Source organism: Labrus bergylta, chromosome 22 (assembly GCF_963930695.1).
Source record: "Labrus bergylta chromosome 22, fLabBer1.1, whole genome shotgun sequence".
Lineage (NCBI taxonomy): Eukaryota > Metazoa > Chordata > Actinopteri > Labriformes > Labridae > Labrus > Labrus bergylta.
Window position 1 is genome coordinate 15,250,870 of NC_089216.1, and position 142,824 is coordinate 15,393,693.

General features: G+C 43.4%; 7 protein-coding genes and 3 non-coding genes across 14 annotated transcripts in view; 8 read left to right on the forward strand and 2 right to left on the reverse strand.

The window, feature by feature from the left end:
• zanl (zonadhesin, like) overlaps window positions 1-18,295 on the reverse strand; it is a 60,318-nt gene extending 42,023 nt beyond the window's left edge. For both annotated transcript variants that reach the window (XM_065950827.1, XM_065950826.1), the window contains exons 1-35: window positions 18,255-18,295; window positions 17,231-17,256; window positions 15,302-15,451; window positions 14,943-15,208; window positions 14,024-14,108; window positions 13,788-13,937; window positions 13,183-13,350; window positions 12,992-13,089; window positions 12,826-12,904; window positions 12,560-12,712; window positions 12,263-12,456; window positions 12,015-12,156; window positions 11,591-11,835; window positions 11,305-11,453; window positions 11,022-11,150; window positions 10,416-10,554; window positions 8,627-8,768; window positions 8,060-8,256; window positions 7,703-7,841; window positions 7,246-7,317; window positions 6,949-7,142; window positions 6,701-6,842; window positions 6,277-6,521; window positions 5,991-6,139; window positions 5,708-5,836; window positions 5,102-5,240; window positions 3,313-3,454; window positions 2,746-2,942; window positions 2,389-2,527; window positions 1,932-2,003; window positions 1,635-1,828; window positions 1,387-1,528; window positions 963-1,207; window positions 677-825; window positions 394-522 (exon numbers count right to left, since the gene is read on the reverse strand). In XM_065950827.1, the coding sequence (XP_065806899.1) occupies window positions 394-522; window positions 677-825; window positions 963-1,207; window positions 1,387-1,528; window positions 1,635-1,828; window positions 1,932-2,003; window positions 2,389-2,527; window positions 2,746-2,942; window positions 3,313-3,454; window positions 5,102-5,240; window positions 5,708-5,836; window positions 5,991-6,139; window positions 6,277-6,521; window positions 6,701-6,842; window positions 6,949-7,142; window positions 7,246-7,317; window positions 7,703-7,841; window positions 8,060-8,256; window positions 8,627-8,768; window positions 10,416-10,554; window positions 11,022-11,150; window positions 11,305-11,453; window positions 11,591-11,835; window positions 12,015-12,156; window positions 12,263-12,456; window positions 12,560-12,712; window positions 12,826-12,904; window positions 12,992-13,089; window positions 13,183-13,350; window positions 13,788-13,937; window positions 14,024-14,108; window positions 14,943-15,208; window positions 15,302-15,451; window positions 17,231-17,256; window positions 18,255-18,280 (5,156 nt within the window). In that variant the 5' untranslated portion in view covers window positions 18,281-18,295. The remainder of the gene's footprint in view (window positions 1-393; window positions 523-676; window positions 826-962; window positions 1,208-1,386; window positions 1,529-1,634; window positions 1,829-1,931; window positions 2,004-2,388; window positions 2,528-2,745; window positions 2,943-3,312; window positions 3,455-5,101; window positions 5,241-5,707; window positions 5,837-5,990; window positions 6,140-6,276; window positions 6,522-6,700; window positions 6,843-6,948; window positions 7,143-7,245; window positions 7,318-7,702; window positions 7,842-8,059; window positions 8,257-8,626; window positions 8,769-10,415; window positions 10,555-11,021; window positions 11,151-11,304; window positions 11,454-11,590; window positions 11,836-12,014; window positions 12,157-12,262; window positions 12,457-12,559; window positions 12,713-12,825; window positions 12,905-12,991; window positions 13,090-13,182; window positions 13,351-13,787; window positions 13,938-14,023; window positions 14,109-14,942; window positions 15,209-15,301; window positions 15,452-17,230; window positions 17,257-18,254) is intronic.
• Window positions 18,296-28,112: 9,817 nt separating this feature from the next.
• trnas-uga (transfer RNA serine (anticodon UGA)) lies at window positions 28,113-28,194 on the forward strand. The gene has a single exon. It is a non-coding gene; the product is annotated as a tRNA-Ser (tRNA).
• Window positions 28,195-28,855: 661 nt separating this feature from the next.
• On the reverse strand, window positions 28,856-28,929 carry trnat-agu (transfer RNA threonine (anticodon AGU)). The gene has a single exon. It is a non-coding gene; the product is annotated as a tRNA-Thr (tRNA).
• A 15,910-nt stretch (window positions 28,930-44,839) lies between these two features.
• On the forward strand, window positions 44,840-49,666 carry serpine1 (serpin peptidase inhibitor, clade E (nexin, plasminogen activator inhibitor type 1), member 1). Its single transcript, XM_020656525.3, has 9 exons — window positions 44,840-44,979; window positions 46,457-46,695; window positions 46,798-47,022; window positions 47,141-47,335; window positions 48,155-48,353; window positions 48,456-48,556; window positions 48,668-48,754; window positions 49,017-49,100; window positions 49,184-49,666. Exons 2-9 carry the CDS (start codon window positions 46,458-46,460, stop codon window positions 49,228-49,230), a joined length of 1,176 nt encoding a protein of 391 aa, XP_020512181.1. The 5' UTR covers window positions 44,840-44,979; window position 46,457; the 3' UTR covers window positions 49,231-49,666.
• Window positions 49,667-51,928: 2,262 nt separating this feature from the next.
• On the forward strand, window positions 51,929-62,085 carry ap1s1 (adaptor related protein complex 1 subunit sigma 1). 3 transcript variants are annotated; one of them, XM_065950219.1, is made up of 6 exons: window positions 51,929-52,118; window positions 52,907-53,062; window positions 54,619-54,797; window positions 57,630-57,738; window positions 57,997-58,134; window positions 58,443-62,085. In XM_065950219.1, the coding sequence occupies exons 3-6, from the start codon at window positions 54,619-54,621 to the stop codon at window positions 58,488-58,490; spliced, it is 474 nt and encodes a 157-aa protein (XP_065806291.1). In that variant the 5' UTR covers window positions 51,929-52,118; window positions 52,907-53,062; the 3' UTR covers window positions 58,491-62,085. The 3 variants fall into 3 exon arrangements, with proteins under 3 accessions (XP_065806291.1, XP_020512182.1, XP_020512184.1); XM_020656526.3 differs by lacking the exon at window positions 52,907-53,062; XM_020656528.3 differs by lacking the exons at window positions 51,929-52,118; window positions 52,907-53,062 and adding an exon at window positions 53,365-54,239.
• A 110-nt stretch (window positions 62,086-62,195) lies between these two features.
• Window positions 62,196-71,054, forward strand: vgf (VGF nerve growth factor inducible). Of its 2 annotated transcripts, none has more exons than XM_065950217.1 (2): window positions 62,196-63,337; window positions 65,448-71,054. In XM_065950217.1, the coding sequence occupies exon 2, from the start codon at window positions 65,483-65,485 to the stop codon at window positions 67,559-67,561; it is 2,079 nt and encodes a 692-aa protein (XP_065806289.1). In that variant the 5' UTR covers window positions 62,196-63,337; window positions 65,448-65,482; the 3' UTR covers window positions 67,562-71,054. The 2 variants fall into 2 exon arrangements, with proteins under 2 accessions (XP_065806289.1, XP_065806290.1); XM_065950218.1 differs by lacking the exon at window positions 62,196-63,337 and adding an exon at window positions 64,314-65,136.
• Window positions 71,055-73,694: 2,640 nt separating this feature from the next.
• trnal-aag (transfer RNA leucine (anticodon AAG)) lies at window positions 73,695-73,776 on the forward strand. Its single transcript has one exon. It is a non-coding gene; the product is annotated as a tRNA-Leu (tRNA).
• A 570-nt stretch (window positions 73,777-74,346) lies between these two features.
• On the forward strand, window positions 74,347-78,988 carry snapc2 (small nuclear RNA activating complex, polypeptide 2). The gene is made up of 6 exons (XM_020656521.3): window positions 74,347-74,742; window positions 75,311-75,484; window positions 76,019-76,160; window positions 76,422-76,982; window positions 77,315-77,403; window positions 77,689-78,988. Exons 1-6 carry the CDS (start codon window positions 74,554-74,556, stop codon window positions 78,013-78,015), a joined length of 1,482 nt encoding a protein of 493 aa, XP_020512177.3. The 5' UTR covers window positions 74,347-74,553; the 3' UTR covers window positions 78,016-78,988.
• Window positions 78,989-83,844: 4,856 nt separating this feature from the next.
• On the forward strand, window positions 83,845-106,463 carry LOC110005808 (mucin-17). Its single transcript, XM_065950983.1, has 13 exons — window positions 83,845-84,220; window positions 85,508-97,747; window positions 97,833-97,948; window positions 98,188-98,249; window positions 98,359-98,404; window positions 98,488-98,534; window positions 99,054-99,175; window positions 100,365-100,427; window positions 101,574-101,745; window positions 102,205-102,360; window positions 102,736-102,818; window positions 104,312-104,559; window positions 104,725-106,463. Exons 1-13 carry the CDS (start codon window positions 84,145-84,147, stop codon window positions 104,767-104,769), a joined length of 13,476 nt encoding a protein of 4,491 aa, XP_065807055.1. The 5' UTR covers window positions 83,845-84,144; the 3' UTR covers window positions 104,770-106,463.
• A 15,559-nt stretch (window positions 106,464-122,022) lies between these two features.
• Window positions 122,023-127,432, forward strand: LOC110004166 (uncharacterized). The gene is made up of 9 exons (XM_065950984.1): window positions 122,023-122,041; window positions 122,201-122,346; window positions 122,507-122,727; window positions 122,908-123,104; window positions 123,365-123,389; window positions 123,724-123,879; window positions 124,862-125,433; window positions 125,835-125,923; window positions 126,209-127,432. The coding sequence occupies exons 1-9, from the start codon at window positions 122,023-122,025 to the stop codon at window positions 126,650-126,652; spliced, it is 1,869 nt and encodes a 622-aa protein (XP_065807056.1). The 3' UTR covers window positions 126,653-127,432.
• The last annotated feature ends 15,392 nt before the right edge of the window (window positions 127,433-142,824 follow it).

Sequence of the window (142,824 nt, forward strand, 5' to 3'; positions counted from 1 at the left end):
AGATGGGCCTAAGTGAAATCTCATTGGGATCCTCTAGTGCACAGGAGGTTTTCCATGTGCTAAGAGGAGACCATGTGGTACACTCAGAGCTCTCAACAGGGCATATTTATCGTGTATAATATTTGAACTAGGAAAGCCTTGAAATTTCCAAGGAGGAGCATGTAAACATTGCTGGAAAGAGGAACATCTGAAATACCATGTTGGGAATACTGCCACGGCAACAAGTCCCTGGTTCAGTGGAAGAGAATGGTTGGATCATTTAACAAGTATTTGGTGAACTATCCATCTCCTTAACTTATCAGGGTCTGGAAGGCAGTGGCATTAGGCTAAGCAAGTTAACCCGGACATTCCTCATTCCAGCAATAATCTGTAGAATCAATGCATGCTACTCACTCTGGATCAGTGTTCCAGCTGTGTCCAAACTCATTGGCGCTATTGGTCAATATTCCATCTGGTTTACGGAAATCATCTTTGGTATCTCCATCATAGTTTCCACACAGTCCACACAGCATGTCCTGATAGCTACAAACAATTAACAAAAATAACAAATTAGTGATTTGTGGAAGTGAGAGATCTTAACCATGGACATTCATATTTTACTTCATTTAATTAAAACCAAGTACTCTCATGATTCATCAGTGACTATTTCAGCATTTTAACTTCAGCCTTCACTCACTCTTTAATAACTTTAATGTCCATGAAGTGGTTTCCATCATAGCGAACAGTTAAACCAAAGTCTGTGAACACTGTGTAGTGCTTTCCAGATTTGTACACAGAGACACCAGGGACCGGTGACACAGGTAGGTTAACATTGGTCCCATTCACCTGTTTTAGGAAAACAGACATAATGACATTATGAGATATAATGTAGAGTAAAGTTACATGGGCACTCTTGTAGATATGTGGTATATGATTCTTGTAACCCTGCCAAAATTGTGTCAGGTCCTCCCTTCATGCCTTACCTGGACAGTACCACCTTTAAGAATGGAGATCTTCACATGACGTACATACACATGTACGGCTTTCACATAGGAGATGGTTGGTCTGTTGTGACGATTTTCATTGTCGGCATGGACCTCAAAGTACTGCAGAGATGTTGTATTGCACGGTGCAGACATCAAATAGCTACAGTTACCCATGAAGTTGTACTTTCGTTTGTCAAAGGTGGTGTAATGGGGATCACCGGACGCTATACACGAAGATGTACCTAAGGGAAATTCAAATGAGACACTTTATGTTATAAACTTAACAGGGATTTGAAGTCTAAGGTAGCCCAAATTAAACCAATGAATGAAAAATACATCAAATGGTCATATCACCCAGGACCATATTGGCTATTCAGAGGTTAAGTTGGAGGTGAGACTTGTCAGATGCAGAATCATCTACCTTTAGGATAGCAGCCTGAAACACCATTAACCTCTCGACACTCTTCATCTGCGGCACAGGAGTTATCAACACATTCCAAAGTGTAGTTCCCTGCACAGCGACACAGCTTTGAGCAGCCATCACCGACAACAATCTCCCCAGGCTGAAACAAGATTCAACAAGGAATCAGTACCATGATTTATCGTCATTTCATCCTTGTACTGAGCAGAAATGTTTGCATATGGGGAATATTAGCCAGGACATCTGACCTCATAATAGTTGTTGTTGTCATCCAGGCAGCCACATTGTTCCAATGGCACACAGTGCCGCCCCTTAAAGACAAACCCTGGTTTGCAGAAGCAGCCGCTAATACAGGAGCCAGTGCAGTTGGTGGAGGGTTCCATACAGGTGGGAATACAAGCTGGACCACAGTCTATATACTCTGAATTAGGGGGACATGGATCTGTACAGCAGGGGAAAAACGGAATCGGTTAATGGAAAACTTAGAACTATAAATTATTTGTAATTGGAATACAAAACCAGACTTCAATAACGACATGTCTTACTTGGTGGTTTGGTTGTTGTAGGTCTTGGAGTTGTTGGTTTTGGTGTTGATGGACGAGGAGTTGTTGGTGGTGCTATAAATGAAAAATAATATTTTATCATGAAACCAGGTTTTAACTTTCATGCTTTCATAATTTTACCAGCATCCATGGGTGAATGTTATTTCTCATGTCTTTTCAAATTTAGTACTGGAGTCACAATGCTCCATATATCTGAATTGTATATGGAATATATAGATTTAAGAGCAAATTTCTCCAAGCAATCAAAACCCAGTTACATCATATATTTTCTTGCAAATCAGCTAAATATGTGGTTAACACTGAAATTAATGGACATAGAAAAATGTGGCATGTAAACAACCTTCACAAATTACAACAAGTTATTTCAATTACTAAGGAGGAGTTTGAACCCTTTTTGTTACATATATTCAAAAGTCTCCTCATAATGGTGCTAACTTACCGATTGGATAGCATCCCAAGTCTCCGTCCAGGTTTTTACACTCCTGCATTGGGGGGCAGTCATGGGCCGAACAGGAAACGAAGGGGGCATTACACCTGCACTTTATCTGGCAGTCCTCCAAATAAAACTCCTCTCCTGGCTTAAACACACACACAGACACAAAAACAAACATATCAGAATTGTTAATTACCATTTTAATAAGACATTTAGAAATGTGCAGAGGGTCAACATTTACTAAACCTATACCTCACACCCCCCCCTCTTGAACAACCACCACCACACACATACAGATGCACAATATTCAATCCCCACCGTGATTCCAACCTAAACCTAAACCCAGCTCTAATTTTCACCTACCTCGTAGTACTGTCCGTTAGTGTGTTTGCAACCACAGGAACTCTCCTGGACACACTTTCCAGCACTCAGGATGTAGCCTGGATCACACACACAGCCTTCAGAGCAAGGCCCGCCACAGGATGGAGGTTTCCCAGAACAGGTGTTCTGACAGGGGTCTGCACAGGGCTGATAGTGGCTGTTGGGGGGGCATTTCAGAGCTGGGGGGAGAATGGGAAACTGAGTTAAGTGATAGCAATAACGTAGAGAAGAGACAGATGTTTAAACCATGACCTGTCCTCCTCCTAAGCGAGAGAAATGTCAGTATTTCTACTGATTAGTGGACAGACACATAAATACTTTGCATCAAAAAAGTAGCTATTTCCCCGACTATTGTTTCGGTCACCTAGCAATTAGCGCCGTTGCTTTGTGTGTGTGAGCTCTCCCCTTCTGCTATGTGCCCTAAACTTCGGCGAGCACAGCCTACACCGCATCCAATCTGAAAGACTCTAAACCCTTTGGAAGAAACTCTATAGTTGCTTCTGTCTAGACCTCCCCACATTCCAATCCATCCGCTCACTCAACACTCACGGCAGAAGGTTTCATTCCTCCAGGGTCTAACACTGACACCACGGTCCTGGCATTCATTGACGTATGCTTCAATGGCTTCACACAGAATGGGCTTGGCTCCATCCAACTCGCACAGATCAAAGAGACAGTCCTGGAAGTAATTCTGAAAACAACAAACAAGACCAAGTCACAAAAAAACACCTACAAAGATGATTTAACCACATATTTACCATCTACATGCTACCAATGACATGACCCTTGCTATACCATCTGAAGAATGTCGGTCAAGTAAAAGTTACTCAATGAAATCAATCATTACTTTGAGTGCAGGAAATCCTCATATTTTAAGATTTTCCACAGATTAGCAATACCACACAAAGCCCCCCACCAATTACTGAATTTGGGGCTTTTTTTTCAAATAGGCCCACCACCTGCAGAGATGGTCATGGGGATCTAGTGCTTTGGAAGGCGAAAGCAGGGGCCTGGATATGCTGATCCCTTGCAATGCTGAGTGGTTCTTGGTACATAGCATGTCAGACCTCTGGCGGGGAAGGAACCGAGGTGGTGCAGGAGATGGAGCGGTACCAGCTAGATATAGTTGGGAACACCACCACACACCTGCACCAATTCTTGAACCAAACTCCTAGGGAGGCACCGGACTCTCCACTTTTCTGGAGTTGCCCATAATATGGGGGTTGGCAGGCATCTATGGGAATACTCAATTACTCAATACCTGACCCCAACCAATGTGTTCTATGATGAGGAGGTGAAGTATGAAGATCCAGTGGAAGCTTTATCAAAACCCTTGGCACAGGTCGCTGAGGTAGTCAAAAGGCTCCTCAGTGGCAGGGCGCCAGGAATGGATGAGATCAACCCTGAGATGCTGAAGGCTCTGGACATTGTTGAGCTGTCTTGGATGACATGCCTCTTCAGTGTTTTCTGGAGGTCTTGGACAGTGTCTTTGGAACGGTCTGGGGTGGGGGATCTGACTCTCAGAAAAGTAGGACCAGAGGGTGTGCTTCAACTAACAGGGTATCACGCTACTCAGGAAAAGTGACCTCTAGGGTGCTGGAAAGGAGATTTCAGATGTTTTTAAACTTTTGATACTTTAGGACAACGCAGATTCTGTCCTGCCCATGGGAGATCGGGCCAACTCTTTTTCCTTGCCATCTGTTCCATGTATGATCAAAGTGAGAGCTGTGGAAAATGGTGGATTGTTTCACTCCAAATGGGGAGCAAGTCTTTTGCCTAAGTGGAAGAGTAAAAGTAAATCGAGATCTTGTTTTCAGGTGAGGATTAAATGGATCATGAGATTGGCAGGCAAGTTGTTCCAGCATCAGCAATAATTTAGGCAACTCTGCACTGTACACTCGTGGTGAAGAGGGAGCTGAGCATAAAGGCAAAGCTTTCAATTTACTAATTGATCTAGGTTCAGCGACGTCCCCTGAAGAGTTACTTGGTTCAGCCTAAGAGACAAGGTGATGAGCTTAGACTTCTGTAGGGAACTCTAAGTAGAGCTGCTGCTCCTTTGCATTGAAAGGAGCCAGTTGAGGTTGTTCAGACAAAGAAGAAAGGAAGGAAGGAAGGAAGCAAGGAAGGAAGAAAGGAAGGAACAAGGAAGCAAGGAAAGAAGGATGGATGGATGGATGGATGGAGATGAAGAAAACCTGACAGTATGCTGATCAAAGGGGTACGGCCCAAGGGCAGGATGGAAATGTACTTGAAATTTAACAACATCACAGGGGACATTTCTATATTCATATACCTTATAACAGTGTAATTGTGTTTGTTTGTGAGAGTTATTGCTTACATTGGGGTTGACTTTGGGGTGGCACACAGCGAAGGGACCATTTCGGTCCAGCAAAATGCCACAGTATCCAGAGCTCTCGTAAAGGTCCTGTTCTTCTTCATCGCATTCAGGGATGGTGGTATTAGGCTTCTTGTTACACCTGCCAGCACAGACTGTCATTTAGTGAAGCTCTGTTTGTGAAGGTCAGTAAGTTACTTTCTCTGGTAATTGCAAAGATGGGCCTAAGTGAAATCTCATTGGGATCCTCTAGTGCACAGGAGGTTTTCCACGTGCTAAGAGGAGACCATGTGGTACACTCAGAGCTCTCAACAGGGCATATTTATCGTGTATAATATTTGAACTAGGAAAGCCTTGAAATTTCCAAGGAGGAGCATGTAAACATTGCTGGAAAGAGGAACATCTGAAATACCATGTTGGGAATACTGCCACGGCAACAAGTCCCTGGTTCAGTGGAAGAGAATGGTTGGATCATTTAACAAGTATTTGGTGAACTATCCATCTCCTTAACTTATCAGGGTCTGGAAGGCAGTGGCATTAGGCTAAGCAAGTTAACCCGGACATTCCTCATTCCAGCAATAATCTGTAGAATCAATGCATGCTACTCACTCTGGATCAGTGTTCCAGCTGTGTCCAAACTCATTGGCGCTATTGGTCAATATTCCATCTGGTTTACGGAAATCATCTTTGGTATCTCCATCATAGTTTCCACACAGTCCACACAGCATGTCCTGATAGCTACAAACAATTAACAAAAAGAACAAATTAGTGATTTGTGGAAGTGAGAGATCTTAACCATGGACATTCATATTTTACTTCATTTAATTAAAACCAAGTACTCTCATGATTCATCAGTGACTATTTCAGCATTTTAACTTCAGCCTTCACTCACTCTTTAATAACTTTAATGTCCATGAAGTGGTTTCCATCATAGCGAACAGTTAAACCAAAGTCTGTGAACACTTTGTAGTGCTTTCCAGATTTGTACACAGAGACACCAGGGACCGGTGACACAGGTAGGTTAACATTGGTCCCATTCACCTGTTTTAGGAAAACAGACATAATGACATTATGAGATATAATGTAGAGTAAAGTTACATGGGCACTCTTGTAGATATGTGGTATATGATTCTTGTAACCCTGCCAAAATTGTGTCAGGTCCTCCCTTCATGCCTTACCTGGACAGTACCACCTTTAAGAATGGAGATCTTCACATGACGTACATACACATGTACGGCTTTCACATAGGAGATGGTTGGTCTGTTGTGACGATTTTCATTGTCGGCATGGACCTCAAAGTACTGCAGAGATGTTGTATTGCACGGTGCAGACATCAAATAGCTACAGTTACCCATGAAGTTGTACTTTCGTTTGTCAAAGGTGGTGTAATGGGGATCACCGGACGCTATACACGAAGATGTACCTAAGGGAAATTCAAATGAGACACTTTATGTTATAAACTTAACAGGGATTTGAAGTCTAAGGTAGCCCAAATTAAACCAATGAATGAAAAATACATCAAATGGTCATATCACCCAGGACCATATTGGCTATTCAGAGGTTAAGTTGGAGGTGAGACTTGTCAGATGCAGAATCATCTACCTTTAGGATAGCAGCCTGAAACACCATTAACCTCTCGACACTCTTCATCTGCGGCACAGGAGTTATCAACACATTCCAAAGTGTAGTTCCCTGCACAGCGACACAGCTTTGAGCAGCCATCACCGACAACAATCTCCCCAGGCTGAAACAAGATTCAACAAGGAATCAGTACCATGATTTATCGTCATTTCATCCTTGTACTGAGCAGAAATGTTTGCATATGGGGAATATTAGCCAGGACATCTGACCTCATAATAGTTGTTGTTGTCATCCAGGCAGCCACATTGTTCCAATGGCACACAGTGCCGCCCCTTAAAGACAAACCCTGGTTTGCAGAAGCAGCCGCTAATACAGGAGCCAGTGCAGTTGGTGGAGGGTTCCATACAGGTGGGAATACAAGCTGGACCACAGTCTATATACTCTGAATTAGGGGGACATGGATCTGTACAGCAGGGGAAAAACGGAATCGGTTAATGGAAAACTTAGAACTATAAATTATTTGTAATTGGAATACAAAACCAGACTTCAATAACGACATGTCTTACTTGGTGGTTTGGTTGTTGTAGGTCTTGGAGTTGTTGGTTTTGGTGTTGATGGACGAGGAGTTGTTGGTGATGCTATAAATGAAAAATAATATTTTATCATGAAACCAGGTTTTAACTTTCATGCTTTCATAATTTTACCAGCATCCATGGGTGAATGTTATTTCTCATGTCTTTTCAAATTTAGTACTGGAGTCACAATGCTCCATATATCTGAATTGTATATGGAATATATAGATTTAAGAGCAAATTTCTCCAAGCAATCAAAACCCAGTTACATCATATATTTTCTTGCAAATCAGCTAAATATGTGGTTAACACTGAAATTAATGGACATAGAAAAATGTGGCATGTAAACAACCTTCACAAATTACAACAAGTTATTTCAATTACTAAGGAGGAGTTTGAACCCTTTTTGTTACATATATTCAAAAGTCTCCTCATAATGGTGCTAACTTACCGATTGGATAGCATCCCAAGTCTCCGTCCAGGTTTTTACACTCCTGCATTGGGGGGCAGTCATGGGCCGAACAGGAAACGAAGGGGGCATTACACCTGCACTTTATCTGGCAGTCCTCCAAATAAAACTCCTCTCCTGGCTTAAACACACACACAGACACAAAAACAAACATATCAGAATTGTTAATTACCATTTTAATAAGACATTTAGAAATGTGCAGAGGGTCAACATTTACTAAACCTATACCTCACACCCCCCCCTCTTGAACAACCACCACCACACACATACAGATGCACAATATTCAATCCCCACCGTGATTCCAACCTAAACCTAAACCCAGCTCTAATTTTCACCTACCTCGTAGTACTGTCCGTTAGTGTGTTTGCAACCACAGGAACTCTCCTGGACACACTTTCCAGCACTCAGGATGTAGCCTGGATCACACACACAGCCTTCAGAGCAAGGCCCGCCACAGGATGGAGGTTTCCCAGAACAGGTGTTCTGACAGGGGTCTGCACAGGGCTGATAGTGGCTGTTGGGGGGGCATTTCAGAGCTGGGGGGAGAATGGGAAACTGAGTTAAGTGATAGCAATAACGTAGAGAAGAGACAGATGTTTAAACCATGACCTGTCCTCCTCCTAAGCGAGAGAAATGTCAGTATTTCTACTGATTAGTGGACAGACACATAAATACTTTGCATCAAAAAAGTAGCTATTTCCCCGACTATTGTTTCGGTCACCTAGCAATTAGCGCCGTTGCTTTGTGTGTGTGAGCTCTCCCCTTCTGCTATGTGCCCTAAACTTCGGCGAGCACAGCCTACACCGCATCCAATCTGAAAGACTCTAAACCCTTTGGAAGAAACTCTATAGTTGCTTCTGTCTAGACCTCCCCACATTCCAATCCATCCGCTCACTCAACACTCACGGCAGAAGGTTTCATTCCTCCAGGGTCTAACACTGACACCACGGTCCTGGCATTCATTGACGTATGCTTCAATGGCTTCACACAGAATGGGCTTGGCTCCATCCAACTCGCACAGATCAAAGAGACAGTCCTGGAAGTAATTCTGAAAACAACAAACAAGACCAAGTCACAAAAAAACACCTACAAAGATGATTTAACCACATATTTACCATCTACATGCTACCAATGACATGACCCTTGCTATACCATCTGAAGAATGTCGGTCAAGTAAAAGTTACTCAATGAAATCAATCATTACTTTGAGTGCAGGAAATCCTCATATTTTAAGATTTTCCACAGATTAGCAATACCACACAAAGCCCCCCACCAATTACTGAATTTGGGGCTTTTTTTTCAAATAGGCCCACCACCTGCAGAGATGGTCATGGGGATCTAGTGCTTTGGAAGGCGAAAGCAGGGGCCTGGATATGCTGATCCCTTGCAATGCTGAGTGGTTCTTGGTACATAGCATGTCAGACCTCTGGCGGGGAAGGAACCGAGGTGGTGCAGGAGATGGAGCGGTACCAGCTAGATATAGTTGGGAACACCACCACACACCTGCACCAATTCTTGAACGAAACTCCTAGGGAGGCACCGGACTCTCCACTTTTCTGGAGTTGCCCATAATATGGGGGTTGGCAGGCATCTATGGGAATACTCAATTACTCAATACCTGACCCCAACCAATGTGTTCTATGATGAGGAGGTGAAGTATGAAGATCCAGTGGAAGCTTTATCAAAACCCTTGGCACAGGTCGCTGAGGTAGTCAAAAGGCTCCTCAGTGGCAGGGCGCCAGGAATGGATGAGATCAACCCTGAGATGCTGAAGGCTCTGGACATTGTTGAGCTGTCTTGGATGACATGCCTCTTCAGTGTTTTCTGGAGGTCTTGGACAGTGTCTTTGGAACGGTCTGGGGTGGGGGATCTGACTCTCAGAAAAGTAGGACCAGAGGGTGTGCTTCAACTAACAGGGTATCACGCTACTCAGGAAAAGTGACCTCTAGGGTGCTGGAAAGGAGATTTCAGATGTTTTTAAACTTTTGATACTTTAGGACAACGCAGATTCTGTCCTGCCCATGGGAGATCGGGCCAACTCTTTTTCCTTGCCATCTGTTCCATGTATGATCAAAGTGAGAGCTGTGGAAAATGGTGGATTGTTTCACTCCAAATGGGGAGCAAGTCTTTTGCCTAAGTGGAAGAGTAAAAGTAAATCGAGATCTTGTTTTCAGGTGAGGATTAAATGGATCATGAGATTGGCAGGCAAGTTGTTCCAGCATCAGCAATAATTTAGGCAACTCTGCACTGTACACTCGTGGTGAAGAGGGAGCTGAGCATAAAGGCAAAGCTTTCAATTTACTAATTGATCTAGGTTCAGCGACGTCCCCTGAAGAGTTACTTGGTTCAGCCTAAGAGACAAGGTGATGAGCTTAGACTTCTGTAGGGAACTCTAAGTAGAGCTGCTGCTCCTTTGCATTGAAAGGAGCCAGTTGAGGTTGTTCAGACAAAGAAGAAAGGAAGGAAGGAAGGAAGCAAGGAAGGAAGAAAGGAAGGAACAAGGAAGCAAGGAAAGAAGGATGGATGGATGGATGGATGGAGATGAAGAAAACCTGACAGTATGCTGATCAAAGGGGTACGGCCCAAGGGCAGGATGGAAATGTACTTGAAATTTAACAACATCACAGGGGACATTTCTATATTCATATACCTTATAACAGTGTAATTGTGTTTGTTTGTGAGAGTTATTGCTTACATTGGGGTTGACTTTGGGGTGGCACACAGCGAAGGGACCATTTCGGTCCAGCAAAATGCCACAGTATCCAGAGCTCTCGTAAAGGTCCTGTTCTTCTTCATCGCATTCAGGGATGGTGGTATTAGGCTTCTTGTTACACCTGCCAGCACAGACTGTCATTTAGTGAAGCTCTGTTTGTGAAGGTCAGTAAGTTACTTTCTCTGGTAATTGCAAAGATGGGCCTAAGTGAAATCTCATTGGGATCCTCTAGTGCACAGGAGGTTTTCCACGTGCTAAGAGGAGACCATGTGGTACACTCAGAGCTCTCAACAGGGCATATTTATCGTGTATAATATTTGAACTAGGAAAGCCTTGAAATTTCCAAGGAGGAGCATGTAAACATTGCTGGAAAGAGGAACATCTGAAATACCATGTTGGGAATACTGCCACGGCAACAAGTCCCTGGTTCAGTGGAAGAGAATGGTTGGATCATTTAACAAGTATTTGGTGAACTATCCATCTCCTTAACTTATCAGGGTCTGGAAGGCAGTGGCATTAGGCTAAGCAAGTTAACCCGGACATTCCTCATTCCAGCAATAATCTGTAGAATCAATGCATGCTACTCACTCTGGATCAGTGTTCCAGCTGTGTCCAAACTCATTGGCGCTGTTGGTCAATATTCCATCTGGTTTACGGAAATCATCTTTGGTATCTCCATCATAGTTTCCACACAGTCCACACAGCATGTCCTGATAGCTACAAACAATTAACAAAAAGAACAAATTAGTGATTTGTGGAAGTGAGAGATCTTAACCATGGACATTCATATTTTACTTCATTTAATTAAAACCAAGTACTCTCATGATTCATCAGTGACTATTTCAGCATTTTAACTTCAGCCTTCACTCACTCTTTAATAACTTTAATGTCCATGAAGTGGTTTCCATCATAGCGAACAGTTAAACCAAAGTCTGTGGACACTGTGTAGTGCTTTCCAGATTTGTACACAGAGACACCAGGGGCCGGTGACACAGGCAGGTTAACATTGGTCCCATTCACCTGTTTTAGGAAAACAGACATAATGACATTATGAGATATAATGTAGAGTAAAGTTACATGGGCACTCTTGTAGATATGTGGTATATGATTCTTGTAACCCTGCCAAAATTGTGTCAGGTACTCCCTTCATGCCTTACCTGGACAGTACCACCTTTAAGAATGGAGATCTTCACATGACGTACATACACATGTACGGCTTTCACATAGGAGATGGTTGGTCTGTTGTGACGATTTTCATTGTCGGCATGGACCTCAAAGTACTGCAGAGATGTTGTATTGCACGGTGCAGACATCAAATAGCTACAGTTACCCATGAAGTTGTACTTTCGTTTGTCAAAGGTGGTGTAATGGGGATCACCGGACGCTATGCACGAAGATGTACCTAAGGGAAATTCAAATGAGACACTTTATGTTATAAACTTAACAGGGATTTGAAGTCTAAGGTAGCCCAAATTAAACCAATGAATAAAAAATACATCAAATGGTCATATCACCCAGGACCATATTGGCTATTCAGAGGTTAAGTTGGAGGTGAGACTTGTCAGATGCAGAATCATCTACCTTTAGGATAGCAGCCTGAAACACCATTAACCTCTCGACACTCTTCATCTGCGGCACAGGAGTTATCAACACATTCCAAAGTGTAGTTCCCTGCACAGCGACACAGCTTTGAGCAGCCATCACCGACAACAATCTCCCCAGGCTGAAACAAGATTCAACAAGGAATCAGTACCATGATTTATCGTCATTTCATCCTTGTACTGAGCAGAAATGTTTGCATATGGGGAATATTAGCCAGGATATCTGACCTCATAATAGTTGTTGTTGTCATCCAAGCAGCCACATTGTTCCAATGGCACACAGCGCCGCCCCTTAAAGACAAACCCTGGTTTGCAGAAGCAGCCGCTAATACAGGAGCCAGTGCAGTTGGTGGAGGGTTCCATACAGGTGGGAATACAAGCTGGACCACAGTCTATATACTCTGAATTAGGAGGACATGGATCTGTACAGCAGGGGAAAAACGAAATTGGTTAATGGGAAGCTTAGAACTATAAATTAATTGGAATTGGAATACAAAACCAAACTTTAATAACGACATGTCTTACTTGGTGGTTTGGTTGTTGTTGGTCTTGGAGTTGTTGGTCTGGGTGTACTTGGCCCAGGAGTTGTTGGTTTGGGTGTAGTAGGTCCAGGAGTTGTTGGTTTTGGTGTTGATGGACCAGGAGTTGTAACAGGAGGTTGAGGAGTGGTTGGTAGTGCTATATGTAAAAACAATTGAAGCATCAACATGAAGCCAAGTATCATTTAGAGAGCATGAACATATTTCTGATTGAAGGTGAAGTAACATGAGTCCCTCAGTTTAGTTCCTCACCTTTACAGGCCAGGACACACACGGCATCAACAGCAATATCTGTCAGTGGAGTCTCTCCAAAGGTACCCACAATAGCAAACTGAAGTGAAAAAATAAAGTCAATACAATACAATTTTTTTTTTCTACACATGCTTAAACATACATAGAGACATATTCAAGTATTTACCTTGATGGCGGCAGTTCCTATGTAACGGACCACTGCAGGCCTCCATCCTTGACCCTGGTTTCCTCTGACAGTGAAGAGAGCAGGTCCAATGGTTCCACCTGGTAAATGAAAAGAACGACTTCAAGTCAAACACTTTTTGCTGTCTGACATCCTGTATTGGCTGACTTTAGAAGAAAAGCAATTTGTTATACCTTCACTGATGGTGTGCACGCTGATCTCCATGTTGTTGCTGGTGCCAAACAGGGTATAGTAGAAGGTGAGGTCCAGACATTTGGAGGTTGGGGTTAATAGAGGACTTATGAGCTTAGACTTGACACCAGGGACAGCCTCAGCAGAGTCCATCAACATGTATTGGCCCACTACATATGGGAAAAAAACAAATAAACATCTACCGTTAGATATGAATGAAGTAAAACTAATTAAATAAACTTTCTATCTTGTCGATTATTGACATTATTTTGGACTCATCTTAGCGACATATGTTTGGCAACAGGGCTAATATATTGGTAGTCATTGTTGACATTTTTATTTGACTGATTTCATCTGAAGAAAAATGTACCATAGGATTTCTGACTTTGCGGCTTGTAGTAGACATTATTATTAGAATTCTAACTTCAATACAATAATTGATTTTATGAGAATGAGTATTTGAGTTGGTGCTCATCTCCATGTTCACATGACGGCCAACTACCAATAAGTTAGAGAGTAAGTCTGGGTCTAAGACAAATGTATTGTATAATATAGTATCATATTTTATTGTATTGTATCACAAGTATTTAAAAGAAGAACCACTTACGGCCAGGTTTCGAGTAGTCATCATCGGGTCCACTTCCTTCAGTATCCGTTGATCCAGTAAAGAAATCAAATCCAAACATTTCGTCGATATCGTTTTCAGTCGTCCACCCACAGGAGTCAGTCTCGTCAAAATCACAGCCAGAAACACAAGCTGTGGAAAACATTCAGACAGATTAGATAAAGATTAGATGAAGTGTGTTTCTGTATGAATGTATGTGTAGATGTGTGTTAACTCACAAGGACATGCGCCGTCGTTTATCACAATGTTGTCCACAGCTGTGTCACAGGAAGCAGTCAAGCCTCTTGTAGCCTCGAAGATGATCTACAAATGCAGAAAGAAAACATGATGACTCTGTTTGAAGGCACGTTAAGGCAGATCCTTTTGAGTCTGGTTAGATCACATACATTTCTATGGCGGATTACTTTTGACACCTTGTGGGATGTTGCCAATTTATATCAGGTTGTGAAGACGATAGAAGCATTTCTAGTGGCTTTATCATCAACCATATTTTTTCACAATATAATTTGAGGCCGGACACTGGAGGGTAGGGTTAGGGTTTGCAACCCCCTTCACTGGTATTAACAAACATTTTCTTTGATTGTGTGGTAAATTAGTTTGCAATTTGCACCAAATTTGTCATGACATTTTTCTTTTGACTTTAACTCCTCCCCCTTACAGCTTCACAATTTGCTCATTTATGGCTTAAAAAGAAATCAAGATGGCGATATGTTAACTTGACTTTGCCTTGTTTAGTTCTTTTCTAGATGTCTGACTCCTCAAAGTGCTTTTACACCACATTACTTACCAACTAAGGGAACGGTTAGCTGAGAAACGTAAACGAGATCAGGGTTTACCGTTGCAAACTGTACTGAACCAAACCAGACGGCTTGGTGGAAATGAAGCTTATCACACGTTGCTCACCCTGGCTCTATTTTTGTGCACATTCATTTGCATATCAGCCCCCCCCCCCCCGAAAAAAATAAAACAAAAAAAACCAGTAAGATCTCCATTTCTATTTGAACTTAAAGCTGCTGCGAGCCAAAGAGTTCCTTTCCTTGGTAATGTAAGTGTGCAATTAAGACAGAGTGCAGGAACTCGTTCCCATGCACATTTCACTGTTACACCATCACAACACTACGACCTGCTAACACTTACTTGAACATTTTCGCTGCTTGGTTTTGACACTGTGACAGAACCCAGAAGCCAGGATGGACTCTGTAATCCGACTTTCTCAAAGACTTTTTCCTCTTTGCTGGAATCCTTCGCCAGCACCCTGAAAACGTTGCTACTGTCTGAGCCATACATGTAGTAACGAAACTGGACACAGATCTGATTGGATGGTGACGAGATGACGGGACTCAGCAGACGGGCCTTCTTTCCATTTGCCACGTTATCACCCTCGTGGTAGATGTAGAATCCCTCTGCAGACAGATCGATGGATTTGTCATAAGTCAGTCTTGGTCTGGTTAGCAGTACAGAAATAAGACATTTCTAATGAATGATTCAGCACTGACTTCCATCAGGGTAGTCTCCAGGGGGGCCAGTGCTTTCTGTCGGGGTGACCCCTTTGTGTCTCGTCCAGTCGCTATCGTCTGTGTAGTCCTGTTTGAAGTTACAGAATGGGTCGCTGTCCAGGTTAAAGTCGCAGGAGGTCAGCACCGCCGCTGGAGAAAGACAAACAACATAACACAGAGAACAGTGTCATAAAAAACCACCAACAACACGATTCAAATGAATAAATGGAGCTTTAAAGGAGTTAAGTTTGTGTCATTTTCTTTAAAGTGACGGTACGTTTAAAAGTCACATTTCTCTCTACTCTTACTTAAGTCAAATTGTATACATTTGTAAAAAAATAAATAATTTCACTGAAGTCTTATTTCTTTAGAAATTTGCAAAGGTTCACCGTTTCTAGATTTTAAAGATAGTGTCAGCAGCTTGTTCCTTCAAAATAAAATACAGACTTCTCTGCTCCATCGTCCCTTCTGGGCCTCCATACATGTGTGGTGGTGACTGTGTCTGCAGAGACCCTGTCCTCTGACTGGATTTTACTGTTCTGCTTTGTTCTGGTTGACTTGGGACGTTTCTGGGCGGAGCTGGTGTGTTTCCTCCAGCCAATGACAGTGCAGCAGGTGAGTTTGTGGATACAATTCAGTGATTGGACGTGATTCAAACTGGTGAATATGACGGACGTGGACGTAGTAGCAAAGAGAAAATATAATCACAGTGAGGAGAAACACCAAGCAGATAAAGCTTGTTCTAAAACCAGGGTGAACCTTTTGTTGTCTTTTACCCGTGGACGTGGAGTTGGTCTGCTTCCTGCTGGACAGGCAGGTGACAAAACACAGGCGGTTAGCTTGTGTTAGCGTGTGTTAGCTTGCAGTGTAGGTACAAGCAGTAAACGTAAACACTACGCCCTGCAGTGAGGGTGAGATTCTGGGGGCAATGAGCCCAGGAGGAGGAGGGGCCCAGATTGAATGTTGTGTTTACAAGCTGCAACCACAGACTGTAAATATGTTTGAAGCCTGAGTGACGCCACCCGTCTGTTCCTGCAGGGGGCGCTGGAGTCCAGTGGCGGTCTCCATGCTGGAAATGCTGTCTCATCCTAACTTTTAGTCAACCTAACGACAGGCTGGGCTTAGAGCTGGAGCTGAGGCGGGTTATAAGCCTCCTGACAAACCGTTACACCGTGCCTGCCTATCAATCAGGTCAGCGACATGCCTTATTGTGAATAACTCTTATCCTTCATCAAATCAAAACTGATGAGTCATCAAAACATTCACCCCCCCGTACAGTGTGTGTCGATCAAGACATGAGCTAATCAGACCCATTTGTTTTTTTGAACCAGGCTGTAAACATGTTAATCTCTGCTGTAAAAACAGGCTTTTTGAATGGGTGTGTATGTGACTTCCTGTGCTTCTGCAGCCAGCCTCTAGTGGATACTCAATGAACTGCAAGATTTTTGCTCTTCAGCATTGTCTTCTTTATTCAACACCGGAGGATGCTGATTGGCTGCAATGAACATTTCTACTGGCTCTACCTTTAAGCGTTAAAGTACTTAAAATAGTGTTAACTCTTGTGAAACTATTTTCAATTAAAGTCGATTTACCAATTTTAAATAAAGATTTATTTTTTTAATGAGAGGTTTAAAAATACGAGGCAGTGATTTTATTGCTCTGACTGAGTGCTGATATCTGTGTGTTTGTACGAGCTGCATGTGTGTGTTTACAGTTATGTGAAAGTGCTTGCTGGGTGTATATCTGCAGATAAGGAGCTGTATAGATCTAAAGTCCAAGTCCATCTCAAGGTCAGGCTGTGGATCACATGACTTGCTGCTGTCACGTCACTCCAGTTATTTTTATATTGTTCTCTAGTTTATTTAATTCCTCTGTGTTTGTACGAGATAAAGATAGAGAAGGTTTATTGGATCATTAAAAACAACTCACCATCGTCTCTGTGTTTTTTCTGGAGCCTGTAAATCAGATCAAAAACAAACATTAAAGTTTGGTGAAACAGCTGAAAGCATGTGTTCAGTTCTGATGATTTAACATGAAGGAATTTCTTTATGAGCATTGATCTGCAGTTAGAACGTCCTGAGGTCATCTCGCTGTAGGTGTATCGTCTACTGCTTCACATTTACACATTCTCTCTGAGTGATAACTTTAGTCCCCACTCAGGTCTATTATCAGCTTCAAATCACTCAAACATCGACAGAACATCGCAGCAGACTGTCGTCAGTCTGTCCTCTTACTGTCGTCAGTCTGTCCCGTGCAACAGAAAATATCTACATCAATTCATTGCAATAAAACGATTCTGTCATTTAAAGGCAGTTTGATCCATAAAATCCAGCTGATGGTGTTTAAACAGCACAATATAAAATCATGACATAAGAAAACAATCGTTGTTTTGAATAAATGATTTTCTTTAGTGAGTAACGATGCAATATAAGAATATCAGAGCACATCCAGCAGGTCATTATAACAGACACAAACCCCGACAAGCTGCAGAGACATGATGTTTTAAAAACAGGATTAAAGACAAATAATGATAATAATTATATACCTCTGAGTCTGGAGCACTGATCAGCTGATTAACAGAACATTTATTTTGATTACTAATCAAAGAAACTCGAAGAGAGAATAAAACAAAAACAAGATGACAGTAAAAATCAATGAGTCACTTTAGTTCATCCGATTTATCACTTATTTAAAAGTTCTTTAACAACACATGCTCAAATGCTTATTAAAGTCAAGGCGCCAATGCCTAGCGGTTAGCACGCACGACCCATGTACAGAGACATAGCCCTCCAAGCGGGCGGCCCAGGCTCGAAACCGACCTGTGGCTCCATTCCCACAAGTCAAACCCCCCTTCTCTCTCTCCCTGATTTCAGACTCTATCCACTTTTAATGAAATATCTATTCGGGTGATTTCTTTCTCATGGACACGATGATTTCAGAGGGGTCGACTCACCTGTGTCCTGCTCCACAGCTGCACATCCATAAGAGCAGGATTATAAAATGTAAAGAGTCCATTGCTAACTGTTAGCAGCTAGCAGATGGAAGACACAGGGACACGGCAGAGGGATTTATATACAGAGGACTCAGGGACGGGGATGGGGGGGTTGGGTGGAGACAGAGTGGCTGTGACTGGTGGAGAGAGGGGGGGGGGGGGGGTGTTTGGATGCTGAATTGCTGCATTTCTTGATGTTGCAAACTGTGTGAATGAGTAACCGAGCGATAGAGACGGGGTGTGTCCTCCTGGGTGCGTACATGTGCTTTCTGACCTCTGAGCTGTTCACTCACTGGGCGGGGATGTCCATCAAACACTACATCATTACATTACAAAAAGAGACATGATGGAGCTTATTGTGTAATTAACAGAAAACTTTGATCGGGACACACCTTCCTCGCCATGTTCTGTGTTTAGACATTTTGATTTATGAGACAAAGACTCGCCTGTCCTCAGGTGAAGGGAGGGGACACAATAAGGAAGGAATCTGAATGATAAGGTATATTCTGCTCATGAATAGTAACCGGGCTCAACAGTGTAGTTAAGGAAGTCAAAATCTCTGTTCATTTCCTCATAGTGGATTTAATTATTAGCCATGATGTCATAACCTATGTAACATATGTAAAAAATAAAGACATTTGGCAGCCAAGCCAAACAGGAATTTGTGATTTGAGAGACGGGACAGAACGAACTAGACACACATATCAACCTCGTTTTAGGAACAACATGCTTTATTCATGATATCGGGGAAAAGAACTACACTACCCACGGTCATAGAGTCTTGAGGCAATGTCTCTGATTGGCTGAGCTCGCTGTTACCATGGCAATGTTTCCTGCCCCTCAGTGCCAAATGTGAACAAATGCATAGTTTCACTAGCTAACTAGCTAGCTAGTAGCTAACAGTAAACGTTCTAATAACCTTGTTCTCCTGAAGTGAATGTCATATATTACATTATGTTATATATTCAACAACACAAACTACAACATATCACAACCCGTGTATTAACACAATAAACACAATAACAACAACTAAAGTTACATTGAAGAAGAGGCATTATTCACAATGCATTGTGTGATGTGTAGTTCACTGACTCCAGACGAAAATGATGTACACAGTCTCTTACCTTAACTTTATTCTTTGTCTTTTAACACTGTTTTTGCGCTGAATTAAATTATTTATAGTCACGAGTATTGGGGTAGCTGGTTGTCATGGTTACAGGCGTCAATCTCTTGATATAAGGATGTAGTTAATTGTCAATAGAGCATTTGAACGGGGAACCAGAGCCGCCATAAAAGTGGGCTCTCTGGTATAGCGTCATTATGTATTAAGATATGAAACGAGTCAGTGTTGTAGCGAGGTCGGCTGAAGCGTCGGTCACAAAGTGTCTTACTAAAAGTTTGAATTGAAGCAGAGATTTGAGTGACATCTGCCTTTGGTTTTAATGAAAAGACTTCAATAACTGCGGCTGATATCGCACCTACGGGACATTTTATTTAGCTTGTTATGGTGTGTTCCCAACAGACAAAACAGACGCAGTGCTGTTTGAAATTAACTCAAAGCCGAGATGAAATTAGATCCAAATCTGTGTCGGCCAAAGTGAATTATGCTCTTGATGCAATCTGTCATCGGCGTAGTTGGCAACTGACTTTTTCTTGTGAGTGTTGAGATGTTGACGTCTTGCTAAAGAGCTAAAAATGCATGAATTCAGGCTGCGTTCCATTTTCAGACTCTTAACAGTCATTTGAAGGGTATCAGGTCTTTCACTGTCTGTATCTTCTTCTTGGTTTCTGTTTTTAGCATCATTACTTCAGTGCTAATGACATAGACAGTGCATTGTTGTTAAACTTTGTCGTCCATAGCAACCGCACTGACTAACTTTCCATGTGCAGTTTGACCTCTGGCTCACTGCGTAGACTGTGACACTTTATCTGAGTTCTCTAAGAACTCACTGATTCCCTTTCTACTGAAATGATCAAAAATACTGACACCCCTTCATTCTAAGATTGTCATTTTTTTAATGCCCAAACATTAATATCGGATAATCAAAATTAAGAATAAATATGTACGAAGATTAGAAATGATTGGACTAATGAGTTTGGAAGTGTCTTGGGGTTCAGACAATCATAGATGTGCTCACTTTGCAAAAATAATCCTCACTTCACCAAAAGCCACGACTATTGATGTGACAGCGATTGATCTTTTTTTGTTTAGGACGGCCCAAAAACGTATAGTCTTCACTGGGCATGAGAAACAAAGCTTGACGTTTAGGGAAGATGAGGAAAAAGTCTGTAATAAAAAATGAAAAATGTAGTTGGGTAAAAAACACAGTTCCTAAATTACTGTTTAGTACAAACTTTTGAACAGAGGATGAAGGAATAATAATCAGTCTTATCAGGAACGTTCTGTAAACCTACAGAAGGTTCCAGATAATATTCATTTAGGTCACTGTGTATGTTGATAATTGCACCTACTTTAAATATGACTCCCAACTTTGAGTTTGCACAGATAAGCAGCAGCCTGAGGAGAAATGGGGTTTTGTGGATTTTTTAAAATCTATTTACCAAATGAAATTGAATCTGCACTTCCCCAAATGTTCACTAGAGTCTGTCTCCTGCAGTGAGTCAGTCCCCATAGAGCCCCATGTTAAAATTTCCAACTTTACAGCTGATACAAACATCTTCATACCATAAACTGTAAATATGAATGTTTGAAGCCTTAGTGACATCTGTTCCTGCAGGGGAACAGACATCGCGCCTGCCTGTCAGTCATGTCAGCTACACGCCTTATTGTGAATAACTCTTATCCTTCATCAAATCAAAACTGATGAGTCATCAAAACATTCACCCCCCCCCCCGGACAGTGTGTGCCGATCGAGATATGAGCTAATCAGACTTATTTGTTTTTTTGAACCAGGCTGTAAACATGTTAATCTCTGCTGTAAAAACAGGCTTTTTGAATGGGTGTGTATGTGACTTCCTTTGCTTCTGCAGTCAGCCTCTAGTGGAAACTCGATGAACTGCAGGATTTTACACTTCAGCATCGGCTTCATGTTTCAACACCGCAGGATGCTGCTTGGTTTACAGCCTGGTACAAAAACAGTTTAGGTTTCTAGAGCTCATTTCTCTCTTCAACTGTACGAGCTGAATGTTTAACTCACCTGTTTACGTTATATTAATGTTTAAAGAGATTTAGAATCAGGGGCATGGTTTCTTACCGTTTTATATTAAATGATTATTTTTGTTTTTATTTAATTGCAGTTTTTTTATTTATTGTCTTTTTTCAATTAACAATTTTTCTGCACATTTAAGTATGAAGCGACAATCTTTTACATTTTCCATGGTATGGACTAAGATCTGCCCAAAGAAAAGGTATAAATGTGTTTTGTTAAAGAATTTGTTTTCTCCCCTGTCACACCTAGGCACATTAAAGTTTCTTTATCTCGACTTTTAAAACTTCTTAGTCACACATTTCAGTCAGAGATAAGAGGAGCAGGAGGAAGGCGCCAGATTTCACAATACGGATAAATCCTTTAATTAGAGCTCACATACCGTAACAGATCAACTGACACTATCGTGGTACTGAATCAGGCTCAATATTCTAAAACAGGTTGTGTCAGAGTTTTATGTTCAAGACCTTTGAAGATACAAAGGAAAGCAAAGAAGTTATTGTACCCGACCTAAAAAGGCTCTGATGTTTCTAATAAGCTCCACGAGCAGAAAAACTTGTTCAAACTAGGATCAATATTGGAGATGCTTTTGAAAAATGGAGAGAGTTTAGAACACAGAAAGGTTTACAGACTGATGCAGAGCTGGATAAACACTGAAGCTTCAGTGTCCACCACATGGTGACCTGTGTGAGCAATGACTCTAGAGAGGAGGGGGCGGGGGGAGACAGCTCTCTACAATGTTTAGATTTTCGACTGCAGTACCCATTTTAAACACGAGGGGTCAGAGTTACATATTGCTCCTTTAAACTGACTTTCTTAATTAAGTGATAGTTTCTGTCAAATCTTGGTACACTGTTTTACTCTGCTGTGACGGATTAAGTTACTAACCCCCATTTTGTTCTCCCTTTGTCTTTTAGGCCAGGCGTACACAGCAGTGTTTTATACATTTTAAAGTGAGTGTGAGTTAATGGAAGAGGAGATGATAATTGTGAAGGAAGACTTACAGTAAGCACGGATATGACTAAATTCACTTAAATCTTTAAACAAATTGACATTTTAAATTCAGCTTGAACCCCAATGCCACATCCACGTTTCGGGTGGTTTAAGCCATACACACACAAAATGGGCATGAAGAGTTTTGTAGTTTAACTTGTGTCAGAAAGTTCAGGTGGAATGAGATTTGTATAACTTAAAGCTGCTGTAGTTAGTCATTGAATCTGAGTGCAGCCAGTGTTTGAGTTTCGACGCGTTTGAAGAACTTTCTCTTTCTTGTCTTGGTCGTTTCTCTTTAAGAGTTTTGATCTGAGTCACAGGAAGAATGAATAGAAAGCAGACAAAGTGTTATTTGTTCTGTTTAAACAAGAATGTGTGCACAGTGCTTTTGATTCACAGATATCTTGAAGGAAGCTTACGGGAAACCTGGGGATGTATTTTTTATTTTTTTGTAAGAGTCATAAAAGAAAACATTAGATCACAGAGTGATGCAGTAACGAGTCCTTAAACCTAGAAATAGAATCGGCTGGTTCCATCGTCTTGAGGTCATGATGACACATTTACCGTGCTGCTCGGAGGACGTAACAGGTCGGGCTGCGGGTTTTCACCACAGAGTTTATTGTCAGCGATAATCCTAAACCCACAGAAAACCCCAGTAGGCTTTTTGTCGAGGGAACCAGTGTGTTCCTAACTTCTGGGTTAGCTTACAGAAATACGTCATCCCCTGTAGCCCTCTATACTGTGCATGATTAAAAATGACAAACATCACCTGATCTGAAGACACACCGTCCAGTTTCAACTCATAAAAAATTAAACTTTAAAAATAATTTTTGAGCTCAGCTCTCGTCTAAGTGTGATTGGACTGAAATCATAAAAGATAGCATCCTCAACATGACTCAGGAGTTTATGTGGAAGTCCCGATCTCATAAAGATACTGAGATGAGAGAAAACTCCTCCCAAGTGAAAACATTCATATTTATGATCCAGTGAAGGAGATGAAGGGGTGTCGTTTGGATTCAGAGGCTCACGTTGATAAAGGTCTAAGTACGTTAGATCCTGGCTTCATGTTTCAACACCGGAGGTTGCTGCTTGGGCTGAACAGGAGTAATGATTTATCCAACTTCCCTACAGTGTTTCTCTGCTGTTCAAACTTTTTCTTCTTGCACCTGTTATCTCTATCCACTCCTAAACTCACCTGCTGCGCTGTCATTGGCTGGAGGAAACACACCAGCTCCTCCCCGCCCAGAAAAGAGAACAGGGTCTCTGCAGACACACCACCACACATGTACAGAGGCCCAGAAGGGACAATGGAGCAGCTTCACTTTAGGAGAGGTCTACTCTGAACGTAGATAAATTCTTATCGTTACAAAACCAGGAGCATAAAATAGGGAAACACCTCATGGTTATCTTTTTGTACTATATGAGTGGAAACTGTGAGGGAATGCCACCCAGACGATAAATCTCTGATCTTTGTACCAACACGCAACACAATCACCTAAACATCACCATGGCAACCAACCAGGTGTGGCGCCCAGGTGTGTGGGGGTTTAAACAAAGTGCACGTGTTTGTGAAAATTACTTCCTCTCAGTTACTACATATGTTTTAGTGACGAGAGAAGGGTTCACGGTGAAGAATGAGAAAACTTTGACCTATCTCTCGTCACATTTGCGTGTTAAACTGGTCACAAGCTGCGATTCTAGGGTCTGTTGGGGTCATGTAAAATTAGCAAAATTAGCCCCCTGGGGCCCCAAGCAGTTGCCTACCTTGCCTGTTGACACAGCCAATCACAGGGCTGACATATAGACAGACAACCAGACACACTCACATTCACACCTCCGGACAATTTAGAGTCACCAGTTAACATAACGAGCATGTCTCTGGACTGTGGGAGGAAGACGGAGTACCCGGAGAGAACCCACACATAAACGGGGAGAACATGCAGACTCCTGACAGACGGGGATTCAAACCAGGAACCTCCTCACTGTCCCTCAGAGGGGACAGCACTAACCACTGCACCACCATGCAGCATAGTAAAGAGTATTATTAAAGAGAGCTGGACACTCATTCATGTTTTCCTTGGACCAATATCTGTCCAATTCCACATCTGGGTGCTGAATATTTGACAGCATGTTGCAGCAGCTGTCTCTCTCTCTCTTTACGTTTACTCTGAATTACCTTTCTACAGAGCCCTGAAGACCCCCAAAACTAAACCTAAAATCTTTGTATCTTGGTATTTCTTTTAATTACTTTTTGGGACTTCAGGGCCTCCCTATCACATATCCCTCATACATACATTTTATTGAATCATTCTGGAGATCATGGGACAAACCGCTAACACCTGTTGCATCGTAAGGGAAGACAGTGGATTTAAAAGAAGGTTTTATCTGGTTAGTTTCTCCACAGCAGGAGATCAGTCTGTGTTTTGATGAGATTTACAATCAAGTAAGTGATTGTAAATGTTCTAAGTTGAATAACATAGGACTTATTTGCATTTCTATCCAGGCCTGGCGTCTTTGCTGAAGTATTCTGGCATTGTGAGATCAGTGTCTGAACTCTTACCTGTCTTAGTGAGGCAAGTTGCGAATAGCTGTAACAGAAAATCAGCCAATAGGATTAAAGTATCTTTTTTTTTTTTCCAAGGTGTTCGAATGCTTGCTTCAAATCCCCACTGAGACAAATCTGAGATGTGATTTAGGCTATTGTGTTGTGATGAAACACATTGTTTAATATTGACTTTAATAGATTCCCTTTGTTGTTACCTTGTTTATTGAGAGTGAAGTACCTGAAGTACATGTATAAATCATTTTAGTTTAAAAATCTAATTTACTACTATTTACTAAGATCTGAATATGTCATTGATTTCCTTGTTTTGTGTACAGATTAAATCATGCACACCTTCTAAAAAGTAATATAAAAGTTTGAAACCGCATTAAAATGTCCATGTTGGTGAACTGGCAGCAGTACATCTTAGCATTTTTATTCAGACCCCATAAAGCATATGAGACAGAAGGTTTTGTATATAAATGGCACATTTAAGTTGAAAAGAAGCTATATTATTTTAATTCCAAGCAGTAAAAAAGACAATAAATTTGATTTTTTTCATGAAAATAGTTTAATTTACAAGCAAGTTATAATGGATGGTGGGTGGAAGTAGGGTGGTACAAGATAAAAAGCAGCATCAGAACATTCAGTGAAAGTTATAAATACAAGGTTAATTTAACATCCTCTTAAACCAGTGATTCCCAAAGTGGGGCCCATGGTTATGACAGTTGAAGGCATCCAGCTTAAATAAAAGCAATCCACATCGTTTTGCATTGCCAGCAAAGCATGGCAAATTGTGTTGTAGGACTTCCAGGTAAATGCCAGGGTGACAATTAATCTACAGCAGAAGTCACAACTTTGAAAACAAAGACAAGAAAATATGGTAAGTCATATCTTGCCCTCAGCTCTAGCTGTACAACGGCAGTTAGAAAAGATAGCTACACTCCTTACTTTGCCACATGCTACATGTGTGAGAGTTTTTTTTGCAGTTGCCTCAAACAAGACAAAGTACAGATCAAAGGTGAACATTTAAAATGAACTTAGAGAGGCAGCTGAAGCAGACAGAGGCACCCCAGACTAAAGCAGATCTGTAACACAAAACAAAGCCCACACCAATCATTAAAAACTTGTAGGACTGAAAGTATAAATCTTAAAAGCAGATTTTCATTTAAAAAAATTATATTATCAGCTATATAGCCATCAGCTCTGCTGTCCCAAATCTCCTTCCAGGTGCTCTTAGCACGAGTGCCAAAGCCAACCAGCTGGTCATCTTCCAATGAGGCTGCCATAACAACCCCTCCACTTGCCTCATAGGTTCGGAGAGACTGGATCTCAGCAAAACTGAGGGAATAATTGACAAAGGACTGTAGGCTGTCCTTGCTATGCCCTGCAGTCACACTGTCACCTGATGCTTCCTCCTTTTGCAAGTTCTTAATAAGATACATTGTGTACCCTATATCATTCTCCAAAAGCCACCTGAAAGACTTCCCTTTATACTTCCCAAACTGCAGGATGTAGTCTCCCAGCACCTCCGTACGGTCTGAGGCATCCCCTCCTCTCCGACGGACCACAGCCAGAGCATTCTGCTGAACAAGGTCAGCCCGTATGGGGGCAGACTTGTCCTGCAGAGTGGAGTCCTCCTTAATTCTTCTGGCTTCCTTTGACGGCTCCTAGAGGAGAAATCCGAGTGGTCCCTTGCGGAACACAACACAGACTTTCCCCGGGAAGAACAACACTTTCTTGTGCATCTTTACCTAAAAGAAAATAATAGAATTTTAGATTTGTTTTAATCAGATACAGTGAGAAGATATTTGTGAAAAAAATACCAGAATATTTCAGATCACATATTAATCCCACTCAAATAGAAATGGCCAATTAAATATTTTACAGCGGCAAAACTTCTATGATCTTCACTAAAAAGTTCAGAAGGTTAAAAAGACAATAGTTTTTCACACCTTTCTGATCTTCACCTACTCTGGGATCTAAGGGGGAGGAAGTGTGTGTGTGTGTGTGTGTGTGTGTGTGTGTGTGTGTGTGTGTGTGTCTGTCTGTACATCTGAGAGTCTGCCTGAGAACTAAAGGGTAAGAGGGTGGGGTGGGAGCAGCAGGAGGAGGAAAGCACAGCATGTGTGAGCAAGAATAGAGGGGGGGAGTGAGAGGGGCAGTAGATGTGGGAAAAAAACTGTGTGTGCCTAAGCACCTGAGTTTAAGTGTATGAGTTTGGAGAGGGGCAAATGGGGCAGGAGAGGAGTTCCTATCAAATAATTGAGGAACAAAATGACATTTGATATTGTAGTTAAGACTTAATTTGACTCTGAAAGATAGTGTAACACCCATGGTCCTGATAAAAGTTTACTTTACTTGACCATTAAATAGATAACGTTTGTTTGTTAGTGTAATTTATCACGTTATTGCACCAATATTGTCTGACAGAGAAAATAAATAATAATAAATTGACCCTATAGTTTTAAATTTATGCCAAACAAAGTCTCTTACCTTTGATTAGTGAATACTGCGTGATGAGAATTCGAAGAAAGTAGATAGTGTCTTGTCTTCACCGCAGTTCGCTCTGAAGAAAAACTCGGGACAGCGCCACTAAGTCGTAGTGGCCAAAAGTATATTACATCCGTAGTGGTTTAGCACTACCATAGAGAATGAATGGGAAACGGTTTAGGGCTTTTAGCTAAACAATCCGCGGCGACTGGGTTTGGTACCAGTAAAGAGGTCAAACTTTGTTTAATTATGGCACAGTGTGGAAATATTCCTGCTGCAAGTCTACCAGCGTGTTTGGAGGTAGTAGCCTACACAGCATGCGAGATGACAATTACAGTTCAAACGGGAGACACGCTTGATTTGAAAGAGTGTCCGTCTCCGTCTTCTTTCAGGTCGTTTTCCTACAACAGGTCTTTTGTTAAGCTGTGTTGTGGTGCCAGTAGTGTGAAGCGGTTTAAAATGAGTCGACAGCGCCATCATGTGGACAACTGCAGTCATAACTCATGGAAAGCACTCGTCAGTATTCTCCGGTGTTTGCTGTCCAAACTCGAAGCAGATTTAATCAGCAGATTTACGGTGACGTTTGTCATGAAATACAAAAATGATACGCTAAGAGGACATCTGGCTGCGATGGCCGAGTGGTTAAGGCGTTGGACTTGAAATCCAATGGGATCTTCCCGCGCAGGTTCGAACCCTGCTCGCAGCGATACCTTTTCTCGCGAGATTTAATTTTAAACGATAAATTGATCTCTTTTCCGGCAGCAATTGACGGAAACTTCGGCAGCTGACTTCTATTGGCCAATTGGATTTTAATGGGACATATACATATGAATATTTTATTGAAATGTCATTATAGTTCAAGTTAAATGTTACATTAATAAATGTGAGTTTACCAAAGGAAAATCGCACCGTTAAAAATGAAAGGCATTACTTCAGACAAACACAAAAAAGATATTAAAACTGTGAGTTTGTGCTCGATATTAATTTAAGTTTTCATTTAAACCTTGTTCTAAATATAATATAGGCCCTATACATGTTTAAAAATATATGTAGCCTATATGTGTGAGCATATAGTCTTGAATTTCTCCACTGGGGATCAATAAAGGATTATCTTATCAGAATCAGAATCTGTGTTTAATGCCAAGTACATTTACATGTACAAAGAATGTGACTTTTGGTGCAAAACAATTAACAAGGAAATATAAAAACATCAGAACTCCTGCTGACAGATATATACGATACAAAATATAGACTATTAGAAAATTCAATAAATGTACTTTTTGTTCTTTGCTTTTGTTTCATATTACTCATGTCTGTTTTTTCCCCATCTTAAATAGAGAACAATAAAACCGTCCTGCAGTTACAAAAGGCACCGCTGGGATTCGAACCCAGGATCTCCTGTTTACTAGACAGGCGCTTTAACCAACTAAGCCACGGCGCCACCTGCTGCACGCCTTCGGTATCTTCCTTTATAAACGGTGCCAATCACCGTTAATTAAACTGCCATTGATTAATCACGACTTCAGAAAAATAGTTTACACATTTAAAAAAATCACAACTTTGTGTCCGGCAGAAAACTTTTAATTTATTGATATCATAACACAGAATCCAAAAAGGGAGTTTATTTTTACATCGGTTAGGCTAACTCATGTTACTTCCGGGTAGGATTAATACTCGTTTATTATTTTGTATTAGCCTTTAGGTAAATCGTGTATTAACCCTTTACCTGCATGGTCAGGATTATAAACACAAAGTTTGATTATTTCTCTCCATTATAAACCTCCCTTCTCCTCCCGTTCCTGGCAGCTTATCTTTAAATATGTTTTCAATCATATTGCATAACTTTTAAAAATCTGTCCTTACTCAACAAACTCTTGGAAATAAAACCACATAAATCATTCCAAGCTTCTGTATAAAAACTGACTTTAGTTCTCATCATGAAACCCTCCAGTGACTAAACCCCTTTCTTCACACATATTTTCTTCAGTGTGAAACTTTCATTTTCCATGAGTTACTTCCTGTTCGTAACTACACAAGTTTCCTGTGTTCGTACAGTCCAACCTGCTGACTCACCCTGATAAAACACTTATAATGAAGTCCTGACTTCATCACTCTTATTCTTGTTTCTATTTATTTATTTATTTACTCCTGTGTTGTTGTTGTTGTATTTTTTTTAATGTGCTCTTTAAATAAACGTACATCACAGAAAACAAACACTCTTTTGGACACATGTGACTTCATAGCTTTAAAAATAAATATGTAATAATACAGTTTCATATATGGACAGTAAACTGAAACATGCTGCAGGATTTATCACCTGAGTTTAGTATCTAAAGACACTGGATGAAAAACTATGGTGGCTCGGAAGTGCAATCCACAATTTGTATGAAACACTTTTGCAAAGCTTGAGAAAAATGTACATTTTGGTAAACATTTTTACATTTCATAAAACAAAATTACAAAAGCAAAACACTTTTACGAGCGTTTTGTAGAACCCACCTGAGATGGGCTCAGTCTTTCCATCAAAACCAATAAACTCATTCAGTAGGCTCCATTCAGCCACGTCCGGGTCACTACCACAATTGGTACATTCCTTTTCTGTCAAGAGTTATTCAATTTGTTTGGGGACTGGTAAAAGTGTTTTGCATCTTGTAAATTTGTCTCAAGCTTTGCAAAGGTGTTTCACACTTTGTAATTTTAGTTTGCACTTCCCAGCCTCCGTAAAAAAACAGGTTACCTGGGGAGTCTTCAGGGTCAGTGTGCTGGAAACCTGAAATGTTGAGTAGTGATGTGTGATTAATGATGTCTGCCCCTGTTGGAATGTGTGTTTGCTGTATGTGAGGTGTCTGATGATTAAAGCTCAAAGTTTGTAAAGAATGAAGCTTCGTGTTGTGTCATCAGAGATGCCGTGACAGTAACACCACACATCTTGAGTCGTCTCTTGTTTGAGTCTCACTGAGAAACATCACCTTATTCACTTTCCTGTTTCACAGTCAGTTTAAATACTGACTCAGAGTCTGAAACTATGGGAGGAACTTCATCCACCAGACCAGTCCTCCAGTCCTCAATGAGACTAGACCTCCAGGAGACCAGTCCTCCAGGAGACCAGTCCTCCAGGAGACTAGACCTCCAGGAGTATTAGAGCCATCCAGGACACTAGTTTTCCTTCAAACACCAACTCATGCTGATACGGGCTTGGTCGATACTCTGAGTGCCAACTAAGTCCAAATAGAAAGCCGAACACCTCCCGTAGACCCCTGAGTGCAGTCCATAAACCGGAACCCCTGTCAGCAGGTGTGTCAGTAAAAGTCTTTAGTCATGTTACAGACGGACCTGAAGAAGACATCAGGTGAGTGACTCGTCTTCACATCACAGAGTGACCCGCTCGTTCATCATCAGACACTCGTCTTCTAATCATTATCATTATTGAGTCTGTGCAGCCGCCCCCATCACAAACTGCACGCAATGTAATGTTTACAAATTCACCTCCATTCATTGACGCTCACAAACTGTTGTGATACAGAGCGACCCAGACTGGGCTGGCAGCGCCACTTTTTACCATCTTTTCTCCGTCATGAGGTCATAATCCTCCAGTAAAGGTAACGGTGGCTAGTTACCTACAGCTAGTAAGAGAGCAAACTCCTGAAAGGAAAACAGACGGGACTAAAGAGTGACAGAGCTGCACGCTGTGGACTTTACGGAGCGCAGGAAGACCGTTTGAAAACCCTTTTTACCTCTGGAAGACCCCCAAACAATGACTGACTTATAAAGCAGTGCGACTTATATTCCAGTTTTTACAGTTTATCCCGTGACCAGGGTGCGGGACCAATTGGATCTCCATGCTCATAATCAAGCTTCTTTGTTCTCTTTAACGTTCTTCACCACTCCTTTGTTGATACAGTGAATGTGTTTAGCTAGCTAGTGTAGAATTTAAATGAATTATAAAAACATAATGAGTAGTGGATTCCGTCACTTCGTCCGCCATGACAGATGTTTGCCTTCTCTTTTTACGTCATGTGTTGCCTCCCTGTGTCCGCTGTAAGAGGGGCAGACTGTCCTGAGGAGAACTCAGGAGGTCACATGGTGAAACAGCTCGACACGTAGAGAATGTGAAGAATAGCTGGGACTACTTCCTGCAGCTCCTTGAAACACCTGTTACTGTTCATCTTGTCCGGCCTGAGCCGGGAGTGTTCAGAGAGTCAGAGTGTGACAGGAGGTCAAGTCTTTAAGAAACGTGCTCAGTGAGTTTCTGAATAAAGGAGCTCTGTGACACTCAGGTTTTCCTGCTCAGGGGAACAGGCGTGCTCTGTGCAGTGATGACGCCGTGGGCTGCGTTCACACTCACGCTACAACCCGCAGCGTGTGCAGCTCTCTGTCTGCGTGTGGTGTTCTGCTTTACTGGAAGCCTGCACGGTTTGTCGAGCCTCACTGTGAACTGTGCACATGATGGAAGAATGTGCTCAGGGTTCAGGTCGGGCTCGTAGGGATTCAAGCTTCCTCAGGGAGCAGGGGAAGAGGACGGATCATTAATCATTTGTCACAGTGCTGCGAGGAGTGAGTCACTGCAGAGTGTGTTTAAAGATCAACATGGAGGAGCCAGATGCAGACATGGTGCTGTCTTCACTGAATTATTGCAAAGTGGGAAAAAAACTGAGGCAAACTAAAGGGGGAGACTACTGAGGTGCAATAAGTTCCAAGAAGGGTAAAGGAATTCCAAGTCCAACAGATGGTAAATAAAGGTGTAAAAACAGACACGGAGAACAACACCAGGATTTACGACTCTAAAAATGCTGTGGTATACATGCCCGGCCAGTAGGTGGCGGTGTGACTTTGTAATGAAACAACACGTGATGTTTGCACAGACTCGTCCTTCTGCAGAGCGCTGAGGTGTAAACAAACAGAAATGGCAAAGCAGACAATGAGGTGGAGTTGTTACCTCAGACTGTAACAGACTGTGAATGTCGCCACCTGTCTGTTCCTGCAGGGGGCGCTGGAGTCCCATCGATGGCGGTCTCCATGCTGGAAATGCTGTCTCAGTCTAACTTTCAGTCAACCATTCCAGTCCATTTAAAATGTTTATTTTCCATCACTTGTTGTCTTTGATAGTTTTAAAGATTTGTCTTTTGAGCATTAATGTCAGAGAGCATGCATGCATTTTGTGCAAGAAGTATGCTGAGAGAATATCCCATATGATTTATTTCAGGGACTGACTGTTGAACACCAGCTGAAATCTTTCTGAGGGCAGCAGGTCGGTCAGGGTCTGCTTCAGGTGACCCAGAACAAAGAGAGTACACTTCAAGTTATTTCACAAACAGAGCTTGTTGTTGTTGTTGTTGTTGTTGTTGTTGTTGTTGTTGTTGTTGTTGTTGTTGTTGTTGTTGCTGTTGTTGTAAACCTGCTCCTTCATGTTTACTGACGGGGAAAAATTCACTTAGACTTTACTTAGTCTGCCCTCTTACTGATTTCTCTGCTCACTGCGGAGACAGAAGAGTGAAGTACGACCTGTATGATCAACCCGGTCAGGTTAGAATCTGATTCTGAATCCTGAAAGATTCTCAGTGATTAAAAATGGACAGACAGGACCAGAAACATTCTGCTGTCATGGTTTCTGGGTTACAGATCACTGACACTGTTTGTTTACTCTTCGTGTTCAGACACACTTTCCGTGTCTCTGACAGGAACCAACTTATCAGATCTGGGACATGAGGGTTCACTGATGTTCACACACACACACACACACACACACACACACACACACACACTGAGTCAGACTCTGATGGTGCAGAAACACTCGGCACAGACGATGACTCAGTCTCTGCAGGTGGAGAAACAGGAAACAGAACCTGAGCTGAACATCACGTGTAGAAAACAAACTCAAAGCACGCTTCTAAACCCTCCTGCAGACTGTTCAATTTCTGTAAACACTGATCTCGTACGACCTCAGATTGTAAATATTAATGGACGTTGCCTGAGTGAGGTCATCTGTCTGTTCCTGCAGGGGGCGCTGGAGTCCCATCGATGGCGGTCTCCATGCTGGAAATGCTGTCTCAGTCTAACTTTCAATCAACCTAATGACAGGCTGAGAGCTGGAGCTGAGGCGGGTTTTAAGCCTCCTGACAAACTGTTACAGGTCCATGTAGAGAGGCTTTAGTGTGTATCTGTAGATCTGTGCAGGTCTGATCAGGATCAGGGTGTTGCAGATTACATCTGGAGGTGGTCCAGATGTAATGACGGGTCAGCATGTTATGTAAGTGTGCGTGTCTTTGTGTTTGATTAAATACATGTGTGAGCACGGCCTTCAGTCTGCACATTCAGTCTGAGTGTGACCTCGCCCACTTACTCACAGTCAGTCCTCACAGGTAAACACAGGTAAACAGAGGAGGTAGTCTTTGAACTCTGTGGTTAAATCAGCCTGAACATCCTGTTTGAAGTGTTTCAGGATGACTCTGCACGCAGAGGCCAGGGCCTTATGTAACAGTCGCTCTGATTTGTTACTGTTGGCTTAAAGAGATGCTGACCAAACATTTCCCTCTTAAACCAGTCTACCCCAGCCCCCTCCACATCTGATGGATGAATAAACACTTGAGTCTGATTCATCTCTCTGTGTTTAACCTCCACCATGTTGCAAATGTTGCCGTACCACAGACTGCAGAAACTGAGATATTTAAACTGGTTTAAAGTTTTTTGCTGCAGCGTGTGTTTCCTGTTGCTCGTGCTTTTTGTACAATGTTGGGATGAAGGTTGTGAGCGACTGAGGCCGTGTTTACACGATCTTAGCTGAAAACGCTACCCTTCTTTACACAACAACAACGTTTTGGGTAGGGTGAAAACTTTTTAAAAACAGCAGCGTCTCTTAAGTCGTGTAAACTGGAAGCTCCTCTGAAACTGAGGCTTTACGCACATGCTCAGTACGCTTCCTGTCAGTAGCCATGAGCGAGTACATGGACTACAACAACAATGGCGGACTCCTGAGTTCTGTTTTCTCTTAAGGCCCAGTGTCCACCAACTGTTTTTTCAAACAGTAGAGCGCTGGCTGTGTGCTCGGGAGCTCTTGTATGAAGCGTTAGTGCTCTGAGTAGAAAAGCGTTACAACATTTCAGTTTTCAGTGGATCGTTCTCGTGAAAGCGTGGCCTTAAATCCATATTCTAGCCTTGATATAAAGCTTTTTCAGGCGTTGTTCTCCGTGTCTCTGCCTGTCTTTGCTTTCTAACTTTTTGCTCTGGATTAACTGATTCACCTCAGTCATCTCCACCTTAAAGGTTGTCTTAGGTTTTTTCCAAATTAAAAAACATCCAGGGCAAAGTGTTGTCGTCTTAATTAGTTCCGTTTTCAGTGGAATCCAGTTTTTTCTAAGAAACATGAATAATGCTGTCATTGTGGGTCAATGAGTCATTTTAAAAATAACTCATTAAAGGAGATCTATTATCCTCACAGTCACCATTAATAAAGTCAGTGTGGGACACCTACTGAGCAGCTCAAAACCTCCTGATTTATCTGATACTGGCGTCAGTAAAATCCCTCATTTCAGCTGTTGTCTCTTTAACCTCACACCCCACCCTCCCCACACCCCAACGTGTCCACTCTCCTCTGATTGGCCAGCTCTGTTTGCAGTCACAGGGACATTGTTCAAAAACAATGATAAAGTGGATTTTCCATAATATATCCCCTTACAAAAATAACGTTGTGATGTGATATTCAGTTCTTTTAAAGTCTGGTTTATTCAGTTTAAAAAGATTAATTACACTTTATTCTGAGGGATACATCCAGACTTTCCTTAAAATGTAGGAGTAGTTTCACATTACTTTTGTTACCATGGAGACTCGATAAATGATGTCTGGCTGGAAACTCCTCTGTTATCAGTTATTCATAGCAGCTTCTCTTATTGTTGTGTCTTGTTTTTCCAACATACCAGAGTCCCAAAAACAGCCGACATCAAGGAGATAACTTTTGTTCTGAGTACGTGTTTGGGAGACAGGAAGCGTGACTGTCCGTTGATTCACTTCCTGTTTTCAGTCCAATCAGATGTCTGCTGCAATGTGATGTCACATAAATCATACCATGGGGGTCAGTTAGTCTAAGGTAAAGAAGCCTCTTTGACAGAAGGAACAGTACAAAGGAATGTCATCCACACAAACCAGGGAATCAGAACCTGAAGAACCAGTGCCATGTTGGGGCACTTGATAGGCTGTAGTACTGTGGCGCAGCTACCACCAACTCTCAGCAAACACTAATTTCTTCACTCTGTGTGTGGCTGGGTTGAAATATCAGAAAGAGTTATGCAATTGGTCAGAACATAGGTCAGAAAGTCATAACCTTTTTCTGCTTTCAACATTCCCTGTTAAACTTACACACACTCGTAGAGCCTACGCTCCTGGGAGGTCAAGATAAGTGTGCCATACACTGAAGCAAAACCACATCGGAGCTCGTAGGTGTATAGCGTTTCTGTGTATCTGCTCGGTTCACGGTCTTCGAGCTGAAACCACATATGAACTTGGTATTACCTATGTCATGAACTTGGCATAACCTGTTGTTGGGGTTGTATCAAGTCAACTTTGGTTATATTCTTTAATAATTATACTTAATTATTAATAATATAAATAAAATATCATTAAACTATGTTTAATCTCGTTTTGGGGCACCAACCTGTAATCAGGTAAATATAACCAAAATATCGCTCAAATTAGTTATTTAATTACTAATATTATTAATAATGAATAACTATATTTAATAAATTGAAGGCGTGAAATCCGTACACAAAGCCTTCTTACCCAGCTTATATCACAATGTAAATACACCAGTAATCACAAACAACTGCTCTCTTAAATTATAACAGAATTTATTTAAACAAAGCAACATCAATCCAAAATCAATGAACTTAATTAAACAAATAACTATTATAAACTAATCTAAGCAACAAACATTATCAAGCAAAGGCTTGTGGATGAGGTGTAAATGTGTGTGTGTGCAGATGAGTGTGTATGTAGATGTGTGAAAGAGAGAGAGAGATAGAGAGAACAAGATGGTGGAGAGAGACAATGCACCCTGTGGCTTCGTCACAAAGTCCACAGTGGCCGGACTTTGATTCAACGGCGGGTACACTGGTCTTTCTGATTGTGAAAGCCGTTGACTGAAGGTAAACTAGCATAGCATTACACACATAGACGAACACAGCAGTTCATTACAATAAAACAAATGCAGCAGCTTACAACAGATAATATACAGAATGTGACGTGTCGTCAACAATGATGCATAATTATCAGTGGTTATAAAAGAAACATAACTATTTCTGAAACTATTTCTACCCAGACCAAAGCTCTTACTTGGGGTAACTCCTGGTGATCGTTGCAAAGTTGGTTAGATCGTCACTCTATTGAATGTTAAATCAACAGATTCAGGCAGGTTTCCTTCGTGGCAGATATAGGAGGAGGGTAGCGGGATTCACATCTTCGACCAGAGCGCTGCTCTATAGGGTCTTCTGGTTGCAGGAGCCAAGTTCTTTATGTGTCCTTGTGGATTCAGGGATCAGTGGGCTTCCTTCAGCACTCCTGTCCAGTTGCGTTCAATGACGTCTTACGAAAAATCAAAGGAAAGAAACTCTTCTTTTTGCTCGAACCTGATAACATCTGATTGTGCCCAAAACTCCTAAAAATATGCAGTGGAAGTAGTCAGCTGAATCCTCTGATGCTTGAATTCAGCATGTGAAGAGCTACCTATACTGAGCAACCTCAGCTCTGGAGTTTAACCTATGTAAGTCAAGAGGAGGAAAGGCTTTGTCTCGAATGATGGAGTCCATCTTTTTGGAGAGGGCATCCTCTGGTGTCAGCAGACAACACTTGAAGAGCAGGAAAGGGTTTGTCTCGAATGCTGGAGTCCATCATATGGAGAGGGTATCCTCTGGTGTCGGCAGACCACACTTGAAGAGAAGGAAGCAATGCCTGGTGATTGCTTTTAAAGACTGGAGCTGCCTGTGGGTTTACCTCAGGCCTCCTCCAATGAGGATAGAGAATTCAGACACCCCCCCACTTTTCACACCTATTCGTTGGTTTCTGTTGGGGGGTTGCTGGGCTAAGACCCCTTTGTTCAGTTCCCTCCAAAATACTCTAGTCAGGCTTGAGAACTGTGATACAGGCCTGAGTCTCTTGTCCCATGCACATGGCTAAGGCCCAACACTGTGGATGCATCACGTTTCTGCGAACGTGCATTGTTGAGGTGCTACAGGATCTAGAAAAAAGAGACACTTTTTGGCTATAAAAACCCTGTAGAAAATCTGATCGGGGTTCTTTTTTGCTTTGCTAAACAAATCCATGTCACTCTGACTTTTGAAATCCCATTTTGGGACTTAGTCTCTGAGCCAAGATCTGTTAAAACCTCAAGTGTCTACACTCACAGGTTTAGACTTTGGTCTTTGAGTTTTGCTTTTCTTTTCCATTTTTATATTTTTTACTTTTACTGTTTTGTATTTGCATTTGCAATATCATTTGAAGTTTTTTAATAAATTTTCGGAAAATCATTTTCTGACTGAAATCCTTTACACCACAAAGACTGGAAGTTCCCCTTAAGGACCCTGTGTACCTCGGAAGGTAAGTTTTGAGCAGTCACACCACGGCACACTTGTCTTAATGATTTATATTACACACTTCATACACACCTAACATCCTAGCGGGGGCAGTTCACAGTTATTTCCCCTCTGGGGGTAATCTAGAGTCCTATACCAGGGGTTATCCTTGAATCTAATTATTCTAGAATGTTAATGAATGAATGTTAGGCAGATAATCCTGGGGCTGTGATTATAACTTGTTCATCCGTCCTCCAAAGGGTGTTAGAGGAGTAATTTTACATTGCTCCTTCCACTAGGAAAGAGTAGACTAGCAGGTTCGACGGGCTCTCATTTAGTTCAATAATTAGTTAACTAATGTGTGGTGAGCTTCCGTTAGCTATAGTAAAGTTATTCACCTCTTTTTGCATGTCCGGGACATGCTATAGCTGTTAGCGCCCCCTGTCTGTGAGTAAGACTCTTTCTACAATGAGGCTGATTTACAGAGATGACTGAATAATGGATCATTAAAATACAAACAGCAGTGACGCACAGAGATGCTGTTTGCTCTGCAGCGCAGTTAGGGGAACATTTAACCCTTCGGGTGTGTCATTGAATCAGACAATGTCTCTTGAGCTCATTTGCAGGTTTAACAGGCGTAAAAGTTGCAAAATCATTTTCTCAATCAGACCCTGGTAGCCTGGAAACCAGTGACAGCCCTACTTCTACTTTAACCATCATTCAGCTCATTCCCGAGTAAAGAAAGTTTGTACATTAATAAACCGTGTTGTTATACTTGCATGTTTTCTATCAGTGAACGCTGATAGTAGGCCTCTGTAGGTGGTCCGTGTGTCACCACAGACAAACCTCAACTGAAGGAGGTCAATGTCTGTGTGCACATGTTTAGTCTGAATCTGAGTTTCATCAACAACGAGGTGCAGAAAGCTTCTCTCCACATTCAGACACAGACGAAACCCTGAGAGCTCCGTATCAGACCTGCATGAAACAACAGTAAAATCTTTCAACAGACTCAGGACCAGACTCGGGACTAGACTCAGGACCAGACTCAGGACCAGATGTGGTGACAGTTTCCTTTCTGCATACACAGGGCACATTCTCTGTCATGATAATGCTCTTTACTGATGTCTTTACTGCAGTTTTTTCACCTAATGAGGTGACAAAGCAACATCTGCTCAAAAGCTTTCCTTTAGGAGAATCTTCAGTGTTCGTATCTTCAGAGTTCGCATCTTCAGAGTTCGTATCTTCAGAGTTCGTATCTTCAGTGTTCGTGTCTTCAGAGTTCATATCTTTAGTGTTCGTGTCTACAATGTTTGTATCTTCAGTGTTCGTATCTTCAGAGTTCTTATCTTCAGTGTTCGTATCTTCAGTGTTCTTGTCTTCAGTGTTCGTGTCTTCAGTGTTCGTGTCTTCAGAGTTCGTGTCTTCAGAGTTCGTGTCTTCAGTGTTCGTATCTTCAGTGTTCTTATCTTCAGTGTTCGTGTCTTCAGTGTTCGTATCTTCAGTGTTCTTATCTTCAGTGTCCGTGTCTTCAGTGTTCGTGTCTTCAGTGTTCGTGTCTTTAGTGTTCATATCTTCAGTGTTCGTGTCTTTAGTGTTCGTATCTTCAGTGTTCGTATCTTTAGTGTTCGTATCTTTTTGGAACAAATAAATCAAGATATCATCACAATGCCGGTATTTAGTCCCCTCCTTGTGTCTGAAACATGACAAACTGCAGAGACGGATATACTGTGGTCTGATGATGATAATGATGATGATGATGATAATATTTCATTATTCATCAATTAGTGAGATCTCTAACCACCACGGGTTGCGAGCGCTCTGATGACTCATGTCAGATGTTTCAACACTAAAAGCTGAACACCCTTTGTAACTCTGGTTTATGAAACGTCCTCTTTACAGATCTCATGTTGTTTGAACAGTTTGTAATGAAAGTGAGACTGCAGCCAGAGAAGAACAGACCTGTAGGGTCAAATAAAGCTTCTTACCAGCTGTTCTGATGGACGTGTTGTTGGATCAAAGGTTTTCTTAAAACCTGCAGATTCAGACGGTTGGTCTGAGGTTAGACTTTTACTCTAACAAAGGAAAACAAGATTCTGAAATATTTAGAGCTCAACACGACCGCCGTGGTTAAACAAATGATAGTGGTTCACCGTTGCTTTCTGGACCGTTAAACAAACACAAAACTCAAAGAATACATACAACAGTTCTCTGTTCTGTAACAGTGTGGGGACCCTGTATAAATAAAGACTGAATCATTGAATTCTTCTTAAACTGTTACTGAACAAAATTTAAATCTTTAATAAGTACAGTTTTAGGTATTTCCTAAAGGTTGGGAGTTAGACCACGTTATCTGCAGAGTCATTGTGAGTGGTTCCTGACAGACAAAGCTCAGGGTCAAAAAGTCAAATAGTGAAAGAGGGGATTCCCTTCAGTCTTACTCACAGTTCAACATGTTCTCCTCTAACTCTCCTCCTCTGAGAGGTGTGGGGTAGAGGATGTTCTTTTTTTAGTTAAAAAAAGACACAAACAGTTTGTGTCGTTAAGGAAACTATTACTTAACTCAAACATGGTCACTGAAGTTCTTGAGAAGAAGACCTTTAGCAACAAGTTCCTCTAATTTCTTTATGCAACAGCATGCAGGAAAAAGGGTGTCAACACTTTTGTCTCCAGGTTTGGTCAGAATAAAGATTATTTAATGATAATTCATAAATCAGAGGACATGCAGCAGTTACATGCAGCAGCTACACACAGCAGCTACATGCAGCAGCAAAATCCAGCAGCTACACACAGCAGCTACAAGCAGCAGCTACACACAGCAGCAACATGCAGGAGCTACATGTAGCAGCTACATGCAGGAACAGAGGTTTCTTTAGCACAGCTATCTGTCCATCCACTGGTCCGTGTACAAAGATGGATGGGGTGACAGCTTCCTAAATTAGAAGCCAAAACATTTAGAGCTACCCCTGCTGACTGGCAGCAGTATATATCATAAGCTCCACCTCCTTCATGTTAACAGATAGAACATGAGCCAAACTAGATAAATACAGTCAGTTCTCATCAGACTGATTTATATCTGTTTGGTTAAGAATGTTGTGTCCTGACTGTTTCCATCATCAATCCAGGATTATGTCAGAAGAATGAGTTCACAAGTATAAACAACATTGAATCTGGTTTGTTAAACACTGAACACACACAGCTTTATGAAGGACGCGTTATTAAGAAGATGTAAAATTTTAAAAGTACAATAATCAGAAAGATAGGGGACTAAATATAAAGTTATGTCTGTGTGTAATGTTTTGTTTCTTCTTGGCAACAGAAGATTCCCATGTTCCCTGAAGCCCCTGCAGAGAGGTGGGCGGGTGGTATGAGCCACTTTTCCATTCACAGCCTCATGTGGAATGTACCAAATCCTCAGGGGAAGGGGGGGTTCCAGAAACAAAAACAGATGTCAGTGTTTATGTATCTGGAGAGAGTAAACAAACAGCAGCGACTCTAAAAATATCTCCTCTGATATCATCCTCTGTGGGTGTGTGTTTCATGTGATTTAACAAGGACATTAAAGAGTAGCGTCATGCCTCTTAGATGTTCTCCACAGACACACGATGACATCAGAGTGTCTGTGTTTTAATCCTTTATATCTCCGTCTAAACCTGGACTTCTCTTTTTCTCTGATTACAGTCACACAGCAGGTGTTTCTGTAAAGACTTAGACCTAGTCCACACATGTCAGCGGGGTCTGTGGTAGGACTGTCGTATGAATCAGCAGTGACCTCCGTCGTCCAATCAGGCGTCTCTGCCCGTCAAAATAGTGGGAGAGTAACTGTGTATGTATGTGTGAGCATGTAAAAAGTCCAGTTAGCAACATTAGCACCAGCGCTAGTTTGGTTATGTCTGCCATCACTCTAATCTCATGTCAACTAAAGTGACAGCGTCACACGATGACATCTACACAGAAACACCTTAAACAGAGCTTCTAAACTTCTTCACCCTGGAAGGAGTTTTACTGAAGGACAGTTTACAGGGACCTGAAACGCCAGCCAAAGGTCAAAGGTCAAAACGCACAGAAAAGGCTACGTTTAAAAAAATAACCGCCTACGTGTGGAGGAGGCTTTAAACTGAATGCTCACTGAATGGTGAAGATCCCTGAATGTTTCCTGCTGCATTCTCACATCAGCTCGCCGCAACTTCAAGATTTACAAAATGGGGTTTCAGGAGAAAAGTCGGAGCGAAGTCAGAGTCAGTCAGGTCGAGCTGTTTGACGAGAGTTCAGGAGTTTGTCTCGTATTCACTGAATCCCTCTGTCATCCAAATCTACTATCCTGTTTTATATTGTAATAACTCACACAGACTTGTGAGGGCATTTATTCTGTCCAGTTTGGACTTTTATATGTTTGTGCAGGTGTGAACGCACAGTCTGTTAGTGAACGCCTTAAACTCCTGAATGATGAGTGCCAACAGACGAATGTTTCTCTCAGACTTCACCCCGAGTCTCTCCTGCCAGCCTCCGTTGTGAATATTCATCGTGGAGTCCGAGTGAGCTGATGTGAGAGCGCAGCAGGAAGTACTCAGGGAAATTCACCTCCTTACGAGGGAGCTGCGATCGCTACGATCTCCGTGCTTCTGCATGTTGAATATTCTTCTCTTCAGTTCAGATTGTGAATGTGTCCAGTTACATGAAGTGTTAAAAGCAAAAACTGTCATGTTAGTGTGGACTCTGGCGCTTCATCCACCACATCCACCTCTCTTTTTCACGTGATGCCCCATGAGACCCCCCCCCCCCCCCCCCCCCACCCCCCCACTCCAGCCTGACATTGAAAAGTTCCCGCTGTGAGGGAAACGTGTGATTGTTCAGACGGCAGCCTGCCTGAAGTTTTCAGGAGTGTATCAGTCGCTGACAGATGATGTTTCTCTCTCTCTAAAGTTTCTTTGGTCTAAACAGTGAACGCTGGTGACTCGTTGTTTCTTTGTCCAGATCACAACAAAGATTTTAGGAGGATCTGTCTCAGTTTTTCTCAAAGCTGCTAAGATCATCAACTCACTTCAAACACCGAGCCTTACAAACGTTTGTGTCACTTACAGGAAGTTGTAGTTTTGTGGTGAACCCTTCAGCAGGAAAAGTGAGTTCATTGAGTATTTTTGTGTCATTTTCTGGAAAAAGTGTGTGATTCCTGCGGTGCTGCTGAGTCGTAACGTCAGGAATGTTTGAGGCTGTACGACCATGTTTGGTGTTTCTTTCTGTCCTGCCACACCCCCCCCCCCCCGACTCAGCCCACAGTGAGGGTCCTCACAGTGACTGTATGTGGAGGCTGACTTCACCTTACAGCTCTGAATGAACCGCTGTGCTCAATAATAAAAAAGAGACACATGATGAAATGAAACATCTCTCCTCGTTCTCACAGCGTCTCTGGCTGCAGCAGGTGGCGTTCACTCAGCCTCCAAACTTCACATGTTGAGACTTCAACGGTTACACAACAGCCCGAGGTGTGAAGGTCGGGCTGCAGGAGAAGATCCTGCAGATATGATTCATGGAGGAACAGAGCGAGAGGCGAGTCTGATTCGTCATCTAATGTTTTTTAATTCCCCTCTGAGTATAAACTCTGCAGGTTTCAGAGTCTTAACATGTGCGAACACGACTGATCAGGATGTCGCTGTGGAAATCTTTCCTCTCACTCGCCGATACGTTTATGTTGGAGTGTTCTGACTTAAATAAACAGCAGCAAACACAACAACACGAAGTTTACAGTGTTACTTATAAACTGCATTTAAAGCATTTTTGAAATGGGGGGCTGCACGCTTCACAGTGAGGAGGTTCCTGGTTCCTGGTTCGATTCCCGTCTGTCAGGAGCCTCTCTGTGTGGAGTTTGCATGTTCTCCCTGTGCATGTGTGGGGTCTCTCTGGGTACTCCGTCTTCCTCTCACAGTCCAGGGACATGCTCGTTAGGTTAACCGGTGACTCTAAATTGTCCGTAGGTGTGAATGTGAGTGTGGCTGATTATCTGTCTATATGTCAGCCCTTTGATTGGCTAGAGAAAACCGCCTCTGGTCCAATGACAGCTGGGATCAGCTCCAGCGGTATAGATAATTGATGGATGGATATTTGAAATGTAAGTATGACATCATGTTTCATACGGAAGCCCGAAGCGAACGAGTCGATGAAAAATGTGTTTGTAAAAAAAAACGACGAGGCGGCGCAGGAAGCCTGGTGGTTTGTGCATGCGCTCCATGAACAGAGGGTTAAAAGTCCTCGAGAGCGGGCAGCCCGGGTTCGAATTCGACTCACGTATGAAGTTCCCCTCTCTCTCTCTCTCTCTCCCTCACTCTCTCGCCCCGGTGTCTGACTCTGTCCACTGTCCATCTCTAAGTAATAAAAAGAAAGAGCTGAGTTATGAGTCTGAAGAAGTTTAAAGTTTAAAGACGTGATCGAAGCTAAAAATAGAAATCATTCTAACAAAGTTTTCTGCTTTACATCTCTCTCTCTTCTTCTTCAGCAGATAAAAAACATTGCAAACATTTTTTCCTGATGATTCTTCAACTTTGAGTTTATTCTTAACAGTTTTCATCAAGATAGTTAATAAAAAGAATGCGTGTGTGTGTGTGTGTGTGTGTGTGTGTGTGTGTGTGTGTGTGTGTGTGTGTGTGTGTGTGTGTGTGTGTGTGTGTGTGTGTGTGTGTGTTTGTTTAGTGACTTTCCATCTGCTCCGTCATGCTTTGGGGGAAAAGAGAGTGAGGAGGAGAGGAAGCCCGTCCAGACAGCGTCAGATGAAATCATCGTCTCTAATAATGTGTGTGTGTGTGTGTGTGTGTGTGTGTGTAGGAGGGGGGCGGGGCTTCACACCCTGCAGCCTATATAAACAGAGGAGCTGCTTCAGACAGAAACAGACGCTCTGAGAGGCTGAAGCTGAAACAACAAAAAACTGAAACTTTACAATCATCAAGGTAAGAACCTGATTTAACATCTTTAATAATTTAATTAGTTATTACTAATATATATACTAATTATTAATATGACTTTGTAATAACAGAGAAACTCAATCTGAGACCAGTAGCAGCAGAATCAGAGTTTTTTTTCAAGTTGAACTTTGATTCAAAGTGTTTCTTGGTTTTATATAACGTTTAAAGTCTGTTTATTCACCTGAAAGGATGTAAATAAAAGTTTTTAGCATTAGGAGATGACAGAAGCTTCACTGACCTCTGCAGCTGCAGTTTAAAGAACTCTGTTAAAAAGGTTCAGACAGTTTATTCTGTGACCCCCCCCCCCCGCTCTGCTCGTCTGTGTGGAAGCTGCAAACTCGTTTAAAATCATTCAACAGTTACATCATCATGAGGATGGAGAGGGAACCAGCATCGTTTCAGTCAGCGACAGTTTGTGCTCACACTGCAGACTGAAGAGATCTCAGTCGATTCTTTAAAGAATATGAGTACACACAATGATTATATTTATAATGACTATATCATCATATTTACTTGTCCACATGTACTTCTTCTTTTATGGCGTCTCTGTGGCGTTTGAATGAAGCTGTATGCTTTGATTAAAAGCTGATTCTCACTGGTGGTCACGACATCACAGTGTGTCATCAGCCAGTTTGTTCATTTAAATGTACAGAAATATAGACGTCTTGTCCTAAATAAACTCAGGGGGATGACTAATGTGACCATTTTTAAAACACCCAGAATTCATAGTAAGTTTTGATGATGGAGGCGTCTGCAGAGAACGTGTCAGGAACCAATCAGGATCATTACAGGCAGAAATCATCTCAAATTTACTCCCAGGACGAGGAGCAGATATACTCATCTTCACTGAGAGCACAGAGTGTGTGTGTGTGTGTGTGTGTGTGTGTGTGTGTGTGTGTGTGTGTGTGTGTGTGTGTGTGTGTGTGTGTGTGTGTGCAGTGACTTTACTGTACAAACACACACTGATGTCACGGGGCTGACCTTTGACCCACACACAGAGTTCACATTATTGATGTGTGAGCTGGAAAGCAGACATGACCGACCGCCTGTTTCCATCTCAGTACTTTACATGACTCCAGCGTGACTAACACACACACACACACAGGTGTTAGTGTGTTTAACTTTCTATTCAGAGTTCTATAAAGTGCAGCACCTAAACGCTACTGCTGATGTGGGTTTTCTGGAAGCTTCAAAGATCCTGACCTCTGTCTGAGACTCGTGAGCGTTTGATTAGAAACACGTGTTGAGAGTTTCCACGCTCGTTGAGTCATTCTTCATTTTCTTTCTTTGAATCACAAACGATTCCCACAAACTCCCGCCTCTTTTCTCAGGAACATTTTGTCCTGATGAGACATCGACATATTTAAGCTCCTTTGGGAGGACCCACCGTGAACACCAGAGAGGTTTGACTTTTTATTTTGAACCAACCAGAATTTAAACAGACTCCCGTTCTCTTTCCCAGGATGCTTTGCGTGTACGTCTTCCTGATGCTGACCCTGAGCAGAGTCGGTCTCGGCTCTCTGCAGGACAAACAGACTGACTTCGGCCTGAAGGTTTTCTCTCAGCTGGTCCAGAACTCTCCAGACCAAAACATGGCCGTGTCCCCGTACGGCGTGGCCTCGGTGCTCACCATGGCTCAGCTCGGCGCCGCAGGAAACATGCGCAGAGCTTTAAATGCTGCCATGGGCTTCTCTCTGCAAGGTGAGCGATATGTGGAACAAACAGGGACTTAAAATGCAATAGTGAAAAATATTTAGAGAAATTAAAAATATAATTCTAACTCTGCTCTCGTCCGTCCTGCAGAGCGAGGTATGTCCCGGCAGCAGCGCCTCCTGCAGAGAGACCTCTCCAGCGAGGAGGGCGTGGACACGGCAAGCGGGGTGATGGTGGAGAGGAAGATGAGTCTAGAGAAAGGATACCGCCGCGCCCTGGCCAAGGCCTTCCAGACCCACCCACACCAGATGGACTTCACCAAACCAGATCAGGCCGTCAACGTCATCAACGCCTGGGTGTCAGACCACACGGCAGGTACTCACATCGCCATGCCAAGAGAGTAGAACCTGCAGAAATAAACCTGCGCCTGCTTTGTGTTGAGTGTCCTACTTTCTCTGCTTCAATCCTGTTTTCTGTCTTTTCTCTCCCGTAGGATCCATCCCTGAGTTCCTGGCATCTGGCTCTCTGTCTGATGAGACCCGCATGGTTCTCCTGAACGCGCTCCACTTCCAGGGTATCTGGAAGGTTCCCTTCGATCCCAAACTGACCCAGGAGAGGATGTTCCGCTGCGCTAACGGCAGCTCTGTACCCGTGCACATGATGAGACTCACCAACCGCTTCCACTACGGTACGCTCAGGTTTCACTCTGAAGCTGTTCAAGTGCTCACTACTTACGAATCAGCAGAGAAAAAGCTGCATCGCCAGCAAAAGTAACCAGAGAACAGAGGAACTTCTTTTATAGGGTTCAAAGTTCCTGCAAAGAGTTCTACTGTCCTGTTTGTGTTTCCACAGCTGGAACTTTCCTCAGGGACTTTAGGAGGTACCCAGCTTGAGGGCTGGGGGTCTGAGTAAAGTTATGTTGACCCCCAAACAGTTCCTGCTAGGTGGATGGTACATTTTGCAAGTACAGGGACATTTGGCGTCGGGACTTACTAGCTCTGAAAATCTCTCATTGCTCGTGTACTCTGAAGCATGCAGGAGACTCTTTCACTCATCAGCAGACAAAATCTGCATCTCCACCAAAAGTAACGGGAACTTCTTTTATAGGTTTCATAGTTTCTGCAGCCCCCTTGTGTCGGGGTAGAACTTTTGAAAAGTACAAGGACTTTAAGGTCGGTCCTTGCAGCTCTATAGCTCTAAGACTATTTAACGCGCCATCAGGGTCATTATTCCAAATCTTTTTGGGTCTTTAGATCTCAGACTGCTTTAGGAACCTTTAAATAAAGGTTTCTGCTGGACCCAAAGGGCAGAGGCATTACAGAGGACAGATGGTTAAATTTCACAACAAAAACGTCGCCAACAAAGTGTTGAAGGAACTTAAAGGAATTTGAAAAGAAGTTCCTGGGACTGAGAGTTTCAGGTGGAAACATGCCTTTAGTTCGATTCCATGTGTCCCACTGTGTGCTTCTTGAATTAACACCTAACTCACCTTCTCCTTTAACCACAGGTGAGTTCGTGACCGCTGATGGTGTGGACTATGATGTCATTGAGGTCCCTTACGAGGGAAACTCACTGAGCATGCTCCTGGTGTCTCCCTTTGAGCCCGAGGTTCTACTGAGCACGCTCAGTGCGGATCTGAGCAGCGAGAGGATCCATCAGTGGAGGGCGGAGTTTAGGAACGTCAAGAGACAGCTGGCCCTGCCCAGGTGAGTCCTCACACCTGTTGGTCAGGAGACAGCTGTCAATCATTTTATTTTATAGTTAATGGGTCTTCGCTTTTAATAACTCGAGCATTTGTGTGTTTGCAGGTTCACTCTGGACTCGAAAGTGAACTTGAAGTCTACTCTGATGAACATGGGTCTGGGGGACATGTTCAACCTGGCGACCGCCGACTTCACGCGCATCACCAGTAAGTGAAGCTCCAGGATGACTAAACATGGATACATACAAAACTGGTTAAAAGAACTGTGTAGCTAATGTGTGTGTGTGTTTGTGTGTGTGTGTGTGTGTGTGTGTGCAGCTGATGAACGGCTGTGTGTGTCGAAGGTTCTGCAAAGAGTGAAGATCGAGGTGAACGAGAGAGGAACCCGAGGATCCGCTGCAACAGGTAGGGTCAGATACCGGTTTAGAAAAGTAACAAGAGTCACACAAACAGAGTCGTGGTTAGACGCGGGGTTAGGGTCGTGGTTAGGGTTAGGGGTCAATAAAAGCACAAACTCGTGGTCAGAACAGTAAAGATATTAAACGGGTGTGGCGATATCTGCAGGTCACCTCTGCTACGTTCTCCTCTTGAACATATAAGGCAGATTGAGGTGAACCCCGAGTCCCAGTTTCAGTTTCAGACTCTGACCTGTTTGTCGTCTCTGCAGCTGCTGTGATGTTTTCTCGTATGGCCGTGGAGGAGCTCACTCTGGACCGACCGTTCCTCTTCCTCATCCAGCACAAACCCACAGGTAACGCTCGCTCCACCTTCACCAGTCCGTTTTTATTCTACGAGCTTCGCGAGTGTCTAATGTCGTCCTTTTCTCCGTCTCAGGTGCTGTTCTGTTCGCCGGTCAGGTCAATCAGCCGCAACATCAATAACCTGAAGACGTTCAAGACGTTCATTCATCCGCCTGAGTCTGACTACTGCTGCTGAAACCACACACACACACACACACACACACACACACACACACACACACACACTGATCACACACACTGACCACACACACACAAACAGAATAAGGTTTATTTATAAGATGTTTAATACACAAAGACACACACGCTGAACACGACAACATTCTGAGACTTTAGAGCGATTTTTGTAAACTTTTATTTATTTGTCTGAATGTTTGTGTTTGAAGAGGAAATGAAGGAAAGTTCAAATTAATGAATCAGACATGATTGCACTTCACGGAGAGGCGGACCAAGAAGAGTTATTTTACCGTGTTTTATTCCTAATGTCTATTTTTGTAATTCCTCATGTTACATTTTGCAGTATTTATATTTATTAAAGTATTATGTTTTTACAAAGCTACTGCGTCTGTGATCACTGTGGAGGAACAACACCGCCCTCTGGTGTTCAAACGGGGAAACACTTGAAACACCTTAAAGACTGCTGACCCATCCCTGTGGTAGGATCACTTTACACTCACCACTCATTAAACTTCAAGGAATGCAGACCGGCAGGTTTCTGGCAAACAAGCATCAAATAAAAACATAAAGTCCCAAATACTGAACGGTATCGAATCTTAAAGGGGCCATTTCATGATTAATCCACTTCTACAGTGTTTTTGAACATATATTTGGGTAACCTGAGTGTCTACTGACCCACAAAATATGAAATAAAAAATAAAAAATCCCCTCCCCTCCCCTGGTATCTCCACCCATGGACTCCACCCCCAGACTTGAACAAAACTTTTTAGCAGGTCCGTCATTTTTATTCTTGTTACAGAGGAGTGATGTCTACCTGGAAAACTCGGGGGGGGGGGGGTGTCATTGCATTTAAAGAGACACACACACACCAAAGCGGAGCATTCTGAACGAGGGAGATAATATGACATGTTCCACATAAATATATCATGAATCAAGTCTATCCTGTGTAAATGTGTCTCTGAGTCATGACTGTCTACAATGAGTGCGAAGCTCGAGTCCCGCTGGCTATGTTGTTGTCAGAGCCGTGTTTACATGGACGGGACGGCCGGCTCCTCCTCTTGTGTATAAAAGCTGTTTTAGTCAAGGACAGTCATTCTGTGTGAATTTACATGCAATGTGAAGCTACGAGCTAACTAAAGAGAGCTAACATTAGATTGCTAACACAACAATGCAGGACACAGGTGATTGTAGCTCGAGCAGAGGACCATTTTGTCCACCGCTTGCGCTTGAATTGGGAGGGGGGTTGGAGGTGTGTCTCTGGAGGAGAGTGGAGGCTTCAGTATGGAGAAACAGAAGTTTGTTTTGGTTTCATGCTGGTGCTCAAGGGTGACATCTACTGGATCAAAAACTCACATATTATTCCTTAAGATGCTTTTATGTTGTAGTTTCTGACACTGAACATAGTTTATTTTGAATATCCTGAAATAAACTGTCGATGTAAAAGCACAACGATGGACAAGACTCAAAATGAAGCGTAAAAAGATGACTAACGTTCCTGCATTGCTGCTCTGCATGTCTCAGGTGTGTCGCAGAGTTACGTAACAAAAGGCTGCACAGGTGATCGTTATTGTTAATGTTGCTGTGTGCTCAGCCCAGCTGTGATTTAAAAAGATTTAATGTGCAATTATTACCCTTTCATAACCTTCAGCGAGTTTCATACGAGAGTCCTTCACAGGAACAATGCATGAAACAGATGCTTTGCAGATAAGGACAAAAAGCCTTCTATTGACAGCATGACCTCTTTTGGCCTCTTTTAAATATTTAAAAGATATGTCAGGAGTTTTCTGCCAAAAATGCTAAAAAAAATCCAGATGCTTCTCCAGATAATCCAGATTAGCTGGAGGAGCATCATGTGTGAACACAAACAGCTGAATGTTTCTCTCTTCACCCAGAGTTTCTCCTCCAGCCTCCTCGTATTTATTCTGCAGAAAGTCAGAGTGAGCTGATGTGAGAACGCAGCAGGATATAATCAGGAGAATTCACCTGGAGCGAGTGGGAGGGGGTGGTGACGTTTATTCCCTGTGATCTCTGCACGACCATAGACTGTCTGCACGCCACCTCTACCATCTCCGTGCTCTAATGAACCTGCTGCATTATGTTTCCTGTTCTCCAGTATGTTCTTCTCCACTCTTTAGTTCACATTGAGATTCTGTTCAACTACACGTAGCATTGATAGAAAGACACATATTCTGAGGTGCATGTAACAACCAGATCAGGAGAATATCCGGACAGTCCTCTTGAAATGATCTCGATATTTTCAGGAGTGCAATGTTTTTTTGGGGGGGATTAGTGAAAAGTGTTTACACCCATGGAAATTTTTTTTTTGCATTTAGTGGCATGTTTTTGAAGTTCACCTTTAGGGCCACCATACTTTAATGCAAATCCCTGAAATATATTATATTGCACAAAAAAACTTAACAATATTGAAGACTTAGAATAATTAAATGAATCCCCGAGCCTCCTTATCGTTTTTGTAATATGTAATATAATTGCTGTTGTTGTGTTTTGTCCTTCATTCTCTTAAGAGCCTAAAGACACTAAAAGGAAAAATCTGTCATGTCCCTTTAAAGCGCCGCTGTTACCTGAGAGGACAAACTCAGGGCATATTAATATTTATGTTCTGCGCATGCTCAGCAGAGGCGGAAATGCCGAGCAGCGGTGAATGGGTCCGGTGTAGTTCCAGTGTACCTGACAGACACACACACACACACACACACACACACAGATGAACTGTCCTTGTTAGCTGCGGTGTGTGTGTGCGCGTCGGACCGGAGGAGTGGACGTTCACTGCGTTTCACACGTCGCTGTAGTTTTTAAATAATCCACACGACATGGTGAGTTACTGCTTCTGATTCTGTTCAAAAGAAAAGGCAGGAGCTAGGCTAATGCTAGCAAGGTGTATGGTTTCAGGAAGTTCACCTGCGCTGCCTTCACCTGGCCTCCGTCTGCAGAGAGAGTTAGCATGTTAGCATGTTAGCTGCCAGGTCGTGTGATAGGACAGGTGAGACTCTGTTACTGACACTGTCACCTGTTTGAACATCAGCTGTTTTTAAATGACATCCAGAAGCTAACGCCTCATGTTACACTGAGTCAGACAGGTGGGCTCAGTGTAACACCTGAACCATGAGCCCTCACAGGTAACGAGTGAAGCCCCAGGTGTTAGTCTGTGTCAACAAGGGAGGAGACAGTTAGCTGACTGTTATTCAGGTGTGTTTTTAATACCACTCTGCTGGAACACCTGGAGTAATTAATTAATTATGAGATTCAATTATATATCGATTAGTGTGGGTGTGGGTTTGGGTTTGGGTGGGTGGGTGGAAAGGTCCAAGAGTTACTTACTGCTCCTTTAAGTCGTCTCAGACTGATTGTCTTGACGGTTTGAGATGCGATTCCTTCACGTTAATCGTAACTCGCAACACTGCTCTGAACTGATTATCTTTGTATTTTGTTTGTTGTGGTGGCGAGTAAAGGCCATATGGTCAGTTATGTAACCTGTCAGTGAGGCATAGGGGCATCATTGGGGTGAGGGATGTCTTCCCTTCATCAGGGAACAAGTACTTTGTGTTTATTTCATAAAGTCATGTGGGAGTGATTTAACGATCCAATCTGTGTCTGATTACAGTAACAGCGAGAGACGAGGGAGGATAGTAGTAATGGTGACGGGTGGCAAGACCCAACCTGTACAGGTGTGATGGACACCTTGAATGCATCTGACAGTTAAAGGTCACATATCCTCCTCCTCTTCAGTGTAAATAAGTCTCAGACGTCCCCAAAACATGTGTGTGAAGTTTCTTGTTCTAAATCAACTCTGATCCTGTATTTGATCATGTCTCTAAAACCCTCTATTTCAGCCCTGCTCAGAACAGGCTGTTTCTGTGTCTGTACCTTTAAATATGTAAATGAGCTGTGTACTGACCACGTCCCCTCTCTGGAAGGGCTCAGGTGTCTCAGGCTTTCTCGCTCCATGTCCTATTGTTTACGGTGAGAAGGCAGACTCAGAGGGCAGAACAAACACCTAGCTGTGGGAGTGTCACCCATCTGGGGGAGGGGTTACTGCCCTTTGTGATGTCATGAAGGGAAAATCTCCAAACGGCCTGTTTGAGCACACATTTTCTGAAAAGTGGAGCAGACAAAAGATGGAGAGGATGGACTTTTCTCATTATTGGGGGGTTTGTAGACAGACTAGAGACACATATTAGAGTTAGAGAAACATGGTGAAGTGGATTTTTATAAATCTCACCGAAGAACAATCCACATTGCCCGCATCTCCTGAGATATTTCTTCACCCAAACATGCTTTTTATGTTTTTTTCTCCCTGCGTAAAAATCTCAAATTTGACCCCCGGCTCCATTGTTTACATGAGGTCATGTGAGGTGGAGCGTTCCTCCAATGGCCATGATAATCTGGATAAAATCCTGTAGTCTGTAGTCAGCTCACCCCCATTTACAAGTGGGCTGGCAGGAATATGCGTCTCACTGTGAGGTGCATGTGTGAACAACCAGGTCTGGAGGATTTTTTTTCAGGAGCAGTCCTCGTCCTCCTGAGTCTTTAGATATATTTAGGAGTGCAGATGTGAAAGGTCTTCATTAGTCTGTTTCGTTCACACATGCAGCTCAACCCGATAATCACAGGATGTTTAGTGCAGGAGTGAAAGCAGCATCAGTGTCTCAAACACAGATTAGTACCTTCTTTGAGTCCTGAAACCAGCAGAGGAGTCACATGTTCAGCTGTCACATGAAGCTGGTATGTTTGCTGTCCACATACTTCAGCCCGCCTTAGTTTGTGACGCTTGTGTAGCAGCGCTGAAGCTTTCTTTGCTCTGAACAAATACAAGTGTTTTTAATAGCTGCTTGGACAGTATTTATATCCTGCTGCAGTAAATCAAACAGGAACCAAACCTCCTACACGGTGCCTCTGTCACACACACAAAGGCAGCTCTGCTCACACACACACACGTAAGTACAGATCGCTGTAGACCTGTGTCAGTGTCGTCCGTGTGTTCCAGCTGCAGATTGTGTTTGTCGTGTTTGTATGTCAAATAAACCTGTAGTGTAGGATGTGGAGCTGCAGAGCACGATGTGTGTGCACGTGAGGATGTCACGCTGAACTCGGTGTAGACATCAGAGATTTGCTTTAACGTAGATCTGTGGTGTCTCTATATCTCGATGTCTCTGTAACGTGTTCCAACACTTAGAATAACCACCTGAGCCTGTTGGAGACAACAACAACATCTTTAGATTGAACGTGTAGCTTTATCACCTCCTCATATTTTTAACCTCTTGCTCATAGAGCGCTCCCGTCTCCCGCTTTGACCCGTTTCCTGTGTCTCTTCAGATGCGGTTCATGCTGCTATTCAGCCGGCAGGGGAAGCTTCGGCTGCAGAAATGGTACACGGCGACCGCCGAGCGCGACAAGAAGAAGATGGTCCGAGAGCTGATGCAGATCGTGCTCGCTCGCAAACCAAAGATGTGCAGCTTCCTGGAGTGGAGGGACCTGAAGATCGTCTACAAACGGTAAAAAGAAGGATCATTTATTTTTGACCACATGTGACAGAGTGCACAATGAGCAGGCAACAGCCAATTAGATGATCCGCTGGTTTACGAGCTCGTTCCGGCTAACTCCTGCACGCCTCATAAAGGTGTCACTCTGACGTTCTCTGTTCAGTAACAGGTGAAAACGTCGCTGTTAAACCAATCCTACACCTTTTATACGTAAAGTCACATGTGGTCAAAGTGCACGGGGTTAACTTGTTGCTGAGTCAGCAGAGGATCAGATTGAATATTTATTAGCTAATAACTTTTATTGAAGGCTTACTCTGCCACTCAGAGCGTCCGTTCAGGTGTCTGCTTGTAATGGCGTATTCCCACCACACGGGGGCTGTAGAGCGTCTGAAAACGGTGAGATTCAGAAGAGGAGAAAAAATGCAGATGTCAGCGATCTGTGTGGAGAACCTGTTTCTCTCTTGCTCTCTCTCTCGCTCTCTCTCTCCCTCTCTCTCGCTCCCACTCTCTCTCCCTCTCTCTCTCTCGCTCTCTCTACCTCTCCATCTCCCTCTCCCTCTCTCTCACTCTCTCCCATTCTCTCCTCTCTCTCTCTCTCTCTCTCTCTTTCTCCCTCTCCCTCTCTCGCTCTCTCCCACTCTCTCTCCCTCTCTCTCGCTCTCTCCCACTCTCTCCCCTCTCTCCCTCTCTCTCTCTCCCTCTCACTCTCTCTCTCTCCCTCTCGCCCTCTCTCCCACTCTCTCCTCTCTCTCCCTCTGTCTCTCTCTCTCTCGCTCTCTCCCATTCTCTCCTCTCTCTCTCCTCTCTCTCTCTCTCTCTCTGCTCTCTCTCTCGCTCTCTCCCTCTCTCTCTCTCCGCTCTCTCTCGCTCTCGCTCTCTCTCTCGCTCTCTCCCACTCTCCTCTCTCTCTCTCCCTCTCTCTCCATCTCCCTCTCTCTCTCTCTCTCTCCCTCTCACTCTCTCTCTCCCCTCTCTCTCTCTCTCTCCCTCTCGCCCTCTCTCCCACTCTCTCCTCTCTCTCCCTCTGTCTCTCTCTCTCTCGCTCTCTCCCATTCTCTCCTCTCTCTCTCTCCTCTCTCTCTCTCTCTGCTCTCTCTCTCGCTCTCTCCCTCTCTCTCGCTCTCTCCCTCTCTCTCGCTCTCTCCCACTCTCCTCTCTCTCTCTCCCTCCCTCTCCCTCTCTCTCTCTCTCTCCCACTCTCTCCTCTCTCTCTCTCTCTCTCTCTCTCTCCCTCTCTCCCACTCTCTCCCTCTCGCTCTCTCCCACTCTCTCTCTCCCACTCTCCCACTCTCTCCTCTCTCTCTCCCTCTCGCTCCATCTCCCTCTCCCTCTCTCTCGCTCTCTCCCACTCTCTCCTCTCTCTCTCTCCCTCTCTCTCTCTCTCTCTCTCTCTTCGCTCTCTCCCACTCTCCCCTCTCGCTCTCTCCCACTCTCCCCTCTCTCTCTCCCTCTCTCCCACTCTCTCCTCTCTCTCTCTCTCTCTCCCTCTCTCTCTCTCTCTCTCTCCCTCTCGCTCTCTCCCACTCTCCTCTCTCTCCCTCTCTCTCTCGCTCTCTCCCACTCTCTCCCTTTCTCTAACTGTCAGGTTTCTTTTAATGCTTCTGTGCTTGGGGCGGCAGTAGCTCAGTCTGTAGGGACCATAGTTGGGAATGAGAGGGTTACCGATTCAAGTCCTGGTGTGGACTGAGTCTGGAAGTTGGAGAGGTGCTAGGTCACTTCCTGAGCTCGGTCAAGGTGTAATTAAGCAAGGCACCGAATCTCCAGCTGCTCTGGTGCTCTTTCATGTGTTTAGCATGACTCAATAACGGAGTGTTCAAGACATTTCTTTGTCTTCTTCTTCTACTCTTTGAGACTATCGATCATTAAAGTAACAGCGTTTGTATCGTTTCAAAACTTGAGGTATCAAAAAGTATCTCAAACATTTTGACAATCGTGTTTAGTATCTGCAAAAACAATAGTGTGTGCGTGTGGGTGGGTGGGTGGGTGTGGGCGCTGAGCAGTGAGAATATATGTAGGAGGAAAGGGAGAAACCCAGCTTTCCACCCTCATTGATCTTACTACACACAATCACAAACACACACAGGGCTCATTACTGCCAGCAGAATGCAGAGGTGGACAAACAGCACAAAGGAGAAGGTGTGTGTGTGTGTGTGAGAGATCCTGTGTGTGATCACTAAGGGATTTTCTGCAGAGGAGATGAACTCGGGGATCTCTGCATCTCCTCATCCTTCATCCCGATGACAACTGCCGAGTTCATTAATTTAACAAACAACCGATTAAGAAGACGATAAATTCAATAAATAATCATAAGACAGGAAGTAAAATCCAAACACCTTCCTCTCTGTCTTTGGATTCAACTTGTGACTGAAGGTCTGAAGTTGATTTTAAAGCTTTGGGACTTTCTGACACCACGGGTCATCAAAGTCAAAGGGGGTATCCTTAAAAACTAAACTATGTCTTCATGTCTTAAACTTCAAAGCAGAGCACCATGGGAAATCTCAGGGAGACATCAGAGTTATTACATCTGCCATTGAACGTCATGTTCTTTCTTCTGCTGCAGAAAGCAGCGCTGACAGATCAGACATGTAGCTTCTTGAGGTGTCACATGTTTCGTACATCGTCTCGTCTTTTCCTGCGACACTTCTCACCTGTGTTTTTGAAGTTTGTTGACAAGACGTGTGTCAAAAGCCAATTTCACATCTGCCCTCCAGAAAATATGTGGACAAATCCTCCTGACCTGGCTCTTCACACATGCACCTCACAGCTTAATTAGAGCGTGTCTCTAATTGTGCGTCTCTTCTTATATATTAACGTGTGTGTTGTTGTTGTTGTGTGTCTCTGCAGGTACGCCAGTTTGTATTTCTGTTGTGCGATCGAGGAGCAGGACAACGAGCTGATCACTCTGGAGGTCATCCACCGATTTGTGGAGCTGCTGGATAAATACTTTGGCAGCGTGAGTTTGAATCTCTGATTGTTCTGTTTACCCTCTGAAGGAGGAGAAAGACATTTACCTGCCTGTTTCTGCATGTACCTGTCCCTGTGTGTGTGTCCCTGTGTGTCCGTGTGTGTGTGTGTGTGTGTGTGTGTGTGTGTGTGTGTGTGTGTGTGTGTGTGTGTGTCCGTGTGTGTGTGTGTGTGTGTGTGTGTGTGTGTGTGTGTGTGTGTGTGTACGTACGTACGTGTGTGTACCTGTGTGTCCCTGTGCGTACAGGTATGCGAGCTGGATATCATCTTTAACTTTGAGAAGGCCTACTTCATCCTGGACGAGTTCCTGATGGGAGGGGAGATCCAGGACACGTCCAAGAAGAGCGTCCTCAAAGCCATCGAACAAGCCGACCTGCTGCAGGAGGTGAGTTAGCTCCTCCCACAACTGTTAGCACCAGTAACCGGATCCTCCGGCCTGTTTGTACTGCGATCTAAAGACCCTCAGACGTATGGAAGTGGCGTTTGTTTTTACATGAAGCCTTATTGGAGGAGAGGCATCATTGTGTGTCACTGGTTAAGAAAGTCAAGACGTTGGCGAGACACAGACGACTCTGTGCTCTGATGTAAACAACTGAGTCCTCCAGACTGACCTCTCTCTCTGTGTGTGTGTGTGCGTGTGCGTGTGTGCGTGTGTGCGTGTGTGCGTGTGCGCGTGTGCGTGTGCGTTCACAGGAGGACGAGTCTCCACGCAGCGTGCTGGAGGAGATGGGTTTGGCGTAGCTCCAAGCAGCAGGTTTCTGACAGACTGTGGACACTGTGGGGCGGGGCCAGAGGAGAGAGAGGGCGGGGCCAGATCTGTACTGACAACGCTGGTTCTGTGTGTCTGAGGACTGAAGGGAAAGAGACTCAGTTAAGAACAGAAGATCCTTGACCTGACACGCCCTTTAGCTCTGTCTGTGTGTGTCTGGGGGGGGGGGGGGGGATCAGGATGTGTGCGTGTGTCGGGGTTTGTGTGTTTTTAAAGGGTGAGTCTGGCGTTGCTGCTCAGACAGTTCAGAGGAGAATAACGAGGTTGAGTCAGGTCTGCGCTGTGATTGGTTTAAAAACTGTCTGATGTCATCCTGTATTTATTTCTATTTCCTGCGGGTTGAATGAAGTGACGCAAAGCGATCGTGTGAGTGCGTCTCTCAGCTGATTTGTCAGAAATAAATAGAGGCGCTCGTTAATACTTCACCTGTTGGGACTGCTTTCAGCAGCGGATGAATCCGACGCACTTGATGCTTAGTCTACAGTTTTATAGATGTTTGTAAGTTTGAACATATTTAAGAATAAAGTAAATATATAGAAAATCGGAAGACATTTTAAGTAAAGTTATAAAATGCTGTGTTTGTCTTCAATCCTATTTATTACGAACGTGACGAGTCAGGAGAGTAACGCACTGCCGGGCGATGGAGCCAAGTCAGATGCTTTTTATGACTTAGAGCCGGGACAGTGGTGGAGTCTGAAACACAGAGAGAGAGAGCAAAGGAGCCACAGGTCAGACCTGAACCCGGACCGCAGCCTCTGTACACGGGCCACTCAAACCAGCCACTAGGCCACCGGCGCCCTCAGAACTCTCTCTTTAGTTTTTCACTTTGCTAAAAGAAGTCGTCATAAGTTCAATTTTTACGTTTCCTGACACTTTAAATGTCCTGACGGCGTCCAGCATCAAACTCACGACTCGGCACGCAGCAAACTTGAAAAACATTCACGTGAATTGAATCCGTCCAGACCTCGAAGCTTTATCATGCATTAAAGAAAACAACCACCTGAGTCCAAGGCTTTCCCTCCGATACGCTTGCAGCGTACTCGTGACGGCGAGGAGTTTGTTCGCGATGTTTGATGGGTTGATTCCTCTCCTACATGCCTCTATTGAATATTTTTGACGACCTTAGAAGATGATCGGGATGCCATGACGACTCCTGACACTTGGTGGAGTCTGTAGGAATGTTTTTAAACACAACATTCAAACTGGGCCCTCCTCCTGAAGCCACGCCCACTCCCTGCAGAACGTAGCTAACGTACGCTAGCACAAGCTAACCGCCGGTGTTTGTCACCTGCCTGTCCATCAGGAAGCAGACCAACTCCACGTCAACACAAGGTTCACCCTCGTTTTAGAACGAGCTTTATGTGCTTGGGGTTTCTCCTCACTGTGATTATATTTTCTCTTCTTTGATGCGACGTCCACGTCCGTCATATTCAACGATTTGAATCACGTCCAATCACTGAATTGTATCCACTCCTAAACTCACCTGCTGCGCTGTCATTGGCTGGAGGAAACACACCAGCTCCGCCCAGAAACGTCCCGAGTCAACCAGAACAAACCAGAACAGTAAAATCCAGTTACAGGACAAAGTCTCTGCAGACAAAGGCTGTATCCGAATTGCCAAGTACCTACTCAGTCTTTCAGTAGGCAGTAGGCAGTACGTACTATCCATGCTGTTTACTGTTGGTACCTACTATTCAGTATGCACACACAGTAGGCAGATATTTGTTCCTACTTCTTCTGATGCATTCAGTATGGAAGTGACATAATTTAAGTTTCCTGAACCGGCCGCATTCACCCGTTTTTTTTTGTAGTGATGCGCATATACAGTCAGGTAAACAAAAAACAATATCACAATGTAAATCAAGTAAAAGACAGATTAAATAACTAAATAACATACAGTACATAAAGGAAAGTACAAATGAAAGACAGTAATATACAGAATAAAAAGTAAAATAAACCAATACAGACGCATTTAAATAGTGAAATCATTATTTGAATAGAGGGAGAAAGGTTTTATAATAATGCAGATATTTGTTATATTTTCTGTTGTTAATTTAAAGTAGTGATTTCAGTCGGGACTTTAACTCTAGATTAAAAATGTATTCAATTAATTAATCCACGCTCGTTTGTTTTGATTTGGAGGCGGACGTGAAGTGACGACTTACGTTTAATTTCGCACTGCATTGTGGGTGGTAAAATACAATTCATTTCCTGAAAGCAGGCATCCGATCCTTACTGCATGAAACCAGGAAGTTAGTATCCATACTGAAATGTTCAGTATACTGAGGTGCACCCAAAAAATGCATACTGAATGACCACGAAAGTTCAGTACACTGAAACTCTCTACTGAATAGTACGTACTGCATACTGAACTGTGACAATTCGGAAAGGGCCACCGTCACCACCACACATGTACGGAGGCCCAGAAGGGACAATGAAGCAGCTTTACTTTAGGAGAAGTCTGTATTTTATTTTGAAGGAAACAGGAAACAGACTCTATGTTTAAGTGAAATGACTACACAATTATAACTGATAGGATTGAAGGCAATCTCAGTTAGTTTTCTTCTTCACTTTATTATTCTCTCGCTCTTTAAACTTCTCGTGATGTTTTAAGCCTTTATTTCCTGGTTTCTCTTAAAGGAACAGTCGCCTTGTCTGGGCTGCGTTGTGCTTTGAATCGAAGGCGTTCACGTGTACTGAATGTACGAGGGCTGAATCTGTTTTATACATTTGAAGAACCTGAGAGTCTAAACACTGCGGATGTTTCTGACGCTTCATGAGTGTAAACAAAGTGATTTTCTTGGGCGGCTTCACTCACGATAAAGACGGTGTGTGTGTCCATTTTTTATATCGGAATATAGGACGCACCAGAACCAGAACCTCCTCTGAATGTGTTTGGATCACAGTTTGTGGAGTTTGAATGAATTAGTTTCAGGTTTTATTTTCTCTTGATTATTTTTGCTGCCTTGTCTGAACTTGTGCTTTCACGTTACCTTCTAATAAAAATCTGCAATGTCCAAAAGGATCAAAGACCAGAAATGAGCCAATCAGGACGGACTAGAGTTAACCTTTAGAACACACCAGGTAACATCAGGATCACGTTTTACTCCCTTAAAGACAGAATACTTATCTGTGCCTCAAATCTCAGCATTCTCCCTCAGACCAGGACTTGGTACTGATCCTAGCTAACAGCTCATCAGACTGGGACCTGGTCCTGACGAGCACTTTGTTTGAAGCTTTCTCCTCGTATTCTTCTTTACGGGACTGAAGCTCTTCTACTTCCTGGTGTGTTTATCTTGACCTCTGACCACTGAGTCGCTAAAATACTGATAGAGCCCTCTGCTCAGTCAACTCTGTATGCTAACGGTTTTGTTCTACAGTTACTTCCTGTCAAAGAGGATTATTATAATCAAAGACCTTAACGTTTTGTTGTTGCATTGAATAAAGTTCAGAGTTGAAGGTGTATCAGGCGACGCTCTGTCTGAGAGAATGTGTAATGATCTAACGGCTAAAGGGACTCAATGTGTGAATGTACTTTTCTAAAGAAATAAAGCCTTTTAAGCTAAACTGTGTTGTTGTTTTCTGTGTAAAAACGTCATGATGGTCGTAAAACCTTGCGTTAAAAAAACAACCGCTAACTTCCAGTACAATAAAATCCTGAACAAGACTGTTCTCAGGTTGCTATGGTAGCCATAGCCTTCACTTTGATTGGCCATTTGCCTGACCAGAGGGGAGACTCGTGTGTTTTTGTTATGTTTTTTTAAAACACTTCAAATAGTGACTGGACATCTTTGTTTGAGTCCTTTAAGAGTGAAGCTGAGAAGATGTCTACGTGTCCGTTATACTGTGTTACCTAAAAGTCCAGGTGATTGGTGCAGACAGAAGTGGTTGATAAATAAACGCTCTTTATTCATGTGCGTGCACACAAACTCCAGGCCAATCCTGCACATGTCAGTACACCAGTACCCCCAGTCCAAAAAGTCTGGACACGCCCCTGCTTGTTTGATACCACTGAAACAAAAATAGAAGTCCTAGACGGCCAAGATTCACTAGTTCCTGTTTTTAAACTTCATGGGGCCCAGAAATCCTGGAGAAGCCCCCCCAGGATAATACTGTCTGTGTGAGTGTATAAGCTGTGGATGCTTTTTACTGCCTCTCTCCTCTGTGATGTTTGTGTTTTACTGAGCAGCTCGTGATGCAACCTGTGACGGAAAAGGTTTTCTGTCTCTAACATCTCTGCTAAAACACGAAACCATGATGAGATAGCTTCGTAAACTGCGGATTCATTCAGCAGCGAGCTAATTGATGGTCGAGGGGAGAGAGGTGTGTGTGTGTGTGTGTGTGTGTGTGTGTGTGTGTGTGTGTGTGTGTGTGTGTGTGTGTGTGTGTGTGTGTGTGTGTGTGTGTGTGTGTGTGTGTGTGTGTGTGTGTGTGTGTGTGTGTGTGTGTGTGTGTGTGTGTGTGTGTGTGTGTGTGTGTGGGAAAAACAAAAAAATCTTGTGAATGAAACCCAGTCTGGTGACGTCAATGGGGGGCCTCTTGACGCAGGAGTCACGTTGGTCGGGAGGGCGGAGGTATAAGAGCTGCTGCCGCTGTCCGTGGTCCTGAAAACAGGAGGACCGAGAAGCGGAGTCCCGGGAGAGGAGAACCGGAGACCGAGCCTCACTAACAAAACAAAAACAAAAACTTAAAAAAAAAAAATAACAAAAGGGAGCGTGTTGATCTGCTCGTGACAGCGGGACCTCCAGAAGCTGAGAGAGTGACGCGCTGCCCGGGGAGGGGAGGCTGGAATCCCCCTGCTGCTCCCACTGAGCCACAAGTAAGTCTCAACTTATCCCGATTCACTGTTTCTGCTTCTGCTGGGAGCTGATCATCAATCACACTGCATGTATTTAAAGAAGTTTGTTGTTTTCTCTGAGCGGAAAATGTCCAGATGCGCAAAAAAAAAGAGACGCGAGTTTCCCTGATGGTTTGGAGAAGGATTCTTATCAACCAGAACAACATTAAAATACCTTAACACTCACGAACTGTCACACCTGGATTATTTAGATCATCATAACAAAAACACTTTGTGGTCAAATTCGCGTTTTTTAGGTCAGATTTTGAATTATGTTGAGGTGAAGCTGAATGGGAGCTGATTGGACTCTTCTTTGTTTGGAGCCAACACAGAGGCAGCTGTATTGTCTCCTCCTCTTCCTCCTCCTCCTCTTTCCCATCACCATCTTCATCATCTTCATCACAGTTACCGTCACCATGACTCGCTCTGCCAGAAACAAAACCTGATTGAAAATTAGGCTGATTGGACGGTTTGGTGTGGCTGAGAGCTCAGATTGTGATTCCTCAGTTTTTGTCGTGTCTGAATATCTGTAAACACACACCACTGACGTCCGTGATTGTGTGAGCGTGAGGATGTTTTATTCCCTCAGATTATAAATCCACTGTGATGTAGTGTGTGTGTGTGTGTGTGTGTGTGTGTGTGTGTGTGTGTGTGTGTGCGCGCGTGCGTGCGTGCGCGCGCGCGTGTTTATGAGATGAGATGGGATGAGATTAGTCATGTTGCACTCTGTTGTTGTCTCGCTGCGTGTTTGCACATCACGCATCATCATCCTCTGCATCCCGCCACCTCCGCTGCAGCTGCGGAACATGCGCGCGCCTCTCCCGCTCAATTATCCTTTAGTTTATATATATAAATATATATATATCTATATATATAAATGAACACCTTTGCAGCGTAGATGCATTAAATGTCAAGTTTTTCCTGCACAATACTGTTGTTCTCGATTTGAAGATTGTTCTTAATTATGATACATTTTATTTGCGTGTTTGAATCTGTTTTCATGTTTTGAAAAAGCAGATTTTGTTTTTCACGTTAAAATCAGCAGAATTCCTGCAGACATGTTTCGCAGTGTCTGCAGCACACTGTGACGTGGTCTCGTGCAGCACCACAGAAGAAGAGCAGCAGGTTCATCTAGCAGTTACATTACAACATGTTTGTGTGTTTACTCATCTTTAAGACCGAAATGTGACTGTCAGTGCACTTGTTGCACTTTGGGAATGTTGTGTTGAGGATTTCATCACCAAAAATAGACCCCCCCCCCCTCCAGACCACAGGGAGCTGTCCTTGGTGCTGATCAGCAAAACAGCCTCACTGTGTTGCAGTGCTGCTGCATTAATGCATGTATGTTTTATGTTTTCATGTTCTCGCTCTGTGTAGGCGAAGAAATCTGATTTGATCGATCAGTTTGAGTTATTCTGGAAGAGAAAACTGTCAGAATGTCTTCTTCCAGCTCGACATAAGGGAACATGTTCTGGTTTCTTCTCCTTAGTTATAAGATCAAACTGAATATTGGCCTCATCACAGTAAATGTTCATCCAGAATCCATCAATCAGCAACGTCAATAAAAGAAGCTTGGACTCGTGAAAAGTCAGATATTAAAGTTTAAAATACTGTAAGGAAGGTACCACCTCTTCAGCAACATACGTCACCTTTTTCAAGTTTTTTGTTTTTTAGGGCGTTTTATGCTTTTATTTTGGAGACAGGACGTGACGAAAGAGAGCGAGAGAGAGGGAGGGGAATGACATGAGGGAAAGGAGCCACATTGAGGACGACTATCTACGGTGAGCCTGAAGGGACAAAATAGCAGGAGATGAATCACGATTAAAAACACTTAATGCATTAACGTTCTGAATTTAATTGCATCCTGATTGGCGTGATAATGCTGACAGCCCTTAAATAGAGCAAATGTTCGATCGTTATCTAATCAGACCATATCTGACAAAGACCCTTCAGGTGCAGTTTGGTTACTCAAACACAGGGGGCAGTAGAGGACACAATATTTTTCGGATGTTGAACTGTGATTTTCCGCTACAAGACAAAAAATCTGGGCGTTAAGTGACGACGTCTTTCTGTGTTTTTCTCTTTCCTCCAGGTGTTTCTCATCTTCAGGCCCCATTCTGAGCGGCCATGACTGGGTACCACCATGCCTCAAGTGCCCTTACCCTGCTGCTGCTCCTCCTGACAGGGGCCTCCCTCCTCCATCCGTCCACCCCCACCCCTATGAACACCCCTGAGGAGGGTGATAACCTGCACAGAGATTCTCCTCCTGCTCCGACCGTCACAGTAGAGGAGGAGAGATGGGAAGAGGAGAGACGATCAGTACAGAGAGAGGAGGCAGAGGAGGAAGAGGAGCTCTTCAAAGATGTGGATCCAAAAACCCTCGCAGCGGTTTTGCTTGAGGCGCTCAATCGCTCGGATGTGGGGAGGAGGAGGGAGGAAGAGGAGACGAATTCTGAGACGAAGGAGGAAAACAGAGAGGTGAGAATGATGAAGGGAGCGGACAGAGACAGAGACGGACGAAAGGAGTTAGAGATGTTGATGGCTGCTCAGGGGAAAGAGCGAGAACGAGAGGAAGAGGAGGAGAGGAGGAAAGCTCAGGAGGAGGACAGGATGACGGAGAAGGTGACCAGTCGGACCACAAGCCAGACAGTCCAGGTCCAAGCAGAGCCGCAGCCTCCAAGTCCAGACGGAGGAGGGGAGAATGGGACGCGGGGAGTGAATACTCCCCCCGACCAAGGCAGCAATGAGGAGGAGGAGGAACAGCTCAGCCCAGAGGAGCTGAAGAGCCTGGAGACCATGATGAAGGAGTTTCCTAGTCTGAACACGGCCACAAAGAGGGAGGGAGACCAGAACCAGAGGGAGAGCCGGGGATGGAGCAGCTACAACGAGGTCTTACCCGTCAAAGGAAGTGACATCGCCATGACGAAGAAGAAGTTGAAGTGGCAGGAGGAGACGCAGAAGGGAGTCGCCTTCCCGGTGTTCAGGGAAGGAAACTTCATGGACGACTTTGAGGATCGAGCAGGAAACAACGCAGTTCAGTCGCAGCTTTCATCAGAGCAGGAGGTGGCTGAGGAGGAGGAGCCAGAGGAGGAGGAGGAGGAAGTGTTGAGTCCTGAGGAAGAGGAGGCTCGCGCCAAAGCGGAGCAGGAGGAGATGAGGAGGCAGGCGGCAGAGGCACAGCAAGCCAAGATGGAGGAGGAGAAGCTGGCAGACATCGCCTCCGACATGCTGCTGCGCTACATGGTGAAGCAGAACAATGGTAACAGGAAGTATGGCTCGTCTTTGTCCAACGCTGCAGAGGACAAGCGGTCAGACGAGCAGGAGGTGACAGAGGAAGAAGACCTCGACCCCCAGACCATCGACAAGCTCATCGAGATCTCCAGCAAGCTCCACCTTCCTGCTGACGACGTGGTCGACATCATCAGCGACGTGGAGAAGAAGAAGAAGAAGGACATCCCCTCTGAGGTTTCGTCTCATTGGCAGAGACCTCTTCCGCCGCTCTCTTCTGCTTACTCGTCCACCAAAGCTTTGTCTTCATCGCCAACCAATCAGAACAGCTTCCCCGTCTCTAAGCAACCATCTCCCGCTGTCAATCTCATGAAATCGTGGTTCCAGGAGAAATCGCCGACAAAATCACAGGAACTTTGGAGCAAACCTTGGCGAGCCAATCAGAATCTTTGGTCCAAACCCAAGAAACCAATCAAACAGGAAGTCTGGATCAAACCGCCCAGGCCTGTTCAGACTGGATACCCCTTTTACCCCTACAGATACCCCTCCTACTACCAGAGGAAGCCCTATCCAGACTACTACCCCATCTACTACCCTCCTCCCCCCAGACCCAAACCCCGATACTACCTCCCTAAACCCGCCCTCACCCGAGTGAATCCCATGGACGACCCCTTTGCTTTCCCACCAAGACGCCGCTATCACAGCTGGGTCCAACCGCGGCTCAGAAACCCCCCTGCAGGCCTCCAGCAGAAGCCCTACTACCCCAGCTACCCCCGCCCTCTCTACCCCCGGACATTTCAGCCCGTCAGAGTCCCCGTAATGCCCCCTCAGCAGAAGCAGTTTTATTTCTCGGCTCCGGCCGCCGCAGCCTCGAGAAACGAAGATTATTACGAGGCAGGAAAACAAGTGGAGAGCCGTGACAACCTGGAGAAATACATCCAGCAGATTCTCCTGAAGAGGCCGCAGATCTCAGACTGAGAGGGGGAAGGAAGGGACAGCGAAAAAAGAGGATAAAAAAAGAGGAAAGAGAGTTCGTTATGATTCTTATTTCTGGTTTTGTTTTACGTATTTAAAAAATGTCCTTTGTTTATTTGATTGGTTGATTGGACATGATGTTAAAGAGGACTGGGAAAGGAAAACGAACGACTCACATCTACACTCCTCCTGTTCCTCAGGGACGGAGGAGGGAGAACAGGATGAATGTTGAAAAAGCACGATGCGGCTGAGATTTGCATCATGCTCGAACTGTTCATCCAAACTCCCGACATGTCAACATTCTCCATGTGGACATTTTTAAATGCCAACTAAAGGAGGACGCTTGAACATGCTGTTACCTGTACCTTTAAGTCTGATGAGTCAGTGAGGGTTGCTGGGAAATGTTTGATGGCTGCAAAAAAAAAGAGCATTTGTGTCATTATCTCTGGCAGGGAAATCTTTCAGAATCACTACACGGCCAAAAGTATGTGGACGCTAAACTTTTCCCCTTAATGTGCTGATTCAGCTCAAAGATAGCGGCCAGTGTCTGATCATAGGCCGTGCATAAGAAGGGACGTCAATGCAGAAGTGCCTTAAACTTGCATTCTCTCTAATGTCCAGCAGGGGATTAGAAAAAGAAGTGATTGTATAGAAAGTTCTGTTCTGGTTTATTCCCTCAGTTAACATTTTCATAACGACTTTATGTTCTCAATCTATAGTTTCGAGTTCCCTTCAACACAGCAAGCTGTTCATTTAGTAAATGATGGAACCATTTAGAGTCAAAGAGAGCAGGAAGAGGGGAGGAGTTAGGGCGGGGCTACCTGGGATTGAGAAGATGAAAAAGGTCACAGAGTTCATAGCGTCAATCAACGGGTTCAGGATTGAAGTGATCAGACGGGAAGAAATCTTAAGAGAAAAGGTTATAGCAGCAAACGTCAACTTCTCGATGCCTCCAGTGAAACTAAAAGACACTAGGATGGCAGGAAGTGACCATATTTGGAGGAAAAACCCTCGCACCTCTGCAGCTCCACCCTCTTGTCCAAATATGGTCACTTCTGGTTCTTTAAAAACAAGATGGCCGCTGCTGACAGGCCAAACTGGAGGCTTTGAACCAGTAGTCCAATTGGAAACCAACGGGTGACGTCCATTTCTTATATACAGTCTATGATTCTAGCTGTACGCAGGGAATTTGTTGTTAGGACCAAACTGAAACCTTAAACCTCAGCAGTATCAGAGATATGGATTCTGGAGCTTTAAGAGATCTTTGACACAAACAGTTTTACTTGGAGTCCACATACTTTAGACCGGTCACATGACTCTCGTCTGATGTCGTTGACATGAAACCAACATTAATCATAAAGTGGGATTGGCCTCATAATGCTGAAGCCATGAACAGTTTCATCTGTTAAATAATACATTTGAATGCAAATGTATTATTGAGTTTTCTTTGTGTGAAGAAGCAGAACGAGATGTTTTCATAAAGTAAACCCGCTCTCCCTGTAAAGCTCTTTACAGTAAACAGCAGCTCTCCTGAGCCGCTGTGGAGCCTCGCTCGCTCTCTGCTATAATGGCTCCATGAGTCATCCTTTTGCATAACTTCAATTACCTTGTTGCTATGGTGCCGAACCCCGGCCAAAGTCTATACGGCATTCTTTTAGAGCTGACGCCTTGGCAGCGATGAAGCTGTGCAGGCAAACATACGTGCAGATTGTACTTTGAAAGGACGAGGCTGCAGCTCTGAGATCACTGATTCATCCCTCTGAAACATGTCTGATGCTCTCAGCTCAAAGCTCACAGAGTACACATGAAGATTCTTTTACTTAAAACTGAATCCTGAATACAGCTCGCCGGCTCGTCTTCGCCTCCTCCTGGTTCAGTCCGTCTTTTACACGTCCTTATCAACATGTTTACAGTTAGATAAGGTCGTCAGAATCTTCCCTTTATCTGATACTTCAGACAAGTTGTAAAGCCACGTCATGGAGGGATTCAATCTAAACGTCTCTGAGTGTAACCAACATTTGGGAAACAGCACATTGCCAACATATTGGTGTAATCAGGACTGTGTGCAGGTGATTGTTTACAGTTATTCATCGGTCACTAAAACAAGAAAGTTCCCATTTTTGATTTGACTAGAATCTAGAGCTCGACAGAGATTAGATTTTTGGGGCCGATACCGATATGATATGTATCGACCGATGTCTTTCTTAGATCCCTCTTCGATCTGTAGAGATAAATAAAATACAGTAGAGGGACTATTTTCAGCGGCGGATTAATCTACACGTTTGGGCCGCGTTGTATTGATATGCAAATGAGTCCTTCCGAAAGCAGCGTGCAGTCTGTGATCAACACCTTGGACTTGTTTCACAGCTCAGTGAACACGAGACCTTGTTAGATCACGTTTTAGGTGAACGTTTGAATTCTTCATCAGAAAAATTACTGTTTTGTTTTTGACCACGATGCGGCTCTCACTGAGGGGTAAGATGTTAGAGGCTCTGCAGACTTAACGTGAGTGTGATCTATTCAAAGTCTGTTTGTCTCTGCACAGCTGGGACACAAAACATCTGCAGCCTTGTCCTTTAGAACGCCGTCATGGTTTCATCAAAGTGCCGCTGAAACGTTTCCGTTTAGCTCAACGAGACGATCAGTGTTTTTTATAATTTTTCATCTTCAGCTCAGACTCTGTAACGTCTGTCCTTTGAATGTGTCTCAGCCGTGTGTCTTACATTTTAAACAAGTCAAGCTGAGCAGAAATCTGCAGCCTTACATCACGTCACTGTGACGTCACGTCCATGAGATCACTGAGGTCAAAGGTCACGTCTGAAACACAGTAAAGAACAACACATGGCCAGGGGTTTTTGTTTTCACTGCTGGGATCAGATGATTCATACATGATTGTAAAAATGTTTTTAAACCTGCAAAAAAAGAAAACATTGTTCTGCTGAGATTGACTTTGTTTACGGACCTGTGTCCTGAGAATCCGTGCTCGCTCGACGTCACTGAGACGAACGCAGCTCTTTGATTCTGTGTTTCTGACCTTCGTGTCTCTCTGGAGTGAAAGCTTAAAGACATTTGACAATCTCATTATTAGAAAATGTCAAAATGAAGCCGTAAGATATAAAAAAACAGAGTGGAGGATTTTTTGTACTTTGAATAATTTGTTGTTTTTTAATGCGCTAGAAAAGAGAGCGAGGAGGGGGCGGAGCTAAGAGGACGTGTCTGCACGTTTACGTATTCTTGCATCTAAAACTTCGTATCGAGCATCAATGAAAAAAGTATAAAAAAACAACCTCAAAGATGAAGAAACAAAGACGTTGGTGTACCTTTAAGTCATTGTTGGAGTCGTGTGTGTGTGTGCGGGGAGTCGTGTGTCTGTAGATGTACTCTGTTGTAACCATGGTAATGAACATGCGTTAGCTGGATGTAAATACGCGCATGTCAATCACTACTTTTGCTACGTGGAAAGAAACGAATAAAGTCGACTATTTTTATTACCAAACGCTTCAGTGTGGACAGAGATTATTTTAATCTACACATACGCACACACACACAGACACACAAACAAACACACACACACACACGATTGGTGGGTTGTAGTCTATAGAAGCCCTGAGTGGACAAACATCCTTACATTTTATTTGACTTCATTTTTCCCCTCGATGAGTTCATTTTCTTTTCTTTTCTTCAGAGCCAAGATTTTTCCTTTTGTAGCTTGACGTCCTACACACTTCATGATAGAGGATGTAACGCTGTCCTGCACAGAAACATTGGTGAGGTCTCGGGACTGAAACGTAGCCAATGTGGTGATGCAGTTTAGTTCTCTCTCTCTCTCTCTCTCTATCATGTTTGCAGTTAACCTGCCGCTCTGAAGATGAATAATAAGCCTGTGTGGATAATACAGTTTGTGTTCATGATCTCAAACACAAACTGTGAGCTGAAGGGAGAATCTTGGGAAAATATGAGAACACTTAAATAAATCATCATGAACGAAGCAGATAAAAATAAGAGAAGATGTTTTTTTAATCGGCAGCATCAGCGCGCTGTTACTCCGTGGAATTGAGGCCAATAATCCTCCTATGATGAATGGTTTAATCTGGAGGAGTTAATGATGATAATCCCCGTGTCTGAATCAAAGAGGACAGAGGACACCATCAGGCTGCTGTGACGCTGCTCGGGGTGGGCGGCGTGATTAGAGGTTAGAGCCTCCATCATCATCATCAGGGAGGCGGCCTGTGGGCTGCAGGGAGACGCTGTGACACCCACACACAGCAGAAAAAGCAGAGGTATGTTCGTGTCACGCTCCAACAAAGTTCTGGAGGCGAGTTAGAGCGAGTCAGGACTCAAAGAAGAGGCTGCAGGCACGAGGAACAGACACGAGGACACGCATTAATAAGAAAACAGGAGGATAAAATTAGAATAAAGCTGCACAGAAATAGAACCAACTGAGAAGAAGCTGGTAAAAATAAAAAAAGGAGGGAGAGAGATGAAAGGGAGAGGACTAAAGTAAGAAGGAGAGGAGAGGAGAGGAGAGGAGAGGAGGAGAGAGGAGGGAGAGGGTGAGAGGAGGAGGGAGAGGAGGGGAGAGGGTGAGAGGAGGAGTGGAGGAATGCAGCTCTGCCCGTGGAGGAGAGGTGCAGTGATTCATGATGTCACGTGGTGAAGACTGGGTGACTCATCCACCACCACCAACATCATCATCATCATGCAGCCACTGCAGAACACACACACACACACACACACACACACACACACACACACACAGCAGCTGATCAAACAGATGAATGAGCGTGTTAAAGTCAACATGGAGCAGCTCAAACACACTAACAGAAGTCTTTCCATGAAGAAAACACATGGTGATCGAAGACACACACACACACACACACAAACGCACACACACACACACACGTACACTGTATTATGTGAAAATAGAAGATGAAGATTAAACAGACAGCTAAGATCTCAGGTGAAAGCCGATCATTCTATAAAATGTCATCAGGGTGACACACACACACACACACAGAGAGACTAATTTTTAACAACCAGGGACTTAGACAGATAAAATCCCTAATTAACCTGTTAACACAACATTATGGAGGGATTCTGTTTGATGCGATTTGGCGTCCGCTGAAGGTCTCTGAGTGTAACTGCACTTCAGTAAAACACACATGGTGTATCGACATAACCCGCTCGGTGTCTGACTTGCAGCCTCTTTCTTGAAGCTTTCTAGTGCAGTAAAGACATACACACTTCTCACCAGATAGCCGCGGCCCGCTGCCAAAGTTACATACTGCTGAAAACAGGTGAGCGGAGCACTCTGTGAACACGAGAGACGCCGTTCTCCCTGTTGGAGGTTATTGGTCTATTAGACTGACTTTGAAACGACTGTTTGAAGGTATGAAAAGTTACTGTTGCTTTACACTCACAACCAGTGGGGGCGCAGATGGACTAGCGGTTAGGTGACGCCCATACACTGTAAATATTGTACAGTACAAATATGTACGAAGAGTGAATGAGGTCACCCATCTGTTCCTGCAGGGGCACTGGAGTCCCATCGATGGCGGTCTCCATGCTGGAAATGCTGTCTCAGTCTAACTTTCAGTCGACCTAACCACAGGCTGAGAGCTGGAGCTGAGGCGGGTTTTAAGCCTCCTGACAAACCGTTACACCGCGCCCACCTGTCAATCAGGTCAGCTACACGCCTTATTGTGAATAACTCTTATCCTTCATCAAATCAAAACCGATGAGTCATTAAAACATTCACCCCCCCCCGTACAGTGTTTGTCGATCGAGACATGAGCTAATCAAACCTATTTGTTTTTTTTGAACCAGGCTGTAAACATGTTAATCTCTGCTGTAAAAACAGGCTGTTTAGAATGGGTGTGTATGTGACTTCCTTTGCTTCTGAAGCCAGCCTCTAGTGGACACTCCAGGAACTGCAGGAGTTTACACTTCAGCATCAGCTTAATTTTTTCACACAGCAGCACGCTGCTTGGTGTGAAGGTGAGGGGACGTTTAGAAATAATTTACACAACCTCTTCTGTAACTTTTTGTAAGTAACTCTAAAGGATTAACAACAAACCCCGTGAGAATCATTGATATCACATATCTATGTTAAATTTGACTACATGTTGTCTCCAACGGTAGCGTGGCCGAGCGGTCTAAGGCGCTGGATTAAGGCTCCAGTCTCTTCGGGGGCGTGGGTTCGAATCCCACCGCTGCCAAGAAACTTTTGGATTGGTGAAAGTCTGAAAACATGTCTTTTAATTTCTCATATGAGTCTCAATGTTTCAACACAAACGTTCAGCTCTTCTATTAACTTTCCAAATTAAGTTCTGGTTTCCGTTTTGCTGGAGAACGTGCCTGCCGGTTTGCCGTGTTAGATTTCCCTGCGGTTAGTCTTACAGGTAGAGTTCTCGTCAGTTGTTTAGGGTCATTGTACCGCATGCAGAGCCAGATTTAAGCGTTTCTAACACAAGTGGCCTTCGCCATGAGGCATGTCTCGACGCTTGTTTAAACAATAAACAGCATGTGTGGAGGTAAATCCCTGACAGTCTTAAAACAGGGCGAAATATTAAATTTGGAACTTTGTGAACCAGGAAGCAGTAATAACCCAAGCCTTCAAGTTAAAACAGTGAAAGCCACTTATACTAAAGGCTTGCTTTAATGTATTCAAAAATACATTATACAAAGATATACAAAGATTTCGTTTCAGAGAAGAAGTCTATGAATTAAAATAAATCTGTAAAAAAAAACAAAAAACGAAGTAGCTTTTATTGTGAAGGCATTGCCCCGGAAGTAGTATAGTTGTTGATCCAGCGGTGCGTTGTGTTTTGCCAGTTTTGTCTCTGCTGTGAAATCTCAGGTTTTAAACCAAGTAAAACGTTAAATTAAAAATATTTAAAACGGAGAGAGTTACCGACTAACGTTACTGAAAGAGCGCGTGACATTAATCTCTTAGTCCGGTTCTTCCGGGTTGGTTTCGTCCGTTTGGTCCCAGAATGAAGCCCCCTCCTCGGAAACGCTCCAAACCGGAGCTGAGCACCCCCCCCGTGCCCGTGAAGTGGCAGAGACCGGAGCACATGAAGCTCCTGAGCGGGCTGAAGAGGCAGTCCAGAACCACCATGGGGGCCGGAGACCTGGACCCCAGAGACCTGAAGAAGTCCATCAAGACCCGGTCTGTTCAGGAGGTACGTTTGTTGTCCTGTTTAATGTATTTAACTCAAGAAACAGTCACTTAATGAGCTCATGTTTTACTAAAGCGGAATTTAAACTTCAATATCGGTAAAAATGAAACTATCGACACCGGTGTTACGGCTCCAAGAGTGACATTCTGGTGACTTTCAGCTGAATGCTGTACATTACAACAGGTGTTGATGATGAAAAAACAAAACTTCTGATGTGTTATATCATTAGATATTAAGATCTTTGTGAGGGAGGCACAGAGGCATTGGTGATTAATCACGATAAATTATTGAAATTTCACGATTATATTTGTTTGACAGTCTTAAATTTTCTTCAAAAAATTCGTTTAACCAATAAATTATTAATGACAATAACTGTCAATAGTAAACCTGTGTGTGCTTTATGATTCTTCCCTTACAGTCTTTAGCACACACATCATTTACACGTCTGTTTTAATTCATTAACGTTTCCTGTTTCCTGTTTCATCTTACATCGACGTCATCGATTTGGTGAAGTACTAAAATGTACTTCCTGTTTGGTAATAGACGTGTGGACTCTGTGTTCCCCGGGCAGATCCAGTCTGAGGTGGACTCTCTGAAGGACAAAGTGATCTCGTCCGCCAGTTTTGAGTTTGAGAGGAGGAGACGGCAGGAGAGGAAGGTCAAAAAGCCCATCGAGCTGTGGACTGACATGGCGTCTTCTGTGACGGGAAGCCTCGAAGAGACCATCAACACAGCCTTTGCTCAGGTGACGACAAACTCAATCAGTTCAGGAGGTTTAGACTGTTTCTTTATGTCTTTACACATCATCAGTCTCAGAGAGTATCAAAAAGTAAAGAAGCTTTTCAAAAACGTCCAATCTTTGGTTCGATGTGCAAGTGTTGTTGGGAAATCAGAGCTGTATGCAGTGACGGCACGACCTGGCTGCTATAGCTCCCCTTGCCCGTGGAAAAGCAAACTGGTTCTTAGTCAGTTTGCGTGTGAACCAGCTCAGGACCATCCCCAGGTGCACGTGGGTGCTGGTTCTGTGGAAGCTGGGGTAATAGTGTCTGTGGGTTTGACCTCGGCCCTTTGCTGCATGTCGTCCCCCTCTCTCTCTCCTCCCGACACTTCCTCTCTCTCTTTTCAGGTGTCCTCTCTAATTCAGTAAATATTTGAGTCGCACTTCTGTTGCTGATGCCGGTTTTGATGTGGTTTGACATCCTTACTCCAGGTGTATCTGAGAAGATTTAAGTGTTTCTACCTGTTCAGGTGTGTGACCCTCTCTCTCTCTGTTTGTCAGATGTTGGTCGTCTCGTCCACTGAGCCGCGGACTCTGAGGAACTGTGACCCCCCTAACATACAGAGACAAACCTCCGATCAGAGCAGACCCGTGGGACGCACCGTTCCCCCCAGACCCATCTTCAGACCAACACCTTTAGCAGGTACAGAGCTCGCCATCCATCGAGGTGTGAAGGAGACGCCTGGTCCACACTGACAGGGCAGCCAATCAGACCAGACGTTAATCATTGAGCTGCAAATCATGCAAAACATCTCGACTGGTTTAAACAAGTTTAATTTTTATGTTTTCTCGTTGTCTACATTTTTGTCTCTTCTTTGTGGAGGTTTAAACATTTTTATGTCTCGTTGTTTTTCGATTTCTTCTGCTCTATGATAAAGTCATAACAGTGTAATATCCCCCCCAGGTGTTTTTTCCCCTGCCCCCACTCTCCTGGTCCTGAAGACCCCAGCCCCCACCATGGGCCCCGCAAGGAGACTCCCAGCTCCCTCAAAAGTGCTTCTAGTCCCTCTACTCCAGGGAGAGCCATCTACAAAAACTGGAGCCTCTGCTGCCCCCTCCTGTCAGACAGCCGCTACTGCATCCCCCCAGCCTGCCTCCAAGACCCCCGTCACCCCGGTTACCCCGGTTACCGCACCTGTCACACCCAGTTCTGAATCTGCAGCCGGGGGAACGATTACTCAGAAACCCTCAGAGCAACAGATCTCCAGTCCCCCCTCCTCTGCCCCCAGTCCTGCTGCCTCACCCTCTATCAGCTCCCTCATTTCAACACTGGCTACCAAGCCCACTCCGCCCCCTCCCTCAAGCCCAGCAGCTGCCCTCCCTGCCGGGTTAGGTCGAAGCTGCATGTTGAAGGAGGACAGTCCCAGGATTATTGGGGTGAAATGTGTGGTGGACTTTGAGCGGCTCTACAGATACCTGAGTGTGATCCTGAAGCCCGACGAGGAGTGTCACCTGACCCCCATGGGTGAGTCACAGACCCCACCCTCATTGTCCTTTATTGTCTTTAATCCAGGGCCTGCGGCTGCTGCTGCTCTACCCTGATTAAAGGACGTTTGAGGACCTGAGTGTGCCCTAAGTCTCACCCCAGTCTCCCAGAATCCAACATTTTAATTCAAACTATAACTCAGCAGACTCTCGGGGAGGATCCAAAGGATGTCCTGAAGCACATGATTCACTTAAGGCAAATTTAATTGGTGCAAAGGACGACTGTTTGGACAGACTGCGTCCTCCTCGGAGACAAACCCTGACCTGACTCTGAGGATAAATAATCACATGATATGTTTTTGTGTCCTCCAGAGGGTGCTATCATGCTGGATCTGCTGATGTCTCTGCCCGAGGAGCTTCCACAGCTTGACTGCAAAGAGCTGCAGAAACACCTGAAACAGGTAAATCTTAGAGACAGAGTTGTTAAAGCTGCTGACGTCTTTAGGAAACACAGAAGTTCTAAACGTGTTGACTCGACCTGATGAGTAATTATTTAAAAAAAAGACATGCTGAGTGAAAACATTTAGTCCAAACCAGACGAGTCTCCACAGATGTGCAGAATCTGAGCATCATGTTAATGGATCATGATGTAGACATACTGTCAAACATCACTTCCTGCTCGCCAGCATATCACTTCAGGTGAAAACAAGGTAGCAACTCGCTGCTCTTCTTCTTGGTGTCTGCAGGTGTATCAGAGCCTCTCCTCCTCCGCTGACTCCATGACGGCCAGAGACGTGCTCAAAGACCTGCAGGGCCAACTCAGTACTCCGACCGAGTCTCCAGCTGCTCCAGAGAGGGACGAATCCGACGCTCAGCAGAACCTCACTGATGCACACAGTGATGGGGTCGCACCGCAGCCACAGGACGCTGAGAGCCAATCATCTGAGAGCAGCAACGCCACATCACAGCAGGACGCGGACGTTCCTGGGGTCTGCCCCCCTCTCAACCCTTTCATGGTGCCTGTGAAACTTTTAAAGTGCAGAAAAGTTCCACTTCAAACTGCGTCAACGTGAAAGATTTTTTATTTACGTTTATTGATAAAACATTTCTGACCACCCATCAGCACGGACGAGTTTCAGACCAGAACAGAAGAACCAAACATTGGTCAGATTCATCCTGGTCTTCTTTACTGATTTTACTACCTCTTCAGTGTAAATAAGTCTCAGAGCTCCTCAAAACATGCGTGTGAAGTTTCTTGTTATTAATCCACTCTGATCCTGTATTTGATCATGTTTATAAACCCCTCTATTTCAGCCCTGCTCAGAACAGGCTGTTTCTGTGTCTGTACCTTTAAATATGTAAATGAGCTGTGTCTGACCACGCCCCCTCTCTAGAAGGGCTCGGGTGTGTCAGGCTTTCTAGCTCTATGTCTTATTGTTTACAGGGAGAAGGCACACTCAGAGGGCAGAACAAACACCTAGCTGTGGGAGTGTCACCCACCTGGGGAGGGGTTACTGCCCTCTGTGATGTCATGAAGGGAAAATCTCCAAACGGCCTGTTTGAGCACACATTTTCTGAAAAGTGGAGCAGGCAAAAGACGGAGAGGATGGACTTTTCTCATTGGGGGGTTTGTAGACAGACCAGAGACACATATTAGTGTTAGAGAAACATGGAGAAGAGGATGTTATAACATGTGACCTTTAAAACTGGAACGGTGAAGCTGCTGAGTAATCAGGATGTGTAAAAATGTTTCTGCAGGTTTATTGAACTTTAGTTTCTATAAATTAATTTATTTCTGTTTCACGTCTGTAAAATTGAACCCCAGATCACTCTGATGTTGTGTTGTTTTTGGAGGTTGCTGGACGGCTCAAACCAGAGGATTAAAAGTTTGGTCGGATTGGTCGTCTCATTTACTGAATGTGTTCATCAGAGAATTCCTCGTTTCTGTCAGGTTATTTTTCTGTCACTTTCAGTCGGCTCATTCTTTCAGATGAAACTGAACTGAGAAGGTTGAGTTGAATTCATTAAAGAAAATGTAAAAGACGACGCCTTGTTTTCATTATTGATGAATCTGCAGATTGTTTCTTGATCGAGTTTTGGATCAGAGGTTCTAGATTACATCTGTGTTGAGTAGAGCTGTGCGGTTTGTGTCCAGAGAGTCTCAGATGATCCAGACGAGGTTTTCACACATCGTGCAGAGTTCAGCAGCAGCTCATGGTGAGTGAATGTGTTCGTAACAATCACTATAAAGAACCAGAGAAGTGAAATGACACGTTACAGGAGTGTGTGCTTAAATGGCATCATAAAAGAACTTTTAAGGCTCTGGTGGGTCAGAGAGGAGAATATCCCCCACCCACCCACTACACAGTGCAGATCAGACAGGAACACATTAAGTGAAAGACTCATCCTCCCATGATGCACCACAGAACGCCACAGGAGGTCATCAAACTCTTTAACTCCTCCCTTTGAGAGTAAAACACTTATAGCTGCTTTCACACCTTGAGAAAACTCCTGAAGTATTCGTCTTCTAGTTGATCGACTGACGAAAATTTTAAAAGTGATTATATTTAAAAATTCCTGAAAACCTCCTGAAGTGTTGGTGGTGAGCGTCACGTGTGAACACAAACAGCTGAATGTTTCTCTCTTCACCTGGAGTTTCTCCTCCAGCCTCCTTGTATTTATTCTGCAGAAAGTCAGAGTGAGCTGATGTGAGAACGCAGCAGGATATAATCAGGAGAATTCACCTGGAGCGAGTGGGAGGGGGTGGTGACGTTTATTCCCTGTGATCGCTGCACGACCATAGACTGTCTGCACGCCACCTCTACCATCTCCGTGCTCTAATGAACCTGCTGCATTATGTTTCCTGTTCTGCAGTATGTTCTTCTCCACTCTTTAGTTCAGATTGTGATTCTGTTCAACTACATGTAGCATTGATAGTCACAGAGATAGTCTCCTGCTGTGAGGTGCATGTGTGAACAACCAGATCAGGAGAATATCTGCAGCAGTCCTCCTGAAGTTATCTGGATATTTTCAGAATTGCAGATGTTAAAACAGCTTTAGTTCGTCTCTGGACTTCTTACTCGTAAAAAGAAATCAGTTCAGTCTGGCTGTGAACAGGTCAATCATTTCTCTCGTGTGCAGTCTTTAAATATTGTTCATATATTCAGTTCCCTGAGCTCGTACACAGCTTATTGTCTTAGTTCTGCTTATTCTACTTTTATATTTCTATATTATGTTTCTATATATTTCTATATTGTGTTTCTATACCCCCCCTCCCCCCCAGGATTAATAAAGTATTTCTGATAGTTTACTGAAATATAAGAGTAAACCAAACGGTTGCACAAACAATCAAAAGGCTGTGGGAGTTCAGAGGGAGCACTCGGCTGTGTTTGTGCGTTATATTTTTTTGACAGCTTTAAGATGTTTGTCTTGTAAACTTTTTCATCTCAGCTCATGCTGGTTGTGTAACGCAAAGATCAAAGGACAGCGTCATCATCATCCTGCTGGGTGACAGGTCAGAGGGCGGTCCGAACACTTAAGCTACAACATGCAAAGGTTGTGGCTGTCCAGAGAGAGAGAGAGAGGACGAAGCCACTCAGGTGAAGCCAGTGAGCAATCACAGGAAGGTGGGCGGGGTTTCCAAGTAACCAGCAAGCAAGCCATGATCGACCATCAGAGGGAGCCAAAAGCTCTAAAACAGAAAAAGTACCAGGAAAACACACATGGCCAGGGCCGTCACCCCTCCCCCATAAACAGAGACACACCTGTGTCGTAAACATCAGACTACTGCTCGAGAAAGAGCGTCTGCCATCACATTCTCTCGACCAATGATGTGACAAATAATCAAATCAACCTTTGATCGCTGTTCTGCATGCTAGACAGAAAAGCTAGAGGGCTATGGTCAGTGAATACCGTGACTGGTGTTGACTCTAGACTGTAAATACAAATGTTTGAAGCCTGAGTGACGTCACCCGTCTGTTCCTGCAGGGGGCGCTGGGCGTACAGTGTGTGTCAATCGAGTCATGAGTTAGTCAGACCTATTTGGTTTTTTCAACCAGGCTGTAAACATGTTAATCTCTGCTGTAAAAACAGGCTTTTTAGAATAGGTGTGTATGTGACTATAATAGATTTTATGAGGTCCAACATTTACAACACAAGAGGTGACATATTTAACCACTTCCTTAAGGTCCTCTAAGATTACATTATTGGCTTTGATAAAATCAGTTTGTTCATGTGGACACACGCAGTCATAACGATTAAAACAAAGTTAAAGAATAACCTGAATGCTGTGATTACAGAAAGCTCAAAGATAAAGAGAGGAGCAGCAGTAGGATGTGTCACGTCATCAATTACTCTGTGATGTGGTTGCTTCTCGACCTCTTTCAGAAAGGTGGTGTGTGCAGCGTGTGATGGCTGCAGCCGGCGCCAACATGGCGTTCATGTGTTTGTTGCACAGAGTTCCTTTTGTCAGCCTCATAGAGACCCCGTCACCTCCTCATGTTCTCCTCTCATGTCGTCAGTCTGTGAAACCTACAGAGCAGCTTTAATGATCTGATTTATCTGATACTGACGTTAAAAACATCTGATACTGACGTTAAAAACACAGACTTTATTAAAGGCCATGAATAAATATTTTTGAATTTCTTAGATTCATGAATGACATAAAGAAGAATGGATAAAAAGGCGAGGAGGCTTGTGCTCAGCTGTAAGTCAAAATGAATCCATGTAAATAAACTTTGATCCCTTTCACTTCACAAACTGTTTGCCCAATACCTCTCAGGATGGCGTGTTTATCAGAAAGCGGGTCTTTAATTGACGTGCAGAAATAAAAACATCTTTGTAAACAGATGATGCTTTTCAAACCTGCACAACACTCCTGAAAATAATTTTTCAACCCAACGTTACCCCGATACCCCGGGCACTGAGAGGTTTCTGTGAGGAACTTCCCATGCCTGGTTTTGCTGATTCATGGTCAATTCGTCACATACGTTTGCCAGTTCTGGCGTGTTTGTGTGACGACAATCAATTTCTACAGAGGTGAACCACCGTCTCTGGTATGACTAACTTCAGTTCCTGATTGGACGCTTTATGAATTGCCAGTGGAAAATTTTGCGTAACTGCAAAAATAAAGTCGTGGCTTCCGTTTCTGGTGAAACAAAACTCAACCCTTCCTGGTTCTAACGCATAGTAAGACCCCTCTGTAAATATTAAGGGGGCGTGTCTTCTGTGAGTTCTTTCCCAATAAACAAAACTTCAGCTCTGTGAGTTATTACACATCAGAGGTGATAAGTTACACCTGGAGCTTTTGTGGGATCTAGATAAACAATGCCCTTTGACCAGCAATAACTGGACGGATACTTCAACTGTGGAGAGTTTATTTTTGGACTGTTTGCTTTGGCTGCCTGAAACGCCCCATCGCCTCCTCGCTCTACCACCGCAACAGAAATACAAGTCTTAGGCACATATACAGATATGGGTTAGGTGGTTAATATATATATCAATACATGTGTTTTTTATAACCATTAGTTGCAGATAAACTCCTGCACACTGTCTTTATTGTACAAAAAAGTTGATGTTTTTGTGTAATTTAGACGGTGCTCTCTCTCTTCCTCTTTAGGTTAAAAATATGAGATTTTTTGTTAAAGCTTTGTTTCTTTTTGATGCGATCGGTCATTAAAATCACAGAGATCGTGTTGAAAAGTATCAAAGTTTCAAAATGCTTGACCTCCTAATCATCTCTCCAGAAGCTCAAAAACATCTGTTCTTTAAAAATAAAAATAATTAAGAAATAAAAAATGTTTTTAAACTGCAAAGTCCAGATATTTGAAGGCTATTAAACTGAAACATAATCAGCTTCAATAAATATCCATGTAATTGCCCCTTTCTGCATTCATACAATAACATAGTCATTCATGATTTGTCCGGCTCAATACCGCACAATACAGCCAATCAGAGCAGACGATACTGGTCTGTTAAATGCCTCACTTTTCTTTTTAAGGCTGGATGCCAAATTCCCAGCTTTATGAAATTAAAACAAGGCGGCTGTGACTCTGTGGTAGAGTCTGTCGTCTCTTAACCGTTGTGTCCGATGTGTCGTGGACAAGACACTTAACCCCAAGTTGCTCCCACTGCTTCGGCTGCAGCGTGTGAATGGATGAGTTAATACTGGTGTATTCTTTACACAGCAGCCTCTACCATCAGTGTGTGAATGTGTAGGTTTGACCTGCGGTGTAAAAGAGCTTTGAGAAGTCAGAAGACTAAAAAAGAAATAAACAAGCTCAAGTCCATTTACCGTAACTGTTTATTGTTTATTGTTATCGGTGAGAACAGTGAAAGAAAACAGCCTGATATTGGACACTTTTTAAGGAGAGATCTGAGCCTGCTTCCTTTCACGATGTATTTGCAGCCGTGATATTCATGTTTTTACTGATACTGGTGTTAACACGTTCATTTTAAGGTTCATTTGCCTCAAACAGCATCCTTACCTCGTGCAAACTGCAGTTCTTCTAAGAAATATTACAAAGTTGTGGTCATGAAACATGTAGGTTTCATGAATCCAAAATCACAGACCTTTAGTCGGTACCTTCAAAGGTCTCCAGCACCTCTTTGTTATAATTATATTATATAGAGCAACCAAACGAGTCCAGAGTAGTTTAAAACTGAAACATTCAACTTAAAGTAAACAGGTGCCACATGAAGATGATTGGTAATTGTATGTATTTCCTTAAAGTAAAATATTTCAGGTGAGATTTATTTCCAAAGTCTTTCATTTCATTAACACATTTGTTGACCTCTCGCTTCATTCTGGGTGTTGTCGTCTTTAACATCCTCAGCAGTGACGCAAACTGATGCTAATCACTACATGGTTAAAGGACTATAAAACAGACGAAGGGACACACACACCCACACACACACACACACCCACACACACACACACACACACACACACACACACACACACAGGAAAGGTGTGTGAGTGGAATAAAATTCAGTCAAGGTCAAATGTTTAATACCACACTGCGTGTTCTGAAGAAATCTTATCTGTGATGCGTCCTGTCCAGTGTAGCAGTAAATCAAAACTTAACGTGTTCAAAACTTATATTTATTTATTTACGTATTTGTTAAATGTTCTGACAATTTGGACTCATTGAGCACTGACACACACACCAGGGAGGTTTCAGCTGCTGGAATGTGATCGGGTGATGGCGCTTTCTTCAACTTTTGTGATTATTTTCTTTGCACTCATCTGCTCTTCCTCTGCTGGCAGAACTGCTTACGGTAAGATAATATATAAGACAATATATTTAAAAAAGACCTCCCCTTTCATTGAGTTCATTGTAGTAAAAAGTATTCATTAAATATTTCATTAATCCTGGAGGGAAACTGCAGTGTTGGAGTGTTAAATCGGCCAAATCACATAAATCATATAAAGCACATGTGAGGTAAGAAATACAAATAATTACAAACTAAAACTATAACTTGAAGTATATGAGTAAATATTCCCAATTTAATAATAATTTAGATATTTCCAGATTTCCATAACTCTTGGACAGGGCAAAGATACAAAAACACAAGTGCTAAATCTTGTTGTGGTCATCTTACATGTGGTCATATCCAGGATTTTATAAATACTCAGGTCGTCAGGTGGTTAAGGTGGTGTTAATGTTGCCTGTTAAAATATTTAAGATTCATTCAGTTTTTTAAAAATTCTACATTGATTTAAATACTTTTTGTCGTTGAGTGTCATAACATGATGATTTAAAAACTTTGTACTAAGATTGCTTTCAAGTCAGTTGGTCGTATTGAGTTCTTTAAATGTTTTATTTGTTTTTCTGATTCTTAGAATAGGGCTTCATGACTTAAAATGATTGGGATCTCATTAAAAACTTTCAAATGCATGTTTAACTCTGAGATTCAACATGGAAACTCCAAGTCAATTCTGAAAATTCCCAAGAAAAGGGCATTACCTTTTACTTACAATCAATAACTTGCTTAGAAACCTTGTTCCTTTGTCAACTAAAGCTCCTGTGCTAGCGACATAACCTCGATCAATCCCCTAGTTCTCTGATTTTCCAGTCTTGACACCAACAAGCTAACTAGCTTACTGAAAGAATTCATCTAGAGAACCAAAAATAATTCCATGAAAGAATATGAATAAAATGGATTGCAATTTTGTTAACAATAAGTGAACAAGTGGGACATTTTTTTATTTTGGGGCAATAAGCAGTGAGTTCTATCTACAGACCAAAGAGCCTACCAAGTTCACGATTGCATACGTTTAAAGTATCTTCTGAAGAGCTTGTCTACCGTAAAATGACATGATTCCATTTTGGTAAAAATGTAAATTGAAAATTTAAGCACGTAAAGAGGATGTCAACAAAAGATTACGATTCGGATTCAAAATCTTTATTTTCTCACAAGGAGAAATGTGTTTTGCAACAGGACCACAGAGAAGACTAAAAAAATAAATAATTTAAGTTAATCCAACAAAAAAAATGGTTTAAAACTTTTGTGAGACAAACAGGACTAGATAAACTCACCATATTCAAACTTTTTCTACAACAGCGCTTAAGAGTGGGCCAACTGATGGCAATCCCACATCTCAGAAACATGAGAAAAATGAGGTGATGAATGAGTTTTCAAGTGGGACAACTGAAGGCACCCTATATATTGATCAGCCTGGCACAACTGAGGCAAAAAGTGGACAAACAGAGGGCACGCCCACAACTGATCAGCCTGGTACAACTGATGCAACAAGTGGACAAACAGAGGGCATGCCCACAACTGATCAGCCTGGTACAACTGAGGCAACAAGTGGACCTACTGAGGGCACACCCACAACTGATCAGCTTGCCACAACAGATGCAACAAGGGGACCAACTGAGGGCACGCCCACAACTGATAAGCCTGTCACAACTGAGGCAACGAGTGGACCTTCTGAGGGCAAACCCACAACTGATCAGCCTGCCACAACAGATGCAACAAGGGGACCAACTGAGGGCACACCCACAACTGATCAGCCTGGTACAACTGAGGAAACAAGTGGACCTACTGAGGTCACACCCACAACTGATCAGCCTGGTACAACTGAGGCAACAAGGGGACCTACTGAGGGCACACCCACAACTGATCAGCCTGGTACAACTGAGGAAACAAGTGGACAAACAGAGGGCACCCCCACAACTGATGCAACAAGTGGACAAACAGAGGGCACCCCCACAACTGATCAGCCTGGTACAACTGAAGCAACAACTGTACAGACAGAGGGCACCCCCACAACTGATCAGCCTGGTACAACTGATGCAACAAATGGACAAACAGAGGGCACCCCCACAACTGATCAGCCTGTCACAACTGATGCAACAAGTGGACAAACAGAGGGTACCCCCACAACTGATCAGCCTGGTACAACTGAGGCAACAAGTGGACCTACTGAGGGCACACCCACAACTGATCAGCCTGGTACAACTGAGGCAACAAGTGGACCAACAAAGGACACCCCTACAACTGATCAGCCTGGTACAACTGATGCAACAAATGGACAAACAGAGGGCACCCCCACAACTGATCAGCCTGGTACAACTGAGGCAACAAGTGGACCTACTGAGGGCACCCCCACAACTGATCAGCCTGGTACAACTGAGGCAACAACTGGACCTACTGAGGGCACCCCCACAACTGATAAGCCTGGTACAACTGAGGCAACAAGTGGACCTACTGAGGGCACCCCCACAACTGATCAGCCTGGTACAACTGAAGCAACAACTGTACAAACAGAGGGCACCCCCACAACTGATCAGCCTGGTACAACTGATGCAACGAGTGGACAAACAGAGGGCACCCCCACAACTGATCAGCCTGGTACAACTGAGGCAACAAGTGGACCTACTGAGGGCACTCCCACAACTGATCAGCCTGGTACAACTGAAGCAACAAGTGGACCTACTGAGGGCACCCCCACAAGTGATCAGCCTGGTACAACTGATGCAACAACGGGACCAACTGAGGGAACTCCCACAACTGATCAGCCTGCCACAACAGATGCAACAAGGGGACCAACTGAGGGCACGCCCACAACTGATCAGCCTGCCACAACAGATGCAACGGGGGGACCAACTGAGGGCACTCCCACAACTGATAAGCCTGTCACAACTGAGGCAACGAGTGGACCTAATGAGGGCACACCCACAACTGATCAGCTTGGTACAACTGATGCAACAAGTGGACAAACAGAGGGCACCCCCACAACTGATCAGCCTGTCACAACTGATGCAAAAAGTGGACAAACAGAGGGCACCCCCACAACTGATCAGCCTGGTACAACTGAGGCAACAAGTGGACCTACTGAGGGCACACCCACAACTGATCAGCCTGTAACAACTGATGCAACAAGTGGACCAACAGAGGGCACCCCTACAACTGATCAGCCTGGTACAACTGATGCAACAAGTGGACCTACTGAGGGCACACCCACAACTGATCAGCCTGGTACAACTGAGGCAACAAGTGGATCTACTGAGGGCACCCCCACAACTGATCAGCCTGGTACAACTGAAGCAACAAGTGGACCTACTGAGGGCACCCCCACAAGTGATCAGCCTGGTACAACTGAGGCAACAAGTGGACCAACAGAGGGCACCCCCACCAGTGATCAGCCTGGTACAACTGAAGCAACAAGTGGACCTACTGAGGGCACCCCCACAACTGATCAGCCTGGTACAACTGAAGCAACAAGTGGACCTACTGAGGGCACTCCCACAACTGATCAGCCTGCCACAACAGATGCAACAAGTGGACAAACACAGGGCACCCCCACAACTGATCAGCCTGTCACAACTGATGTAACAAGTGGACCTACTGAGGGCACCCCCACAAATGATCAGCCTGGTACAACTGAAGCAACAAGTGGACCTACTGAGGGCACTCCCACAACTGATCAGCCTGCCACAACAGATGCAACGGGGGGACCAACTGAGGGCACACCCACAACTGATAAGCCTATCACAACTGAGGCAACGAGTGGACCTACTGAGGGCACACCCACAACTGATCAGCCTGGTACAACTGAGGCAACGAGTGAACAAACAGAGGGCACCCCCACAACTGATCAGCCTGGTACAACTGAGGCAACGAGTGGACCAACTGAGGGCACTCCCACGACTGATCAGCCTGTCACAACTGGGGCAACGAGTGGACCTACTGATGGAACACCTACGACTGATCAGCCTGTCACAACTGAGGCAACGAGTGGACCAACTGAGGGTACCCTCACAACTGATCAGCATGTCACAACGGAGGCAACGAGTGGACAAACTGAGGGCACGCCCACAACTGATCAGCCTGTCACAACTGAGGCAACGAGTGGACCAACTGAGGGCACCCCCACAACTGATCAGCCTGTCAAAACTGAGGCAACGAGTGGACCTACTGAGGGCACCCCCACAACTGATCAGCCTGTCACAACCGAGGCAACGAGTGGACAAACTGAGGGCACGCCCACAACTGATCAGCCTGTCACAACCGAGGCAACGAGTGGACCAACTGAGGGCACCCCCACAACTGATCAGCCTATCACTACCGAGGCAACAAGTGGACCAACTGAGGGCACCCCCACAACTGATCAGCCTGTCACAACCGAGGCAACAAGTGGACCAACTGAGGGCACTCCCACAACTGATCAGCCTTTCACAACCGAGGCAACAAGTGGACCAACAGAGGGAACTCCCACAACTGATCAGCCTGTCACAACCGAGGCAACAAGTGGACCTACTGAGGGCACTCCCACAACTGATCAGCCTGTCACAACCGAGGTAACAAGTGGACCTACTGAGGGCACTCCCACAACTGATCAGCCTGTCACAAACGAGGTAACAAGTGAACCTACTGAGGGCACTACCACAACTGATCAGCCTGTCACAACTGAGAAGACCAGTGGGCCAACTGAGGGCACTCCCACAACTGATCAGCCTGTCACAACTGAGAAGACCAGTGGGCCAACTGAGGGCACTCCCACAACTGATCAGCCTGGCACAACTGGGGCAACAAGTGGACCTACTGAGGGCACCCCCACAACTGATCAGCCTGTCACAACCGAGGCAACGAGTGGACCAACTGAGGGCACCCCCACAACTGATCAGCCTATCACTACCGAGGCAACAAGTGGACCAACTGAGGGCACTCCCACAACTGATCAAACTGTCACAACCGAGGCAACGAATGGACATACTGAGGGCACTCCCACAACTGATCAGCCTTTCACAACCGAGGCAACGAGTGGACCAACAGAGGGAACTCCCACAACTGATCAGCCTGTCACAACCGAGGCAACGAGTGGACCAACTGAGGGCACTCCCACAACTGATCAACCTGTCACAACCGAGGCAACAAGTGGACCAACAGAGGGAACTCCCACAACTGATCAGCCTGTCACAACCGAGGCAACAAGGGGACCAACTGAGGGCACTCCCACAACTGATCAGCCTGTCACAACCGAGGCAACAAGTGGACCAACAGAGGGAACTCCCACAACTGATCAGCCTGTCACAACCGAGGCAACAAGTGGACCAACTGAGGGCACTACCACAACTGATCAGCCTGTCACAACTGGGGCAACAAGTGGACCTACTGAGGGCACTCCCACAACTGATCAGCCTGTCACAACTGGGGCAAGAAGTGGACCTACTGAGGGCACTCCCACAACTGATCAGCCTGTCACAACTGAGAAGACCAGTGGGCCAACTGAGGGAACTCCCACAACTGATCAGCCTGGTACAACCGAGGCAACAAGTGGACCTACTGAGGGCACTCCCACAACTGATCAGCCTGTCACAACTGAGAAGACCAGTGGGCCAACTGAGGGCACTCCCACAACTGATCAGCTTGTCACAACTGGGGCAACAAGTGGACCTACTGAGGGCACGCCCACAACTGATCAGCCTGTCACAATTGAGGCAACGAGTGGACAAACTGAGGGCACGCCCACAACTGATCAGCCTGTCACAACCGAGGCAACGAGTGGACCAACTGAGGGCACCCCCACAACTGATCAGCCTATCACTACCGAGGCAACGAGTGGACCAACTGAGGGCACTCCCACAACTGATCAGCCTGTCACAACCGAGGCAACGAGTGGACCAACTGAGGGCACTCCCACAACTGATCAGCCTTTCACAACCGAGGCAACAAGTGGACCAACAGAGGGAACTCCCACAACTGATCAGCCTGTCACAACCGAGGCAACAAGTGGACCAACAGAGGGCACTCCCACAACTGATCAGCCTGTCACAACCGAGGCAACAAGTGGACCAACTGAGGGAACTCCCACAACAGATCAGCCTGTCACAACCGGGGCAACAAGTGGACCTACTGAGGGCACTCCCACAACTGATCAGCCTGTCACAACTGAGAAGACCAGTGGGCCAACAGAGGGCACTCCCACAACTGATCAGCCTGTCACAACTGGGGCAACAAGTGGACCTACTGAGGGCACTCCCACAACTGATCAGCCTGTCACAACTGGGGCAACAAGTGGACCAACTGAGGGCACTCCCACAACTGATCAGCCTGTCACAACTGGGGCAACAAGTGGACCAACTGAGGGCACCCCCACAACTGATCAGCCTATCACTACCGAGGCAACAAGTGGACCAACTGAGGGCACTCCCACAACTGATCAGCCTTTCACAACCGAGGCAATGAGTGGACCAACAGAGGGAACTCCCACAACTGATCAGCCTGTCACAACCGAGGCAACAAGTGGACCTACTGAGGGCACTCCCACAACTGATCAGCCTGTCACAACTGAGGCAACAAGTGGACCTACTGAGGGCACTCCCACAACTGATCAGCCTGTCACAACTGGGGCAACAAGTGGACCTACTGAGGGCACTCCCACAACTGATCAGCCTGTCACAACTGAGAAGACCAGTGGGCCAACTGAGGGCACTCCCACAACTGATCAGCCTGTCACAACTGAGAAGACCAGTGGGCCAACTGAGGGCACTCCCACAACTGATCAGCCTGTCACAACTGGGGCAACAAGTGGACCTACTGAGGGCACCCCCACAACTGATCAGCCTGTCACAACTGAGGCAACGAGTGGACAAACTGAGGGCACGCCCACAACTGATCAGCCTGTCACAACCGAGGCAACGAGTGGACCAACTGAGGGCACCCCCACAACTGATCAGCCTATCACTACCGAGGCAACGAGTGGACCAACTGAGGGCACTCCCACAACTGATCAGCCTGTCACAACCGAGGCAACGAGTGGACATACTGAGGGCACTCCCACAACTGATCAGCCTGTCACAACCGAGGCAACGAGTGGACCAACAGAGGGAACTCCCACAACTGATCAGCCTGTCACAACCGAGGCAACAAGTGGACCAACTGAGGGCACTCCCACAACTGATCAGCCTTTCACAACCGAGGCAACAAGTGGACCAACAGAGGGAACTCCCACAACTGATCAGCCTGTCACAACCGAGGCAACAAGGGGACCAACTGAGGGCACTCCCACAACTGATCAGCCTGTCACAACCGAGGCAACAAGTGGACCAACAGAGGGCACGCCCACAACTGATCAGCCTGTCACAACCGAGGCAACAAGTGGACCAACTGAGGGCACTCCCACAACTGATCAGCCTGTCACAACTGGGGCAACAAGTGGACCTACTGAGGGCACTCCCACAACTGATCAGCCTGTCACAACTGAGAAGACCAGTGGGCCAACTGAGGGAACTCCCACAACTGATCAGCCTGGTACAACCGAGGCAACAAGTGGACCTACTGAGGGCACTCCCACAACTGATCAGCCTGTCACAGCTGAGAAGACCAGTGGGCCAACTGAGGGCACTTCCACAACTGATCAGCCTGTCACAACTGGGGCAACAAGTGGACCTACTGAGGGCACCCCCACAACTGATCAGCCTGTCACAACTGAGGCAACGAGTGGACAAACTGAGGGCACGCCCACAACTGATCAGCCTGTCACAACCGAGGCAACGAGTGGACCAACTGAGGGCACCCCCACAACTGATCAGCCTATCACTACCGAGGCAACGAGTGGACCAACTGAGGGCACTCCCACAACTGATCAGCCTGTCACAACCGAGGCAACGAGTGGACCAACTGAGGGCACTCCCACAACTGATCAGCCTTTCACAACCGAGGCAACAAGTGGACCAACAGAGGGAACTCCCACAACTGATCAGCCTGTCACAACCGAGGCAACAAGTGGACCAACTGAGGGCACTCCCACAACTGATCAGCCTTTCACAACCGAGGCAACAAGTGGACCAACAGAGGGAACTCCCACAACTGATCAGCCTGTCACAACCGAGGCAACAAGGGGACCAACTGAGGGCACTCCCACAACTGATCAGCCTGTCACAACCGAGGCAACAAGTGGACCAACAGAGGGCACTCCCACAACTGATCAGCCTGTCACAACCGAGGCAACAAGTGGACCAACTGAGGGCACTCCCACAACTGATCAGCCTGTCACAACCGGGGCAACAAGTGGACCAACTGAGGGCACTCCCACAACTGATCAGCCTGTCACAACCGAGGCAACAAGTGGACCAACAGAGGGCACTCCCACAACTGATCAGCCTGTCACAACCGAGGCAACAAGTGGACCAACTGAGGGCACTCCCACAACTGATCAGCCTGTCACAACTGGGGCAACAAGTGGACCTACTGAGGGCACTCCCACAACTGATCAGCCTGTCACAACCGAGGCAACAAGTGGACCAACTGAGGGCACTGCCACAACTGATCAGCCTGTCACAACTGGGGCAACAAGAGGACCTACTGAGGGCACTCCCACAACTGATCAGCCTGTCACAACTGGGGCAACAAGTGGACCTACTGAGGGCACTCCCACAACTGATCAGCCTGTCACAACTGAGAAGACAAGTGGGCCAACTGAGGGAACTCCCACAACTAATCAGCCTGGTACAACCGAGGCAACAAGTGGACCTACTGAGGGCACTCCCACAACTGATCAGCCTGTCACAACTGAGAAGACCAGTGGGCCAACTGAGGGCACTCCCACAACTGATCAGCTTGTCACAACTGGGGCAACAAGTGGACCTACTGAGGGCACACCCACAACTGATCAGCCTGTCACAACTGAGGCAACGAGTGGACCAACTGAGGGCACGCCCACAACTGATCAGCCTGTCACAACCGAGGCAACGAGTGGACCAACTGAGGGCACCCCCACAACTGATCAGCCTATCACTACCGAGGCAACGAGTGGACCAACTGAGGGCACTCCCACAACTGATCAGCCTGTCACAACCGAGGCAACGAGTGGACCAACTGAGGGCACTCCCACAACTGATCAGCCTTTCACAACCGAGGCAACAAGTGGACCAACAGAGGGAACTCCCACAACTGATCAGCCTGACACAACCGAGGCAACAAGTGGACCAACAGAGGGCACTCCCACAACTGATCAGCCTGTCACAACCGAGGCAACAAGTGGACCAACTGAGGGCACTCCCACAACTGATCAGCCTGTCACAACCGGGGCAACAAGTGGACCTACTGAGGGCACTCCCACAACTGATCAGCCTGTCACAACTGAGAAGACCAGTGGGCCAACAGAGGGCACTCCCACAACTGATCAGCCTGTCACAACTGGGGCAACAAGTGGACCTACTGAGGGCAATCCCACAACTGATCAGCCTGTCACAACTGGGGCAACAAGTGGACCTACTGAGGGCACTCCCACAACTGATCAGCCTGTCACAACTGAGAAGACCAGTGGGCCAACTGAGGGCACTCCCACAACTGATCAGCCTGTCACAACTGGGGCAACAAGTGGACCAACTGAGGGCACCCCCACAACTGATCAGCCTATCACTACCGAGGCAACAAGTGGACCAACTGAGGGCACTCCCACAACTGATCAGCCTTTCACAACCGAGGCAATGAGTGGACCAACAGAGGGAACTCCCACAACTGATCAGCCTGTCACAACCGAGGCAACAAGTGGACCTACTGAGGGCACTCCCACAACTGATCAGCCTGTCACAACTGAGGCAACAAGTGGACCTACTGAGGGCACTCCCACAACTGATCAGCCTGTCACAACTGGGGCAACAAGTGGACCTACTGAGGGCACTCCCACAACTGATCAGCCTGTCACAACTGAGAAGACCAGTGGGCCAACTGAGGGCACTCCCACAACTGATCAGCCTGTCACAACTGAGAAGACCAGTGGGCCAACTGAGGGCACTCCCACAACTGATCAGCCTGTCACAACTGGGGCAACAAGTGGACCTACTGAGGGCACCCCCACAACTGATCAGCCTGTCACAACTGAGGCTACGAGTGGACAAACTGAGGGCACGCCCACAACTGATCAGCCTGTCACAACCGAGGCAACGAGTGGACCAACTGAGGGCACCCCCACAACTGATCAGCCTATCACTACCGAGGCAACGAGTGGACCAACTGAGGGCACTCCCACAACTGATCAGCCTGTCACAACCGAGGCAACGAGTGGACATACTGAGGGCACTCCCACAACTGATCAGCCTGTCACAACCGAGGCAACGAGTGGACCAACAGAGGGAACTCCCACAACTGATCAGCCTGTCACAACCGAGGCAACAAGTGGACCAACTGAGGGCACTCCCACAACTGATCAGCCTTTCACAACCGAGGCAACAAGTGGACCAACAGAGGGAACTCCCACAACTGATCAGCCTGTCACAACCGAGGCAACAAGGGGACCAACTGAGGGCACTCCCACAACTGATCAGCCTGTCACAACCGAGGCAACAAGTGGACCAACAGAGGGCACGCCCACAACTGATCAGCCTGTCACAACCGAGGCAACAAGTGGACCAACTGAGGGCACTCCCACAACTGATCAGCCTGTCACAACTGGGGCAACAAGTGGACCTACTGAGGGCACTCCCACAACTGATCAGCCTGTCACAACTGGGGCAACAAGTGGACCTACTGAGGGCACTCCCACAACTGATCAGCCTGTCACAACTGAGAAGACCACTGGGCCAACTGAGGGAACTCCCACAACTGATCAGCCTGGTACAACCGAGGCAACAAGTGGACCTACTGAGGGCACTCCCACAACTGATCAGCCTGTCACAACTGAGAAGACCAGTGGGCCAACTGAGGGCACTTCCACAACTGATCAGCCTGTCACAACTGGGGCAACAAGTGGACCTACTGAGGGCACCCCCACAACTGATCAGCCTGTCACAACTGAGGCAACGAGTGGACAAACTGAGGGCACGCCCACAACTGATCAGCCTGTCACAACCGAGGCAACGAGTGGACCAACTGAGGGCACCCCCACAACTGATCAGCCTATCACTACCGAGGCAACGAGTGGACCAACTGAGGGCACTCCCACAACTGATCAGCCTGTCACAACCGAGGCAACGAGTGGACCAACTGAGGGCACTCCCACAACTGATCAGCCTTTCACAACCGAGGCAACAAGTGGACCAACAGAGGGAACTCCCACAACTGATCAGCCTGTCACAACCGAGTCAACAAGTGGACCAACTGAGGGCACTCCCAAAACTGATCAGCCTTTCACAACCGAGGCAACAAGTGGACCAACAGAGGGAACTCCCACAACTGATCAGCCTGTCACAACCGAGGCAACAAGGGGACCAACTGAGGGCACTCCCACAACTGATCAGCCTGTCACAACCGAGGCAACAAGTGGACCAACTGAGGGCACTCCCACAACTGATCAGCCTGTCACAACTGGGGCAACAAGTGGACCTACTGAGGGCACTCCCACAACTGATCAGCCTTTCACAACCGAGGCAACAAGTGGACCTACTGAGGGCACTCCCACAACTGATCAGCCTGTCACAACCGAGGCAACAAGTGGACCAACAGAGGGCACTCCCACAACTGATCAGCCTGTCACAACCGAGGCAACAAGTGGACCAACTGAGGGCACTCCCACAACTGATCAGCCTGTCACAACCGGGGCAACAAGTGGACCTACTGAGGGCACTCCCACAACTGATCAGCCTGTCACAACTGAGAAGACCAGTGGGCCAACTGAGGGAACTCCCACAACTGATCAGCCTGGTACAACCGAGGCAACAAGTGGACCAACTGAGGGCACTCCCACAACTGATCAGCCTGTCACAACTGGGGCAACAAGTGGACCTACTGAGGGCACTCCCACAACTGATCAGCCTGTCACAACTGGGGCAACAAGTGGACCTACTGAGGGCACTCCCACAACTGATCAGCCTGTCACAACTGGGGCAACAAGTGGACCTACTGAGGGCACTCCCACAACTGATCAGCCTGTCACAACTGAGAAGACCAGTGGGCCAACTGAGGGAACTCCCACAACTGATCAGCCTGGTACAACTGGTCAGCCTGTCACAACGGGGGCAACAAGTGGACCTACTGAGGGCACTCCCACAACTGATCAGCCTGTCACAACTGGGGCAACAAGTGGACCTACTGAGGGCACTCCCACAACTGATCAGCCTGTCACAACTGAGAAGACCAGTGGGCCAACTGAGGGAACTCCCACAACTGATCAGCCTGGTACAACTGAGGCAACGAGTGGACCAACTGAGGGCACGCCCATAACTGATCAGCCTGTCACCACTGAGGCAACGAGTGGACCAACTGAGGGCACGCCCACAACTGGTAAGCCTAGCACAACTGAGGCAACGAGTGGACCTACTGAGGGTACCCCCACAACTGATCAGCATGTCACAACTGAGGCAACGAGTGGACAAACTGAGGGCACGCCCACAACTGATCAGCCTGTCACAACCGAGGCAACGAGTGGACCAACTGAGGGCACCCCCACAACTGATCAGCCTGTCACTACCGAGGCAACGAGTGGACCAACTGAGGGCACACCCACAACTGATCAGCCTGTCACAACTGAGGCAACGAGTGGACCTACTGAGGGCACTCCCACAACTGATCAGCCTGTCACAACTGAGGCAACGAGTGGACCAACTGAGGGCACTCCCACAACTGATCAGCCTGTCACAACTGGGGCTACGAGTGGACCTACTGAGGGCACTCCCACAACTGATCAGCCTGTCACAACTGAGGCAACAAGTGGACAAACAGAGGGCACTCCCACAACTGATCAGCCTGTCACAACTGAGAAGACCAGTGGGCCAACTGAGGGAACTCCCACAACTGATCAGCCTGTCACCACTGAGGCAACAAGTGGACCAACTGAGGGCACGCCCACAACTGATAAGCCTGGCACAACTGAGGCAACGAGTGGACCAACTGAGGGCACCCCCACAACTGATCAGCCTGTCACCACTGAGGCAACGAGTGGACCAACTGAGGGCACGCCCACAACTGATCAGTCTGTCACAACTGAGGCAACAAGTGGACAAACAGAGGGCACTCCCACAACTGATCAGCCTGTCACCACTGAGAAGACCAGTGGGCCAACTGAGGGCACACCCACAAGTGATCTGCCTGGCGCAACTGATCAGCCTGGCAAAACTGAGGTAACAAGTGGACCAACTGAGGGCACGCCAACAACTGATTTGCCTGGCACAACTGAGGCAACAAGTGGACCTACTGAGGGCACTCCCATAACTGATAAGCCTGGTACAACTGAGGTTACAACTGTACCTTCAACTACACCACCTATCACTCCAACAATTCAACCAACTACCCAATCCACTACTCGTAAGCCTTTAATTTGCAAAAACGGAGGAACTGACAATGGTTACAACTGCTCATGTCTCATTGGATTTATTGGACCTGTCTGTGAAGATGTTGAAGTTGCTGTTGAGCCAGGTAAATTAAATAACTATAGTAAGACAACATTATTTTAACTTTATTCTTCACTGATATTTAATGAAATATTTCTATGTCCATACAGATACAATCAACAGAACAGTTGTGGTTAATATAGACATCAATGAGGAATATATTGATGAATATGAGGATGAGGAATCACAGGAATACAAAGAATTTGTTGGAAACTTCACCAGCCAGGTGAGATACATGGCTACAGAGTATTAGTCTGAAGAAGCACAAACAATAACAGGACATCCGTCCATTTAAAGAGAAATAAAAGATTATTCTCCAAAGAGATGTCTAATTGGATTTAACCTAAATGTTTTATTTATATCACTGTGTATTTTCTTCTTGTATTAAATAAAAGGAAAACACAATTATATGACCTAAACTAATATCATGAAGATATTGATATTTTATTATGTCACTATTTTCAGATGGAGGAATATTACAAAACAAGGATAGAAAATGTTAAAGAAGTGGTGGTCATAAGTGTCAGGTGATGTACTTTTCATTTTTTATAATCAATTTTAAAACTGTTTTTAAAACAACTGGTTTTGGTGGCAAATCTTCTTCTCCTTAAGATTGTTTCTCTTGTTCCTTTATAGCCCAGGAAGCCCATTGGGCAGATTATCAACCAACATTGTGGAAGAGGTGAATAATTTAAAAAAATATTGCCAATAGTTCAGAGAAAAGATCAAATAAAATGTAACTGGGTTTTTTTCATACCATTTCAGATACAATTAAGGGCTGAAGGCACAGATCTCACACCAACAAGAGTCGGGTAAGTAGAGAATGAAATGTCCAATGACATAAAGATGTACTGGACTGTATTATGGCTGTATCACAAGTTGACTTTGAAGTTTTTACATCACTCAGGGCATTTGATCTCAATTACCACGCTTGTCTTATCTGGAAAATTTGTGTCTGCTTTATCAATAGGTGTCAGCTTTTACAGATACTGTATATGTATTATCAAATGAGACAACAAATCCAGCTGTACTGCTTATTCTACCAGCGGTGTCAACAGTTACATTTAACTAGATTTAAAATGCTTAGGTGTCTCACCATGAAGCTAGTTTATCATCATCTGACTTATTGCAACTTAAAATATAATTTATTTTTAACAATATTTAACCAGGAAACAATAAAACAAATGAAATTGTAAAGAGACTAAAAATAGACAGAGCATTCTGATAATCTCAGCAACATCTCATGTTTTGAATTGTGTTATTTGTTGCATTTTTGAATATTTTCTTTTAAAACCAACTGAAACTGACATATTGAATTCTCTCCCCATCAGTGTTAATGTCAAACATGATGTCATCCTGGCAATTCCAAATAACCCTGATTATGAGGATAAATATGTGAATAATACTGAAGAAATTACGGAGGCTGTTGGTGACCTTGTTGGCTGCACTCTAGGTAAGAGAGACATTTCCCAATAGTGTGTGCACATGAAAACACAAGATTAGAAAAAAAACAATCCTTTATGAGGATTTAGAGCTTGTGATAAGGATAAGGAAAGTCCAACTAGTAGTGGTTGATGTGCACACACACTGATGTAGTTTTCTTTTTACATCAACATCATGTTTTAACATGTTAGCATGCTAACATTGACTTCTTAACATAGACTGTGTATCAAATGTGGAGGTAGCTACCTTGATGTGACTTTGTTGCATAGCTGATGGTTTGTATCCTGAAGTTTGGCATTTTTACTCAATCTTTTCTGGTTTTTGGTGCCAGAAGGAACCGTATTTGGAAAAAGGGGTGGAGCTGGGGAGGAGGGAGGGAAACCCTTGCTCTTCTTGCTAAGTCTTCAGCTACAGCTACCTCAGAAAGCAAGGTGCATCTGTAATTTTAGTGTTTGTGATATTAAATTGGACTCTAAACAAAATGTGTTTACTTTAGAAAATAAATAGCTGAGTCCTCAGAATGTTTTCAAGTAAATCGGACATTACACAAGATATTTTTCAGGTCACCATTGTAGCAGCTTGTCAATCACAGGTAGCCCCTCCAACTCCTCGCCTGCTTTCTGGTCTCTTTGACTTTAAATTTTACCATTATTTATTAAATGAACATGAAATTGTTTTGAAGAAGACTTGAAACCGGAGATTGAGATCATAAATTCATAAAACAGACTCAGAAACAGTTTTTTCCACAGGCGGTGAAATGCCTTACCGTCCATCTGTGTGTGCTGGAAATGACTGGAGCTGCTAAATTGTTTCTCGTTGTTTTTATAGCAATGACAATAAAGATATATTCTATTCTATTCTAGGAAAATGTTTACTGAGGTAATAAATCACCTGACTATAGAAACATTTTATCATAGACTTCTTCACAATCTGAATTCTGTTTACAACCAGTGGAGACGCCTCCTCTTGGACATTGAAGAAAATTAATAATGATGGTGTCATCTTTTGAGAACCATTCTATTAGATAGTAGGGGGAAAAAAAACTTGTTGATTAGGGTTGGAGAACTTGTTGGTGCTGTGATACAAGCATGGGTAAATAAACGGCTGATACCAAAGAAATTGAAAAATAATAATAATGTAAATGTAATGTACACAATTTTAATAAACTGATTGTTATCTTTTTGTTTTTTAATTTTCAGACTGTCCGAGTTTTAATGTCACAGTGAAGCCGACAGTGACGCCTACAGAACTAGATCTTCAATGTCAGTATCTCCATAAGTCCTGTATTTGTTTGAAAATGTGTATGTGGGTGTGTGCATGTGTGTGTGTGTGTGTGTGTGCCTGTGTGTGTGTGTGTGTGTGTGTGTGTGTGTGTGTTTGTGTGTGTGTGTGTGTGTTAAGCTTAAAAGAATGACTCAAAGGATATGTTAACAATTTAAATTCCTTTGAGAATCTTCTTTATAGACTGAGCATGTGACATAATTTGAATATTATTTGATTGGAAAGTGATTTTCATTGTTCAGGTTCCACAACATAGAATGAAACATGTTGCTCATGGTTTGTAGCTATCTTCTAGTTTTCAATTCTAGCCCCTTATTTGTTTTAAACAACAGAGTAATTTACAAAAACACAAAACTCTCAGCCATGAACTGGCTAACAGAATTAGCATTGCGATAATTTTAACTTATTACTAAATAAGTATACTCAACAAACATCACCACATGCACTCTTACTTCCAGACATATGTTTCCTCTGTGGAGGCAGCCTCACGCTCGTCTGGTCTGCTGCTCTGATCCATCTTTATAAACAGTCAATGCTCTGATCCAGTGACGCTGCATGACTCGCTCTTTATGTCTCAGTTCATGGGACATGTCTCTCTGCTGCCTCCTTTTGGGTGGTGGTGTGTAATGCGTTCATTTTTCCAGCGCCCATCGAAGCTCCTATCTCTTTTATTGAAGAGGAGCAAATGAGCAAATGATAACGCAGGTCAATGGCGGCCCTGAGCACTGGACCAGAGCTAGCACTCAAGACCAGAAACACGTCACAAGTCAGTAACTTTAGACACGCAGAACGGTTTTAAATCTATGTTTTTATTGCAGATTATACTTTTTATACAATAACTACACAAAATGTACTTTGCAGTTCAGACGATATTAAAAACTGATTTTAAAAATCTTATCCGTGCTAAATGGTTGAGTCGCCCTAGTGCCCTCTATTGACCAGCCGCCACTGCTTCAGATGTTTAAATATTACATTTAATAATAAACAGAGGTAATGTATCTAGGACATGGTGGTATTTCTTTAACGTGTCCTGCTGGTGTTATAAAGAAGCCATAACTGTTTTTGCATGCACACTGCTTATCGAGTGTTTTCATCCTCTTCTTCTTCTTCTTCCTGTCTTTCACCAGCGGTCTGTGAAAGGCTGAATGAGGATGCAGATGTGACTGATTTCTACCAGGCTGCGGAGGTTAATAAGAAGGTAACCTGTGTGACTGCCTGCCATCAGAAACACGATAAGCATAAAACATGCTACAACAAGGGAGTGTGCAAAGTGTTTAAAGCCACCGGGCCACTCTGCCAGTAAGTTTTACTCCGCTGTCACACAGTCCTGTTTCTGTCTCCCTCTGCTGCATTGTTTCATGTTGATATTTTTATTTTTACGTCTTCACAGTCTGATGAAAGAGGCTCTTGTTAAATGGATAATACTTTCAGCAATGAGCAGCTGATTTTAACACTTTGAAAACCTCATGTGGAGCTTGTTGTTGCTTCGTTAGCATAGCTAGGTATCCCAGGATGCTTTGAGCAGCACCCTCATGTTTAGTTTAAACATGGAGATTAAATATAATAATTTAAAAATATTTTTTACATTTAAGATATTTGAATTAACATGATCAGTGCCAGATATTTGTATCACATGATCTAATTCCCGCCTTCTTATCTGTTTGATCAGAGGAGGTTTAGTTTGAAAGAGAGTTTAAACTGTTGCTTTTTGTTCCTCCCCGTCTCTTTAGTTTAACATTCTTCTCCTTCCTCTTTCAGTTGTGTGGACTTGTCCTCCACCTGGTACCTGAGCGATGACTGCAGACTGCCCATACAGAGGACGCCGTTCTTTGCCGGGCTGAGTGTGACGCTCACTGTTCTCTTGGTGCTGGTGGGATTCCTGGCGGCGTTCGTATTAAGGAACAAACAGAGGAGGTGAGATTCTCACCGGTGGTAAAATGTTCCTACACTTTAGCTTTAGCTTAGCTGTCATGATGTTATTTTCATCTTACTTTTCAGGTTGTTCAGCATGGCAATCATTTTATGATTAATCAAACTTATTTGTATAGCACCAATTCATAAAAATAGTTTTCTAAAGACTCTTTAAAAAAAGTAACAGCTTTCAATTATTATATTTCATTCTCTACATTTTCAACTATTTCTTATTGCATATCAGTTTTCAGAATTTCAACGCATTTTCTGCAAGGAAATGCAATTTTTCTAGTTGTGTTAAATTTTACTTTTTTCATACTGCAGGATAAATGTTTATTCTCGTAATAAAATCTGACTGTTTCTCTGCTTTGTCTGCAGATACAAAGACATAAAAGACAAGCTGGTGAATCAGTGGCTGAACGAGGACTTTGAGTGGTCCAGATCAAACATTGACGGTGATGGTAATGCATTTATTACACACGTACACACAATCACACACTCGCCCAAGGGACAAACCGTGGACTCTTCTTCTTCAATGACCAAGTGTGGGCTTCTAAGTCTAAAACACGTAAACACCTATAGTAGAAACTAGAAATGACACGGAGGTCCCCTCAAGATAGATATATATATATATATATATATATATCTACACACAAGTACACAAACACACACATTCTCTCCCTCTGTGAGTGTTGTTGCAGCAGTTGTTAGAATTACGTTTTTACTGCAGACGTTTTAGGAGTGTCAAGTTTTAGCACCACAATAACAGGGTTTATATAGAGAAAAAAAAGCAATGATATATTTGGTCTTAGGGCTTTGGAAATGCCAATGTTGGTTGTGATTATCTGTTAAGTTTAACATTGAGAAAATTATAAACCTAAGAAATAAGGGAAGGGAGTGCTACAGGGAGTGTTTGTGTGCTTTGTGGACTCGCAGAGGCAGGTCTGAAGTTCACTGGGAGAGGTTTCAAGGTTAGGTCTAATCAGGGTTAGGTCTAATCTACAGGTTATCATCATGCAGTATAAAGGGAGGACATACAACAAAAACTGGTGTATAAACACGCTATGGAAACAGTATCAAACTATTGACTAATAAAGATTAAAGTCTTAAAGCATATTAGACTTTTACATGTCAGGATGGAAAAGACTGATAGGTACAAAAAGTTTAGAGATTGTTGTTGTAGATCTGCTCGGCCTGCAGCAGGTAAACAGACTGTAACATCTGCAGCAGGTAAACAGACTGTAACGTCTGCAGCGGGTAAACAGACTGTAACGTCTGCAGCGGGTAAACAGACTGTAACGTCTGCAGCAGATAAACTGACTGTAACGTCTGCAGCGGGTAAACAGACTATAACGTCTGCAGCAGATAAACTGACTGTAACATCTGCAGCGGGTAAACAGACTGTAACGTCTGCAGCGGGTAAACTGACTGTAACGTCTGCAGCGGGTAAACAGACTGTAACGTCTGCAGCGGGTAAACAGAATGTAACGTCTGCAGCGGGTAAACAGACTGTAACGTCTGCAGCGGATAAACAGAATGTAACGTCTGCAGCAGGTAAACAGACTGTAACGTCTGCATTAGGTAAACAGACTGTAACGTCTGCAGCAGGTAAACAGAATGTAACATTGTCATTTTAGTCCCTGACAGGTTCAGATTGTTATTCTGTGTGTGACAACATGACAGAAAGTATCCCTACAGAGGAAGATGATGTTTTAGCCACAAACAGCTGTTACATCACTGTCTACAAACGCACCACACTAAATTCAGAAAAACAAAGATTTATCCTCACAGGACACAGAGGGATGTTGGTTTACTGCTGCCTCGACCAGTTTGTTTATTTGTTTGACTTAATGTTTAAATCGGTCAGTTTTTTTGCTACACAAAATTACATGATAAAGGTAATTTACTCTGTATGTGGTCTTTAAATTAACCCTTTCTTTTGTTCTAATTTCAGAAGTTTACGGAAACCCCACATTCACTCAGAGCGAAGCAACCGTCCACTTAGAGGACCTAGATGTTTACAGACAACCTCTACCTGCCTACCAGCCGACGCGTCCATCTTCACAGATTGACTACAGACAGTCAGCGGGCATGTTCCCCCCGTCACGACAAGCTCACAGACACATCACTCCTTCTAATATTTCTGGATACTCACAGTCTGCTGGTCCAGCCCGTCAACTCAGAAACTCAGTCAACCAGCCGGTCAGTTTTTACATCCACTCCAACACACAATCTTTTGCTCTGAGTGATAATCTCGGTCTCAAGATAAATTTTAAATGTGAAGAATCTCCATCCTTCCACACTTTTGATTATTTTATTGATACGTTAACGTCATGTTTATGTTTCTTTCTTTCTTGCTCTTCACAGATGAGGATCAACAGGCCTCAGATCAGGACGTCCTGGGATGTCTGAGTGGCACACCAAGAAACTTTGTCTTAGAAAATATAACTGTAAATAAACAAAGAGTTATTTAAGTGCCTTAGAAAAAGAAATGAAAAAGAAACAAGAAAACATGAAAAATGATTTGCAGTGTTCAAAAAAACAAATTCACAGTCTATAGATCTCATCTGCGCTGCAGCAGATCTGCAGGAGTGACGATTATTTATTTTTCATTCATCATCATGAGTAACTCTTTTCCAATTACACACCGCCATTTGAAGTATTTTTAAAAAATGAAAGCATACACATCAATATTTTGAGTTGCTTAGTGCTGTGCTCATGTTGGATTAGTGTTGAGTGTGTTGAAAAGGTTGTAAGTACTATAACCGCTAGTACAGTCAAGACCTACTCTTTCTGTAAATCGTCTGCTGCTAACATTTGTTATGATTTGGCGCAACCGATCACAATCGATATCTGATGTTAAAATGTGTCTGGACTTGTTCAAGTTTACCAAAGAGAGGCAGTTGTTATTATTTGTATTATTATTAGGCTACAAATTAGTTTTTGAATATTGTTATTTATTTTATTTCTATTTATATGTTAATTGACCAGGTTTGACACATTCAGATTAAAGATCTCTTTAACAAGGAGACCTGGCAGCAATTCAAAGTTACAATGATAACAAGCAAAAAGGTTGAAGTAACATTAAGGCCATCAGATCAGAAAAAATAAGAAGCTGTTTGTAAATCTGTGCCAATTGAGGGATAAACTATGCAATTTACTTAAACTGTGTGCATTGTTTCATAAACATTGTGCACAGATTCATATAATCTGCTACTGTTCTGTAAACTGTGTGCATTCATTTAGAGCCCATATGCACGGATTTGTAAACTGTGCAAGGATTTGGGCAATCTGTGCTATCAGCCACTGATAGCAGATCTGATTTTAAGCCTCGCACATGGATTTGTGAACCGTGGGAACTGATTTACAAACAGCTTTTTTTTCTTAACTGAGCTTTCAGGGGCTCAGTATCCCGTGGAAGTTTTTGGCCGCAACACTTTCTTTCCTAATTTATTTCCATTTTTTAGAATAACAAATGGCCAAGAGTCCAAAGAACAAAGGTATTAATTACCATCCTTCACCAAGATTCAGAAAGAGACTCAACTCCCCACCCCTCCACCCCCCCCCCCCCCCCCTCACACACACACACACACACACACACACACACACACACACACACACACACACACACACACACTACACAACCCATGGATTTTAGTACACCATTATTTTCAAAGCCAAAATTCCTTGTAAGTCATCATTCTTGGGTTCAATGTTGTTTACAAGTCACATAAACTGCTTTGAACTAAAAGTATTCCAAACTCTGCTATTCATCGTTATGCTGATGAGTCTCTCTTTTACTGATCTGAAACTATAACTTGTCTCTCTCCTCTTTCTTAATGTTGAAGAAAACTTTGGTCCCTGCAAACCTTCCGACTGCAGGTTAAGAAATGATTGTGGTGGTCTATACAAACCCTGACTTCGGATCTAAACACACGTTGAACATAAATGAAAGACATAAACAGAGAAAACAGCCGACTACCAGAGTCAGGCCATACTCTGTGAACTAGGTATTAGTTTCATTTAGGATCTGATTTTATAACAGTAAATGTTGTTTATTGCTTTTGATGCACTTTATGTTAATAAAAGTTCATAACTTAAAAGACTCTCTAGATTTCTTTTGATGATTAATAACTGAAATGAGATGATGTACAAGGGTTCCTGATCAAGTTTGAACAATACAGCAATTTATTAAAACTAATAACAAAGAAAAAAGAATTATTTGACCTGTATCTGAAACATTTTGAACCAGTTACTTAATTTGAACTTCAATTTGTTTGCTTGATTTACTGATATATTTCTTTTCAGACAATTAATGTAGGAGGTTTGTTAGAGGAGACTCAAATCATATGATGTCTGTTCTCATTATTTTCCTGAGGGAAAGACCTTCTTTATCAGAAACAAAAACCCAACAAGTATCCAAAGTTTGATGATTTAGAAATCAATCACAAAAAAAACTGAATAAACACACGAGCTGGTTATTAGGATCATGTTTTAATGTGCAGATTTGACTTTGCAATAAAGTCTCAACCGTAATGATGAAAAATGCAAAACAGAGGGTGTACTTACACTGTGCATCCACTGAGGGGCGCTGTATCATTATTTTGATCCAGCTTCACTATGATGAAGGATTGTGAGTCAAACTGATGTTCACTCACTCAAAAGCTTTACTTTGACAACTGTTCATTTAAATATAAGCACAATTGAATAATGTAATAAGATGAATCTGTATTATTATTTATTATTAGAGATTACTGACAGGAAAGCATGTTCATTTATATCTCTCTGACCCCATCTTTGGTTTAATTTGACTGAAATCCATCAGCTGCATACGTAAATGTATGAAATGAAATACCACTGACAAAGTGATTCACATCTTTATTCAGCAGAACGAGCATTAAAACATCATCATCAAATATGTAGCATAGACACTCGATCTGTGTTAACCTGTGTCCAAAGAATAAACTGTGCAGACAAAAGATGGATTTGAAGGAGTGGGAACTAATGTCGGTCCTGGATTTCATTCCTTTATTTATCAATTGTACAGTTGAATAGGGACGATGCATATTCAAAACAACTCTGTAAGGGTCAGTTTAGGAGAGTGACAGAACAAGAGACACACGAGGTACGCTAACCTGAGCAGCCACACGGTTCACTCAGCAGTGTACATACAGGACACTTAAAAACAACAGTATGATGTAAGAAGTCTCATCTGATTGGATATACATGATATGTGTGTTAAAACAGGCCTGCAGGTGCGTGCATTACTCCTTCATTTACATGAAGCGACTCTGAGACGCTCTGAATGGAGCAGAATAAAAACTGCTGTTTTGAATGGGAGCTAAAAATGTCTGCTACTGAAAGGCAGAAATATGAAGCCGAAATATTTAGATCATTCATTTTAAAAACCTTTAATATCTGCTGCTGCTTTATGTTTTTAATGGTTATTATTGTTTGTGTAAAAATAAACTTGAAACAGATTGGATTTAACCGGCAGTGTGTTCACACAAAGGACTCCGTGTCAGCGGCTCACTGTAAGAAAATATACAAGCCTGAGGATAAACACACAAACTAAACCAACTGAGACAGACCCGGACACAGGGGGCATCCCTGTGACCTCAGTGGTGCCACTTTGGCGCAAACAAGTTCCTTACAAAAGTCTGTGTGACCCAAAGAAACAAGTCAACATAAATTTCAAACGATTTTATGTTTTCAAATGATCTTTGTATTCTGCACACTCGGAAGTCAAAGTCGGAATTTCAACTTCATCCAAGGTCTTCTTCATATTTCATATTCTTTTTAAATTCCTGGTATTATTCAGGGAATTTGAGGGAATGATGTATGAACCGTCTATAAGCACCGAGAGTGATGTCTTACCCGCCTGACCCCCAATTTACATATACTCCGTGCGCATCACGGTCCATCAGCGCCATGGTTTTACTTCGTTAGGTGGCGCTCACCCTGCCCCACTGGGTCCGTTTCTGGAACGTGAACTCAGCCATGTGCAGCTGTACACACATCTCAGGAGAACTGCAAGATCACGGGAGAACTACAAGATCACATGAGAACTATAAGACCACAGGAGAACTACAAGATCTCAGGAGAGCTAAACGATCACAGGAGAACTGCAAGATCTCAGGAGAACTACAAGATCTCAGGAGAACTACAAGATAGCATGAGAACTACAAGATCACATGAGAACTACAAGATTACATGAGAACTACAAGATCACATGAGAACTACAAGATCCCAGGAGAACTACAAGATCACATGAGAACTACAAGATCTCAGGAGAACTACAAGATCACAGAACTACAAAATAACAGGAGAACTACAAGATCACAGGAGAGCTAAAAGATCACAGGAGAACTACAAGATCACAGGAGAACTACAAGATCAAAGGAGAGCTAAAAGGTCACAGGAGAACTACAAGATCACAGGAGAACTAAAAGATCTCGGGAGAAATACAAGATCACATAAGAACTACAAGATCACAGAACTACAAAATAACAGGAGAACTACAAGATCACAGGAGAGCTAAAAGATCACAGGAGAGCTAAAAGGTCACAGGAGTACTACAAGTTGTTTTGTCTTTCTGAGGAAGATTTTTTGTCCATCAGCAAAAATAGACGTATTTTAAATGGAGTAGAGCGTAGTGGCGCTGAGAGTGGCGTTTAATGGCGGCGTAGTGCATGCCGCTGACGGATTGTGGAAATTGGGGGTAACATCCTCCTCTATGAGTAGTACCTCTTATCATCAAACGGATGAAACAGTCCAACCATGCAAACAAATTAAGAAACTTTGAACTAAATTGTGAACGAATCGTAACATACTTTACAGTATCATATCGTAGTTGTGCCGTTTCACATTGCAACGAAACAAATTTGATATGTTTCGTATCCTTTCAAATTGTATTGTTTCGTTTCTTATCATATCATATAGTATCATACTCGTTGGTAAAATCATACTGAGTCATACTTTAATATATCCTTGCGTATTGTTTCATATTGTTGGGGTTGTATCAAGTCAACTTTGGTTATATTCTTTAATAATTATACTTAATTATTAATAATATAAATAAAATATCATTAAACTATGTTTAATCTCATTTTGGGGCACCAACCTGTAATCAGGTAAATATAACCAAAATATCACTCAAATCAGTCTCAAATTAGTTATTTAATTACTAATATTATTAATAATGAATAACTATATTTAATAAATTGAAGGCGTGAAATCCGTACACAAAGCCTTCTTACCCAGCTTATATCACAATGCAAATACACCAGTAATCACAAACAACTGCTCTCTTAAATTATAACAGAATTTATTTAAACAAAGCAACATCAATCCAAAATCAATGAACTTAATTAAACAAATAACTATTATAAACTAATCTAAGCAACAAACATTATCAAGCAAAGGCTTGTGGATGAGGTGTAAATGTGTGTGTGTGCAGATGAGTGTGTATGTAGATGTGTGAGAGAGAGAGAGAGAGAGAGAGAGATAGAGAGAACAAGATGGTGGAGAGAGACAATGCACCCTGTGGCTTCGTCACATGGTGACAAAAATGGTGGACAACAAAGGAAGTCGTGTGGCTACCTTTTGAAATAGTTTGAGCTCTCTGAGCTGAGTTCAGTAACTGTTACTTAAACACCAGAAAGCCAGTGGCCGGACTTTGATTCAACGGCGGGTACACTGGTCTTTCTGATTGTGAAAGCCGTTGACTGAAGGTAAACTAGCATAGCATTACACACATAAACAAACACAGCAGTTCATTACAATAAAACAAATGCGGCAGCTTACAACAGATAATATACAGAATGTGACGTGTCGTCAACAATGATGCATAATTATCAGTGGTTATAAAAGAAACATAACTATTTCTGAAACTATTTCTACCCAGACCAAAGCTCTTACTTGGGGTAACTCCTGGTGATCGTTGCAAAGTTGGTTAGATCATCACTCTGTTGAATGTTAAATCAACAGATTCAGGCAGGTTTCCTTCGTGGCAGATATAGGAGGAGGGTAGCGGGATTCACATCTTCGACCAGAGCGCTGCTCTATAGGGTCTTCTGGTTGCAGGAGCCGAGTTCTTTATGTGTCCTTGTGGATTCAGGGATCAGTGGGCTTCCTTCAGCGCTCCTGTCCAGTTGCGTTCAATGACGTCTTACGAAAAATCAAAGGAAAGAAACTCTTCTTTTTGCTCGAACCTGATAGCATCTGATTGCGCCCAAAACTCCTAAAAATATGCAGTGGAAGTAGTCAGCTGAATCCTCTGATGCTTGAATTCAGCATGTGAAGAGTTACCTATACTGAGCAACCTCAGCTCTGGAGTTTAACCTATGTAAGTCAAGAGGAGGAAAGGCTTTGTCTGAATGATGGAGTCCATCTTGTTGGAGAGGGCATCCTCTGGTGTCAGCAGACAACACTTGAAGAGAAGGAAAGGGTTTGTCTCGAATGCTGGAGTCCATCATATGGAGAGGGTATCCTCTGGTGTCGGCAGACCACACTTGAAGAGAAGGAAGCAATGCCTGGTGATTGCTTTTAAAGACTGGAGCTGCCTGTGGGTTTACCTCAGGCCTCCTCCAATGAGGATAGAGAATTCAGACACCCCCCCACTTTTCACACCTATTCGTTGGTTTCTGTTGGGGGGTTGCTGGGCTAAGACCCCTTTGTTCAGTTCCCTCCAAAATACTCTAGTCAGGCTTGAGAACTGTGATACAGGCCTGAGTCTCTTGTCCCATACACATGGGAACAATATTGTATAACATCCATTTGTATCATGTTGCATCGTTTCATATAATTTCAGATCAGCCCGTATTGTAGGATTTCTATCGTATCCTAACGTATTGTTTCTGTTCATATTATAAACCCTCTGGTACCGTATCTGATCCTATCTCTCCGTATCATAACCTTTCATTTCATATTCTTTGGTTTAGGGTTGTATCTTAAATCCTCTCTGTTTCGTATCCTATGAAGCCTAAATTTAAGATGATTGCAAAAGTCTTTCATGGATATTCTAAATGTTTGAATGTTTTTAGGCTCCCTTATTTATAGTTTTTTTAAATATAGTTTACTCGTACCAAAGTCTCGGTAAGGGATTCTTGTTATTTTTGTATCTGATAAAACAGAGCAGGTGATTCAGGGTCTGCATCGAGGTCTTCTTCCTGGTTTTAGTCTTTGACTTTCCGAGCTGTTCGACAGTAAACTTTCCAAACAGAGGATTCATTTTACCCTCGAATGTTCACAGAGCCCGTTCTGTGTGTGTGCAGTCTCAGTGAGCAGTGAAAGATGGACAGAGGAAAACTAATTACGCAGCAGGAGTGGGGGAGGCAGGAGGGGGGAGGGGGGAGGGGGGAGGGGGGAGGGATTGATGTGTTATGCCCTGTCAGTGTTGCTGCAGTAGCAATTAGATAATAGATGTGGATCAGCAGCACACAGCCTGCTCAACACCATCAGAGATTAGAGGGAGATGTTTCAGTGTTCATGGTGGACTGCTCTTTCTCTGTTTGCGTCCAAACCTGCCGACCCAAAAGAAACCGACCCGAGAGAAGACACAGAAACACAGTTCACTGGCAGACATGATTCTTATTACTGATCATCAATGAAATATCTGGTGTTTTGGGTCTTTTACCTGGCAACCAAACCAGGTGTGCTCAGTCCTAGGCTTAAGTCCCAGCAGCTCTTCTTCACAAATCTTAACTATTTCAGAAACCTCCCATTTTAGATTCGCCTCCCCCTTAATGCTAACAGCATTCATTTTATGGAGAACAAGTTTCCAGCAACATCAATGTGTACAAACTGCATTTTACACCCTTATTTAATATTTTTCTTCCCATTTCTTCCCTTTTTTAACAAACAATATAATCAGGTAATCCTCTGTTTCTAGTATGATAGATAATCATTTTAACACAGTTTGCAAAAGGAGGAAGCATTATTCACCACACAGTGTTATTTGAAAATGAAATGTCATGGGTTAAAGCCTCTTTGCCTTGGTCCATTTTTTGTGGTGTACCACAAGGTTCTGTCCTCGACCCGATGCTGTTTGCATTACACTAGGGGGCCTGTGTTCAAGCTCTGCTTCCTGAACGGGAAAACGCCCTCAGCATCAGCAAGTTCAACTTTTCAACTTCCTTTTTTAGCTTAAATTTGGGGATTTTTAATCTTTTATTCAGAGACAGGACAGACTTTAGAAATCAGGAAGAGAGAGAGAGAGTGGGAAATGACATGCGGGAAAGTATGCATCAAACCCAGGCCTCCCCCCGAGAGGAACACAACCAAATATGGGGCACCTGCACCAACCACTAGTCCACTGAAGCTCCCAACTTTTCAACTTTTGACACCGCCACCCTCATCAATTCTCGCTCACCAACCAATCAATATCAAGGGGCTCGATTTCTAAAATCAACTTTGCCAACATGAGTGGCGGAGGAGAAGCTAATATCTGACGTGTCTTGTCGAGGGGAAAGTTTCCAGGTTTAAAGCTGCTGCTGAGACCAGGACAGGATTCCTTTACCTGTTTTTGTTTTCTTTCTTTTTAATTAAAAGTAAATATTAAGCATACTGAGCAATGAGGCATTTACCGTCAGATGAAGGTAGACGGGGATTGCCAAAGGGTTCTGAGATTGCAAACTGGCTAACAAATAAGTTCTTCTTCATACACCTGAAGGCATCGTCCCAAAGGTCAAACCAAGCCTCCAGCCTACCATGAGGTCTCTCTAGCTCTTCTACTTCCTGTTGTCTTTGATGATGCCCAGCAGTGGAAGTGATGTGTGAAGTCAATAGTAAGCGAGGCCTCTAAACCCCATGGGTGTTTCGTTCCCCACAGCTCGACCAGTCTGCCTCATTAATGCCGCCTCTTCTGGATTAGTTTGCATCTGTTCCTGCCAAAATTCAACAGAAGTTATTGACTGTTTTGTTAACGCTCAGTGAAATTTATTTGAAATGCTCGACAAGGAAATTCATTTTCCCTAAAAAGGAAAACTGCTAAGGATGTGGGTGATTAAATAAATGGTGGTATCTAATATAAAACAGATGCTTTTTTAGTATCATGCACTGACCTAATCTCCATAATCCAACCCTCCAGACGTGGACTCTGTCCTCTGTGTTTCTGGGGCCAAACATACATAAGATAGAGTGTTATTAGGGGGATGCATTAACAGTCGGTGCGCAAAGAGCTGACACCAATAATGGCCAATAAAATCAAAGCAGAGCACTCTGGACCGCAGTGTAAAGATGTATTTATACGCTGGTACTGCAGAGAGCATGTTCAGCATGTTCGACCGGGTGACTCAAACAGATTTTATAGGAACACAACATCTGTGAAAATATTACTGAAGTCACTTAGTCAATTAGAAGCTGGACTGTTTCCTCACTCTATTGTTTTCTCTATGTTACAGCTTCTTCATTTACTTGAGTAATGACGGTAACTGTATGATGTAAATCCTGATTTTCACTTCCAGCTTTTAGCGCTAAACAAAATAAAGGGATTAAAATGATGAAAAGTGTTCACATATCCTTCATTTAAACTATTAGCAACAATGTATGGAGGACTAAAAGTGCCAAAATGAAATATATAAATATATAATTAATTAAATCATTAAATGTGTCATCAATTATTTAATATTGGAAATAAATCAACAAATATATAAATAAATATATAATTATTTAATTAATTAAATACATGTGTTATTAAATAATTAAGTAATTATTTAAATGTGTCATTAATTATCTAAAATTGGTAATATATAAATAAATAAATAAATAATTTATGAAATACATAAATAATTAAATAAATGTTTAAATAATTATTTAAAATGTTCATTCATTCTATGTAAAAACACATCTATTTATTCCACTATTTATTTAATTATTTCATGTTTCCTGCTCCAGCAGTCATCTATATTCTATGGTGATCTATAGTGATTAATATTTCATTTTGGCACATTTAGTCCTCCATAACAATGCCATGTGACACTATATCGTTTTTTTCATTTTCCCACCCAGAGCGGGACGTCAGAGGAAAATGTCAGCCGTGTGATTTGAGTCAACAGCTGACCAATAAAAGAATGAAAGTTGACCAATCACAGCTTATAGATGCGGTTAAAAAGAGTCATTTTCATGCATTGCCTCTGAACAGTCAGAATGATAATGCTGTTATTGTGTATTATTTTTTTTTTTTGTGCTGGGACCCCCTTTAAAATGAGATGGACCATCTTTAGGGGCTTTCCTTTAATCAATTCAAAATACAAAATAGTACGATACAATTCAATTACAGGATATGTAACTTTGTGCTACGTTTTTCACTTATGATGTCTTAAGTTACCATCGATATGATACGATCAGTTCTTAAGTATTAATACGACAAAAAGTCATACCGCAGATACGTTACTTGGCGATAAGATACGAAACAAAACGATTCAAGATTCAATTGGAGAAAGAAACAAAGTTTGTTCCTCATGGTTGGCAGATGGATAAACGTTTGGTTTGGTCCATTTAGCAGATGGATGGATGGTTGTGTGCAGCAGTGTTGATGACAGTGAACAGTGTCTGCACTTTTAAGGCAGACCGTATTGATTATGTAATATACAATATGTGTGTGTGTGTGTGTGTGTGTGTGTGTGTGTGTGTGTGTGTGTGTGTGTGTGTGTAGATGCACTCAGTGTGGAGTGGACTCACAATGTCAGATTGTCCTCTGTTTGCCTCCAGCCTTAATCAGAGAAGAGCAGATATTCACTGAAATCAGACGTCCAGTGAGTAAAAGCTAATCTGGATTGTGCACTTTTTGGTTTTGGATGCATTTCAGTGCCTGCAGATGCAAATGTATTAGTTCATCGACTTCTTCTTTACTCTGAGAAGCAGAAAATGAAATTATTCCAACGACTCAAGCTACAAGCTACACTACTATCTTTGACTTTAAAATGCAGATAACCTTTGTCTAAGCAGCAACCTCCAAGTGCCAAAAGTTGCAGTTCCTCCAGTGTCCACTAGAGTCTGTCTCCTGCAGTGAGTCAGTCCCCATAGAACCCCATGTTAAAAGGTCCATGTTTACATCCTGGTACAAAAACAGTTTTGGTGTGGGCCGAGTGCAGACCGTCCCTGGACCAGACTAATCTTCCTTCGTGGGTGTGAGGCCCCCCAGGGTGTCATGATACGAGCTTTATGAGTCCAACAGCTGATTGCTGAGCATCATGCTCTCGGGGGGTTTGATTCCAATGACCTTGTGGCCTTTTGCAGGATAACATATATTGTTCTGTTGAAGATGTCAGATGGGGAGGATTGATACTCTTGCTGGTCTCCAAGGAGGTGATGGTGTGGCTTGAAACCTTGAATCCTTCTGAAGAATCATCTCTGGAAACACAGTGTTGTAATTGAGGCTCTGGACTCATGAGACCTTTTCAGACTGCGTTTCCATAAAAGTGCTAATATTTTTTTGAAGGGGTTTGACTGCAGTTTATCAAAGACTCATACTTCTCTTACACGCCTGTATTATAAAATAAATGTTTATTTGATTAAGATCTGGTACTTCTTAATACTCGTGATCCTAAATGTTGGAAATGTTGACGACCTTCATTTAAACCTTTTAATGGCTCATTAGTGTAATGGAGGTGTGGTTATAGTCATATCTTAGGCTTGGGAGGGGCCAATGTGAGATCTGTTCATGGGGCCCAGAGATCATGGAGACGCCCCTAGATATGCTCTGGTGATTGGTTGTTTTTGTTGTGTTTGTCAAAGCTGTACTTAAGACAGAAACATGTTGGTTTATAAAACATTTAGCTGCTCTAATAAATCATTATGTTTCAAGCATAGACTGTAAATATTACTGGACGAACCCTGACCCGTCTGTGACATAGGCAGAAAATGAGTCCAATCGACGGCCGCATCCATATTGGATTTGCAGTCTCAACCTAACTTCGGATCAACCTAGCTACAGCAGTAAGGCGGGACTGGCGGGACTTAGCTCCGCCCATTCAGCTTGACGTTAGCAGTCCACTTGACAGCATAGCTAACGGCTAGGCTGCTATCATCAACTATTCCTGCTCGTCCTGAGAAAACTCTACAAACAGTAAGTTAACATTTAACTTTTCTACAACACAGTTAAAACGAATTATATTCAACACAAATATTTAATTAAAGTCTTAAAACTACACTTTTTTAAATATACAATTATGTTTATGAGTTATTTGTTAGAGCAGTTAGACTTTGTCAGTGTTAGCAGAGAAATACATTAACAAAGTTTTATCCATAAACTGTAAATAAATATGAGACATCCAGAAGAAATCAATATTACAAAGCATACAGTTCATGTTACTGTTCTGACAAAAAGAGGAATGTCTGTGTCTTATATTTACTGATGTCAACAGCGATGACGGTGAACATGACAATTGAAAAATAATTGTTTAGTATTTATTATAAGACATTTGTTTTCTATTGAACCCTGTGAAGTCATGGAGTCTGTGGACAGTGTCAGCTTCACACCAAAAACTAAGTATTAGAAAAAATAGTATTTAAGACTGGCATCTATTATGATGAGTTGCAGCTACCTATCAATATTATTCCTGCAGATGTGGCTCATAACAAAAAAACACCCTGAGATGTCACATGTAGTTAACTGTACATTTTGTCTTGTCTGAGGCATTAATTGAACACCTTTGTATTTCTCCTATAGACACAGTGTGGATTATTGGTGACTGGTCCGTCGAGGTGCCCAGAGAGCTGCAGAGACAGAGGAAGAAACCTGAGCTTCAACAACATCTGCATTTGTTGGTTCTTCTGGGGTGGACTTAGGTTGCTTCTCTTCAACAGCTCGCTGTGAGGGAGGTCTCCCCCGGACGGCCTGAGTGATGTCACCCACAGGCTGAGAGCTGGAGCTGAGACGGGTTTTAAGCCTTTTGACAAACCGTTACACCGCGCCCACCTGTCAAGCTGGTCAGCTACACGCCTTATTGTGAATAACTCTTATCCTTCATCAAAACATTCACCCCCCCCCCGTACAGTGTGTGTCCATCGAGACATGAGCTAATCACACCTATTTGTTTGTTTTGTACCAAGCTGTAAACATGTTAATCTCTGCTGTAAAAACAGACTTTTTTTAATGTTGTTTTTCAGATTAAACAAATATTTCTATATAAATGCACTCCTTTATGTCTACTTATGAGTATACATTTCAGATTAATGCTCAACTCAATAGCTTAGGGAAGGAAGTCTACTTTTACACAACTTCTTATTCTTTTGATAAATACTAATGTAGTTCATTTCTGAAAGTGGGATGGAACAGAGTCATTGCAAAAATTTGCCCTTAAACACAGCCCCATTCTTAAATCAAGATACATGGAGAGTAAATAAGATCAATAACTTGTGAATAAAAACACAGTTAAAAATGATTTAAAAAATGTCGTCTTCCCTGATCAATATTACATAATATCAACTTCTCCCATCTAAACTGGACAAAGGGTTTTAAAATGGGAAGAAAATAGTTTGATTGCGAGTTGTTTGGAGGAGATCTAGTTTTATTTGAACAGCATGAATAAAGTCTTCCAAGGTGCAAACCCTCCTCCTCCTCCTGAAGCCTGTGGAGCTCGTTGATGTACTGCTGTCTTATCTGCTGGCCATCTTCTCTCAGCAGAACTTCAACTGTTGAAAAGTCATTCAGAAGAAGCTCGAGCATGTGACATGGATCCAGGAGAACATGGACTTTTAGTGAGAGGTCTTCAGGATGGCAAAGAAAGAGAGAAAAAATCAGTTATTCATTAAATCATTTTGTTTGTTCTCATCTATTTTTCGGTATTCATCTGTGTGTAAGAGCACATTTATAAATTCAACAGTGTACTACCCAGACAACAAAGGTACAGTATTCATGTAATCAACATCTATTCAAAGTTAAGAAGATAAATATTATTGTAATCATGCTGTTTTCAGCTCTCTCACTCACACAATGATATTCCACATCAAATTGTCTCAGATTTTGTGTGAGGAAAAATTCAGCAATTTATTGTGGATAGTACTTCATCTTTACATGAAACAAATATAATCTGAATTATTTAAATCAGTAACAGTCCCAACTCTCTGTGCTTTAGTACAGAACATACAGTAACTCATTTATTATTAACATGAGCTCAGTACATGGCTGTACTCTTCAAACTATTTCTTATACTTTATATCTATGTGCTTTTAATCTTATTTTCATTCCATATGTTATTTATATTTTATATTTCTACAGCTATATTCTGTGTATGAGTTCAGTGAAAATTAATATGGTTATTAATATAGTTCTTAATAGTTACAGATGCTCTTACAAAGTGCTTTTTTTTTTTTAAATTTGTTAACAGTTTGCTCAAATCTTAAGACACTACATCAACCATGTCACATTAATGTCATCCTCTATAACCTACACAGCAGATTAGGTTCAGTTCAGTTTATGTTACTGACGGATAATTACTACACAAAGTTTGTTTTTTAATGTCCACATTTACGTGGAGTATAACATTCATCATAACGTCAGATAACCACCGAGGTGAACCTTTAGCTTCTAACATCACACAAACTCACTATTTTCAACAACAACATCTTAACAACAAACATTTCTAAACCATTGACCGTAAATAATGTAAATAATGAGCTACACAGTTAGCCGACTGGTTTACAAGCTAACGCTAAACAAGCTAGGTCCGTAAATATAAACACATGAGTAAGCAGTAAATATAACACTACTATATCACTTACCGAAAAAAACTGAAGCATCAACTTCTTGGATGGTCTGTTAACCGCACAGCAAGCCATGTATGTTGTCAGATGTGTTAAACAAACTCTCCAAACGATGTAAAAAAGAGGAGAAATCAGACGGATCAAGCTGTTAGCCTGACAGACAGATGCAGCGCGCAGAGCTGTCAATCAAATCTGACACAACCAAATATGGGCATAGTCGTTTTCCTTAATAGAATAAAATCCGATGAGTTATAAAAAAATTCACCCCCCCACAGTGTGAGGAGAAGGGGCCGTCAACTTCTCAGATATATCTCGTTTTTCGAACCAGGCTGTAAACATGTTGATTCCTGTGGTAAAAACGGGCTTTTTTGGCTGTGGGCTTATGGCACTTCCGGCGCTTCTGCAGCCAGCCTCAAGCGGAACCTTGAGGAACTGCAGTTTTTTGTACTTCCGCATAGGCTTCATTTTTCGAGACCGGAGGTTGCCCCTTGGTTTCAAGTGATCGGCCCCCTTGTGGTGATATTTCTGTCTGTCACTGAGGAAGACGACGACGACGAAGGAGTGTCTTCACATTAGACTCAGTGTGTGACAGTGAGGGGCGGAGCTTAAAGACACGATTATTTATCAGGCGAATAACTGAAATTATGACACCAATTAAACACGGAGCGAGGAGGATGTTTTTCACTTAAACTTTATCGACACTGATGGACAGGACAGCTGCAGCCTCATGAAGACTAAATATTTGTCCTCTGCTGCTCCTGTAACAGATCTCTACAGCTGTGTGTGTGTGTGTGTGTGTGTGTGTTTAATACAAACTGAGGAAAGAGTAAAGAGAGGTGAGACAGGTCAGATTCGAGGCACTTAAGTTGATTAAAATGTCTCTGCTGCAGTACCTCCTCCTCCCCTCCTCTCCCCATCTACCCTTTACTGCCTCCCTCTCCCCCACCCTCCCTCCGTCTCCTCCCTCCTTCTCCTCCTCCCTCCTTCTCCTTTTCCTTCTCCTCCCTCCGTCTCCTCCCTCCGTCTCCTCCCTCCTTCTTCTTCTCCCTCCTTCTCCTCTCTCTGTCTCCTCCATCCTTCCCCTTTCTCTCCTCTCCTCTTGTTTTCAGAGAACGCTGCAGAACACAAACCTTGTTAGCCGAGGACAACAGGAGAAACACCAGATGATTCCATGCTCGCTGAGAAGGTTTCATATGAAGCTGTGTTTGACTTTCACTTCCTTGATCACGACGGGCCTCAAAAAATCATCAAAACATTCAAAATGTGAGAGACCTGAAACTGTTGTAGTTCGGTTTTGTTCATGCACAAAATAGTTTACTAACAGAAAACAGAGTGCCCACTTGAAGCTGGCTCCGAAAGTGAGTCAATCCTCATTAGGTTCCATATTACAGTGTCCCTTTTTAAATAAACATGTTTACAGCCTGGAACAAAACACATTTCTTCGCTTTAACGTCCTCGCTTTAACGTCCTCGCTGTAACGTCCTCGTTTTAACGTCCTCGCTGTAACGTCCTCGCTTTAACGTCCTCGCTGTAACGTCCTCGCTGTAACGTCCTCGCTGTAACGTCCTCGCTGTAAAGTCCTCGCTGTAACGTCCTCGCTTTAACGTCCTCGCTGTAACGTCCTCGCTGTAACGTCCTCGCTTTAACGGCCTCGTTATAACGTCCTCGCAGTAACGTCCTAGCTGTAACGTCCTCGCTTTAACGTCCTCGCTGTAACGTCCTCGCTTTAACGTCCTCGCTTTAACGTCCTCGCTGTAATGTCCTCGCTTTAACGTCCTCGCTGTAACGTCCTCGCTTTAATGTCCTCGCTTTAACAGACAAACAACAAACACACAACAACAAACAAACAACAAACACACAAACAACAACAAACACACTATAACACACAACAAAAAAACACACAGACAACAATGAACAACACACAAACAAACACAAAACAAATACGTCCTCGCTTTAACGTCCTCGCTGTAACGTCCTCGCTTTAACGTCCTCGCTGTAACGTCCTCGCTGTAACGTCCTCGCTTTAACGTCCTCGCTGTAACGTCCTCGCTGTAACGTCCTCATTTTAACGTGCTCTCTTTAACATCCTTGCTTTAACGTCCTCGCTTTAACGTCCTCGCTTTAACGTCCTCGCTGTAACGTCCTCGTTTTAACGTCCTTGCTGTAATGTCCTCGCTTTAACGTCCTCGCTGTAACGTCCTCGCTTTAATGTCCTCGCTTTAACAGACAAACAACAAACACACAACAACAAACAAACAACAAACACTCAAACAACAACAAACACACTATAACACACAACAACAAAAAACACACAAACAACAATGAACAACACACAAACAAACACAAAACAAACACACAACAAGCTCACGAACAAAAACACAACAACAAACACACAACAAACACACAAACAACAACAAACACACAAAAACAATCAACACACAACAACACACAAACAACAATGAACAACACACAAACACAAAACAAACAAACACACAACAAGCTCACGAACAACAACAAACAAACAACAAACAAACAAACAACAAGCTCACGAACAACAAACAACAGCAAACAACAGCAAACAACAGCAAACAACAACAAACACAACAACAACAAACAAACACACAACAACAAACAAACAAACAACAACTAACAAGATGCATTCAAGGAACATTGTAGTCGTTTTAAAGCCGGGTTCAACATTTGTTTTGGGTGGCAGCATTAATCGTGTTTGAAAATGACTTCCTGTTTGTACCCTAACGTATACATGGCACGAAGCGTCTCAGCCGAGGTGTATTTCCCTCCTGACACGGTCTTTTAACTTGCACCCCCGTTAGCGCCCAGCAGGGGGGTATGTCTTAGACTGAGGTGTGTTCAGTGAGACAGGTCCTATCTTGAGGGCGCCTGGTCTAAAGTCAGTGGGGCAGTATGTTCCTGATATTTAGAAAAAGTCTTAGAAAGATGGTCAGACATCAGCGAGGTCAACACACTGAGCTTTTTGTTCCACACACACAGGATGTTCAGCAGCACACCTGCTCCACAGTCTGAAAATCTCTCTAAAAAATCTCTCTGAGTTTGAATCACCTGCCTGATTTTTTTTGTGTGAGATAAAAAATAACATTTCTGATCTATCTGACAGGATTCTACAGCGGCTCTTCTTCTCTGGACGTGTATGACAGTCGCTACCTGGCTCACAGTGAGACGGTCATCGTGGTCTCCATGAACTATCGGATCGGTGCGTTCGGCTTCCTCGCCCTGCACGGCTCCTCAGAGGCTACTGGAAACGTAGGTCTGCTTGACCAGAGGATGGCGCTGCAGTGGGTCCAAGACAACATCCACTTTTGGTTTCCTTTGGAGGAAACCCCAAACAGGTCCGTTTGTGACTGATCTAGTCCTTCTTTTATTTCTCAGATCATTTTAAACCTCTGTGTGTGATCTTTATCAGGTGACCATCTATGGAGAGAGCGCGGGTGGAGCTTCAGTCGGGTACCGACTCCTGTCTCCAGACAGCCGGCCCACCTTCACCCGGGCCATCCTTCAGAGCGGGGTCCCCAACCGCCCCTGGGCCTCGGTCAGCCCCGCAGAGGCCCGCAGACGAGCCACGCTGCTGGGCAAACTGGTCGGCTGTAACGGCGGCAACGACACAGAGCTGGTGGACTGTCTGAGGTGAAAAACCCCCCAGGAGCTCATCGACCAGGAGTGGCAGGTAACGCAGAGTAAAGACCCGATTGCACAGTACGCTGAGGATCCACTCGACTCACATGAAAAGGTCATTCTGGTTTTTAATCTCATTGATTCCCTGTCCTCCTTCTCTGATCAATTCCTGCCGTGGTCAGCCCTCTTCAGGTTCTCATTCGTCCCTATGGTCGATGGCGAGGTTCTCCCCGACACGCCAGAGGCCATGCTGAGCTCAGGAAACTTTAAAGACACTCAGGTGCTGCTTGGGGTCAACCAGGATGAGGGATCCTACTTCCTGTTGTATGGAGCGCCAGGCTTCAGCAAGGACAACGAGAGCCTCATCTCCAGAGAAGACTTCCTGGAAGGTGAAAGAGGATCAGAGAAAAGCCTGCTTGAGTCCAACAGAGTTACACAAAAGCTTGTTAAATAGAGACCAAAGATTGATTCTGCAGTCATAAAAACCAGAGTAAGATCTCTTTATTTAACCAGAAACAAACGTTACGTCGCCTCTTTTAAAGCCACCGGCCTCAAACCAGTAAACCAGTTCATAACTTAACAGAACATGGGAGCTTCTGCACTCCCTGATCTCTGGTTTGATTAGTTTTATTTATCTTTTTGTGTTCAGGTGCAGAGGATGATGATGTGTTCAGGTGCAGAGTATGATGATGTGTTCAGGTGCAGAGGATGATGATGTGTTCAGGTGCAGAGTATGATGATGTGTTCAGGTGCAGAGGATGATGATGTTTTCAAAACGAAGTAGCTTTTATTGTGAAGGCATTGCCCCAGAAGTAGTATAGTTGTTGATCCAGCGGTGGGTTGTGTTTTGGCAGTTTTGTCTCTGCTGTGAAATCTCAGGTTTTAAACCAAGTAAAACGTTAAATTAAAAATATTTAAAACGGAGAGAGTTACCGACTAACGTTACCGAAAGAGCGCGTGACATTAATCTCTTAGTCCGGTTCTTCCGGGTTGGTTTCGTCCGTTTAGTCCCAGAATGAAGCCCCCTCCTCGGAAATGCTCCAAACCGGAGCTGAGCACCCCCCCTGTGCCCGTGAAGTGGCAGAGACCGGAGCACATGAAGCTCCTGAGCGGGCTGAAGAGGCAGTCCAGAACCATCATGGGGGCCGGAGACCTGGACAGGAGGTACGTTTGTTGTCCTGTTTAATGTATTTAACTCAAGAAACAGTCACTTAATGAGCTCATGTTTTACTAAAGCGGAATTTAAACTTCAATATCGGTAAAAATGAAACTATCGACACCGGATGTTATCTGGTGACTTTCAGCTGAATGCTGTACATTACAACAGGTGTTGATGATGAAAAAACAAAACTTCTGATGTGTTATATCATTAGATATTAAGATCTTTGTGAGGGAGGCACAGAGGCATTGGTGATTAATCACGATAAATTATTGAAATTTCACGATTATATTTGTTTGACAGTCTTAAATTTTCTGACAATAACTGTCAATAGTAAACCTGTGTGTGCTTTATGATTCTTCCCTTCCAGTCTTTAGCACACACATCATTTACATGTCTGTTTTAATTCATTAACGTTTCCTGTTTCCTGTTTCATCTTACATCGACGTCATCGATTTGGTGAAGTACTAAAATGTTGTTGATGCCGGTTTTGATGTGGTTTGACATCCTTACTCCAGGTGTATCTGAGAAGAGGTATCAGGTGTGTGACCCTCTCTCTCTCTGTTTGTCAGATGTTGGTCGTCTCGTCCACTGAGCCGCTGACTCTAAGGAACTGTGACCCCCCTAACATACAGAGACAGACCTCCAATCAGAGCAGACCCGTGGGACGCACCGTTCCCCCCAGACTCATCTTCAGACCAACACCTTTAGCAGGTACGGAGCTCGCCATCCATCGAGGTGTGAAGAGTTCATGTTAGGAGACGCCTGGTCCACACTGACAGGGCAGCCAATCAGACCTGATGTTAATTATTGAGCTGCAAATCATGCAAAACATCTTGACTGGTTTAAACAAGTTTAATATTTACGTTTTCTCGTTGTCTACATTTTTGTCTCTTCTTTGTGGATGTTTAAACATTTTTATGTCTCGTTGTTTTTCGATTTCATCTGCTCTATGATAAAGTCATAACAGTGTAATATCCCCCCCAGGTGTGTGTCCCCCTGCCACAACCCCCCCCCCCCCCCCCCTCCTAGCCCCCCTCCTGGTCCTGAAGACCCCAGCCCCCACCATGGGCCCCGCAAGGAGACTCCCAGCTCCCTCAAAAGTGCTTCTAGTCCCTCTACTCCAGGGAGAGCCATCTACAAAAACTGGAGCCTCTGCTGCCCCCTCCTGTCAGACAGCCACTACTGCATCCCCCCAGCCTGCGACCCCCCCGTCACCCCGGTTACCCCGGTTACCGCACCTGTCACACCCAGTTCTGACTCTGCAGCAGGGGGAACGATTACTCAGAAACCCTCAGAGCAACAGATCTCCAGTCCTCCTCCTCCTGCTGCCTCACCCTCTATCAGCTCCCTCATTTCAGCACTGGCTACCAAGCCCACTCCCCCCCCTCCCTCAAGCCCAGCAGCTGCCCTCCCTGCCGGATTAGGTCGAAGCTGCATGTTGAAGGAGGACAGTCCCAGGATTATTGGAGTGAAATGTGTGGTGGACTTTGAGCAGATCTACAGATACCTGAGTGTGATCCTGAAGCCCGACAAGGAGTGTCACCTGACCCCCATGGGTGAGTCACAGACCCCACCCTTATTGTCCTTTAACATCTTTTATCCAGGGCCTGCTGCTGCTGCTGCTCTACCCTGATTAAAGGACGTTTGAGGACCTGAGTGTGCCCTAAGTCTCACCCCAGTCTCCCAGAATCCAACATTTTAATTCAAACTATAACTCAGCGGACTCTCGGGGAGGATCCAAAGGATGTCCTGGAGCACATGATTCACTTAAGGCAAATTTAATTGGTGCAAAGGACGACCGTTTGGACACACTGCGTCCTCCTCGGAGACAAACCCTGACCTGACTCTGAGGAAGACGCAATGTGTCCAGGAAGTGATCAGAGGCAGAACGTGTTTGTTTTAATTTTTTCATTCTCCTCTTTTAAATAATCACATGATATGTTTTTGTGTCCTCCAGAGGGCGCTATCATGCTGGATCTGCTGATGTCTCTGCCCGAGGAGCTTCCACAGCTTGACTGCAAAGAGCTGCAGAAACACCTGAAACAGGTAAATCTTAGAGACAGAGTTGTTAAAGCTGCTGACGTCTTTAGGAAACACAGAAGTTCTAAACGTGTTGACTCGACCTGATGAGTAATTATTTAAAAAAAAGACATGCTGAGTGAAAACATTTAGTCCAAACCAGACGAGTCTCCACAGATGTGCAGAATCTGAGCATCATGTTAATGGATCATGATGTAGACATACTGTCAAACATCACTTCCTGCTTGCCAGCATATCACTTCAGGTGAAAACGAGGTAGTAACTCGCTGCTCTTCTTCTTGGTGTCTGCAGGTGTATCAGAGCCTCTCCTCCTCCGCTGACTCCATGACGGCAGGAGACGTGCTCAAAGACCTGCAGGGCCAACTCAGTACTCCGACCGAGTCTCCTGCTGCTCCAGAGAGGGACGAATCCGACGCTCAGCAGAACCTCACTGATGCACACAGCGATGGGGTCGCACCGCAGCCACATGACGCTGAGAGCCAATCATCTGAGATCAGCAATACCACATCACAGCAGGACGCGGACATTACCGGGGTCTGCCCCCCTCTCAACCCTTTCATGGTGCCTGTGAAACTTAAAGTGCAGAAAAGTTCCACTTCAAACTGCGTCAGCGTGAAAGATTCTTTATTTAAAAAAAAATTCTTTATCATTTCAGACCAGAACAAAAGAACCAAACATTGGTCAGATTCATCCTGGTCTTCTTTACTGATTTTACTACCTCTTCAGTGTAAATAAGTCTCGGAGCTCCTCAAAACATGTGTGTGAAGTTTCTTGTTATTAATCCACTCTGATCCTGTATTTGATCATGTTTATAAACCCCTCTATTTCAGCCCTGCTCAGAACAGGCTGTTTCTGTGTCTGTACCTTTAAATATGTAAATGAGCTGTGTCTGACCACGCCCCCTCTCTAGAAGGACTCGGGTGCCTCTGGCTTTCTAGCTCTATGTCTTCAGAGGGCAGAACAAACACCTAGCTGTGGGAGTGTCACCCACCTGGGGGAGGGGTTACTTCATGTCATGAAGGGAAAATCTCCAAACGGCCTGTTTGAGCACACATTTTCTGAAAAGTGGAGCAGGCAAAAGACGGAGAGGATGGACTTTTCTCATTGGGGGGTTTGTAGACAGACCAGAGACACATTAGAGTTAGAGAAACATGGAGAAGAGGATGTTATAACATGTGACTTTTAAAACTGAAACACTGAAGCTGCTGAGTAATCAGGATGTGTAAAAACGTTTCTGCAGGTTTATTGAAGTTTCTACAAATTAATTGATTTCTGTTCCACGTCTGTGAAGTTGAACCCCAGATCACTCTGATGTTGTGTTGTTTTTGGAGGTTGCTGGACGGCTCAAACCGGAGGATTAAAAGTTTGGTCGGATTGGTCGTCTCATTTACTGAATGTGTTCATCAGAGAATTCCTCGTTTCTGTCAGGTTGATTTTCTGTCACTTTCAGTCGGCTCATTCTTTCAGATGAAACTGAACTGAGAAGGTCTTCATTAAAGAAAATGTAAAAAACGACGCCTTGTTTTCATTATTGATGAATCTGCAGATTGTTTCTTGATCGAGTTTTGGATCAGAGGTTCTAGATTACATCCGTGTTCAGTAGAGCTGTGCGGTTTGTGTCCAGAGAGTCTCAGATGATCCAGACGAGGTTTTCACACATCGTGCAGAGTTCAGCAGCAGCTCATGGTGAGTGAATGTGTTCGTAACAATCACTATAAAGAACCAGAGAAGTGAAATGACACATTACAGGTGTGTGTGTTTAAATGGCATCATAAAAGAACTTTAAGGCAGATCAGGAACAATTCACAGTAGCAACAAACTGATCTACAGGGCCAGTGACGTTTGGGTGGAGCCGGACTCTGGTGGGTCAGAGAGGAGAATATCCCCCACCCACCCATTACACAGTATGCAGGTCAGACAGGAACACATTCAGTGAAAGACTCATCCTCCCATGATGCACCACAGAACGCCACAGGAGGTCATCAAACTCTATAACTCCTCCCATTGAGAGTAGAACACTTACAGCTGCTTTCACACCTTGAGAAAACTCCTGAAGTATTCGTCATCTAGTTGATCAACTGAGGAAAATTTTAAAAGTGATTATATTAAAAAAATTCCTGAAAACCTCCTGAAGTGTTGGTGGTGAGCGTCACGTGTGAACACAAACAGCTGAATGTTTCTCTCTTCACCTGGAGTTTCTCCTCCAGCCTCCTTGTATTTATTCTGCAGAAAGTCAGAGTGAGCTGATGTGAGAACGCAGCAGGATATAATCAGGAGAATTCACCTGGAGCGAGTGGGAGGGGGTGGTGACGTTTATTCCCTGTGATCGCTGCATGACCATAGACTGTCTGCACGCCACCTCTACCATCTCCGTGCTCTAATGAACCTGCTGCATTATGTTTCCTGTTTTCCAGTATGTTCTTCTCCACTCTTTAGTTCAGAGTGTGATTCTGTTCAACTACATGTAGCATTGATAGTGTGGAGGCCATTTTAATCATGATAACTTTAGTTTCAGAAGTATGGTTTAAGTTTGTGTTAATAGAGTATATTTTTTGTGTTGTAAGAAATAAGTATTAATTTATGAGAAGTACTTGATTTGACATGGAAACTTTTATGGTGAATAATGGATTTATTTGGGCATATTTTGGCAGGTATTTTGTGTTATGGGTGGAGCCGAGTTAAGGTGGAGCCGAGTTAATTAATTTGGCTGCGATGCACAGGTGGAGAGAAAAAAGGTAGATCGTTTTGTTTGTGGACTGTGGTGGAGGTTTATGAGCCAAGCAGCAAATGTTTTTTGATCGTGACCTTTTGTTTTGAGTTTTGATATATTCATTTTGGATCTGTTCTGGATACAAGTGGAATTACGAATAAAATAAGAAATCAAGTGAAACAACGGATCTGTGAGTATATTAAAGTGGACACGCATCAGGAACGAACAGGTTGGCTCCTATGACACAAGTGACAATTTTTATATGACACACAAGAAGAAATTGCCACTACATAAAATCAAAAAACAGCGTGAGCAGTTCAGCTGTTTGTCCTGGAATCTTGCCACATGAATGACAGCCTGTGATTGCGGCTTCCGCAACAGCTGATTATATTACAATGAATGAATAAATGACTCGGGTACGATTTACAAAGTTGAAAAAGGAACAAGGAGAGCAGCCTTGGAAGCAAAAGCAGCTGCCTTGAAACAAAAACAGGCTTTGGCATTAAAGGAGGCACATCTCGTGGCTGAGAAGGAGGAGCTAGAAATTCAAACAGCATTAGCAGTGTCAAATGCAAAAATTAAAGTATATGAAGGACATGACATTCCTGAAATTGGTGATGGAATGAATGAATATTATGCTGTAGAAGCCATGACACACAATCAAAGGGGTGCTAATGAGCAGAAAATGTCAATTCCTGTTAATATGGACCACAGTCAGCGTTCAGTCCCATCATTAGGAGCGAGACAAAAGTCACAAAGGCTACATGAGTCCATCACAACGCATAATACTGTTCCCAAACAACCTACAGATCATAATTATGAACTCTATGATGTCATGAAACGACAAACAGACATCACAGAAACGCTTGTCAATCATCAACGATCAGCTCGCTTGCCACAACGTGATATTCCTGTGTTTTGTTGTGACTCACTTGATTTTAGATCCTTTATGAAGGCCTTTGAACATGTTGTGGACTCGAAAACTGACAACAATGTAGACAAACTGTTCTTTTTGGAGCAATTCACAAGAGGTGAGCCTCATGATGTGGTAAAAGGTTGCCAACATATGCCTGCTGGCCGTAGCTGTAAAGAAGCAGTGCGCCTGCTGGAAGACCACGATGGAAACCCTCTTAAAATTGCGACAGCTTTAATGGATAAGCTATTTAGATGGCCACAAATAAAATCAGAGGATGCTAAAACCCTTCATGGGTTTTCACTTTTTCTTTTAAACTGTCGCAATGCTTTGGAGGATGTGGATTATATGGATGAGTTGGACAATCCAGCCAACATGAGGGTTGTGATCTCAAAACTGCCATATAAAATGAGAGAAAAATGGCGAGCTTTGGCTTTTGACATCAAAGAAAGAAAACAAACTCGAATAAGATTTGTGGATCTTGTAAACTTTGTGGACAAAGAGGCAAAAATGGTGAATGACCCCCTCTTTGGAGACCTGCAGGGAGTTGCAGGTGAATGGAAAGACAGAAAAATGCCTGTTACGGTAAAAATTACAAAGAAAGATAAACCAAGAGGAAGTAGCTTTGCTACTAATGTATCTTTAAGTGAAGAAATTGAAAATGTTAAAGGTAAAGCCCCCAACTTGTGTAGCAACAGTGCCCTCACCAGGCCATGTCTGTTTTGCAGAAAGAACCACACTATGGCCGAGTGTTACCAAATCACAGAGAGACCACACAAAGAAAAATTGGACATTTTGCGGAAGAACGGCATATGTTTTGCTTGTTTATTAAAAGGACACCTCAGCAAAGACTGTAAAAAGAGATTAACATGTCAAGTGTGCTCGCTGAAACACCCAAGCTTGTTGCACATTTATAAAAATGAAAATGTTTCAAAGCAAACAAACACAAGTTGTCAAACAGAAAACACTGGATGTGACTGGATTTCAAGTGCACTTGTGAGTCTAAATCATGTAGCAACTCCGTCTACTGGGGCCGGAGACAGCTGCATTCTGTCTATTCTGCTGGTGTATGTCAAGTCAAAAGAAGGGACAAAAATTGTGAAAACGTATGCGTTTATGGATCCTGGGAGCTCAGGACATTTTGTACTAATGCATTGGCAAAGCAACTTAACCTAAATGGTAAAGGAACACAGATTGTCTTAAGCACTATGAACTCAACCAAACAAGTAAAGGGCCGTCTTGTAAGAAACTTGGAAATCAGTGGAATCATTGAGAATAAATTTGTCACCATTTCAAAGGTTTTTACTCAAAACAACATTCCAGTTGGAAAGAAAAATATCCCCCTCCAGAAGGATATTGATAAATGGACATATCTTAAAGAAGTGAAGCTGCCACACATTGATGCTGATGTTGGGCTGCTAATTGGTAATGATGTTCCTGAAGTTTTTGAGCCATGGAGAGTGATTAACAGTAAAAACAATGGCCCATATGCTGTCAAAACAATTCTTGGATGGACTGTCAATGGACCAATCAGAGGACAAGAGGATGGAGAGCATCAAGCTATTAGTGTGAATCGGATATCAGTCGATACTATAGAAAGGATGCTCATGCAGCAATACAATGTGGATTTTCCAGAACGTGCCTTTGATGAAAAAGTGGAAATGTCAATTGAGGACAAAAGGTTCACGTATGCTGTGTCAAATTCTGTGGAACATAAGGAAGGACACTACTATATTAAGTTGCCAACAAAGGAGTCGGAGATCAGGATGCCAAACAATCAAATTGCAGCAGTGCAGCGTGCACTCACACTGAAGAAAAGACTCAACAGGAATCCTGATTTTCATAAGGAGTATTCTGACTGTATCACAGACATGTTAAAAAATGGATATGCTGTCAAAGTTCCAGAAACACAACTGAGTCGGCAGGATGGCAAAGTGTGGTATAGTCCACATCATGGAGTTTACCATCCGCAAAAGAAAAAACTGCGGGTGGTATTTGACTGTGCCGCCAGTTATCAGGGAGTGTCTCTCAACCAAAAGCTGCTTCAGGGCCCAGATCTAACTAACACACTTATAGGAGTGCTGACTCGCTTCAGGCAGGAAAAAATAGCAATGATGGCTGACATTGAAGCCATGTACCATCAAGTGAGAGTTCCAGAAGAGGACACAGACCTTCTACGTTTTCTTTGGTGGCCAGAAGGGGATCTCACTCAAGAAATGGCTGAATATAAAATGGTTGTCCATCTGTTTGGGGCAACCTCATCCGCCAGCTGTGCAAATTATGCTTTGCGCAAAACCGCAGAAGATAATAAAGCTAAGGCATTGCCTGATGTTTTTGAAACAGTGTTGAAAAACTTTTATGTGGATGATTGCTTAAAGGCGGTCAGCAATGAGGAGGACGCTATAGCTCTAAGGAAAAACCTCACAACTTTGTGTGCTGCAGGCGGTTTCAAACTCTCAAAGTGGACTAGCAACAGCCGCACACTCTTGCAGTCGGTGCCTGAGAATGAAAGGGCTAAAGAAGTGAAAGGTCTGGATCTTTCAAAAGATGCTCTTCCTATAGAAAGAGCACTAGGTGTGCTGTGGTGTGAAAACTCTGACTCATTCAAGTTCAAAGTTGCCATGAAGGAAAAACCAATGACAAGAAGAGGAGTTCTTTCTATTGTGAGTTCAATATATGACCCGCTTGGTTTTATTGCTCCAGTTGTACTCCCTGCAAAAATGATCCTCCAAAGACTGTGCAAGGAAAAGATTTCCTGGGATGAGGAAATTCCTCAACATCTTTTGCATGAATGGTCGGTCTGGGTGACCCAACTGCCTCAAGTAGCCAGCTTCCAGATAACTAGGTGCATCAAACCAAATGAGTTTGGTCCGATTGTTGCAGCCCAGCTCAATCACTTCTCAGATGCCAGCGAAACCGGTTATGGAACAGTATCATATCTTAAGTTGACAAATGATAAAGGTCATGTTCCCCGGGCCTTTATGATGGGAAAAGCAAGAGTAGCCCCACTGAAACAAACAACCATTCCTCGAATGGAGCTTACTGCAGCAGTAATGGCTGTAAACATTGACAAGGTGATAAAAAGAGAGCTACAGATTGATCTTCAGGCCTCAGCTTTTTGGACGGATAGCACAGCTGTGCTAAAATACATTGCAAATGAAGCACTGCGGTTGAAGACTTTTGTTGCTAACAGAATTACAGTGATCAAGGAGGCTACAAGTGTGGAACAGTGGAGTCACGTGGAAACTTCTAAAAATCCAGCGGATCATGCCTCACGTGGACTGACAGTGGAACAGTTTTTGACCAATCAGATCTGGACAAAGGGGCCATCCTTCTTAAAGGATGCAAGCAAAACGGAAACTGACAAACATGAAAGCCTGAGGCTCTCTAAAGATGACGAAGAGGTGAGAAAAGCAATAGTGGTGCTTTCAACAATCACAGAGAGCTTGTGTGCAGTTGGAAAATTAATAAATCACTATTCAAGCTGGTGGCGTCTAAAACGAGCCATAGCCTGGATACTCAGAGCGAAAGACCATTTGATTTCGAAAAACAAGAAAATAAGAGAAACAGCTGTTGGCGCTAAAGCTTCACCAAACCAAGGGCATCTTACTGTGGAAGAGTTGAACAGAGCAGAAATGCAGATTGTTAAGTATTGTCAGCGTTGCAGCTTCCAAGAAGAGATTTCAGCTTTGGAAAGAGGAAAACAGGTGCTGAAAAAAAAGGTCCTATCTACAGACTGGATCCACACCTTAAAGATGGCATGCTCAGAGTTAGAGGACGATTGAATAGATCTGCAATGCCAGAAAGTTCAAAACACCCTATAATAATGCCAAAGGATCTTCATGCCACAAACTTGTTGCTGCAGGACATACAAGAGAAAACTGGACACTCTGGCAGAAACTTCATGCTCTCTCGTCTGCGCCAACGGTATTGGATACCCTCAGCTAATGCTGCAGTGAAAAAGCTTTTGTTCCGTTGTGTCATTTGCAGAAAAAATAATGCTAAAGCTCAAGAACAGAAAATGGCAGACTTGCCAGTGGATCGGCTGCTACCTGACAAACCCCCTTTTACAAACGTAGGGATAGACTATTTTGGTCCCATAGAGGTCAAGAAAGGTCGCAGCATCATCAAAAGATATGGAGTGTTGTTTACATGCTTAACAACACGTGCTCTGCACATTGAAGTTTCCCACACGCTGGACACAGATTCATGCATAAATGCAATTCGACGCTTCATGTGTAGAAGAGGACAGGTAGCTCTCATCAGATCCGATAATGGTACCAACTTAGTAGGAGCTGATAGAGAGCTAAGAGCTTCTTTACAAGAAATGAATCAAACCAAGATACAAAATACTCTTACAGAGGGATACAATGGATTTTTAATCCACCCGCTGGCCCGCACTTTGGTGGTATATGGGAGAGACAAGTAAAGTTGGTGAAGAGGATCTTAAAGTCAGTGCTTCGTGAACAAACAATTGATGATGAGTGCCTACAAACTCTTCTCTGTGAAGTGGAAGCTATAATCAATGACCGACCAATAACTGCATCATCCGATGACCCAAACGACCTCGAAGCTCTAACGCCAAATCATTTATTGTCGCTCAAGAAGAAACCATTGCTGCCACCTGGTCTTTTCAGTAAGGATGATTGCTACTCACGTCGAAGGTGGAAGCAAACTCAATATCTGGCAGATTTATTTTGGAAAAGGTGGGTGAAGGAGTATCTACCAAACCTTCAGGAGTGCCAGAAGTGGAACAAAATTAAACAAAATCTTCAGCTAGGAGACATTGTCATGATCTTGGATGAAAATGCACCAAGAAATTCTTGGCTGCTCGGGAGAGTAGTGCAGACAAAAATGGATTCAAAAGGTCTTGTTTGGCGTGTGCTGGTCAAGACCAGATCAAGCACTTTGGAACGACCTGTTGCCAAACTTTGTCTCATCTGTGAGACTGATGACTAATGACATAACAACTAATGACTGACACTGACTAAGGGGTGTAGGTGGATCGCTGCCCCGCAAATGACTATCAGTAACTCTCTTTCCAGGAAGAATCGAAAAAAAAAAAAAAAAAAAAATCTGTTGTGTATGAAATGTAATGTGTATGAAATTGATTAAATAGTAGGATCGTTATAGTTTTGGAGAATTCCTTTGTTAATGTAAGCAGTGTGATATACACTATTGAAGAAAGGTAATTATAATTCCTCCTGCCTTATAATTAGGGGCCGGATTTGTGGAGGCCATTTTAATCATGATAACTTTAGTTTCAGAAGTATGGTTTAAGTTTGTGTTAATAGAGTATATTTTTTGTGTTGTAAGAAATAAGTATTAATTTATGAGAAGTACTTGATTTGACATGGAAACTTTTATGGTGAATAATGGATTTATTTGGGCATATTTTGGCAGGTATTTTGTGTTATGGGTGGAGCCGAGTTAAGGTGGAGCCGAGTTAATTAATTTGGCTGCGATGCACAGGTGGAGAGAAAAAAGGTAGATCGTTTTGTTTGTGGACTGTGGTGGAGGTTTATGAGCCAAGCAGCAAATGTTTTTTGATCGTGACCTTTTGTTTTGAGTTTTGATATATTCATTTTGGATCTGTTCTGGATACAAGTGGAATTACGAATAAAATAAGAAATCAAGTGAAACAACGGATCAGTGAGTATATTAAAGTGGACACGCATCAGGAACGAACAGGTTGGCTCCTATGACACAAGTGACAATTTTTATATGACACACAAGAAGAAATTGCCACTACAGATAGTCACAGAGATAGTCTCCTGCTGTGAGGTGTATGTGTGAACAACCAGATCAGGAGAATATCTGCAGTAGTCCTCCTGAAGTTATCTGGATATTTTCAGAAGTGCAGATGTTAAAACAGCTTTAGTTCGTCTCTGGACTTCTTACTCGTAAAAAGAAATCAGTGCAGTCTGGCTGTGAACAGGTCAATCATTTCTCTCAGTCTCATGTGTGCAGTCTGTAAATATTGTTCATATATTCAGTTCCCTGAGCTCGTACACAGCTTATTGTCTTAGTTCTGCTTATTCTACTTATATTTCTATATTGTGTTTCTATATATTTCTATATTGTGTATCTATACCCCCCCTCCCCCCCAGGATTAATAAAGTATTTCTGATAGTTTACTGAAATATAAGAGTAAACCAAACGGTTGCACAAACAACCAAAAGGCTGTGGGAGTTCAGAGGGAGCGCTCGGCTGTGTTTGTGCGTTATATTTTTTTGACAGCTTTACGATGTTTGTCTTGTAAACTTTTTCATCTCAGCTCATGCTGGTTGTGTAACGCAAAGATCAAAGGACGGCGTCGTCATCGTCCTGCTGGGTGACAGGTCAGAGGGCGGTCCGAACACTGAAGCTGCAACATGCAAAGGTTGTGGCTGTCCAGAGAGAGAGAGAGAGGACGAAGCCACTCAGGTGAAGCCAGTCAGCAATCACAGGAAGGTGGGCGGGGTCTCCAAGTAACCAGCAAGCAAGCCATGATCGACCACCAGAGGGAGCCAAAACCTCTGAAACAGAAAAAGTACCAAGAAAACACACATGGCCAGGGCCGTCACCCCTCCCCATAAACAGAGACACACCTGTGTCGTAAACATCAGACTACTGCTCGAGAAAGAGCGTCTGCCATCACATTCTCCCGACCAATGATGTGACAAATAATCAAATCAACCTTTGATCGCTGTTCTGCATGCTAGACGGAAAAGTTAGAGGGCTATGGTCAGTGAATACCGTGACTGGTGTTGACTCTAGACTGTAAATACAAATGTTTGAAGCCTGAGTGACGTCACCCGTCTATTCCTGCAGGGGGCGCTGGAGTCCCGTCGATGGCGGTCTCCATGCTGGAAATGCTGTCTCAGTCTAACTTTCAGTCAACCTAACGACAGGCTGAGAGCTGGAGCTGAGGCGAGTTTTAAGCTTCCTGACGACCCATTACACCGCGCCCGCCTGTCAATCAGGTCAGTTACACACCTTATTGTGAATAACTCTTATCCTTCATCAAATCAAAACTGATGAGTCATCAAAACATTCACCCCCCCCGTACAGTGTGTGCATCAAAACATTCACCCCCCCCGTACAGTGTGTGCAGATCGAGACATGAGCTAATCAGACCTATTTGGTTTTTTGAACCAGGCTGTAAACATGTTAATCTCTGCTGTAAAAACAGGATTTTTAGAATAGGTGTGTATGTGACTTCCTGCAGCCAGCCTCTAGTGGACACTCGAGGAACTGCAGGATTTTACTAACGTTCACTTCATAGAACTGTCGAGCCTAAGTAAGTGCTGATGTCTCCTCCACGACTGAATGATGTAACTGGTGACGCTGGTCTGTGGTTAGTCAAGCTGAGTTCCTCTCCTGTTTGTGAATTTCTATATCTGTATGACAAGAAAGATGTCAAATGAAGCTCAGAGGTTGAATTATAGTCAGAGCTCTTTTTCACCACAAACACGTCGATCCATCGCTAACACATGATTCATCATATTTAGAATCTGTTATAATGGATCTCACTTCACTCTCTCTCACTTCTCCAACAAACTGTTCCAGCCACCTGATGTTTAGAATCATGTTTTATAATAAATTTTGAGGTCCAACATTTACAACACAAGAGGTGACATATTTAACCACTTCCTTAAGGTCCTCTAAGATTACATTATTGGCTTTGATAAAATCAGTTTGTTCATGTGGACACACGCAGTCATAGCAATTAAAACAAAGTTAAAGAATAACCTGAATGCTGTGATTACAGAAAGCTCAAAGATAAAGAGAGGAGCAGCAGTAGGATGTGTCACGTCATCAATTACTCTGTGATGTGGTTGCTTCTCGACCTCTTTCAGAAAGGTGGTGTGTGCAGCGTGTGATGGCTGCAGCCGGCGCCAACATGGCGTTCATGTGTTTGTTGCACAGAGTTCCTTTTGTCAGCCTCATAGAGACCCCGTCCCCTCCTCATGTTCTCCTCTCATGTCGTCAGTCTGTGAAACCTACAGAGCAGCTTTAATGATCTGATTTATCTGATACTGACATTCACAGCTGCGTCTCTTTAAGGCCCCCCTCCCCACGTGCCCTCTTCTTCTGATTTGCCAGCTCTCTGGAAACTCTCTGGGGGGGCAGAATGCTGCATGGCTGCCAGGGGAGGGCTGCCAGAGGAGGGCTGCTCTCCAGGTCTGGGAGAAGAGAGTCTATGTAAGAGGTTTCACCGGTTTACGTAGAGGCTTGAAGCCGTCTGGTGAAATTCTTGGTTTCATATCGGGAACTATGGCGTGATTATTCCATGTCCAAGGGATCATAAAGACTTCAGACCAATAGCTCTTACCTCAGTGATCATGAAATCTCTAGAAAGAACACTGCTCAAACATCTTGTTAGCAAAACAAATCACACACTTGATCCATAACAATTTGCTTATAAGCAAAGATGTGGAACAGAGGATGCTGTTGCCACTCTGGTCCATATCATCACCAAACATTTAGATAAGCCAAATACATTTGCAAAAGCCCTCTTTCTAGACTTTTCATCAGCATTTAACACAATAAAAGCAGACATCTTAGTATCAAAAATGATTCAACAAAAACTTAACCCCTACTTGACTCTTTGGTATATGCTTCTTTTCTCACTAACAGAATCCAGTTTGTGAAGGTGAATAACACCCTTTCATCTGCTATCACAACTAACGTTGGCGCTCCCCAGGGTTGTGTGAGCTCAGCTGTGCAATTCACTTTTTTTGTCAGTCTGATACACAAAATCAGTACACTCTGATGTACTCTGACAATACAGCTCTGATTTCTCTGTTAAGTAACTCTGACGACCCTGGACTGCACCAACATGCTGTGAACAAAATGGTTATGTGGAGTGATAAACACGCTCTAGAGATCAATGCAAAGAAAACAGAGGAAATTGTATTTGGTTCACCGTCTGATGCTCATAAAGCTCCTATTCTTATTCATGATGAAAAAATCAAGCAAGTGTCATCTTATAAATATCTGAGTATAATGATCGACCATCTGCTGTCCTGGAAAGATCACATCGATTACATCTGTAAAAAGACAAAACAAATAATTTATTTCCTCCGCCTTCTGAGATCTTTTGGGGCGAGTCGACGGAGTCTTCTTTTGTTTGTTACCTCTGTGATTCTAAGTGTCCTACAGTGGTGTTTGTGTGTTTGTGTGACGACAATCAATTTCTACAGAGGTGAACCACCGTCTCTGGTATGACCAACTTCAGTTCTGATTGGACGCTTTATGACCTGACAGTTTTGAGTAACTGCAAAATAAAGTCGTAGCTTCCGTTTCTGGTGAAACAAAACTCAACCCTTCCTGGTTCTAACTCATAGTAAGACCCCTCTGTAAATATTAAGGGGGCGTGTCTTCTGGGAGTTCTTTCCCAATAAACAAAACTTCAGCTCTGTGAGTTATTACACATCAGAGGTGATAAGTTACAGCTGGAGCTTCTGTGGGATCTAGATAAACAATGCCCTTTGACCAGCAATAACTGGACGGATACTTCAACTGTGGAGAGTTTATTTTTGGACTGTTTGCTTTGGCTGCCTGAAACGCCCCATCGCCTCCTCGCTCTACCACCGCAACAGAAATACAAGTCTTAGGCACATATACAGATATGGGTTAGGTGGTTAATATATATATCTATACATGTGTTTTTTATAACCATTAGTTGCAGATAAACTCCTGCACACTGTCTTTATTGTACAAAAAAGTTGATATTTTTGTGTAATTTAGACGGTGCTCTCTCTCTTCCTCTTTAGGTTAAAAATATGAGATTTTTTGTTAAAGCTTTGTTTCTTTTTGATGCGATCGGTCATTAAAATCACAGAGATCGTGTTGAAAAGTATCAAAGTTTCAAAATGCATGACCTCCTAATCATCTCTCCAGAAGCTCAAAAACATCTGTTCTTTAAAAATAACAATAATCAAGAAATAAAAAATTTTTTTAAAGTGCAAAGTCCAGATATTTGTAGGCTATTAAACTGAAACATAAATAGCTTCAATAAATATCCATGTAATTGCCCCTTTCTGCATTCATACAATAATATATCAATAGTCATTCATAATTTGTCCGGCTCAATACCGCACAAGACAGCCAATCAGAGCAAACGATACTGGTCTGTTAAATACCTCACTTTTCTTTTTAAGGCTGGATGCCGAATTCCCAGCTTTATGAAATTAAAGTAAGGCGGCTGTGACTGTGTGGTAGAGTCTGTCGTCTCTTAACCATTGGGTCCGATGTGTCCGTGGACAAGACACTTAACCCCAAGTTGCTCCCACTGCTTCGGCTGCAGCGTGTGAATGGATGAGTTAATACTGATGTATTCTTTACACAGCAGCCTCTACCATCAGTGTCTGAATGTGTGTGAATGGATGAATTAATACTGATGGAATCTTTACACAGCAACCTCTACTATCAGTGTCTGAATGTGTATGAATGAATGAGTTAATACTGATGGACTCTTTACTCAGCAGCCTCTACCATCAGTGGTTGAATGTGTAGGTTTGACCTGCGGTGTAAAAGAGCTTTGAGTAGTCAAAAGACTAAAAAAGAAATAAACAAGCTCAAGTCCATTTACCGTAACTGTTTATTGTTTATTGTTTCACTGAGAACAGTGAAAGAAAACAGCCTGATATTGGACACTTTTTAAGGAGAGATCTGAGCCTGCTTCCTTTCACGATGTATTTGCAGCCGTGATATGCATGTTTTTACTGATACTGGTGTTAACACGTTCATTTTAAGGTTCATTTGCCTCAAACAGCATCCTTACCTCATGCAAACTGCAGTTCTTCTAAGAAATATTACAAAGTTGTGGTCATGAAACATGCAGGTTTCATGAATCCAAAATCACACACCTTTAGTCGGTACCTTCAAAGGTCTCCAGCACCTCTTTGTTATAATTATATTATATAGAGCAACCAAACGAGTCCAAAGTAATTTAAAAATAAAACATTCAACTTAAAGTAAACAGGTGCCACATGAAGATGATTGGTAATTGTATGTATTTCCTTAAAGTAAAATATTTCAGGTGAGATTTATTTCCAAAGTCTTTCATTTCATTAACACATTTGTTGACCTCTCGCTTCATTCTGGGTGTTGTCGTCTTTAACATCCTCAGCTACATGATAAAAGGACTACAAAACAGATGAAGGGACACACCCACCCACACACACACACACACACACACACACACACACACAGGAAAGGTGTGTGAGTGGAATAAAATTCAGTTAAGGTAAAATGTTTAATCCCACACTGCGTGTTCTTATCTGAAGAAATCTTATCTGTGATGCGTCCTCGCCTGCCTGACATCATTCAAGTACAGCTGGCCAAGCGTGTCCAGTGTAAATCAAAACTTAACGGGTTCAAAACTTATATTTATTTATTTATATATTTGTTAAATGTTCTGACAATTTGGACTCATTGAGCACTGACACACACACCAGGGAGGTTTCAGCTGCTGGAATGTGATCGGGTGATGGAGCTTTCTTCAACTTTTGTGATTATTTTCTTTGCACTCATCTGCTCTTTCTCTGCTGGCAGAACTGCTTACGGTAAGATAATATATAAGACAATATATTTTAAAAAAACCTCCCCTTTCATTGAGTTCATTGTAGTAAAATGTATTCATTAAATATTTCATTAATCCTGAAGGGAAACTGCAATGTTAAATCGGCCAAATCACATAACTCATATAAATCCCATGTGAGGTAAGAAATACAAATAATTACAAAACTAAAACTATAACTTGAAGTATTTGAGTAAATATTCCCAATGTAATAATAATTTTGATATTTCCAGATTTCCATAACTCTTGGACAGGGCAAAGATACAAAAACACAAGTGCTAAATCTTGTTGTTGGTAAATTTCACCTACATGTGGTCATATCCAGGATTTTATAAATACTCAGGTCGTCAGGTGGTTAAGGTGGTGTTAACGTTGCCTGTTAAAATATCTAAGATTCATTCAGTTTTTCTAAAATTTTACATTGATATAAATACTTTTTGTCGTTGAGCGTCATAACATTATGATTCAAAAACTTTGTACTAAGATTGCTTTCAAGTCAATTGGTGGTATTTAGTTTTTTAAATGTTTTATTTGTTTTTCTGATTCTTAGAATAGGGCTTCATGACTTAAAATGATTGGGATCTCATTAAAAACTTTCAAATGCATGATTAACTCTGAGAATCAACATGGAAACTCCAATTCAATTCTGAAAATTCCCAAAAAAGGGCATTACCTTTTACTTAAAATCAATTCACAAACTGTTTGCCCAATACCTCTCAGGATGGCGTGTTTATCAGAAAGCGGGTCTTTAATTGACGTGCAGAAACAGAAACATCTTTGTAAACAGATGATGCTTTTCAAATCTGCACAACACGCCTGAAAATACAGTATGTCACAAAACATATATATAAACATATCACATATGTTTGCGAGTTCTGGCGAAGAACAGGGCGAGCAAAATGCACTCAAGTGTTTGTGTGTTTGTGTGACGACAATCAATTTCTACAGAGGTGAACCATCGTCTCTGGTATCACTAACTTCAGTTCCTGATTGGACGCTTTATGACCTGACAGTTGAACATTTTTGAACAAAATAAAGTCGTAGCTTCCGTTTCTGGTGAAACAAAACTCAACCCTTCCTGGTTCTAACTCATAGTAAGACCCCTCTGTAAATATTAAGGGGGCATGTCTTCTGGGAGTTCTTTCCCAATAAACAAAACTTCAGCTCTGTGAGTTATTACACATCAGAGGCGATAAGTTACAGCTGGAGCTTTTGTGGGATCCGGAAAACAATGCCCTTTGACCAGCAATAACTGGACGGATACTTCAACTGTGGAGAGTTTATTTTTGGAATAGAAACTTTGCTTGGAAACCTTGTTCCTTTGTCAACTAAAGCTCTTGTGCGAGTGACATAAACTCGATCAATCCCATAGTCCTCTGATTTTCCAGTCTTGACACCAACAAGCTAACTAGCTTACTGAAAGAAGTCATCTAGAGAACCAAAAAGAATTCCATGAAAGAATATGAATAAAATGGAGAGCAATTTCAGAACAATAAGTGAACAAGTTGGACATTTTTTTTATTTTGGGGCAGTAAGCAGTGAGTTTTATCTACAGACCAAAGAGCCTACTAAGTTCACAACTGCATACGTTTAAAGTATCTTCTGAAGAGCTTGTCTACTGTAAAATGACATGATTCCATTTTGGTAAAAATGTAAATTGCAAATTTAAGCATGTAAAGAGGATGTCAACAAAAGATTACGATTCGGATTCAAAA

Bases quoted from the DNA above. Each gene is read 5' to 3' on its own strand.
- serpine1 (XM_020656525.3), top strand. From the start codon at position 46,458: ATGCTTTGCGTGTACGTCTTCCTGATGCTGACCCTGAGCAGAGTCGGT. The intron at 48,557-48,667 runs GTAAGTGAAGCT...GTGTGTGTGCAG, and splicing joins CGACTTCACGCGCATCACCA to CTGATGAACGGCTGTGTGTG. The intron at 49,101-49,183 runs GTAACGCTCGCT...TCTCCGTCTCAG, and splicing joins CATCCAGCACAAACCCACAG to GTGCTGTTCTGTTCGCCGGT.
- ap1s1 (XM_020656526.3), top strand. The intron at 54,798-57,629 runs GTAAAAAGAAGG...GTGTCTCTGCAG, and splicing joins CTGAAGATCGTCTACAAACG to GTACGCCAGTTTGTATTTCT. The intron at 57,739-57,996 runs GTGAGTTTGAAT...CTGTGCGTACAG, and splicing joins TGGATAAATACTTTGGCAGC to GTATGCGAGCTGGATATCAT.
- vgf (XM_065950217.1), top strand. From the start codon at position 65,483: ATGACTGGGTACCACCATGCCTCAAGTGCCCTTACCCTGCTGCTGCTC.
- snapc2 (XM_020656521.3), top strand. From the start codon at position 74,554: ATGAAGCCCCCTCCTCGGAAACGCTCCAAACCGGAGCTGAGCACCCCC. The intron at 76,161-76,421 runs GTACAGAGCTCG...TATCCCCCCCAG, and splicing joins CAGACCAACACCTTTAGCAG to GTGTTTTTTCCCCTGCCCCC. The intron at 76,983-77,314 runs GTGAGTCACAGA...TGTGTCCTCCAG, and splicing joins GTGTCACCTGACCCCCATGG to AGGGTGCTATCATGCTGGAT.
- LOC110005808 (XM_065950983.1), top strand. From the start codon at position 84,145: ATGGCGCTTTCTTCAACTTTTGTGATTATTTTCTTTGCACTCATCTGC. The intron at 97,748-97,832 runs GTAAATTAAATA...ATGTCCATACAG, and splicing joins TGAAGTTGCTGTTGAGCCAG to ATACAATCAACAGAACAGTT. The intron at 98,250-98,358 runs GTGATGTACTTT...GTTCCTTTATAG, and splicing joins GTGGTGGTCATAAGTGTCAG to CCCAGGAAGCCCATTGGGCA.
- LOC110004166 (XM_065950984.1), top strand. The intron at 122,728-122,907 runs GTGAAAAACCCC...AGCCCTCTTCAG, and splicing joins GAGCTGGTGGACTGTCTGAG to GTTCTCATTCGTCCCTATGG. The intron at 123,390-123,723 runs GTGCAGAGTATG...TCGTCCGTTTAG, and splicing joins GAGGATGATGATGTGTTCAG to TCCCAGAATGAAGCCCCCTC.